The sequence below is a fragment of the Callithrix jacchus genome, chromosome 21 (genome assembly GCF_049354715.1).
Source record: "Callithrix jacchus isolate 240 chromosome 21, calJac240_pri, whole genome shotgun sequence".
NCBI lineage: Eukaryota > Metazoa > Chordata > Mammalia > Primates > Cebidae > Callithrix > Callithrix jacchus.
The window spans coordinates 48710190-48831173 of NC_133522.1; the positions used below are offsets into that span (position 1 = coordinate 48710190).

The 120984-nt window shown below is 52.3% G+C and overlaps 2 protein-coding genes across 13 annotated transcripts; one reads left to right on the forward strand and one right to left on the reverse strand.

Moving 5' to 3' along the window:
- Nucleotides 1-727: 727 nt before the first annotated feature.
- PKNOX1 (PBX/knotted 1 homeobox 1) lies at nucleotides 728-67077 on the forward strand. Of its 6 annotated transcripts, none has more exons than XM_035283306.3 (11): nucleotides 728-807; nucleotides 32709-32815; nucleotides 36663-36790; nucleotides 41640-41811; nucleotides 44308-44478; nucleotides 48240-48339; nucleotides 49773-49870; nucleotides 52816-52944; nucleotides 56193-56269; nucleotides 59920-60092; nucleotides 63324-67077. In XM_035283306.3, exons 2-11 carry the CDS (start codon nucleotides 32765-32767, stop codon nucleotides 63533-63535), a joined length of 1311 nt encoding a protein of 436 aa, XP_035139197.1. In that variant the 5' UTR covers nucleotides 728-807; nucleotides 32709-32764; the 3' UTR covers nucleotides 63536-67077. The 6 variants fall into 6 exon arrangements, with proteins under 6 accessions (XP_035139197.1, XP_035139199.1, XP_078214931.1 ...); XM_035283308.3 differs by having other exon boundaries at nucleotides 48243-48339; XM_054249092.2 differs by lacking the exon at nucleotides 728-807 and adding an exon at nucleotides 21289-21500.
- Nucleotides 67078-83172: 16095 nt separating this feature from the next.
- On the reverse strand, nucleotides 83173-106798 carry CBS (cystathionine beta-synthase). 7 transcript variants are annotated; one of them, XR_004737598.3, is made up of 17 exons: nucleotides 106741-106798; nucleotides 101610-101826; nucleotides 96906-97012; nucleotides 94189-94323; nucleotides 93589-93668; nucleotides 93310-93444; nucleotides 93131-93200; nucleotides 91849-91940; nucleotides 90725-90850; nucleotides 90106-90190; nucleotides 89536-89641; nucleotides 88342-88419; nucleotides 88001-88135; nucleotides 87391-87499; nucleotides 86117-86238; nucleotides 85332-85373; nucleotides 83173-83934 (listed from the first exon to the last, which is right to left on the reverse strand). XR_004737598.3 is itself a non-coding variant. In XM_035282931.3 (17 exons), exons 2-17 carry the CDS (start codon nucleotides 101816-101818, stop codon nucleotides 83831-83833), a joined length of 1698 nt encoding a protein of 565 aa, XP_035138822.1. In that variant the 5' UTR covers nucleotides 101819-101826; nucleotides 106741-106798; the 3' UTR covers nucleotides 83173-83830. The 7 variants fall into 7 exon arrangements, 6 of the variants coding, with proteins under 6 accessions (XP_035138822.1, XP_008985000.1, XP_035138823.1 ...); XM_035282931.3 differs by having other exon boundaries at nucleotides 86117-86201; XM_008986752.6 differs by lacking the exon at nucleotides 106741-106798 and adding an exon at nucleotides 105689-106059 and having other exon boundaries at nucleotides 86117-86201.
- Nucleotides 106799-120984: the final 14186 nt, after the last annotated feature.

The following is a 120984-nucleotide window of genomic DNA, read 5'->3' on the forward strand; positions in this document are numbered from 1 at the left end:
AGGCCAAGTAGCCCAGAGGCCAGCCCGAAGCACTTGTGAACAACATGAGTCCCTGCTGGGGTCCTCACACCGAGGGGGTACAGTGCCCAGGGTAAGGCCTCAGGTGCCAGGCACTCACAGCGCTGCCGCAGATAGGGAGGAATGTGAGCATCCACTGTGCCGCTCAAGCCCGTGCCCACCCGCGCTCCGGAGCCTGGGGTGGAAGGCTGCACGGCTGCTGCAGGCTGGCACCTAAAGGGGGCGCGCACACTGTGCGGGCCTTCGGCGTTGGGACGCCCAGCTGTGGGGCCACGGATGGTACAACCCTCTCTCCCCGCCTGCTCGAGGCAGATGGTTTCTCCCGCCTTCGCACACGTCTCCCGGACCGCAAGGAGCGCGCGGAGGGGGCGTGGCGCGCGCCAAGACCACGCCCCTGCTGCATAGTCATGAGGCGGGAAGCTCTGCCTTCGGGGCGGGGTACGCAGCTCCTCGCGCTAGGGCGCGGCTGGTTGGGGCGGGGCCTGGCTCCGGGTGCGGGCGGGGCTGGAGGCGGGGCCGTCCGTCGCCCGGCCCCCGCCTTCGCTCTCCTCCCCCGGCGCATAGGCCCCGCCCCGCGGCCGCCGCCGCGCAGGGAGGGGCGGGGCTCGCCAGAGACAGGCCCCGCCCCCTCTCTGAATATTGATGCGGCGCTCGTCGGCGTCGCCCTCCTCCCATTGAGCGAGGCTGTGTCGCGTGGCCCAGCGTCGGCGTGACGGTTGGACGCGGGCGCGGCACTGCGGGTCCCGATTGCTGCAGCCGCTTGTCAGTGTGATGAAGATTGGCACCCAGGTAAGCTGTCACTCAACCGCTCCGCCGCCGCCGCCGCCGCTCTCGCCGCCGCCGTCCCTATCAATCACACCGGCCCGCGGCCGCCGCCCGCCGCCGCCGCTGCCGCCCGGGTCTGGAGGGCCGGCGCTGCCCCGGAGGGCCCGCACTTGACCCGCCGCCCGGGGCAGGGGGCGGGGAGGGGGCGCGGGTGGGGGAGGGGATCGGGCACCCGCGGGGGAGGGGGCGCCGTCCGCACAGCCGGCGCGGGGGCGCGCCCAGTTGGTTTCTCAGTGTGGGTTGAGGGACGCGGAAATTTCTGGAAGGCGCCGCCGCCGCCGGCTGGGCCCGCTCGAAGCGCGCGCTCCTAACCGTCCCTTTCGGAGCGCGGCGCGCGCCCCTGCGCGGGGCGGGGGCGGGGCGGGGCGGGGGCGCGCGGAGCCGGCCGGGGGCGGGGGCGGGGGCGGGGCGGCGGGCTTGAGGGCCGGGGGCGCGCGGGGCCGGGGGCGCGCGGCGGGGGCGGGGCGGGGCGGGCGACGCGCGTGGGGCCGGGCGGGTCCTCGGCCTCTCCGGGGTCCTCCGGGCCGGCGGGGCTGCGCGGAGGGTGCGGGGCGCGCGGCAGCGCAGGCAGGAAGATGGCGGCCGCGACCCCGGCCCCTGCCTTGGTCGTGGCGAGCGCGCGGTCTCCGGGGCCGTGGTCGCGGTGGGACTCGGGATCGGCCCAGGGCCGCGCGCTGTCCGCAGTGTTGGGAAGCGGCCCCGGCGTCCCGGGAACGGGTGGGAAATGGACGACAGGAAGAGCGGGGCAGGGTCTGGCGCCCGGGGGCTTGCGCCGGCCTCGCCGGGGAAGAGCTGGAAATGCCGACACTTGTCAGCGAGTCGCTCACGGAAAAGAAACCGGAGTCCGCTTTGTGTGTCATGCGCGCGGCCCGCGAGATGCCTTATTTGGACAGTGGCTCTGCCACCGGGCCGGTTAGGGCCTCCGTTCCCATGGCGGATTCGTGACGCCAGGCCCGAGGGTCCGGGAATGGCGGCCCCCGGAGGTCTGGCCCGGGGCGGCCGGGCTGAGCGCGACGCGGGCTGCGCCCTCCCCGGGTGCCCCGCCTGTGTGGGGTCCGCAGCTCCTTGGGTGGGGAGTTTGCTTGTCGAGACGGGGCAGTTTTCCCTTAGGAAGCGCGTGCTTTCCTCGGGATGGGAGAACCCCCAGCCTTAGGTTGCTTTGAGGTTTTTCCCGGCACTCTGAAAACGGGCTTTTCTAGACATGAGAATCCAGGTGAAACGCGAACCCCTGCCAGTGCGGTGATGGGCGGTGCTCATGCATTTGGTCATAGATGGATCTGGAAGGTGGCAGGCTGGCTGGAACGAGCCTTCACTCGGTGGCATTTACTTGGCATAGCGGCTGCTGAATCCTCTCTGTACACAGGCGTGCCTCGGGTAATCTGAGTTCTAGTCCAGACCACCCCAGTAACTATTGCAGGAAAGCAAGTGACACAACACAGTTTTAGGTTTTTCAGTGCATAGAAAAGTTGTAATTACGCTAAAGTGCGCAGTAGCAAGCATTATATCTATAAAAGTGTGGTTCCCTTAATTAACAAATATTTTTGTGTTAATGCTAAAGATCATCTGAGCCTTAGGTGAGTCCTGCTCTTTTTGTACGTGGACAATCCTGCCTCTGTGGATGGCTGCTGACTGATGAGCGCGGTGGCGGCCCTGTCCCTTACTTAAAATAAGGCTGCAGTGAAGTTTGCTGCATTGATGGGCTCTTCCTTTCATGAAAGACTTCTTTGTAGCATGTGATGCTGTTTTGATAGCATTTTAACCACAGTGGAAATTCAAAGTTGGAGGCTCTTCTCTCACACTCTGCCACTGCTGTCCACTAAGCTGATGTGATGTTCTAAGTCATATCTGCCGTGTTCACAGCGTCTTCACCAGGAATAGACTCCATCTCAAGAAGCCACTTTCTTTGCGTGCCCATGAGAAGCAAGTCTTTATTGTTTCCACCACGTCTGCAGTTCCTTCCTCCACCGAAGTCTTGAACTCCTCAAAGTCATCATGAGGGTTAGACTCAACTTCTTCCAAATTCGTTACTGTTGATATTTGACCTCCTTCCATGAATCATGAATGGCATCTAGAATGGTGACTCCTTTCCAGAAGGTTTTCAGTTTACGTTGCCCAGATTCATCAGAGGAATCGCTACCACAGCTATAGCCTTACAAAATGTATTTCTTAAATAATTAAGACCTGAAAATCAAGATTACTTCTTGGATCCATAGCTGCAGAATGGACACGAAGACAGCATTCATCTCCTTGTGCATTGTCAGAGCTCGTGAGTGGCCAGGTGCACTGTCAGTGAGCAGTACTGTGTTAAAAGAAATCTTTTTCTGAGCGGTGGACCCCACAGTGGGCTTACAATGTTCAGTAATGTGCTATTCCATTTCCAGGGTATAGGCAGAAGTAGTGATCTTAGCCAGACTTACTGGACAACCTGGTGTAGCTTTTCTTTCTGTTGGCACTTGCTGTTTTACCTTGTTCTTTTGTGTTAATGGGACAGCTTCTTTCCGTAAACCTCATGAACCAGCCTCTCCTCTGCTGCTTCCAACTTTTCTTCCTCATTTTTCTCATCTCTCTCAGCCTTTATAGAATTGAAAATTTGGGCCTGGTTCTGGATGAGGCTTCAGTTTAAGGGAGTGTTGTGGCTGGTTTGATCTGTCCAGACCACTCATACTTTCCCCGTATCACCAGTAAGGCTGTTTCACTTTCTTTCCCTCCCTCCCTTTCTTCTGAGACTGTTTGTGGCCCAGGTTGGAGTACAGTGGTATGATCATGGCTCACTGCAACTTCTGTCTCCTGGGTGCAGGTGATTCCCCTGCCTCAACCTCCTGAGCAGCTGGGATAGCAGGTTTGCAGCACTGTGCCCGGGTACTTTTTTTTTTTATTAGTAGTAGAGATGGAGTTTCATTGTGTTGGCCAGGCTGGTCTTGAACTCCTGACCTCAAGTAATCTGCCTGCCTCAGCATCCCAAAGTGTTGGGATTGCAGCTGTGAGGCACCGGGCCTGGCCATTTTCTTATTTGTGTGTTCACTGGGGTAGCACTTTTAATTTCCTTTAAGAACTTAAAGGAGCTTTGTTTTGAGATGAGTCTTGCTCTCTTTCCCACATTGGAGTGCAGTGGTGTGATCTCAGCACAGCTCACTGCATCCTCCCAGTTCAAGTGATTCTCCTGCCTCAGCTTCCCAAGTAGTTGGGACTACAGGCATAAGCCACCATGCCGTGAGGTCTCACTGTGTTGCTTAGGCTGTCTCTGAAGTTCCTTTCCAGAATGGTGATTCCTTTCAAGTGGCCCTCCTGCCTCAGCCTTCCAAAGTGTTGGGACCACAGGTGTGAGCTGCTGTTCCCGGCCTGACTAACTTTTTGATGCAAGAGGCCGAGCTTTTGGCCTTTCTTGGCTTTTGACATGACTTTCTAACCAAGCTGAATACATTCTGCCTTGTGATTTTAAGTGGGAGATGGTGTTTCTCTTCCTTTCACCTGAACACTTAGAGGCCATTGTAAGGTTATTAATTGGCCTAATTTCAATATTGTGGTGTCTCCCGGAGTAGGGAGGTCCAAGGAGAGGGAGAGCTGGGCAGCAGAGCTGGGCAGCAGAGCAGTTGGAATACAGCATTTATCCGTGAAGTTCGCTGTCTAATACAGGTTTGTGACACACCAGTAAGATACAGTGGGAACATCGGGATCACTGATCACAGATCCCCGGAACAGACATGATAATGACAAAGTTTGAAATACTGACGAATGACCAAAATGTAACAGATGCAAAGTGAGCTCTTGGTGTTGGAAAACTGACACCAGTAGGCTTGTTTTCTCCATACAGTGTCTGCTGAGTGCAGTGAAGCAACGTGCAGTCACATAAGCTGCTCACGGTCTGTGGTGTCTGAAGCGCACCATGCGGTGCCCTGCACAGAGGCTCCCGATGCCTGCTGACATGGTGTGTTTCTGCCACCTCAGTGAAGGATGCTTTCCACTTCAGACATTGAAAAGTGTGCCTTAGGTGGGGCGCAGTGGCTTAAGTGTATAATCCCAGCACTTTGGGAGGGTGAAGATTAGCTGGCTGTGATTGGAGGCGGGTAATCCCAGCGACTCAGGAGGCTGAAGCAGGAGAATTGCTTGAACCCAGAAGGCGGAGGTTGCAGTGAGCCAAGATCACACCATTATACTCCAGCCTGGGCAACAAGAGTGAAACTCCATCTCAAAAAAAAAAACCCAAAAAGCAAAAGTGTGCCTTGGAATTGATGAAACATGGTCAGTGAAGTATGGCTTATTTCCAGGATTAACATTCTGTGCATAAGTGTCAGCAGGTTCTATGGTTAACGATACTGGGTATAACGCATTTTCTTGGGGTTCCTGTACTCTGATTTATATGTAGTTACGTTTCTCTGGCAGTAACTTGAGAAAAGTAGTACTTGTGAGGCCAGGTACAGTAGCTGACACCTGTAATCCCGGTACTTTGGGAGGCTAAGGTGGGCGGATCACCTGAGGTCAGGAGTTCGAGACCAGCCTGGCCAACGTGGTTTAACACCTGTCTCTACTAAAAATACAAAATTAATAGGCTATAACGGCAGGCACCTGTAATACCAGCTACTTGGGAAGCCAAGACAGGAGAATCGCTGGAACCCAGGAGGCGGAGGTGGCAGTGAGCCGAGATCGCGCCACTGCACTCCAGCCTGGGCGACAGAGCAAGACTCCATGTCAAAAAAAACTAGTTAATAGCAGAAATAGAAAGTTGCTGCTAATGATAAGTAACATCCTATTTGCAGCTTACATTTTTGTTGCAAATTGTTAAAACTGTCTGAACTGTTTAGAAGGAAAGCCTGAAACTGAAAGTGATACAAAGTATAGACCCTGGTGGGGGGGTGGGGCACGCCTCAAATTTTCACTCTGCTTGGCCTCTGGGGGCTTCTTACAACAGCCTTTTAAAGGAAATAAATAAAGAAGAGAACCGATTATTTTGAAATACAGTTATCAAATACTGTACTGAGCCAAATTGGCGATAGTCCATCGGTTAGCGAGGTAACCGGATTGCGCACTGGCTCTGGTGATCCCTTTGGGGGAGTGATGAGATTTCTGTGATACTCTCATGCCTTGGAAAATCCTGGTGCTGTTCTTGCTAAAATTCCCGGGCTTGTTGTCTGCCTTCGTAATTGTAGGACTGCTACATTTCAGCCAGAAGTTTTTGCCTTTTATCATTCATGTTCGCAAATACCAACCTGACTTACTCTCAGTCTATCCTTTCCTAGGAATATATGTGTCCTTTCTTTACTTCCTCAAATGATTACATCAATGACAAGAGAAAAGGAAATAAAAACCGGCACAGATAGGGGAACTCAGAGCCTACCAGTGTGCGTCCTCGTGGGGGTGAAGGAAGAGGCTGCAGTAAGTGCGGGCTTGCATCAGTGCGCAGCTCTGAGTGGATAATCGTTGGTTCTGACTTGTGTACATTGCTTAGGAAGACGTGATGGGCATATCATATAGAAGTTCAGTGTGGAGACTGTTAGGAGAAGCACTTAAGGGCTGGGAGGCATGGTCCTTGGTGGAAAGAGCCAGCAGGCCTGGTGCCGGCGGTGCCCTGCTCACGAGAGTGTGCAAAGTCTGGAGCCTGGCCTGTTCCTGCCCTTGGCAGATGGTAGCTCCTTGTTTTGAATTGTTAGTTCCTGCTAGTTTAGTTATTGTTTCTGGAAGATTCACACAGAAGCCAGTATGGTAATTGAGTCCATGTGTTGTCTGGCGTGCGGTATAAAACTCCTGTTTAAGCTCTGGTTCTGGGGCCGTGCCTCAGGGACTTGAGAATGGGACAGAGCAGCTTATTTTAGTTTATTTTGAGGTAGGGCCTCACTTTTTCACCCAGGTTGGGGTGCAGTGGCTCAATCTCAGCTCACTGCAGCAGGGAGCTTCTGGGCTCAAGTGATCTTCCCACTACAGCCCCCAAAGTAGCTGGGACTACAGGCACGTGCCACCACACCCAGCTAATTGTACTGTTTGCCTTTTGTGATCGGCACTAGAATGATTGGTTGTTTTAGTCGGGTTCTCAGGGTGACTTTAGCTGGCAGCAGGCTGACTTGAAGTTGGGTGGGTGGTGGGAAACAGGCATCTGTGGGATCCCTGGAACACTGCATTGCTGAGCCCCTGGGCAAGGGGAACCATGGTGTGTGCTCTAGCAGGATCGGTTGCACACCAGGGCTCTGGGCCTTCTGCTTCAATTCGGTGGTTACTCTCTACTGTCAGGTCCATCTGTACTCTCTCCCCCCACAGCGGGGGCCCACCCAGCCTTCCCTGCCCTGTACTCTCCCTTTCCCAGTACCTGCCTCAGAGAGTGTGCCTGAGCTCCTTCCCCTCACACCACCTCCCAGGCGCTGACCAGTGGGCTGGGGACTAGCCTTGGGTGCTGGAGGGCTGCCTGGTCCAGGGAGTGGTGCCTGGGGAGGAGTGAGCTGCTGCTCAAGGGAGGTCCCCCTTGAGCAGGGCCCGCCAGTGGGGTTGGCTCACTCAGAAGGGGCTATGGATGGGAAGGTACTGTGATCGCAGTTCCAGAACATGACGCCTGAGTGACAGCATGTGTGTCTTGTTACATGTCCTCTCAGACACTTTATGAAGGCTTCTACGTTTTTTGCGTTAAAAATGTTAGGAATTCAACTTGACAAGAGAAAGGAGTATAATAAACATTAAATTGCTAAACTTTACTTCTTCTAAATTTAGTTACATGTTTGTGTATCCTTCCCCGTCCACCCCCACCTGACCCCCGAGGTGGAGTCTTGCTCTTGCCCGGGCTGGACTGCAGTGACGTGATCTCAGCTCACTGCAACCTCTGTCTTCCAGCTTCAGGCGATTCTCATGCCTCAGCCTCCCAAGTAGCTGGGGTTACAGGTGCCCACCACCACGCCCAGCTAATTTTTGTATTTTTAGTAGAGACAGGGTTTTACCATGTTGGCCTAACTGGTCCTGACCCCGGTGATCTGCCCTCCTCCGCCTCCCAAAGTTCTGGGATTACAAGCATGAACCACTGTGCCTGGCTCTTTTCTTCCCACTTTTTTGTTATGGTAAACTACACATAACGCAACTGACCACCTTTACCATTTTTCAGTGCGTCGTTCAGTAGTGTTCAGCTCATTAATACCTGTACATCCATCTCCGCCACCTCAGTCCATCTCCAGAACGCTTCGTCTGGTCCAGCCTACTCTATACCCATTAAACATGGACTGCCCGTTTCCCTCGCTAAAGCCCCTGGCAACCACCATTCTCCTTCCTGTCTACGAATTGGACTATAGGGACTTCATGTAAGTGGAATTCTACGGTATTTGTCTTTTTGTGACCAGCTTGGTTCACTTACCATAGCGTCCTTAAGGTTCATCCATGTTGTAGCGAGTGTCAGAATTGCCTTCCCTGTTACGGCTGAATAGTTCCATTGTATGGATATACTGGATTTTGTTTATCCATCCGTCGGCAGACACGGGTTCCTTCCATCTTTTCTCTACAATAAAACGGTGAACATGAGTGTGCAAATACCTCTTCAAGGTCCTGCTTTCAGTTCTTCTGGGTATAGATCTAGAAGTGGGATTGCTGGATCATACTGGAATTCTGCTTTTAATTTTTTAAGGAACTTCCATCCTGTTTTTCACAACAGCTGTACCATATTATATTCCTTTTAATTTTATTTATTTTTCCAAGGACCCAGTAAGGAAGGGGCTCCATTTTGCATTCCTGCCGACAGTGCAAAGGCTCCCGTCTCCACATACTCGCCAGCATTTACTTTTATGGTTTTTAATAGTAGCCATCCGCATGCTGTGAGGTGGCATCGCATCCGACTGTCATTTTGATTTGTCTTTCCCTAATTAGTGATGTTGAGCATATTTTCTCATGTTCATTGGCCATTTATGTTTCTTTGGAGAAATAGCTCTTCAAGTCCTTTGCCTGTTTTTGAATTAGGTTTCTCACATGCATATGTGTGCGGTGTGTTTTAAAGAGCAGGGTCTCACTATGTTGTCCAGGCTGGCCTCCAACTCCTGGGCTCAAGTAATCCAGTAATAATCCTGCCTCAGCCTCCCAAGTAGCTGGGACTTTCAGGCGTATGCCGCTGTGCCTGGCTCGATGCATACATTTTTACGTATAATCAGTTATGTTTTTAGTTGGCATTTTAATGAATTTTTAAAACATTTGCAAAGTCCACACATTTCTGATTTTAAAAATTTAAGATCTCTTACACACTCTTGTGATTCCAATTTTTTGTGTTATTTTATGGCCATGCTAGATGTGGAGCCTTTTGGCCATTCAGGTTTTGATGCTTTCTTTGTTTTGCCATCTGAAAGCTGGAGTCCCTCTGACCCACCAAGCTTAGTGCTGACAGGAAGAATGGAGGAGAGGGGTGGCTGCTGGGCAGGAGGGAGTGCAGCTGCCATTTCCACAGGGCATGTGCCCAGTGCAAGCAGTGCCTGAGAGAGAGGCTGTCTGTGGGAACGGGGTCCTTGCCTCCAAGGGTTAGGATTCCTCATTTTCTTTCTTCTTCCTTCTTTTTTTTTTAATTTGAGACGGAGTCTTGCTCTGTCGCCCAGGCTGGAGTGCTATGGCATGATCTCGGCTCACTGCAACCTGCCTCCCAGGTCCAAGCAATTTTCCTGCCTCAGCCTCCTGAGTAGCTAGGACAATAAGCATGCGCCACCACACTCTGCTAATTTTTGTACTTTTAATAGAGACAGGGTTTCACCATATTGGCCAGGCTGGTCTCGAACTCTTGACATCAGGTAATCCACCCGCCTCAGCCTCCCAAATTGCTGGGATTACAAGAGTGAGCCATCATGCCCAGTCCCTCATTTCCTTTTCCTTTTTTTTTTTTGAGATGGAGTCTCACTTTGTTGCCCGTGTTGGAGTGCAGTGGTGTGATTTGGCTCACTGCAGCCTCCACTTCCTGGGTTCAAGTGATTCTCTGTCCTGAGCCTCTTGAGTAGCTGGGACTACAGGTACAAGACACCATGTCCGACTAATGATGGTATTTCTAGTTGAGATGGGGTTTTGTCATGTTGTCCAGGCTGGTCTCAAACTCCTGACCTCAAACTGCCTGCCTCGGCCTCTCACAGTGCTGGGATTACAGGAGTGAGCCACCGAGTCTGGCCAGGGTCTTAAAGCTTTGATATGAATTGAAGTTGACCAGCTGTAACAGACTATTCACCTCAGAGTCCATTAAAACAGACTGCAGGCCAGGCATGGTGCTCACACCTCTAATCCCAGCGCTTTGGGAGGCCGAGGTAGGCAGATCACTTGACCAGGAGTTCGAGAACGTTCAACATGGCGAAACGCTATCTCTACTAAAAATACAAAAATACTAGCTGGGTGCGGTGGCAGGTGCTTGTAATCCCAGCTACTCAGAGGCTGAGGCAGGAGAATCCCTTGAATCTGGACAGCCTGGGCAGCAGAGCAAGGCTCTGTATCAGAAAAAGAAAAATTGCAAAACCGTTCAAATGCCTTTGATACTATTTGGTACTAGAATTTTGTTTTGTCTTTAGGGGACAGGTGTGGACCTTTGGGTTAGAAGTACTTTCTGATGCAGATTTTAACAGGATTTACTGTCTGATTTTATTTGACTATTCCAGTTCAAATGATAGCTCCCCAAACCTTGTTTGAAAAATAAAGTGATTTTTGGCAGATGTTTTCCTCAGAATGAGTCATTGATTGGCTGAACAGCTCTTTGGAGCAGGAGCTGTGGAAGCCAGGGTAGGAGGCAGATGCACAACTGGCTTGCGCTTTCTGCCACAGTTGCCTAAAACGTCCTCACACAAAGTGAACGCTCAGCCGTGGTGATGTATAGTCAGCGTCCTGAACACCATCCCGGAGAAGCTGTTTTGGGAGGACTGGTAGATACAACACTAGAGATGCAGCCTCTGGACCTGACTGTGGTATTGTCTTCAGGCATTTTCTGCCTTTATAAATGCCTCGGTGTTTCTGTTTGCTAGGCTGGAATTACCCTAGACTTTCCAGTGGAACTGTGGGTGCTCATTAGTCAGCACCGCCCTGGGTAGCAACTAGGAGGTGGCACTGTGGGAGATGGTCCTCTGTTAGGCACGGCACCCGGCGAGGGGATGGGGCCGCGTGGACTCCTCCGCAAGGCGGCATCCAGTGTATGACATTACAGTACACAGGATAGTGTCGCCAAGCTGAGTTAGAGAGCACATTTCAGGTGGATTTAAAGAAGGGTGCTCAGATTTCCTGACTCCTGGCCACTAGAAAGAGGAAAAGAAAGTTTAGTCAGGTTTTTAGAAAGGATCATGTCTCTTTGAACAGCTATAATTTTGGTCAGAGACTGGCAACCCACAGGCGTACGGGCCAGATCCCACTGACCGTTTTTTGTACGTCCCTAGGGCTGAGAATGATTTCTGCATTTTTAGAGAGCCATAAAGAAAGCATATGCAATACAGACAACATGTGACCCACAAACCTGAAACGTTTACTCTCTGACCCTTCACAGAAAATGTTTGCTGGTCACACCTCCCACTCCCTCAGGTTTGTTTGTTTAGACGGGGTCTCACTCTGTCACCCAGGCTGGAGTGTAATGGCGTGGTCTCAGCTCCCTGCAACCTCTGTCTCCCAGGTTCAAGTGATTATCCCTTCTCAGCCTCTGAAGTAGCTAGGACTACAGGCACGTGCTATCGTGACTGGCTAATTTTTGTGTTTTTAGTAGGGATGGAGTTCCACTATGCTGGCCAGGCTGGTCTCAAACTCTTGGCCTCGTGATCCACCCGCCCCGGCCTCCCAAATCCCTCCTGGGATTACAGGAGTGAGCCACTGCGCCCAGACTTTTTTTTTTTTTTTCCTTTAATTATTTTGAGTCGGAGTCTTGCTCTATCACCAAGCTGGAGTGCAGTGGCACAATCTTGGCTCATCACAACCTCCATCTCATCAGTTCAAGCAATTCCCCTGCCTCAGCCTCCTGAATAGCTGGGACCACAGGCATGCGCCACCACACGCGGCTAATTTTTTGTATTTAGTAGAGACGGGGTTTCACCATGACCAAGGATGGTCTTGATCTCCTGACCTTGTGATTTCGCCTGCCTCAGCCTCCCAAAGTGCTGGGATTACAGGCGTGAGCCACCATGCCTAGCCCAGAAATTGCTCTTAAATCACCATTAGAATTAGAAAGGAATATATGTGAGTAGCTCCAATAGCTGAAATCTAAAACTGCTTCAGTGACTAGTTCTCCCTGAGCGCTGGGAAGCCTGCTTTGCTGTAGTCACCATGGAGGGCCATATTCTTTCCTGTGGCTCCCATGCCTCACCCAGAGAAGTTGCGTTGACCCCCAGGTGGCTGGGACAGCAGGGCAGGCTCCTTGGTCAGGGATGGCCCAGAAGCAGAGTGGGTTGATAAGAGGGAGCCTGGTCCTTGGGACGCTGGTCAGGGTCTGCAGGCTGGAGGCTAGGTGAGGACCTCCCGCACCGGTCTTTAGCTTCTCAGGACCTCTGTTTTTGTTTACTCTCCCTCATCCCCTCCGTTTTCTGTTTAATGTCTCTTTCAGCATTTCTTCTGCAAAAGGAATGTTTAAAAAAGGAGACTGAAAAATTTCTAACTCTTTGTTTTTTGTTTTTGTTTTTGTTTTGATAAAGGGTCTCACTATGTTGCCCAGGCTGGTTTTGAACTCCTGGACTCAAGCAATATTCCTGCCTAGGGCTTCCAAAGTGCTGGGTTTATAGGTGTAAGCCACTGGGCCTGGCCTATCCCCAACCTCTTTTTTTTTTTTAGTGCTTTGGTGACAGTTTTCTCATGGACCTTTTGACTAGTAAGGATAACATTGCCTGAGGATGTACTTTACTTGATTACTTAAATGTATGTTTCTGCTCAATTTCTTTCTCATTCTCGCTCTGTCACCCAGGCTGGAGTGCAGTGGTGTGATCTTGACTTACTGCAAGCTCCACCTTCGGGGTCCACGTGATTGTCATGAGCCTCAGCCTCCCAAGTAGCGGGGATTACAGGCTCATGCCACCATGCCTGGCTAATTTTTATATATTTTTAGTAGAGATGGAGTTTCACCATGTTGGCCAGGCTGGTCTCCAACTCATGACCTCAAGTGATCCACCTGCCTCAGCCTCCCAAAATGCTAGGATTACAGGCGTGAGCCACTACACACAGCCAAAAAGCAGATTTAAATGTTAGACAAGCTGAACTCAAGGTGGAAGCATTAAATAGAGGGATATTAACATATCATTTACAGGTATAGTTAATAATCATGGTCAGGCATGGCGTCTCACAAATTCCAGCACTTTGGGAGGCCAAGGAGGGCAGAGGGCTTGAGCTCAGGAGTTTGCGGCTAGCCTGGCAACATGGCGAAATCCCGTCTCTACAAAAAATCCAAAAATTACCTGGGTGTGGGGGTTCATGCCTGTGGTTCCAGCTACTTTGGGGGCTGAGGTGGGAGGATCACTCGAGTGAGGGGATCGAGGCTACAGTGAGCAGGATGGTGCCACTGCACTCCAGTCTGGGCAACAGAGTCAGACCCTGTCTCAAAAAAAAAAAAAAAAAAAAAATTGAACCCTTTTTTTATTAAGCAAAGTGTCATGGAAATTGAAATTAAAAATTTAAGAGTAGAGGCTGGGCGCGGTGGCTCAAGCCTGTAATCCCAGCTCTTTGGGAGGCCGAACCGGGTGGATCCTGAGGTCAAGAGACCGTCCTGGTCAACATGGTGAAACCCCGTCTCTACTAAAAATGCAAAAAGAAAATTAGCTGGGCATGGTGGTGCGCGCCTGTAATCTTCAGGAGGATGAGGCAGGAGAATTGCCTGAACCCAGGAGGCGGAGGTTGCAGTGAGCCGAGATCGTGCCATTGCACTCCAGCCTGGGTAATGAGCGAAACTCCGTCTAAAAAAAAAAAAAAATTTAAGAATAAAATGATTTGAAAATTTTAAATTATTTTAAATAAAAACTATTTTTAATAAAAGGGATATAAATATAGATGTGAAGATTTGTACACCATATACAACTTGAATGTAATAATTTGAGGGGCTGTGGATAGCATAGGAAGAAGAGAGAAGTGACCAGAATTGACCTTTGAGGTAGAAAACTTGTGCAGATTAGAAACTTTAAACAAAATTGAGAAGGTATTCAAAGATTTATCTTTTTTTTGAAACAGAATCTTGCTCTGTTGCCCAGGCTGTAGTGCAGTGGCACAATCTCAGCTCCCTGCAGCCTCCGCCTCCTGGGTTCAAGCAATTCCCCTACCTCAGCCTCCCAAGTAGCTGGGATTACAGGTGCCCACCACCATACCCGGCTAAGTTTTGTATTTTTAGTAGAGATGGAGTTTTACCATGTTGGCCAGGCTGGCCTCAAACTTCTGACCTCAGGTGATTCACCCGCCTCAGTCTCCCAAAGTGCTAGGATTACAGGTGTGAGCCACCTCGCCTGGCCAATTTATCTTTATTTTTTTATTTATTTTTATTGTTTTGTGTTTTTAGCAGAGGTAGGGTTTCACCATGTTGGCCAGGCTGGTCTTAAACTTACGACCTCAGGTGATCCACCTGCCTTGGCCTCCCAAATAGCTGGGATTACAGGCGTTAGCCACCACGCCCGGCCAAAGATGTATTTTTAAAATGGTACTAGCAGTGGGGCGGGGTTTAAAAAATATATATAAAAAAATGAAATAAAATGGTACTAGCCACAGATGGGTGAGTTAGATTAAATTTTCATGACTCCCATATTACATACATTGTAGCAACCATTCACTAAACAAAAAATTGAGCTCCAGCCGTGTACTGGGCGTTTTGGTGGTGGCTCAGATTACAGTGGTGAACTGTAGAGTTTCTGCATGCCAGGACGCAGTAAAGGAACATAAATGGACAACAAGGGCAGGGTGGGAAGGCAGAAGAAGGCGAGGGCCCAGTCATGCCTAGAGTCATTGACCATGTTCAGAAATAGGATCTTTATCTGGCAGCCAATAGGAAACCCCTGGAAGGTTTTAAATAGGTGTGTTGACCAGGTGCAGCGGCTCACTGAGGCCTGTAATCCCAGCGCTTTGGGAGGCCAAGGTGGGTGGATCACGAGGTCAAGCGCAATCTGGGCTCAGCACAACCAACACCTCTTGGATTCAAGCATTTCTCCTGCCCCAGCCTCCGGAGTAGCTGGGATTACAGGCATGCGCCACCACGCCTGGCTAATTTTGTATTTTTAGTAGAGACAGGGTTTCTCCATGTTGGGCAGGCTGATCTCAAACTCCTGACCTCAGGTGATCTGCCTGCCTTGGCCTCCCAAAGTGCTGGGATTACAGGCGTGAGCAACTGTGCCTGGCCTGGATAGCTGGGATTACTGGAGCCTGCCGTCATACTCGACTAAGTTTTTATATTTTTAGTAGCGATGGGGTTTTGCCATGTTGGTCTGGCTGGTCTTGAACTCCTGACCTCAAATGATCCACCCATCTCAGCCTCCCAAAATGCTGGGATTACAGGCATGAGTCACTGCGCCCGGCCTGGATGTTTTAATATAATTTTAAAATAAAATGAAGTCACAAGTTGTGGGGAGTAGTAGTCTGTAAAAATTGACAGTAGCCAGGCACTGTGGCTCACATCTGTAATCCCAGCATTTTGGGAGGCCAAAGTGGGAGGATCGCTTGAAGCTGAGAGTTTGAGACCAGCCTGGGAAACAGCCAGACTTCGTCTCTACAAAAAAAAATAAACAAAACCTGAAAGTAAAATGAATAAAATAACCAGACCATGAATTGAGTTGGTGCCTTACCTGTACAGAGTGGAATTATTTCAAGTGACTTCAAAGCCAGTTGTATTGTGCATCCTAGCAGGGTTAGTCCTAAAGGCAGAATAACCGAAAAGAACCCGCAGGCAGTTATTTATGTGCTTACTGATCTACACTTACTGTTTGAGATGGGATCTCGCCCTATTGCCCCAGCTGGGTGGGGCCACTGCGCTCTGCTTCCAGACCTTCGCTATTGCTGGGAGAGGCACCACACAAATAAGCCACGGGCCGCAGCTTTCTTCAGACCCCGGTTAATGCTTACAGAGCACGTTCCACACGTGTGACTTTGGAAGCTTCGTCCTGGTCACAGCCGAGAGTCTTCCGTGGTGCTTGCCCGATGGGCCACCTGCTTCATCAGCTCACTCAGTGTTTCCCATTTTGAATAATGCCGTAATTCATAGAGTGAACTGATGTCGTTAAGTTTTGCAAGCACCAGAGTCGTACAGATTGTTGGCCAGTGTCCTGTCCTTGTGAGCTCTGCCTTGTCTCAGAAGCAAAATTATTTTATGGTCAGAGGCCAGGTTGTGTAGAAGAAATGGCTTTGGAGCTGGACAGATGGAGGTTACCCAACCTCTGGTGCATCCGTCTCCTCAACAGGGAAGTGAGGACAATGAACCTATCTATGCGTCTTCTGGAATAGTCTGGTTACGACTAGCATGAACCCAGTCACACTGTTAGTGGCAAAAAACCATTTCGTTATGTGGACACATTCTGTGGACCAGGAATATGGAGAGGGAGCAGAGGAAGTGGCCATCTCTCCTCAAGGATGTCTGAGTCTTCAGCTGGGAGGACTCAGTGGCTGGGGTGACGTAATGGCTGAGGAATGGTGTTTTTTAGAGGGACTTTCTGAAATCTGTCAGCTGGAACATGAGCTGGGAATGTTGACCAGAGCACATATGTGCAGACTCCTCACAGCACTGGGGGCTCCCTCACAGCACTGGGACTTCCTCACAGCACTGGGGGCTCCCTCACAGCACTGGGCGCTCCCTCACAGCACTGGGGGCCTCCTCACATCACTGGGGGCTCCCTCACAGCACTGGGGGCTCCCTCACAGCACTGGGGGCTCCCTCACAGCACTGGGCGCTCCCTCACAGCACTGGGGGCCTCCTCACATCACTGGGGGCTTCCTCACAGCACTGGGGGCTCCCTCACAGCACTGGGCGCTCCCTCACAGCACTGGGGGCCTCCTCACATCACTGGGGGCCCCCTCACAGCACTGGGGGCTCCCTCACAGCACTGGGCGCTCCCTCACAGCACTGGGACTTCCTCACAGCACTGGGCGCTCCCTCACAGCACTGGGGGCCTCCTCACATCACTGGGGGCTCCCTCACAGCACTGGGGGGGGCCTCCTCACATCACTGGGGGCTCCCTCACAGCACTGGGGGGCTCCCTCACAGCACTGGGGGCTCCCTCACAGCACTGGGCGCTCCCTCACAGCACTGGGACTTCCTCACAGCACTGGGGGCTTCCTCACAGCACTGGGGGGCTCCCTCACAGCACTGGGCGCTCCCTCACAGCACTGGGGGCCTCCTCACATCACTGGGGGCTCCCTCACAGCACTGGGCGCTCCCTCACAGCACTGGGACTTCCTCACAGCACTGGGGGCTTCCTCACAGCACTGGGGGGCTCCCTCACAGCACTGGGCGCTCCCTCACAGCACTGGGGGCCTCCTCACATCACTGGGGGCTCCCTCACAGCACTGGGGGCTCCCTCACAGCACTGGGCGCTCCCTCACAGCACTGGGACTTCCTCACAGCACTGGGGGCTTCCTCACAGCACTGGGGGGCTCCCTCACAGCACTGGGCGCTCCCTCACAGCACTGGGGGCCTCCTCACATCACTGGGGGCTCCCTCACAGCACTGGGCGCTCCCTCACAGCACTGGGCGCTCCCTCACAGCACTGGGACTTCCTCACAGCACTGGGGGCTCCCTCACAGCACTGGGGACTTCCTCACAGCACTGGGGGCTCCCTCACAGCACTGGGGGCTCCCTCACAGCACTGGGGGCTCCCTCACAGCACTGGGCGCTCCCTCACAGCACTGGGGGCCTCCTCACATCACTGGGGGCTCCCTCACAGCACTGGGCGCTCCCTCACAGCACTGGGCGCTCCCTCACAGCACTGGGACTTCCTCACAGCACTGGGGGCTCCCTCACAGCACTGGGGACTTCCTCACAGCACTGGGGGCTCCCTCACAGCACTGGGGGCTCCCTCACAGCACTGGGGGCTCCCTCACAGCACTGGGGGCTCCCTCACAGCACTGGGACTTCCTCACAGCACTGGGGGCTCCCTCACAGCACTGGGGGCTCCCTCACAGCACTGGGGGCTCCCTCACAGCACTGGGGGCCTCCTCACATCACTGGGGGCTCCCTCACAGCACTGGGGGGGGCCTCCTCACATCACTGGGGGCTCCCTCACAGCACTGGTGGCTCCCTCACAGCACTGAGACTTCCTCACAGCACTGAGGACTTCCTCACAGCACTGGGGGCTCCCTCACAGCACTGGGGGCTCCCTCACAGCAATGGGGGGATTCTTCACAACAATGGGAGCCTTCCTCATGGTATTGGGTGGCTCCCTAAAAGCATTGGGGGGTCTTTATATTTTTGGGGTGTTCCCTTACAGCATTAGGGGGCTTCCTTTATATCATTGGGGGCTTAGAGTATTGGGGGGCTTTATATTTTTGGGGGTTCCCTCAGGGGGCTTCCTCATAACAATAGCTTCCTCACAGCATTTGGGGGCTCCTTTATATCATGGGGGACTTTCTCATAGCAATGTTGGGGGGTTCCTCACAGCATGGAGCTTTCTGGTAGTTAAATGCCTCACATGGTGCTCAGGATTCCAGAAGGGAGTGTCACTATGGACAAGATGGAAGCCTCGTCGCCTTTTCTCACTAGCTCTGGAGCCCCACTACCATTTTTACTGCATTCTTTTGGTCCCAAATGAGTCACTCAGGTTAGCCTAGATTGCAGAGGAAGGCACAAAGACCTCGTGTGTCCATGTGAGAAATGCCAGAGAGTTGGGGGGCACAGCGGCCTCAGCATGTAGTAGACACAGCTCTGTCTTCCCTCGCTGCCCCTTTCCTCCTTCTCCTGACGTTCACAACCCCTACTGAAGGAACGCCATGGGCAGTCCGCCCTGTGTGTGTCGCCTCAGCAGGGCCTAAGCCCGACTCTCAGGCCGCACTTCCAGGTGCCATGAGTGCCTGTGCCGGGCTGCATGGGTGGTGCAGTGGGATCATCCAGGAGGCAGAGACCAGCCCCACTTGTGTTGACCATTCCACCAGCACCTTCAGTTTGTGGTAGTGGTTGTGTTCAGAGAGATGTTGACAGAGGTCTCCCTTTGTCCCCTAGGCTGGAGTACAGTGGTACATAATCATGGCTCACTGCGGCTTCAACCTCCCAGACTCAAGTGATCCCCCTGCCTCAGCCTCCCAAGTAGGTGGGACTACAGGCATGTGCCACCACACCCAGCTAAATTTTTCGATTTTTAGTAGAGATGAGGTCTCACCATGTTGCCCAGGCCAGTCTTGAACTCCTGAGCTCAAGCGACCCTCCCACCTCAGCCTTCCAAAGTTCTGGGGTTACAGGTGGGAGCCACTGCACCTGGCCTCTTAGCTCTTTTAAGGGTAACCCAGCTACTCACAGACCTTTATTTTTCCATTTACATTTGAGAGCAGTTGTTTTTTTGTTTCTTGTTTTATGTTTTTTTGAGATGAAGTCTCACTGTCGTCTGGGCTGAATTAAAGTTGCGCGATCTCGGTTCACTGCAACCCCCGCCTCCTGGGTTCAAGCGATTCTCCGGCCTCAGCCTCCCAAGTAGCTGGGATTACAGGCGCCCGCTACTATGTCCAGCTATTTTTTTTTTTTTTTTTTTTTTAAGTAGAGATGGGTTTCACCATGTTGGCCAGGCTGGTCTTGATCTCCTGACCTCGTGATTCTCCCGCCTTGGCCTCCCAAAGTGCTGGGATTACAGACGTGAGCCACTGCACCCGACTGACAGCAGCTTTCTTTTTGAGTTTCTCCAAAGCAACAGGAAGTTTGATTGAGGTTATATCTGCTTGATTTATTTTTTATTTATTTATTTGAGACAGAGTTTTACTCTGTCGCCCAGGCTGGAGTGCAGTGGCGCGATCTCAGCTCACTGCAACCTCCACCTCTCAGGTTGATGCAATTCTCCTGCCTCAGCCTCTGGAGTAGCTGAGATTACAGGCACCCACCACCATGCCCGACTAATTTTTTTTGAAGAGACAGGGTTTTGCCATGTTGGCCAGGCTGGTTTTAAACTCCAGACCTCAAGTGATCTGCCCAACTCAGCCTCCCAAAGTGTTAGGATTACAGGCATGAGCTACTGCGTCGGGCCATAGCTGCATGATTTGTAGATAATAACATCTACTGAGAAAACCAGTGGAGTCTTTGTAAATTGTTAGAACCACAGGGGGATCCAGAGTAGCTGCCAGATACAGGGTCAGTCTACAGAAACTGGTGATGCTTCTACTGACAACCCACCAGAAAGCGTAACTGCTCTTGTAACAGTAACCAGAAAACCCAGAACGTGTTTAAAAATTAATCTAACCAGGAAGCTCTCCGTAAAGAAGACCATCCACTTAATCATGGATGACGGTAAGGGTCTGGGTAAGTGAGGAAGATCCCGTGGTCATGGAGGGAAGATCTGTTAGTATAATGATGGCTTCTTTAGCCAGATGAGTCCAGAAATACATTTTAAAAGTTGTTATAAAGTTGGTCAAGCATGGTGGCTCATGCTGGTAATCCCAGCACTTTGGGAAGCTGAGCCAGTAGGATTGGTTGAGCCCCGGAGTTTGAGGCCAGCCTGGGCAACATAGCAAGACACTGTCTATAAAAAACACAAAAATTAGCTGGGCTTGGTGACACACACCTGTAATCCTAGCTACTTAGGAGGCAGAGGTAGGATCGCTTGAGCCTGGAATGTCATGGCTATAGTGAGCCATGGTCGTGAATGTACCACTACATTCCAGCATGGGTGACAGAGGAAGACCCTGTCTCAGAAGAAAATACATTTTCTTTTATTTGTCTGAGATGGAGTCTTTCTTTGTCATCAGGCTGGAGTGCAGTGGCACAATCTCGGCCTACTGCAACCTCTGCCTCTTGGGTTCAAGCAATCTTCCTGCCTCAGCCTCCTAATTATCTGGGACTGCAGGTGTGTTCCGCCATGCCCAGCTAATTTTTTTTTTTATTTTAAGAGACCAGGTTTCATCATGCTGGCCAGGCTGGTCTCGAACTCCTGACCTTAGGTGATCCGCCCACCTCGGCTTCCCAAAGTGCTGGGATTACAGGCGTGAGCCACCTCGCCCAGCCAATATAAAGTGTTTCTTGATAGCATAGACATTGTTTTGTTTGCTACTCTGTCCTCAGCACTTAGAACAGCTAGGCATGAAGAAGACACTCAGTAAGTGTCTGTGGAATGAGTGAAGGGCTCTGTAACTGCCCAGTGACCCTGCCTTCCCACTGGGCAGTTACCTCAAACCCTTTCCCACTCTGCCTCGTGTCTCGTGACTGCACGATGGATGAGAGCAGTTGACTTCCCTGTTTCCTGTCGGTGGATGGGTGGGTAGGTTTGTTTCTATTTTTTGTTACTGTGAATAAAAAATTCTTTAGCATCTAGAGTTTCTTGCTAAAAGTTTTTAGTGCCTTTTAAAAGGAGGCTTTGACACAGAAAAGATTATTTAAGGTTTCTTTAAAATCAGCATTTATTAATGTAGAGGGTTACAGGCTTGGTTTTTCTATATTTTACATAGAAGTTGCTGATTTTTTTCTCTCTAGAAATCCTCTTTTTTTTTCTTTCTTTTTTTGAGGCCCAGTCTTGCTCTGTGACCCACGCTGGAGTGCAGTGGCCTGATCTCAGCTCACTGCAAGTTTTGCCTCCCTGGCTCAAGCCTTCCTCCCACCTCAGCCCCGCAAGTATTAGGGACTACAGGTACACCACCACACCCCAGCTAATTTCTGTATTTTTGGTACTGATGAGGTCTCACCCTGTTGGCCACGCTGGTCTCAAACTCCTGACCTCAGGTGAACGACCCGCCTCGGCCTCCCAAAGTACTGGGGTTATAGGCATGAGCCGCCATGCCCAGCCCAAATATGTCATTTTTAATGATAGTTCCATTTACAATTTAAATGCCCTTATGCGTTATAACCACTGTAAATATCTGACTATGCAAGTAAAACATTCTTAAGTAAATTTGATCATTTAAAATTACCGGCAGGTGTGGTGCCTCATACCTGTAACTTCAGCACTTTGGGAGGCCCAGGTGGGTAGATCACATGAAGTCAGGAGTTTGAGACCAGCTTGGTCAACATGGTGAAACCCTGTGGCCCTGCATGGTTGCAGGTGCCTGTAATCCCAGCTACTTGGGAGGCTGAGGTACAAGAATTGGTTGAACCTGGGAGGCAGAGGTTGCAGTGAGCTGAGATTGCACCACTGCACTCCATCCTGGACAACAGAGCAAGTCTCCATCCCCCACCCCCCGGCAAAAAAATTAGCTGGGCATGGTGGTGGGCACCTGTAATCCCAACTACTTGGGAGGCTGAGGCAGGAGAATCACTTGAACCCAGGAGGCAGAGGTTGCAGTGAGCTGAGATCATGCCACTGCACTCCTGTCTGGGTGACAGAACGAGACTTTGTCTCAAAACAAAAAGCAAAAGAACCCAAATTGTCTACACAGTGCATCTCAGGTTCTCAGACTTTGCTCTTAGACCTGGAGTCGTCTCCTCGTTCTCACTGCTGTGTTCCCAGTGCTCTGAAGAGTGCCTGGCGACCCACAAACTTGAATACATGAGGGGTATTTCTCTCTTGTACCTTTTAACCGAAAAAGAAACGTCTGTCATCAGTAACTTAATTACGCATTTTAAATTGGAATCGAGGCCAGAATCTAAGATTAATTGGCCAAATTTTCTTAAATACTACTAACACCTTTAAATGCCAAATGCACAGATTATTTTGAGGCTAAACACTAAAATGTCAAACCCGAAACCGTTGATAGAGGCGCTAAACACACTAAGGCAATAATGCAGTTGTCTCCGGTGAGTAGGGTTCCTTCGGGGCCTCCCGTAGCCCCCTCGTGCCTCGTTTCTTAGTCTCTCTGGGACTGCCTGGCTGCTGGCTTCCCTTCCCACTCATTCCTCTGATCTGAGCAAAGGAAAACACTACCACCACCTGGTGAGATTCAGCCTGTTTTTTTTTTTTTTTTTTTTTATAATTTTTTTTTCTTTTAACTTAACATCCTTGGAGTGTATCAGCCCGTCTGTTAACATCGGATTCCTGTTTCTTCAGAATGCTTACAGATACTAAGGTGCCAGCATGTTAGGTTCTGTCCATTTTTCATGTTTTTGTCTGCCTTTAAAGTCACAACACTAAAGCTTATATTCTTGGGGTGGTTTTGAGACAAGCAAAACGTTTTTTTGTGGCTGAGTTACATATGGTGAAACTGCTTTCGAAACCTGTCACACCGCGTGTGACTCACAGGACTGCCTCCTGCCGAGTCCCAGGTTTCCCATCATCTTTGCTAGCAAAGAGCATTGCTTTTGCTTTAAATTTAATAATTGCTACATGGACAAGGATATGCTATCTTAATGTTTTTCTTTCTTCAATTACTAACGAGTTTGAACATTTCTGTAATGAAGGTTGGAAAGTTGTATCTTCCTCATTTTAGTCTGGACAGAGCTCTTAAGGTGACAGAGAACTTCAGGAAATGATGTGTCCTTTTTTATTGGGTTAAACTGTAGAAATAAAGTAAAATGACTGTGTCTGCTGCTTCAACGCTGTGGTGTTGTACGACATTGGGTTGGCAACTCCTCGACTCGAGTTTGGAACCCCATGTTATGTTAAGAAGTTAAGACCTGTTGTTTGAGTTTGAAGATCAGAGAAACTTATTTTTTGTGTGGAAGAGGGGAAAGAAGTAGAGATCAACCGACTGTCCCTAAATCTCGGGCCAGGCTTTGGTTTTTATATAATGCCAAGAAGAGCAGCTTTTGATCAAGATGAGCCTGCTGAGCCCTCACCCTTCAGTTGGATGCTTTTGGTTCTTCCCGAGTGAATGATAGGTTTGACTAAGTCAGATGCTGTCTTGGGCCTGCCTGTATCTGACTTGGCTCACAGAAGTGCTGCCCTCAGCACAAGATTGTCCCCGGAAGCCTCAGACATCGTGCTGGGAGGAAACTTGCAAATTCTGTGGGAAACTTTTTCCCTGACTGCAGGAACCCACTGGGCTTACTACCAAAATGTGGTTTCTCCTTATGCTGAAGAGTGGGATTCAGCAACGAGCTCCGCAAATTATAGTAATGAATTCACAAATCCACATGGACAGCGCCTTCTGGAGCGGGCAGAGGCATCCATGGCAGCTCCCTCTGGCTTCTTGCTGTCGGGCAGGAGGGCTGGCTGCCTTGGTGCTCTGCCCTCCTGTTTTTCTCAACAACATATGTGAGTCCTAAAAAGTTGCCTTTTTCTCTTTTAATTCCTTGCATAGAATTTCCCTGTTCTGTTGTAGGGAACACATTTCCAAAGCTTTGGAGGCAAATGTGAAGGTTTCCTTTAGAGTTTACCAGTATATATCAGATATAGAAGTTTTAATCAGTTTTTTTTTTTCTTTCTGTTTTTTTTTTAAGACAGGGTCTTACTCTGCTGCCCAGGCTGGAGTACAGTGGCATGATCTCCACTCACTGCAACCTCTGCCTTCTGGGTTCAAGCAGTTCTCCCATCTCAACCTCCTGAGTTGCTGGGACTACAGGCACACGCCACCATACCTAGCTAATCTTTATGTTTTAGTAGAGACAGGGTTTTACCATGTTGGCCAGGCTGGTCTTGAACTTTAGACCTCAGGCGATCCACCTGCCTTGGCCTCCCAAAGTGCTGGGATTACAGGTGTGAGCCACCACGCCTGGCTGTTTACTTATATTTTTGCCAGTTTCTTTGTAGAGTGCCTCTCAATTTGGGTTTGTGGGTGTATCCTGAGCATTGGCCCTCACAGCTTGCATTTTAGGAAGGGCTGCACAGAAGCCCAGGACAGTGTGTCCTCTTCAGTGCGTCATTTCAAGGAGGCCCATGATGTTAATTTCACCATCCTACCACATCTCTCCACCATGAAGTTACTTGTTTTCCTTTTGTAATTAATAAGTATCTTGGGTCTGGTGCTGTGGTGCACGCCTGTAATCCCAGCACTTTGGGAGGCTGAGGTTGGGGCTGGCTTGAGTCCAGGAGTTCAAGACCAGCCTGGGCAACGGAGTGACCACTGCCTACAAAAAAATACAAAAGTGAGCCAGGTGTGGTGGCGTGTTTCTGTAGTTCTAGCTACTCGGCAGACTGAGTGTGAGGCTCACTTGAGCTGGGAGGCTGAGACTGCCGTGAGCCAGAGTCCTGCCACTGCATTCCAGCCTGGGAGAGAGCAGGAGCCCATCTCAGATAAAGAAGAAAAAGTATCTTGCGGCAGATACTTGGAGACGGTGTACATTTCCTGTTTCTTGTCGTGCTTTCACAAGCTGGTGTTTGCGTCCATTGATGATTGCTGTGGGAAACTGCTTCCTGTGCCGGCTGCAATGCTGATGTTCAAGAGCTGTGTTTACATTGTTAAAGAAAACTTACTCTAACCATTGTCAAAGACGGCAAGGCACTTAATGCTGTGGGAGACCACGGCAGGACAATAGCTTGAGGCCAGGTGCTTGAGACCAGCCTGGGCAATATAGTGAAACTTCATGTCTACAAAAAAATTTAAAAATTAGCCAAGAGTGGTGGTGTGAGCCTGTAGTCCTAACTCCGTGGGAGGCCGAGGCAGGAGGATCACTTGAGTGCAGGATTCAAGGCTGCAGTCAGTGTACCACGATTGCACCACTGCACTCCAGCCTCGGTGACAGAGCAGGACCTTGTCTCAAGAAAGCAAAACAAAGGGCAGGCTATTCAGGGTGATCGTGGTAGGTGTAGGGACTGCTGCAATGGGATTTTGCATTGGAGAAGACCTAGGAGCAGGGGTAGGGGCCGTGGATGGGAAATTACTAAGCGGAAACATCAGGGGTGCGGAGGGTTCTGGATGCACCGACCTAACGGCGTTCTGTGGAAGGGAGAGCAGGGAAGGCCGTGGCCTGGACCCTAAACACTCGGGAGTCCCGGCCTCTCCTGAGCAGCGCACTGACGCCAGCGTCCCAGATGTGTGTGTTAGTCCATCATCCTTTAGCCAGATTTGCTTGGAAAACCTAGACGGTGAGACTTAAAAATGTCCTGGAGAATTGTCTCCCAGCAAAGTGGCTGACCGTGTGTGGCTGTATTGTCACAGACCTTCCCAGATGTGTACGTTTCAAGTTTTGTTCAGTTGGAATTCTTTGGAAGCTGGCACAACTACATAGAAAGCCACGTAAGTCAGCCACCATGCCAGCTAACTAAAAACATTGCCTTTGTAGAGATGGGGGCTCGCTCTGTTGCCCAGGCTGGAGTGAAGTGGTGTGATCTTTGCTCACTGCAGCCTCCACCTCCCAGGTTCAAGCCATTCTCCTGCCTCAGCCTTCCGTGTAGCTGGGACTACAGGTGTGCCACCACACCTGGCTAATTTTTTTATTTTTAGTAGAGACAGGGTTTCACTGTGTTAGCCAGGATGGTCTCAGTCTCCTGACCTCATGATCTGCCTGCCTCAGCCTCCCAAAATGCTGGGATTACACGTGTGAACCGTCACGCCTGGCCGGCCCAAGCTAGCCTTGAACTCCTGTGCTCAAGTGATCCTCCTGCCTCAGCCTCCCAAAGTAGTGGGATTACAGGTGTGAGCCTCCATACTCAGCTAATTTAGCTAGTTTTTGTATTTTTTTTTTTTTTTTTTTTTTTGAGACAGAGTCTCAGTCACCCAGGCTGGAGTGCAGTGGTGTGATCTCAGCTCACTGCAGCCTCTGCCTCCCGGGTTCAAGTGATTCTCCTGCCTCAGCCTCCCAAGTGGTTGGGATTATAGGCATATGCCACCATGCCCAGCTAATTTTGGTATTTTTAGTAGAGACGGGATTTTGCCATGTTGGTCAGGCTGGTCTCTAACTTCTGACCTCAGGTGATCCTCCTGCCTCAGCCTCCCAAAGTCTTGGTATTATAGGCATGAGTCATAATGCCTGGCCCCATGTGCTGATTATTTCATTTTTCCCAAGCAAACTAGGACTTAGAGATGGTCCCACAAGGCCCCGCTGACTGCTTTGCGGCACCTCTCCACAGGACTAGTGCTGTGTGTCAGCAGACGTCACTCTGTGAGGATGGAGGTCACTCGGACACAGAGCCTGGCCTCAGGAGCCTTATGTTCCAGCAACCACTTGAAGAATAATCATAAAAATTAAAATTGTAAAATATTTTGTCAATTGTGCATTAAACCAAAAAATTAAAAATTGGCCTTAAGTGGAACAAGGAGGTACGGGATGAAGGCAGGCGAACTGTATGTCCAGACTGTGTCATGCCAGTGATGATCACCTTCAGGCCAAGTTTATGATTCAGTCTCTTAGGAACATTTTAGTTTAGTGCCCACTGACATCAAAGACTCTGCTAGTAGCTGGGGATGTAGCAAGACAAGCCCATGCCCTTAAGGAACTTGCAGTTCAAATAAACAACTGAAATACTGCGGGGCTGGGCAGAGGCTGCTGTGTGAGGGCCCAGCAGGGACACACTTAACACTGGTGTGGGCGAGATTCATCAGGAAGACTCTGGAGAAGGTGATGTGAGTGAGGATGCATGTTTCCCTCCTGGCCATGCAGAGAGGGGAGTGTGTCTGGGCAGAGCTGTCAGGCTGGGGACGACCTGGAATGTTGGGGAAGCTAAATGTGGTGATTGCTTTATTTATACAACTTGGAGTATGGAAGGGGGTCATTGAGGGAATGCTATAGCCTATGGGTGAAGGTTGGGCAGAGGCGATTTTAAGCATGTGAGTCACATGATCAGATTTTCATTTTAGAAAGCTGGGAGAATGGGCCTGCTTGGGTGGCTCACACCTTGTGTTAGTTCGTTTTCACACTGCTGATAAAGACATATCCAAGACAGGGCAATTTACAAAAGAAAGGTTTAATTGGACTTAAAGTTTCACATGGCTGGGGAGGCCTCACAATTACAACGGAAGGCAAAGAGGAGCAAGTCATGTCTTACATGGATGGCATGTAAGAGACACAGCCAACCAATCATTCCGCTCCTGGCCCCTCCCAAATCTCACATCATCCCATTTCAAAGCCAATCATGCCTGCCCAGTAGTCCCTCAAAGTCTTAACTCATTTCAGCATTAACTCAAAAGTCCACAGTCCAAAGTCTCATCTGAGACAAGGCAAGCCCCTTCCACCTATCAGCCTATAAAATCAAAAGCAGGTTAGTTACTTCCTAAATACAGTAGGGATATAGGCATTGGGTAAATACAGCCATTTCAAATGGGGAAACTGGCCAAAACACTGGGGCTACAGGCCCCACGCAGTCTGAAATCCAGCAGGGCAGTCAAATCTTAAAGCTCCAAAATGATCTCTTGTGACTCCATGTCTCACATCCAGGTCACACTGATGTAAGAGGTAGGTTCCCATGTTTTGGGCAACTCTGTTCCTTTGGCTTTGCAGGGTACCGTCTCCCTCCTGGCTGCTTTCACAGGCTGGCCTTTAGTGTGTGCAGCTTTTCCAGGTGCACAGTGCAAGCTGTCAGATCTACCATTCTGGGGTCTGGAGGATGGTGGCTGTCTTCTCACAGCTCCACAAGGTAGTGGCCCAGTGGGGACTCTCTGTGAGGACTCCAGCCCCACATTTTCTTTCCATATGGTCCTAGCAGAGGTTCTCCATGAGGACCCTGCCCTTGCAGCCAGCGTCTGCCTGGACATCCAGGCATTTCCGTACATCTCCTGAAGTCTAGGTGGAGGTTCCCAAACCTCAATTCTTGACTTCTGTGTACTCGCAGGCCCAATACCACATGGAAGCTGCCAAGGCTTGAGACTTGCATCCTCTGAAGCCACGGCCCGAGCTCTACATTGGCCCTTTTCAGCTGCGGCTGGAGCAGCTACGACACAGGACACCAAGTCCCTAGGCAGCACACAGCACGGGCACTCTGGGCCTGGTCCACAAAACCAGTTTTTCCTCCTAGGCCTCTGGGCCTGTGATAGGAGGGGCTGCTGTGAGGACTTCTGACATTTTCTCCATTGTCTTGGGGATTAACATTTGGCTCCTTGTTACTTATGCAAATTTCTGCAGCCAGCTTGAATTTCTCCTCAGAAAATGGGATTTTCTTTTCTATCACATTGTCAGGCTACAAATTTTCCAAACTTTCATGCTCTGCTTCCTTTATAAAGCCGAATGCTTTCAACAGCACCCAAGTCACCTCTTGAATGCTTTGCTGCTTAGAAATTTCCACCAGATACCCTAAATCATCTCTCAAGTTCAGACCTCCACAAATCTCTAGGGCAGGGGCAAAATGCTGCCAGTCTCTTTGCTGAAATATAACAAGACTCACCTTTGCTCCAGTTCCCAACAAGTTCCTCATCTCCACCTGAGACCCCCTCAGCCTGGACTTTATTGTCCATATTGTCATCAGCATTTTTGTCAAAGCCATTCAACAAGTTTCTAGGAAGTTCCAAACTTCCCCACATTTTCCTTTCTTCTTCTGAGCCCTCCAAACTGTTCTAGCCTCTACCTATTACCCAGTTCCAAAGTTGCCTCTACATTTTCGGGTATCTTTTCAGCAGCACCCCACTCCTGGTACCGGTTTACTTTGTTAGTCCATTTTCATGCTGCTGATAAAGGCATACTCAAGACTGGACAGTTTTCCAAAGAAAGAGGTCTAATGGATTTACAGTTCCACATGGCTGGGGAAGCCTCACAATCATGGCGGAAAGCAAGGAAGAGCAAGTCGTGTCTTACATGGATGGCAGCAGGCAAGGAGAGGAGCTTGTGTGCAGGGGAATGCCTCTTTTTAAAACCATCAGATCTCATGTGAGACTCATTCACTATCATGAGACCAGCCTGGGAAAGACTTGCCCCCATGATTCAATTACCTCTTACTGGGTCCCTCCCACAACACATGGGAATCCAAGATGAGCGGTGGGTGGGGACACAGCCAAACCATATCACACCTGTAATCCCAGCATTTTGGGAGGCTGAGGCGGGATAATTGCTCAAGCCCAGGAGTTCAAGAGCAGCCTGAGCAATATGGCGAGACTTCCTCTCTACAAAAAATAAAGCCAGCCAGCATGGGGGTGTGGGCCTGTAGTTCCAGCAGCTCTTGAGCTCAGGAAGTTGGGGCTGTAGTGAGCTACAATTGCACTGCAGTCCAGCCTAGCTGGCGGAACAAGACCCTGTCTCTAAAAAAAGGGAGAAAAGGCCAGGTGCAGTGGCTCATGCCTGTAATCCCAGCACTTTGGGAGGCTGAGGCGGGTGAGGTAGATCACAAGGTCAGGAGATTGAGACCATCCTGGCCAACATGGTGAAACCCAGTCTCTACTAAAATGCAAAAATTAGCTGCAGTGAGCTGAGATTGTGCCACTGCACTCCAGCCTGGGGACAGAGCAAGACTCTATCTCAAAAAAAATAAAAATAAAAAGGAGAAAGAAAACTCAGAGAATGCACTGGTAGAGGGTAAGACTAGAGGCTCATACAACCAGGTAGGAGACTACTACCACCATCAGGGTGTGAGGTGATGGCGCTGAATGGAGCCACTCCTTGGGGCGAAGGGGAGCAGATGGAAGTGAAATTGGAGAGAAAGCAGGGATTTGGTCAAGGCAGAGACCTGTTAGGGCAGATTCAGTGACAGGTTTGCAGATGTGTGGGTCTCTGTCAAAATGGGGGTCTTGGGGAAGAATTTATGAAGTGTTTCCTCATATTTTTTTTTTTTTTCAAATTTTGAGACAGAGTCTCACTCTGTCACCCAGGCTGTAGTACAGTGGCACGATTTTGGCTCACTGCAGCCTCTGCCTCCTGGGTTCAAGCAATTCTTCTGCCTCAGCCTTCCAAGTTGCTGGGACTATAACTGCGCGCCACCAGTCCCGCAACTAGAGCTAGGGTTTCACCATGTTGGCCAGGATGGTCTTGATCTCCTGACCTTGTGATCTGCCCGCCTCAGCCTCTCAAAGTGCCAGGAGTACAGGCGTAAACCACGGCTCTCTGCCTGTTTCCTCATATTTTAATTGCACATATTCCATTTCACGGGTTACCATTATCTGTTTTACCAGGCTTCTGTCGAAAGTGCTTTCCAGCCTTTTCTGTTAGCAGTGGCTCTCCTGCCATGTTGCAGGGTGTGCCTGTGTCAGGAGTGCCCTGGGCCGTGAGAGTTCTCCGCCACAGCCTTCTCCCTGCAGAATCTCCTGCTCATCGGCAGCAGGCTCAGCCCCCTCTTTCTTGGCGCTCAGCTGTCCTTGCCATGGCTGGCGCTCCCACGTCCTTGGTCCTCCTTTTCCCGGTGGCTTTGGGGGCACCGCCTGGTTCCCTTGCTGTCCCGTGGCAGCTCTTCATCCTGTGCTGGGTCCTCCTGTCGCCCTGAACTGCAGACCGTCTTCTAGCACGGGCTGTTCTACCTCTTCCTGGATGGTCTCATCAAGTCTTAAGGCTTTAATCACAGTAAATACCTAAAAGTAAAGCTTTAGCCACCTATTCTGGCAGATTTTTTATGATTATTATTGTAGGGACAGGGTCTTGCTATGTTGCCCAGGCTGGTCTTAACCTGGACTCAAGTGGTCCTCCCACATCAGCCTCAAAGTGCTGGGATTACAGGCATGAACCACCATGCCCAGTTGGACATACATATCTTTTGGAGGACACAGTTCAGCCCCACACATACTATCCGTGCTTCGATGATGGCCAAATTTGTGTTTCGAGTCTACACTCCCTTACTCAGAGTTTAATGTGGGTGTCTGAGAAGCATCTCAAACCTAAAATGTCCCAGCATGCTCTCCCCTCCGAGGCCACAGAAGCTGCTCCTGTTGATTGTGTCCCTTCTCTGGAACCCACTGATTGTGCCCTCTCTCATGCCCATTCACTGTGCCCCTCCCTTTTGCCCATTGACTGTGCCCCCTTGATGGCTCCAGAATGATGCTTGTAAGGGCAGGTCCTAGCTCAGCCTCTGGCATCTCAGTGGCTGTGGTCACATTGCTCAGGCTTCTCAGGTGTAAATGGCATCACAGCAGTGCCTCCCCCAGGTGTTGTGAGGGCACATGGCGCTAGGATGGCTCCTGTGCTCAGGAGGTGGCCTGGCTGCTGCCACTGCTGCTGCTGTGAGCACCCGACTCAGAGTTCCTTTTAACCATCTCACTCAGGACAGGGTGGTAGTCCTTCGGACAGGACTTGTTTCCATTTCACACGGTCTCCGAAAGTGCTGCTTTCCTTGATGTTCTTGCTAGTTCAGAACAAGTGGCACAAATGCCCTTGACCTCTACATGACCTTCTCAGGACGGCCCAGACTGAACGTCTATGACCAGGCCGTGGTCCAGCCTGGCTGCCCTCCGCTCTGCGGTGCTTCGCCACACCCACACTGCAGGTGCTGCTCATGTCCCTGCTCCATCCTTCCAGCTCATCAGTGGCATTTTGTGGTTTCCTGTTGTCATTAAGCAAGTGTGCCACGATGTACCTATCTGTAAGATGTGCACGTGTTTACGAGCATGTCCGTCTCATTCTCCCAGAGCACCTCTTTCCATCCCTGTCCCCGGCCTCTGTGTTACAGACACCAAACACCCTGAAGCGTGCCTCTCGAGTCTTGGCTGAAATAGCATCTTCTCACGGAGGCCTGCTCTGACCACACGACCCGGGAAGGCTGCCCAGGCACCCTCTCACTTCACCGTCTGCCCATCCTTGGCCCTGTGTATTGTGTCTCCTCCTCGGCTGTTTGTTCCAGGAGGGCTGAGGCCCTGGCTGTCATGCTCACTGCTGCCCCTTGGGCCGAGCACTGTCTGGCCTGTGCAGGCATGGATTTGATGTTAGTTGGGCGGTGACTGACTGGCTGGAAATGTAATAGCAAGTCAGGGCCCAGCACAGGAAAATAAGTGCTATGTCAGTGAAGGGCTGCTAAGTAGGATTTGGCTTATCACGTACTGCTAAGGCTAACTGTTTTCTCTCTGTGTAAAAATAAGAATTTTAAAAAATCGGATGTTATGGAATGAAGGAAACAAAACAAAACAGAACAAAACAACGCGCTATGACCGTTAACTGGCGTTTTTCTGGTTTTGTTCCCCAGACACCATTTGCTTTTCACCCAAGATGATTTGATGTCCTGTAGAACTCTGGCGAACCATGATGGCTACACAGACATTAAGTATAGACAGCTATCAAGATGGGCAACAGGTGAGCTTGAGCTTGATTCTGCATTCTGGCTACAAATCAGCCTGGCACTCAAGCACGGACATTGCTTTGTACACTTATAATTCAATTGCCATGAGATTGCGTGTTCAGCATTAGTGTATTACGCATTTATTGCATGTTTGTGTTCAGAACAATATGCCACAGAATAATCAATATGATTCCCTTAACTGATACCGAAATTGCCGGGACTCTTGACTTCCCTAAGTCATGACAGGGTCTTGGGAATTTACTGTCAGTGTTAATTAGCATTGTTACTTGGAAAGAAAACCTGGCTGATTTTCATGATGACAGATTCATTCCCGTGTTGACTGCTGGCTCTTCTGAGTCTCTACTGGAGTAGCTTTTGAATGGGAACCCTGTGTCTTCGTCTCCCTAGGAGGCATGAGAGGGGCTGTCCCAGCAGTGGATCTGCAAGGTGCCTGCGCTCCGTCTTTGTACCTTGCTCACGCCTGGACGCTTGTTCTGTACACAGGCAGCTCGCCGTTGCCCTCCCACCACAGATGAGACTTTGCTTTCCTGGGAGCTACAGTGTTTTGTGTTCTGTGACCTGAATGAATTGAGGAGCAAGAGGACTGAGACTTGGCTGAGGCCCTTGCCGTCTTTCTTGGCCTTCGATCTTGTTAAATGCTGTGTCTCCATTTTCCCGCTGCTAAGACGTACCTGGAAAAAACAAAAACAAGAGCCCACACTGCGCTGTGAGCCCACTGGCATTTGGCTCATCGTCCCACTGACTCTGGAGCCAGGGAAGGGATGTGGCCTGCCCTTTACTATCCTGCCTAGCAGGCAGGCTCAGCGCAGTGCCCCTCGGCTCTCCTCCCCACCTCGGGGGCTTCGATGGCAAGGGTCAGACTCCGGGTGACTCCCCGGAGCCCTGTTGATGAGTTCTGAGGAGGGGTTAGAAGCTGAGGCGCTGGGACCCTTTTCCTGGTGGTGGATTTTACCAGCCAGTCCTTGTTCGGTGCCTGTTGCAGAGTCTTGGTGGTGGCAGTGTTGTTGTTTTGCTTTGTACAGCAATTTAAGGAGGACATTCTGTGTGGTCACCCTGCTTCCTTAGCCCAGAAGTCCTTAGTCCTTCGGTATTTCCAAGTGACCTTTTTTTTTTCTAAAATGCAAATCCAATAATGTCCCTCCTGAGCTCTCCAGTGACTCCCTGTGGATTCCTGTGGGTTTCATGCAAAGACTGAGCTGCTCTGTGGCCCGAATCAGGCAGCCCCTCTGGACCCTAGGCCGTTGCCAGCATCTCTGCCTGGCACACCTTGGGCACCTCTCTGCCTGACATGGGGCACAGTATTCACTCTTCCCATCACTCTTCTCTCTCCTGCCTGCCAGGTCTTTGCTCTGACCCCACCTCTGCCTCCTGAGCATGGTGACTGCCTCTGACAGCCTGGGACAGCAGTGCTTGCTACCAGCCACCTCCTCCCAGGCAGCTGTGCCAGGTGCAGATGACACTGGAAGTGCTGTCTTTTTCATGCCCGAGTGCTTCCGCAGGGCCTGGGAAGTGTTTTATCAGCATTGTTTTAAATAAACGTGGAAACATATCTACAGCATACATAGATCATAATTATTTTGCCATTTTTCCAAGGTTGAACACATTTAGGTTTCTCTCTTTTCATAATCACTTTTTTTGAGATACTGAAATGAATCTTTTAAGGCTTTTTATTTATTTTTATTTTGTTATTTATTTATTTTGAGACGGAGCTTGGCTGCTGCCCTGGCTGGTGTGCACTGGCGCAATCTCGGCTCCCTTCAACCTCTGTCTTCCAGGTTCAAGCAGTTCTCCTGTCTCAGCCTCCTGAGTAGCTGGGATTATAGGTGTATGCTACCATGCCCGGCTAATTTTTTTGTATTTTTAGTAGAGATGGGGTTTTACCACGTTGCCCACACTGATCTCGGACTCCTAACCTCAGGTGATCCGCCCACCTCAGCCTCCCGAAGTGCTGGGATTGTAGGCGTGAGCCACCATGCCTGGCCATTGTTTTTTTTTTTTTTGAAATGGAGTCTCGCACTGTCACCCAGGCTATAGTTCAGTGGCACGATCTTGGCTCACTGCAATCTCTGCTTCCTGGGTTCAAGCAATTTTCCTGCCTCAGCCTGTCGAGTAGCTGGGACTACAGGCGTGTACCACCACGCCCAGCTAATTTTTGCTTATTTTTAGTAGAGACGGGGTTTCACTATGTTGGCCAGGATGGTCTTGATCTCTTGACCTCGTGATCTGCCCGCCTTGGCCTCCCAAAGTGCTGGGATTACAGGTATGAGCCACCGCACCCAGCCTTTTTTAAAATTTTTTTTTTTTTTTGAGACAGAGTTTCGTTCTTGTTACCCAGGCTGGAGTGCAATGGCGCGATCTCAGCTCACCGCAACCTCCACCTCCCAGGTTCAAGCGATTCTGCCTCAGCCTCCCAAGTAGCTTGGACTATAGGCGCATGCCACCATACTCAGCTAATTTTTGTATTTTTAGTAGAGACGTGGTGGCACCATATTGGCCAGGATGGTCTTGATCTCTTGACCTCATGATCTGCCCACCTCAGCCTCCCAAAGTGCTGGGATTACAGCGTGAGCCACCGCACATGGCCTTTTTAAGGCTTTTTATACACGCTGGCAGATCGCCTTACAGAAATACTGTGTCCACTTAGGCTTCCTTGCTTGTATTTTTTTTAAGAGAAAGAAAAACAGTTTTCCTAGTGTGTTGTCCCATTTAAAGGAAGCAGAATAGAAGTTATCTTACTCCAAAAACAAGAAGTTGGAGGGAAGACAGCACAGGGCTGGAGGGTGTGAGAGGCATCCTGTGGGGGTGGGCATTCATGGCAGGCCCTGAGTCTGTCTGGTCGGTGGGGGTGGCCCCACCCCCACGGCCCCAGGCTGCTTCCTCAAGGGACAGAAGCATGGCCAAATCCACCGTGGGAGACATGGCCCAGTCCTGGTCCTGAGGAGGCTGAGGTCAGGACAGTCTAATCTATTGATCATAGATAACTAGAGCTTATTGCCACAAAATTTTGTTTCTGCAAACTGATTTTTTTAATGATTTAAATACTTTTTACCTAAATGACAAAGGCGTCGCTTGTTTAAAGCAGTTTAAATGATAGTATCTGTTAAGGCTTTAAGTAAACACAGCTGGTCTTTTCCTTTCTGATTGCAGTGAAATTTTTACGGCTATGTTGGCTGATGTTTAAGGGTAGATATGGGAGATGTTCAGCACTGTCACAAATATGTAGCGTATGGAGTTAAGTTGTTTCTGTGATATGGTGAGAAGACAGACTATTTGTTTATGCTTCTCTGGCTGTCATAGTATCAAGCGTGAGGATATATAGCAACAGATGGAAGAGTAAGAGTTCCCTTCAGTAGGGCATCGTCAGTGTTGTTTTAAAAATAGTGAGCGTTTCGCAGACATTGGTTATCTCAGTTGTTAAGCAGTTTGGAAATTTGACCTTTATCTGTCTGGAAGCTGTCTGTCGGTGGTTCTCTCTCCAGGGGTCGCAGTCACGCCGCTGTCTAGAGTTCCCTCTGATGGCGTTCCTCTGGAACACCTAGTGGTTTGTGTTTGGAAATTTGACCTTTATCGGTCTTGGAAGCTGTCTGTCGGTGGTTCTCTCTCCAGGGGTCGCAGTCACGCCGCTGTCTGGAGTTCCCACTCTGATCGCGTTCCTCTGGAACACCTAGTGGTTTGTGTTTGGAAATTTGACCTTTATCGGTCTTGGAAGCTGTCTGTCGGTGGTTCTCTCTCCAGGGGTCGCAGTCACGCCGCTGTCTGGAGTTCCCACTCCGATCGCGTTCCTCTGGAACACCTAGTGGTTTGTGTTTGGTAATAAGAATTATCTTCTTCCTTTTACAGATGCAGGTAGTCACAGAGTTGAAGACAGAACAAGACCCTAACTGCTCTGAACCTGATGCAGCAGGAGTGAGCCCTCCCCCTGTGGAGTCTCAGACCCCGATGGATGTGGACAAGCAGGCCATTTATAGGTAGCGCTGGGGGTGCTGGCTGTGGGGGCGCTCAGAGGAGTGAGGAGCATTGACGAGTTTGTTAAAAGGAGCACTATAGAGCCGGGTGCAGTGGCTCATGCTTGTAATCCCAGCACTTTGGGAGGCTCAGGCGGGTGGATCACCTGAGGTCGGGAGTTCGAGACCAGCCTGACCAACATGGAGAAACTCTGTCTCTACTAAACATACAAAAATTAGCTGGGCCTGGTGGCTCATGCCTGTAATTCTAGCTACTGGGGAGGCTGAGGCAGGAGAGTCACTTGAACCCAGGAAGGGGAGGTTGCAGTGAGCTAAGACTGTGCCTTTGTATTCTAGCCTGGGCAACAAGAGTGAAACTGTCTTCTTTTTTTTAAGTAGTTAGCATTTAATGAACCTCCCTCCATGTGGCTTCAAGCTGCCAGGACACAGCGCCTGCCCCTTTCAATCTCTCCTGCCAAGGAATTTGGCCTGTAAGATGACAGGCTGCTTTGGGAGCTCTCCCTCTCCCAGAGCTTGGAAGTAGCCCGATCACACCACAGCAGTGATGGGAGCAGCCCCTGCCTCTCCCGAGCTTGGAAGTAGCCTGATCACACCACAGCAGTGATGGGAGCAGCCCCTGCCTCTCCCAGAGCTTGGTAGTAGCCCGATCACACCGCCGGAGTGATGGGAGCAGCCCCTGCCTCTCCCAGAGCTTGGTAGTAGCCCGATCACACCACAGCAGTGATGGGAGCAGCCCCTGCCTCTCCCAGAGCTTGATAGTAGCCCGATCACACCACAGCAGTGATGGGAGCAGCCCCTGCCTCTCCCAGAACTTGGAAGTAGCCCGATCACACCGCCGCAGTGATGGGAGCAGCCCCTGCCTCTCCCAGAGCTTGGAAGTAGCCCGATCACACCACAGCAGTGATGGGAGCAGCCCCTGCCTCTCCCAGAACTTGGAAGTAGCCCGATCACACCACAGCAGTGATGAGAGCAGCCCCTGCCTCTCCCAGAGCTTGGAAGTAGCCCGATCACACTGCCGCAGTGATGGGAGCAGCCCCTGCCTCTCCCAGAGCGTGGTAGTAGCCCGATCACACCGCCGCAGTGATGGGAGCAGCCCCTGCCTCTCCCAGAGCTTGGAAGTAGCCCGATCACACCACAGCAGTGATGGGAGCAGCCCCTGCCTCTCCCAGAGCTTGGAAGTAGCCCGATCACACCGCCGCAGTGATGGGGGCAGCCCCTGCCTCTCCCAGAGCTTGGTAGTAGCCCGATCACACCACAGCAGTGATGGGGGCAGCCCCTGCCTCTCCCAGAGCTTGGAAGTAGCCCGATCACACCGCCGCAGTGATGGGGGCAGCCCCTGCCTCTCCCAGAGCTTGGTAGTAGCCCAGTCACACCGCCGCAGTGATAGGAGCAGCCCCTGCCTCTCCCAGAGCTTGGAAGTAGCCCAATCACACCGCCGCAGTGATGGGAGCAGCCCCTGCCTCTCCCAGAGCTTGGAAGTAGCCCGATCACACTGCCGCAGTTACGGGGCAGCCCCTGTCTCGTTTTTAGCAGCATTCACCTGTGTCGTCTCACTGACCAAAGTCCACAATTTGTCAGGGTTGACAGTTGGGCAGAAGCTGTGGTTCCTCTTTAAGTGATAATGCCTCATTCCAACTTTCCCAAAGTACCCTGGGTGGTATTGGCGAAGTTGATCCTGTGGTGTGATGCATATACCACCAGCATTACCGCAGCCTCCAGGGTGCTTCTGGGGCTTGCTGATGCGGCTGTGGCTATGGCTCATGTGGCCCCTAAGTTTCTAGGTCTTCCTCAGTCTGGATGGCATATTGGTGGCCCAGACAAAAGAGAAACATGGAGAAATCCTGTCTCTACTAAAAATATAAAAATTAGGTGGGTGTGGTGGCGCGTGCCTGTAATCCCAGCTACTTAGGAGGCTGAGGCAGGAGAATCGCTTGAACCCAGGAAGTGGAGGTTGCGGTGAGCAGAGATTGCACCATTGCACTCCAGCCTGGGCAACAAGGGTGAACACTGTCTTAAAAACAGAAAAGAGGCCGGGCACGGTGGCTCACGCCTGTAATCCCAGCACTGTGGGAGGCCGAGGCGGGTGGATCACGAGGCCAACAGATTGAGACCATCCTGGTCAACATGGTGAAACCCCATGTCTACTAAAAATACAAAAATTAGCTGGGCATGGTGGCACGTGCCTGTAATCCCAGCTACTCAGGAGGCTGAGGCAGGAGAATTGCCTGAACCCAGGAGGCGGAGGTTGCGGTGAGCCGAGATTGTGCCATTGCACTCCAGCCTGGATAACAAGAGCGAAACTCTGTCTTAAAAAAAAGAAAGAAAAGAAAAAGGAGCACTAGAGTTAGTAGCAAGGCAGAGTCATGAGGTGCTTATGATGTGATGACTGCTCGGCTGAAAATGTCCTCAGATCACAGTGTTCCTTCTGGCCGGGCGTGGCGGCCCATGCCAATCCCAGCACTTTGGGAGGCTGAGGTAGGTGGACCACTTGAGGTTAAGAGTTTGAGACCAGCTTGGCCAACATGGTGAAACCCATCTCTGCTAAAAATACAAAACATTAGCCAGGCATAGTAGCACATGTCTGTAATCCTAGAAACTAGGGAGGCTGAGACAGGAGAATAACTTGAACTGGGGAGGCAGAGGTTGCAGTGAGCTGAGATCTTGCTACTGCACTCTAGCCTGGGCGGTAAGAGCGAAACTTTGTCTCAAAGAAAAAAAAAAGATGTTATTTCTAATACCTAAAAATAAAGTTTTAGAATATAAATCTATAAATATGAATTTTGTATGACCTTGCAAAAAGAAATATTCAGGCCCAGATGATTTTACTGAGAATTCTATCAACATATAAAGAAGAAAGAGCAGCAAGTCTGCAGTGTCTCTCAGGAAGGAGAGGAGGAGGGAAGGCTTCCCACCTCACTTTATAATTGACATTACTCTGATGCCAAGACTGAAGACAATAGCACATCAGAAAAATACAGGCCAAATAGCCTTCATGAGTTCAGATGTAAAACTCATCCATAAAATACTAATCATCAATTCTAGCCATATGTAAACAGCGTAATACCTGGCGACCGAGTCAGGATTTTCCTGGGATGCAAGACTGCTTTAGTATTTAACAGTCAGTCAGGCCAGGCATGGTGGCTTATGCCTGTAACCCCAGCACTTTGGGAGGCTGATGTAGATAGATCACCTGAGGTCAGGAGTTCAAGATCAGACTGGCCAACATGGCAAAACACCTTCTCTACCAAAAAAGTACAAATATTAGCCGGGTGTGGTGGCACATGCCTGTAGTCCCAGCTACTCTGGAGGCTGAGGTGGGAGCTGAGGTGGGAGAGTCACTGGAACCTGGTAGGTGGAGGTTGCAATGGGCTGAGATCGTGCCACTGCATCCAGTCGGGATGACAGAGTGAGATCCTATCTAAAAAAAAAAATTTTCTTTTTAAAGTTCAGCATAGAGTTATACATGACTGTTGCTACCAAGCTAGCTTGGAAATTTACTGCTTTTGGTCAAAATACACTCTTGAGCTAATGCTTTCTTCCAGCTGGTTGTCTTCCTGCCCGCCCTGTGTCATAAAATGGGGGTCCTTTACTGCATTATCAAGGAGAAGGCAAGACTGGGACATCTAGCCCACAGGAAGACCTGCACCACTGTCACCTTCACACAGGTTCACTCGGAAGACAAAGGCGCTTTGGCTAAGCTGGTAGAAGCTAATAGGACCAGTTACAATGACAGATACGATGAGATCCGCCGTCACTGGGGAGGCAATGCCCTGGGTCCCAAGTCTGTGTCTCATCGCCAAGCTCGAAAAGGCAAAGACTAAAGAGCTTGCCACTAAACTGGGTTAAATGTGCACTGTTGAGTTTTCTGTACATAAAAGTAATTAAAACAATACCAATTTTTCTTTAAAAAGTTATGTATGACTCAGCAGTTCTACTCCTATGCATGTATGTACCCAAGACAAATGAAAACAAAGTCCAGCAAACGTGTGTGTGAATCTTCATAGCACTGTCTTATCATGGCCAAAAGGTAGAAACAACGCCCATGCCCATCAGCTGATGAATGAGCAGACGCATTATGGCATCTCCATGCGATGCAGTACTATTCAGTGTAAAAGGTAATGGAGTGGCCAGACGCAGTGGCTCATGCCTGTAATCCCAGCACTTTGGGAGGCCAAGGCAGGCAGATCACCTTAGGTCAGGAGTTCGAGACCAGCCTGGCCAAAATGGCAAAACCTTGTCTCTACTAAAAATATAAAAATTAGCTGGGCATGATGGGTGCCTGTAGTCTCAGCTACCTGGGGAGGCTGAGTAGGAGAATTGCTTAAACCCAGGAGGCAGAGGTTGCAGTGAGCTGAGATGGTGCCACTGCACTCCAGCCTGGACAACAGAGCAAGAGTCTGTCCCCCACCCCAAAAAAGTACTGAAACCCGTTACAACATTGGTAAGCCTTAGACACATTATGCTGTGGGGACAAGCCAGACACCACGGTCACATGTCCGACGATTCCCATTTATATGAAGAGTATAAACAAAACAAAACAAAGGAATGTCTAGAAGAGACAAACACAGAGATAGCAAGTAGGTTTTAGTAGGCGGGCGTTCGGGAAAAGGTGGAGGATGACTGCTGTTGGATACAGGGTTTCTTTGGGGGATGATGGAGTGTTCTGAAGTTGGCTGTGGCAATGGCCGCGCAACTCTGAAAACCACTGAGTTGTGTACTTTAAATGGATGAACCGTGTGGTGTGTGAATTTTAACCCAACAGAGGTGTTACATGGATAGTGCAGGCGCGCATGCGAAGACATTCTCATGGGCGTAGAACGTACGTGTCTTCCTTTTTCTCTTTGCTCCTCAGGCACCCACTGTTTCCATTGTTAGCTTTGCTGTTTGAAAAGTGTGAGCAATCCACACAGGGCTCTGAGGGCACAACTTCTGCCAGTTTTGATGTAGACATCGAAAATTTCGTAAGGAAGCAAGAGAAGGAAGGGAAGCCCTTCTTTTGTGAAGATCCAGAAACTGACAATTTAGTAAGTAAAATACATTTTATTTTTATTTTTCAAAATGTGAGATCTGTTCCTGAAATCTAAACTTCTAAGTAGAACTTTAGACTGCTTGTAGTTCTTCTAAAGGAAAGGCTCGTGCAACCATAAAATCACTTACTTTTACGGTGTGTGTAATGTGGATAGCCCTGTCTTCAGCCTTCTCTAGGTGTCCTTTATTTATTTAGTTTTTATATTTAAACTTATTTTATTTTTGCTAGACACAGGTCTTGCTGTGTTGCCCAGGGTGGTCTCAAACTCCTAGCCTCAAGCAGTCCTCCATCCTCAACCTCCAAAGGCCCAACCTACACTTTCATTTAAAAATCAAATAAAATGAGCCAGGCGTGGTGGCTCATGCCTGTAATCCCAGCACTTTGGGAGGCCGAAGCGGGCAGATAATCTGAGGTCAGGAGTTCAAGACCAGCCTAACCAACATGGAGAAACCCTGTCTCTACTGAAAATACAAAATTAGCTGGTGTGGTGGTACATGCCTATTATCCCAGCTACTTGGGAGGCTGAGAAAGGAGAATTGCTTGAACCTGGAAGGCAGAGTTTATGGTGAGCCAAGATTGCGCCATTGCACTCCAGCCTGGTCAAGAAGAGCGAAACACTGTCTAAAAATAAATAAATAAAATAAAATCATTTGAGCCTCCTTGCTAAATGGACACGGGGATTGGGTTCTCTGTACAGTGTCTGTAAAGGTCTGTGGGGTGGGGCTGGGTGCTCGGGCAGCCTGCCTGTGCCCCACGTCTGTCCTTCGTTTATCATGGACGTGGACACAGGCTTTATTCTCCAAGACAGCTCTGTCTCAAGGCTGACACTGACTTTCAGTGCCCTCCTCCCAAGGCCGGGGTTCCAAAATGCAAAGTGTTCTGTGCCCTCCAAAGGCAAGCGAGAACTCCTGGGTTCCATCGTCACTGGAGTGCCCTGAGTGAGCTGTGCCCGAGGCACCTGTACGGTGCCGTCAGCATGGTCTGGGCAGGCCGCGCTCTCTGAGTCTGCTCTCCTGCCGGAGTGTAACCACGTGTTTGCTTCCCAGATCTGGATACACAAAGAACCAGCATCAGGGAACCTTCCCTGGGTTCCTTTTGAGCCATCTTGGTCCCACATCAAAACCCTGGTCAGGGCCTTCAGCAGAAAGGGTTTTTTGAAAACTCGTTTTTCCTGAATAAATTGCTGAGATCTTAGTTTTTTAAAAAATTCTCCGTATATGCTCACTGCTTACCACCAAATAGATTTTGCGGGGAATTACCTGACTTGGATCTGTCTCCTTCTCTCTGAAATGAGACTGACAGTGCATGCTCTTTGGGGGTGAGGATCAGAAGCTCTCTCTGCCCCTGAGGCTGTGGTCTGCATCCATCTTCCCATTGGCCCACACCTGGCTTGGCCCCATGAGTAGAGCACAGGTGTCCTCTATACCCCACCAGGCTGGCAGGGACCAAGGTTCTCCTGACTGGTGAGTGTTTAGCACAGGGCCTACCAGAGCTGGACACGCCATCATTTTTGTTATTGATTGATTCATTAATTCACTGCATAGATGCATATGAATTACTACCACCAGGTTTACAGGTGAAGGAGCTGGGTCTCAGAGTTGCTGATTCATAGGCAGCTGGTACTTATGATGATATGGTTGCATTATTGGTATTATCTATTGCTGTGGGACAGATTACCCCAGAACATAGTAACTTAATACAAAACTATACAACTTTGGCCAGCCATGGTGGCTCATGCCTGTAATCCCAGCACTTTGGGAGGCTGAGCCAGGCGGATCACCTGAGGTCAGGAGTTCATGACCAGCCTGACCAACGTGGTGAAACCTAATCTCTACTAAAAATACAAACATAGCTGGGTGTGGTGGTGCATGCTTGTAGTCCCAGCTACTCGGGAGGCTGAGGCAATAGAATCACTTGAACCCAGGAGGCGAAGGTTGCAGTGAGCTGAGATCGCGCCATTGCACTCCAGCCTCCAGCCTGGGCAATAAGAGCAAAACTCTCAAAAAAACAAAAACAAAACAAAACTATACAACTTTTAGAAAAATCACGAGAGAAAATCTTTAGAATCTAGGACTAGGCGAAGAGTTCTGACACCAAAATGCACGTGATGAAAATGTGGAACCACCTAGGGGGAGTATGGATGTATCCCTATTGTGGATGTAGAGACAGGAGTAGATGAGGTGAGTCACTTGTCCTGAGCGAGTAAGTGGCAGGGCTAGGCTTTGGCTCACAGCCCACACACCTAGCAGTGGGACACGCTGAGGTCGGCACCACGCACCTTTGTCTTCCCTGCACAGCAGATGCAGCCGAATACCAAAGCCCAGGTCAGTGGCACTGGAGCAGCTCATCACTCCATAGGATTCTGATGTGATTCCACCTTGGTTACCGGCAGTGAAGGTGGTTCCATCTAATGACAGAACTGGTGTGTGTGGCATGATAACTTACAATGATGCTACCTTCTCTCTGAAAGGCTTCATTTTCTCTGCTCTAGATGGTGAAAGCAATCCAGGTTTTGCGCATTCATCTTCTTGAGCTGGAAAAGGTTAATGAACTCTGCAAAGATTTCTGCAGTCGATACATTGCTTGTCTGAAAACGAAAATGAACAGTGAGACGCTGTTGAGTGGAGAGCCTGGAAGCCCGTACTCCCCCGTGCAGTCCCAGGTACTTACACTGCGGTTCTTGCTTTACCTCTGCCACGGTGAACACCTGCATTGAGTCGTGAGACCATCAGCTCTTTCAGAATTCGCTGGGTCATCTTACTGGCGCTCTACAAGAAGGACCCTCTAGTCTCTGACCCAGCCTGGTCTGGAAATGAACTCCCTCAGGGTATGAAGTGAGTCCTCAGTCTGCCTACTGGGCCCCATCCCATGTTTATGGAGGGTACAATTCCATTCATTTCTTTATTTCTTCTTAAAAAACTTTGTTTGTTCTTTTAAAAAAAACTGTGTAAAATATACGTAATCTAAAATGTATCATCTTAGCTCTTTTACAATGTACAGTTCGGTGCATTAAGTATACGCACACTGTTGGCCAACCGTCAATGCCAGCCATCTCCAGGGCTTTCTCATCTTCTCAAACTCAAACTGACCCCTTGAACACTCATTCCCTAGTCCCCCTGCCCTCGCCCCTGGCACCCACCATTCTATCAGTCTCTGAATTCGACCACTCCAGGCCTCTCATGTTAAATGGAATTGTACAGTGTTTGTCCTTTGGGTCCTTTGCTTATTTCATTGATCAGAATGCCTGTAAGGTTCATCCATGAGGGAGCACTATGGTGTTTTAGCCATTCTGATGATACGATACGTCGTAATAGTAATATTTCTTTGTGGTTTTAATTTTCATTTCCCTGATGACTAATGACGTTGAACATTATGCCCTCTGTGTACCTTTTTTTTTTTTTTTTTTTTGAGATGGAGTCTTGCTCTCGCCCAGGCTGGAGTGCAGTAGTTCGATCTCGGCTTATTGCAACCTCCACCTCCCAGGTCCAAGCAATTCTTCTGCCTTAGCCTCCCGAGTAGCTGGGATTGCGGGCACCACCACGCCCAGCTAATTTTTGTATTTTTAGTAGAGTTGGGGTTTCACCATGTAGGCCAGGGTAGTCTCGAACTCCTGACTTTGTGATCCACCTACCTTGGCCTCCCAAAGTGCTAGGATTACAGGTGTGAGCCACCGCAACCGGCTGCTCTGTGTATTTTCTCCGGGTAAATATCTACTTATGTCTTTTGTCTATTTTCTAATTGGATTTTTTTTTTTAACTTCTGAATGTTGAGTGTTCTTTGCTTATTATAGGTACTAGTTCTCTGCTGGGTATATGGTGTGCAGATGTTTCCTCTCACTCTATAGTAGCTAAGTATTTTTTTCATCCTCTTAACAGGCCTTTTTCAGAGCCAACGTTTTTAGTCCTAAGAAAGTTCAGTTTATTAGGTTTTCCTTGTATGGGTCATTCTTTCAGTGTCAAGTCCGAGAACTCTTTGTCGATCCCTAGATCTCAAAGATTTGGTCTTATGTTTTTTTCCTAAAAGTCTTTAAGTAGAGACAAACTTAGACTCCTGGGCTCAAGTGTGAATCACCATGCCCGGTCTCCTAAAAGTTTTATGGTTTTACATTTTACATTTATTCTAACCGTGATCCATTTTGAGTTGATTTTTGTATGAAGTGTGAGGTTCAGCTTGGCTTATGGATGCCCATTTGCTCCAGCACTGTGTATTCAGAAAGCTACTTTCCCCCACGGAACAGCTTTTTGCTGCTTTAGCAGAAACCAGTTGGGCATATTTATGGGCCTGTCTGTCTTCTGCTCCGTTGATCCGTCCGTCCCACAGTCTCGATTACCGTAGCTGTGGAATGAGTCTCAAAACTGGGCAGACTGTTTCTGCCCACCCTGTTATTCCTTTTCAAAGTTGTTGTAGCCATTCTGGTTCCTTTGGCTATCCGCATACATTTTAGAATGCTCTTGTCTAGAGCTACAAAACAATCTTGCTGAGATCTTGATAGGAGTTGCATTACACCTGTCTATCAATGTGGGGAGCACCGGCGTCTTTACCGTGTTGAGGTTTCCATCTACAAGAACGGCATGTCTCTCCCCTGACTGACAGCTCTGATTGCTTTCCTCAGTGTTTTACGGTTTTTGACACATACATTGTGTACATGCGTTTTTAGAATTATACCCAAGCGTTTCCTTTCCTGGCCTGTGCCATCTTGGGTAAAAGTAGCAAGAGCAGACATCCTGGCCTTGTCACTGCCTTAGGGGACATCCTTCAGTCACTCACTGTTCATGATGTCAGTGGCAGGTTTTTTCTAGATCCTCCTTATCAAGTTGAGGAAGTTTCCCTATTTTGCTTTTCTTCGGAGAGATTTTATTTTGTTCAATTTTGTTAAGTGCTTTTCCAGCACTGATCGATCTGACTATGTGATTTTTCTTCTTTAGCCTGTTAATAATGGGCACTACATGGATTGGTGTTTTGAGTACGGAACAAGCTTTCTATTCCTGGAATAAACCCCACGTGGTCATGGCACATAGTTCTTCTCATATGTATTCTTGGATTCCACTGGTTAACGTTCTGTTCGGCACTTCCGTCTGTATTTACGGGATGTTGGTGTGTGGTTTTCTTTTTCATACTGTCTTTGGTTTTGGCATCAAGATACACAAACTTACATGAAATGGATTGGTAACTATTCCCTCCTGTTAGTTTTTTCTGGAGAGTATGTAGACTTGGTGGTAATTCTTAAATGTTCAATAAATAGAATTGGTCTGTTTCACCTAAGATGTTGGATTGAGGAGTTGAGAGTTGGCCTGGTATTCTCTTTAGCCTTTTGGTGTCTGCAGGGTCTGTGGTGATCTCTCCCTGTTTCATTTCTGATACTGGTCTTTCCTGTCTTTTTTTTTTTTTTGGTCAGTCTCTCTAGAGGTTTATGTAATTTTTAAAGAACAGCATTTTGTTTCGTTTATTTTGGGGGGTTGGTGTTTTTCTGTCTTAGCTTCATTGCCTTCACACTCTGACCTTTATTATTTCCTTACTTCTGCTTTGAGTTCACGATGTTCCTCTCTTTCTAAGATCGTAGGTGGGATCTGGGATGATTGACTTCACTGCCTTCACTTTTCTGACGCCCGAATTAATGTGGGCAGCTTTAAGCGTAGCCGCTAAGCTTACACATTCTGCTCGACGGTGGCCCACAGAGTCATCCCCTTGGGATGATGTCCCCTTATGCTATTTAACTGCTCACACATCAGGGCGCGTGAGTGTGCCAGTCCCAGCACTGGAGGCTCCTCTGCCCTACCAGCTGCCCACCCAGGCATCACATTCAGTGGATAAAGTGGTCCATATGGAGCCCTCCGAGGGGCATGGACAAACATTTGCCTGGAGCGCACTGCAGGCCGGGCACAGTCCCAAGCACCATGCAAGCAACAACACCAGGGAAAGCCAAGATCACACTTAGTCTGTGCTGGGGCCAAGAGTGAAGGCGGATGCCAGGGGCCGACTCCCCAGCATGGCTTGGTCACTTCCAGTGCCTCCCAGGCCTGTGGTTTCATCTGTTGAATGTTTTCATTGGTCAAGGAGAGCTTGGTTCATGGAAGACTCAAGAGTCCACCAAGCCAAGTCTAATGAAGAAGGTGGGGGATCAGAAAGCAGGGTCTTCCTAGTCACACCTCCCGGCTGTGAGGCACGTGGAATATGCCTTCAGCGAGAGGAAGATAATCTCTTGGGAGCCACAGTGCAGGCTGACGTTGTGTCTGATACACAGCGCACATCTCGGTTTCCGTGTGTGGTGCGTGCATTCCGAAAGCTGCGCCATCTGAGGATGCTCTTTCCCTCAAGCTTCTCTTTCCTCTTTTAATGGTGTCATGATGCCACTTACTTTGAATTTCTAACCCTGAGTTTTCCGTTTTCTAGTAATTTCTTCCACGTGTGTGTTCTGACTTGCAGCAGATTCAAAGTGCCATGACAAGCACTATCAGCCCCCAGGGAATCGTGGTGCCGGCGTCGGCGCTGCAGCAGGGAAACGTAGCCATGGCGGCCGTGGCAGGTACGATGACGGGAAAATGACGCGCTCTCCGTGAGGTTTTTCGGGAAAAGGTTCTGTGTGTTAGAATGATGATACAAACTGCTTTTAAGTTAATGCCCTTTTCTAATACAGCAATGGTAAAAGCTAGAGGTCTCCGAATGCCTGTTTCTTGTTAATTCTCAATAACAAATATCTTATGCAGATTGTGTTTCTTTGTTTCTCTTCCAAAAATATTTTGGAAACAAGAAAGGTTTTATACAGGAGTTGAAAATATACAGCAAAAAATTATTTGTCATTTTCAAATAACATAGCTTTTAATTGTGTTTTTAATAGACTGTGAAAATCTTGTTTTATCATTAACTGATGACAATCAAATAAAAATGCGGTCTTAGCATTAGTATTATTTGTAGAACAAAAACCACTGTAGGAAGGGGGACAGATTCCAGAGTTCCCTGGTGGGTAGGGAGCAGTGAAGACACAAAGCATCAGCCGGGCACGGTGGCTCACGCCTGTAATCCCAGCACTTTGGGAGGCCAAGGCGGGTGGATCATGAGGTCAGGTGATCAAGACCAGCCTGGCCAACACAGTGAAACCCCATCTCTACTAAAAATACAAAAGTTAGCCAGGTGTGGCACGTGCCTGTAATCCCAGCTACTCAGGAGGCTGAGGCAGGAGACTCTCCTGTACCCGGGAGGCGTGGTTCCAGCGGGCCGCGACCACGCCATTGCACTCCAGCCCGGGTGACAGAGTGAGACTCCATCTCAGACGACAACAACAACCAAACAGACAAAAACAAAACAGCCCGCAAAGCATCATGAAAATGGGACACGGCGAGGAGGGCGGGGTAGAAATTTACCCCGGAAGACCTCACATGGTAGCACAAAGGGAAACCTCAGTGGGAAGAGAAGGCGCTGTTGGTCAAAAATATCACTAGAATAAAGTAGTTGTTATTTAGAACCCTGGGCCAAATCCTTAACATGTGCTAATTTTAGGGAAAAGTAGAAGGAGAGGCTAGCAAAAGGAAGAGAGCCCTCACACCTGAGGTCGGTCAGTGGTGTGTGAGCCGGGCTGTGGGGTCCTGGGCACACAGTGCCTGCCCACCTCCCACCCACTGCTTCGGGTGCCTGAGCAGCCTGCCCGGGGAGTTGGTTTTGATACCTTATAGTGACGAGTCAACTGGCAAAGGATTGTTGATCATTTGAAATGATTTAAAAGCTCATCAAACAAACTAGAGATTTTATTCCTTTGTAAGTATATCAAGAAGAGGGCTGGGGGCAGTGGCTCACGTCTGTAATCCCAGCACTGTGGGCGGCCAGGAAGAGGAGTTGAGGCCAGGAGTTAGAGACCAGCCTGGGCAACAAGGCAAGATCCCTGTTTACAAAAGAAGAAAAAACAAGAAGGATTTAAATCATTGAGACTTATAGGCAGCCTCATTTTGGATTCTCCCTTTCCAGGTGGCACAGTGTATCAGCCTGTCACGGTCGTCACTCCCCAAGGCCAAGTGGTCACGCAGACGTTGTCGCCCGGGACAATTAGGATCCAGAACTCCCAGGTGTGTGTGCCATTTTCTGGAAGGCTTTGGGGGCGAGTGCTGCCCACATGGGGCACAGGTGCAGCAAGCACGAGCCCTTCCCTCTGCCTGAAGAGCCTTTGTCTTGTGTAGCAATTTCTAGTTTCTCTGAATGTCAGTGTTTTCTCTGTACTCTCATCTCTCTCACTGTAGAAAATTTGGGAAGTTCAGAAAATTCTGAAGAAACAGGAAAAAGTCACTCATAACCCTCCCCTCTCCTCCCCCTGTCATCCAGTGCTAACATTGGATCGTGTGTGCCCACCAGGGGCAGAGGTCTCATGGGCACACTCTCCCTGGGGTCCCCACAGAGGGCACGGCAGAACTACCAGGCAAGCCTTTCAGACCAGTGAGGCCGGCCCACGCCTCCACTGGGAGAATGTTGTTGGGCTGGGGCTTTCAGGCCTCGCTGCCCTGTGGCGGCCGAGCCTTCCCCATCATTGGTGTGTGTTACTGGTTCTTACTTTAAGAACGTTGATTCTGGGCCGGACATGGTAGTCCCAGCACTTTGGGAGGCCGAGGCAGGCGGATCACAAGGTAAGGAGTTCAAGACCAGCCTGGCCAACATGACAAAACTCTGTCTCTAAAAATACAAAACTTAGCTGGGTTCAGTGGTGCATGCTTGTAGTCCTAGCTACCAGGGAGGCTGAGGCAGAAGAATTGCTTGAACCTGGGAAGCAGAGGTTGCAGTGAGCTGAGATCATGCCACTGCACTCCAGCCTGGGCAACAAGAGTGAAGCTCTGTCTCAGAAAAACGAAAACAAACCCACATGTTTTTGAGACTTTGCAAAACTAAAGACGACTTTATTTTGACCTCATATTTGATATGCAGTCTGTTTACTTGTAGAATTCCAGGTTGAAAATTCTTTCTACCCCATGTTGGGAAAGCATTATTTTTGTTTTTTGTTTTTCTGAGACGACGTCTCACTCTGTTACCCAGGCTGGAGTGTCGTGGTGTGACCTTGGCTCACTGCAACCTCCACCTCTCAAGTTCAAGCGATTCTCCTGCCTCAGCCTCCCTAGTAGCTGGGATTACAGGCATGTACCACCATGCCCAGCTAATTTTTGTATTTTTAGTAGAAATGGGGTTTCACCATGTTGGCCAGTCTGGTCTGGAAATCCTGGGCTCAAGCAGTCTGCCTGCCTCTGCCTCCCACAGTGCTGGGGTTACAGGCGTGGGCTGCTGTGTCCGGCTCTCAAGAAGGTTGTTCTTTTTTCCAATCTTTTGTGCTTTTCTCCTCTTACAGAAGCTTCTTTTTTTTTTTTTTTTTTTTTTCTTTTTGAGCCAGAGTCTTGCTCTGTTGCCCAGGCTGGAGTGCAGTGGCATGCTCTCAGCTCACTGCAACCTCCGCCTCCTGAATTCAAGCAATTTTCATGCCTCAGCCTCCAGAGTGTCTGGGATTACAGGCGCAAGCCAGCACACCCAGTTAATTTTTGTATTTTCAGTAGAGATGGGGTTTTTACCTTGTTGGCTAAGCTGGTCTCGAACTCCTGACCTTGTGATCAACCCACCTTGGCTTCCCAAAGTGCTGGGATTATAGGCATGAGCTACCACGCCCGGTGAGAAGCTTCTCTTTTCTTGCAGGTGCTCTGATTTTTTTTTTTTTTTAAATAAAGAGACAAGGTCTCACTCTGCCACCCAGGTTGGAGTACAGTGGAGCAAACAGCCCATTGTAGCCTTGACCTCCCAGGCTAAGCAATCCTCCCATCTCCACCTCCTGAGTTGCTGGGACTGCAGGCATGTGTCACCTTGCCCAGTTAATTTTAAACTTTTTATAAAGACGAAGTCTCACTATGTTGCCCAAGCTGGTCTCGAACTCCTGGGCTCAAACAGTCCTCCTGCCTTGGCCTCCCAAAGTGCTGGGATTACAGGTGAGTCACCGTACATATTAGGTTTATATGCAAGTTCTTAAATAGGCTGACCTATCCGTGCTGCGGGCCCTCCAGAGTGGTCTCCCTTCCTCCCCTCACTGCTCTGTGCAGTGTTCAGTGGCAGCGTCATCTCAGCAGGCACCTGGCGAGGCTGTGTGAGAGGCGCTGTGCCAGAGCCTGAGCACCGCCTTGTGACGCGTAGATCATCTCTTGTGTTTTGTGAGAAGGAATTTAACAAAGAAACGCCATTCACATCTTTTTCTTTTAAAATCGAGTCGGCAGAGTAGCCTGCCCTTTCCTGGGTGACGGGAGGGAAGGCCTGGCTTGCCAGTACCTGCTGAGGCGTCTGGAACAAGGAGTCGGCCTGTACCCTCCTGCTCTGCGGCTCCTCTTCCTGCCTTCGTGCTGTTTCTGTTTCTTTTCCCTGTGCTTCCCTGGCGTGTCCTGCTCTTGAGAGTTGGATTTTCTGGTGTTCCTGTTCACTCTCATTGGTTCTTGAAATCCCTTTTCAGTGAGGAAGTCACATGTTCTCTCTGCCCTCTCTGTAGGAGGCACAGGTGGGAGCAGATGCTGGGGGAGAGGGTCACGGCGCGATGGGCTCTGAGCCTCCCCGCCTGAGAGGCCTGAGAGCCGGGTCACTAGTGCAAAGACTTATCCCGTGCCAGCCTGGGCATCAGGGTGGGACCCTGTCTCTACAAAAATTAGAAGAAATTAGCTGGGTGTGGTGATGTGTGCCTGTGATCCCAGTTACCCAGGAGGCTGAGCTGGAAGAATCACTTGAGCCCAGGAGTTCAAGGCTGTAGTGAGCTGTGATTGCACCACTGCACTCCAGCCTTGGTGACAGAGCAAGATCTTATCTCGAAAGAAAGAAAAGCCCAATAATGTGGAGGGAGTGGTGTCCTAAAACGTCAGCCCACACAGGGTTCCCGTGTGTGTGCCTTGACTACGGGTCATTCACCTGGCCGATCCTTGGCTGCTTTCTCCACCTGGAGTTGTAAGTACTTGGATATGTGGGAACTTCCTATGCTTTCTAATGTCATTTCTCAATTGTGTAAAAGCTTCAGTTACAGTTAAACCAAGATCTCAGCATCTTGCATCAAGATGATGGTTCATCTAAGAACAAGAGGGGCGTCCTGCCGAAGCATGCCACGAACGTGATGCGGTCCTGGCTCTTCCAGCACATCGGGGTAAGGACGGCTGCGCCGGCCCCCGCCTCCCAGCCCTCTGCAACACTGGCCTTTTGGCTTATGTGTCATGGAAAAGGGTTACTTCTCTAGGCTCAGAAAGTCCAAGACCTGACTTTCAGGGCTTCGTGGCATGTCTATAACGGGGGGGAGCTGGGGCGAGAGGGAGGGCCACCGACAGCAAGAGGACACTGCTGCAGGAAGCATGAGGGACAGTGAGGGCTGCCGCCAAGGAGCAAGCCGGGCACGTGTGAGCTGTACCTGTGCATGAGACAGCCCACCGCGAAGGGCGATGGGGTCAGGTGAGCCAGAGAAGTGGGCAGAGAAAGGAGTCAGGGTGTTCTTGGGCAGCACCTGGGGAAGTTGCCCTGTGATTGTGTGTTGGATTCGCAGGGAAGCTGAGATCAGTTAGAGACATCACAGGGTCGAGTGCACCCACAGGGCCACATGGTGGGTTGCCTTTCTCTGGAAGGGAGTCTGTCCCAGAGGGAGCGCCGGTTTGCTCAGTGTGTGTGTACCTGGCTCCCTCCCCTGGGCATGATCGTGGGTTCTCCCTGTCCCAGGACATCTTAGGAAGCGCAGTGGTGGGTCGGCTTGCTGGGTTGATGGGGGAGACCCGCTCTGCACGCTGTGTGGCACCATTGCTACCAGCCTCCTGACCCAGGGCGGAAGAGAGCAGGCGGGGCTCTCCTAGGGCAAGCACAGGGAGACTGAGGCAGGAGGCAGATGCCAGTTTGGCTTGGCCATCAGGTTGCCCTTCTCCCCCCACTGTCGCCGCTGACGGCTGTGAAGCTGTGACTGTATCCTCCCGTCTTCTCAGCCTCCGCCTCGTTTTTCTGTGCCGCACCTGCGCTTCTGCTGCCTCCTCTCCTGGGTGCCTCCACTGGGGCTGAGGCCTGTGTGTCCCTGGCACTCTGTCCTTGCCCTCCCCGACCGTGGGCCCCCAAGCCCATGGCCATCTCGTGGCCTGCTTTCCTGTGGCTGCCTCAGGCTCCTCGGTTGAGGACGGGGTCCATGGGAATGACTGGCTGAGGGTTTGAAACGGTGGGTACCGTTGCTGAGCCGTCCTGGGAGGGGAAGGGCCCCTCTCCGGGACAGAAGGCCTGGCAGGAGCCTGGGGTGTGTCCCCCGCTTGCCGGCCCTGGCCTCTTGATCTCCACTGCACTGCTTCCGTGGGCTAAGGTGGCGAGCCCAGCCGCACATGTCAGGAGAAAGAAGTGCTACCTTTAAGCAGTGGGGCCACTCCGAGAAATTGGCCCAAGGAGATCAGTCACAAGAAAACAGAAAGTTTTATGTGTAAAAATGTTGCTTTGTTGTTCAATATCATCATGGGAAGCGGATCAGCATGTCTGTTCGGTGAGTATCACGTGGGAAGTTGGCATGGTGAATGGGGCTCTAAGCACTCAGGAGGTGTAAATGACAGTAGGAAAAAGGCAGCATGTAGGTATTCTCACATAAACTGGGACTGTTCCAACCAGTAAACACATGTATAATTATAGAAGAACACGGAGTGGTGGGATTGGGCAAGCGCCCTCCTTTTAATGACTTGTGAAACGCTCAGCCCTGCTCGCCGTGTCCGGCGCAGGAGCCGCATTTCTTCTGTGGCATTCTCAGTCCCTCCTCGCCCTCGTTTCCCGGCAGCACCGCCCCGCTGCACTTTCCCACACACTCGAGTGTGGCATCTGTTGCCGTTGCTGTTTTCTGCTTGTGTGCCCGAGTTTCCTGCCCGGTTTCTATTTCATGGGCTTTTTTAAGGGGGAGAACAATATTTATGTTTCCGTGACCTTGAGCTCAGGGCACACACTGGTGGATAGTCAGGTTGAGTCGTGCTGCCGGCGAGTTTGAGGAAAGAAACATCCCTGCTGAGGCACATCCGAGGCCGATCGTCCCTCCCGTGAGAGAAGCAGGGCCGTGTCCATGTCGCCGAGTGTTCCTTCCACATCAAAGCCGCGGGAAACTCCCACTGCTTCCTTTGTTGGTGCCATTCATTCTCTTGGGTCCCTGTTGGTCCAAAATCAGGGACTTGAGTGCATTCAGGTTTGCAATAAATGTGTCAATTTCCACGTATAGACAGTCATCAGTCTTGGAGAAATTATTTAGCATAGCTATACATCATTTTTGGTTAATACTTCTGTGAGTTAGTTTTTTCTTTCTTTTTTTTTTAATGGAGTGTTGCTCTTGTTGCCCAGGCTGGAGTGCAGTGGTGTGATCTCAGCTCACCGCAGCCTCTGCTTCCCAGGTTCAGGCAATTCTCCTGCCTCAGCCTCCTGAGTAGCTGGGCTTACAGGCACCTCCCTCCACGCCAGGCTAATTTTTTGTATTTTTAGTAGAGATGGGGTTTCACCATGTTGGCCAGGCTGGTCTTGAACTCCTGACATCAAGTGATCCACCTGCCCTGGCCTCCCAAAGTGCTGGGACTAAAGGCACGAGCCAGTGCACGTGGCCCTCTGGTTGAAGTTTTCATATGTGAAATGTTTCAATCACACATAAAAGGAGAAGAGCATAATGGGCCTTCTGTCGCCGGCCCTGGGTTCAGTTCTTTACTGACAGCACAGGTTAATCTGGCAGAGACCCCATCCCAAGAAAGCCGTCGATGGCATCAGCCCATCCCAGTGTCAGTTTACTCTTGTTGACCAGTGATGGAAGTGTGTCCCCCAGCCTGCCCGGCCATTTCCTGCTCCACCCACTTCATCAGCTGCGGGATGGGGGAAGTTTGCAAACTCTCCATGCCCCAGTCTCCTCCTCTGTAAGATAAAGCCAATGGCAGTGAGCAGCTCAGGAGTCAGTGGATTACTATAGCATGGACCAAGGTAATAGAAACGTGCTCATGTGTTATGTCTTGCCTGTGGCAGGTTCTCAGGCCCAACTCATCCATCCATCCTCTTTAAATGGATGTCATTGATTGTTCATAAGTTAAAGTTCAATAACGTTGGTAGAAAATCTATAGATGGCATCAAGCCTGGCACAGACTCACCGCTGGGCTGTGCAGCTGCTCCTGTTGTTGTCACCTTTGAACTGTTAGATGTGGCTGCAGTCCTCCTTGGCCCGTGCACTGACCAGCCACTGCGGCACTAGGACATTCCTGGGGACCAGGAGAAAGACTTCGTTCTGTAAGACTGCAGTTAGGTTTGGGCTGGAAGCACTGTTGATGTTACCGTTATTTTCAGACGATTGTGTAATGCTCACGTTTCACCTAGATACCCTGATTTCCTACACTCAAAGGCCGTGGTAACCTTCCTCTCTACTTTCAGCATCCCTACCCAACAGAGGACGAGAAAAAACAGATTGCTGCTCAGACAAATTTGACGCTACTCCAAGTCAACAACTGGTAAGGTGCCCTGCTTTCCGAAGCCGTGCCTGTCAGCACGGTGGCGCGCTCGGAAGCCCTGACACTCACACAGCATGGTGAAAGCTTGCTGAAAATACGAGATCTCTCTTTTTTCTTTTTCCCAATTGAGAAGGGGTCTTGCTGTGTTGCCCAAGCAGATCTCAAACTCCTGGCCTCAAGTGATCCTCCCACCTCAGCTTCTCAAAGTGCTGGGATCATGGGTACGAGTCACTGTGCCTGACTAAAAATATGAGTTCCTTTCATGGGCAGTGGGAGCAGGAGACTGAGGAATAAACCAGATTTCATCTGAGCTTTCCTATCGGCACCTCGTGATGGACTGCACCCTGCCCGCCTCTTTAGAACCGTTTCTCTAGGGTGCTACTGTCACCAGGCCCACATTCATACAAACTGTGCTGTATTAGTAGATGGGCCTCTGGAGGGTGGGAGGCCAGCAGTGACAGGCCCTGCCCAGATTAGGACCCTCTGCTGCTCTGTCTTGTGGGGGCCCTGCTCCACGCATGGCAGTCCGGGAGCCACTCCCAGGACAGAAACACCCAGGAGGACATTTCCTGAAGCGGCCCCTTGTAGTGCTGCTGTCAGGCGTTGCTGTGGACACGTGCGCTCTGGCAGACGTTCTTCCGTCGGTCAGAGCTTGCGCGTGTGCCGACGTGGCACTAGGTGGGGGTGGGCTTCCATCTTGCTTGTTAGTCACGTGTCTCCTGTTTATTTACTTGCTGGTCAGCTGTAGCAGACAGTTTGATCTTAATAAAATTGGCATAACAGCAGAAAGCACAAATTGTTCGGGTTGTAAACATTATTGTCTTTATCTCGACTGTGCTAAAATGTGAGCTTGCTGAAGTTCCAGCACGAAGGTCTTCGTGTTTGTGCAGTGCGCCTGCGGGAGGTCGGCTCTGGGCGGCATTAGCACGTCCCTCGTCTGTCACAGCACACTAGACCATTTGAGTTATTTTCTGTTAAATCTTTTTTTTTTTTTTTGAGACAAAGTCTTGCTCTGTTGCCCAGGCTGGAGTGCAGTGGCACAGTCTCAGCTCACTGCAACCTCTGCCTCCTGGATTCTCCTGCCTCAGCCTCCCGAGTAGCTGGGACTACAGGCACCCACCACCACGCCTGGCTAATTTTTGTATTTTTGTAGAGATGGGGCTTCACTATGTAGGTCAATCTGACCTCAAACTCTTGACCTCAAATGATCTACCCGCGTCGGCCTCCCAAAGTTTCGGGATTACAGGCATGAGCCACTGCTCCCAGCCAAATCTTTTGAGGAGAATATTAACAAAAATTTCAAGATTGTGAGTGTGTTGTTGCTACGATGTTGTCACATACTGCTCATGTTCTGGGTTGTTTTCCTGGAGTCTATGTCGAAACCACATCCATTGGTGGGGCACACCCATGGCAGGTGGTCTGAAGGGGAGGATGCTGGACACAGGCCTCTCTGGATGTGCTGCTGCCCCCTCGCCGCTCAGCACCCTCCCGCCTTCTTCATTCGTCACGGCCTGTGTTCCTGACTTGCTGCTGTGTTGCCTTAACAAATCGTCTTATCTAGGTTTGGCATCAACTTTGATTTTAATATTAACTACAGTTTAGTAATATGCCTTAAATTCCAGATCTCTGAAATCTTGAATATTTGTAGCTACTTTTACTTTTTGTGATTTTCTTTTCTTCTGTATTTACAAACATTTCATCTTGGAGGGAGATGTACACACCCAGCATTAGCTCGTGCCTGTGCCGGTAGCAGCTTTGGATAAGAAGATTTAAAAACACGTTCCAGTAGCGGCACGGCCTTCCCACCAGGTCTCGGGGTCTCAGGTGGCCGTGGAGCTGGTGCTGCAGGGACCTCTGGGTCCCTCTAGATGAAGCATGGCGGCATCCGAGCTGGCTCACTATTACTCAGAGCATCTTGTACATGTTTTAAAATCTTGGACTTTTAAAATGAAGCAACCTTAGAGCTGATCCAGTTCTAGTTCTGTTGTTTTGCAAAGGGGGGCATTAAAAAAAGAGAGACGTTGTCACAGTGACAAGCCAGGGTAGAATCTGAGTCTGAAAGCAATGCTTTTATTTCCCTGACACGGTGAACGTGGCTACTCAACTATCCAGATGTGGAAGTCTGGCTTTTACTAGACGAGCAGTGTGTGAATCCAGCGGGGTCAGCTACTTTCTCACTCCTGTGACCGAGAACAGAGACAGAAATGAGGCCTTAAGCATGGCGGGCGTTGCCGCTGCTGTGTTAGGTTAGGGTGACATGTGAGTCTGGACTGTTCTGCTTTGATAGGCGCTTCCACGGGACGACGGTTGTTTTTCTCTCTGTTTCTTCCCGTTGCAGTTCCTTTTGTAGCAGAGCGGCCCGGTCAGTAGCATGGGGTGGTCACTGTGGCAGAACGTGTGTCGGGCTCATTATCTTCGTGCTCCAGTCACTGCAGGAGGAAAAACCGGCCTGGGGATTTGAGTCTCCTTGCACTTTCTCATATCCAAAGGCAACAGCTCAGAGCATAGAATGGGAACTGGCCGGGCACGGTGGCTCACGCCTGTAATCCCAGCACTTTGGGAGGCCGAGGCGGGCAGATCACTTGAGGTTGGGAGTTCGAGACCAACCTGACCAACATGGAGAAACCCCGTCTCTACTAAAAATACAAAAATTAGCTGGACATGTTGGTGCATGCCTGTAATCCCAGCTACTTGGGAGGCTGAGGCATGAGAATCTCTTGAACCTGGAAGGTGGAGGCTGCAGTGAGCCGAGATGGTGCCACTGCACTGCAGCCTAGGTGACAAGAGTGAAACTCTCAAAAAAAAAAAAAAAACAGCATTCAAGAACGGGAACTGAAGACAGCAGGCTTTCATCTTAGGTGTGTTTCGGGATTGTTGCCATACTCAGTTGATGTGAAACAGCGTCCGGCCTGCCCCGCCAGCCTGCGATTGCTGCTGGTCTCGCTCTCTGTGGAGTCTTACCCCAGGCCTGAGGTCTTAGTGTCACAGAGCCGCTAGCGTCCGTCGGGGATTCCATCACTGCCGGTGCCCAGGGGCTAAGGAGTCCTGTGTCTAGGGCCACTGGACGACTTATGCCTTCGGTCATCTCAGAAACAGCTCATCGCTGGGAACCGTGTTTGAAAAGATGCAGCTCTTGCCTTAGCTGGTGCTTTGTGGGAAAGCCAGGGTTGGCAGTCCTGTTCCCTGGCGGCTCAGACAGGTTGCCACCCCAGGCTCGGCCACACTGGTGATCTGCAGACTGCCCGATGGTCTCAGGCATGATGGCAGCACAGGACACAGAAAGTCTCGCTTCTTGGATGTTTTCCTTCCTTGGGGAAAACAGTGTGAAATTCACAGATTCAGCAGGATCGCTGTGTTCTCATGAGTGTCCAGTTGACAAACATGCACTAAATGAGTTGAGGCAAAAAAAAAGTGCCAGGGATGAGTTGGTCCTTATGTACATGATTTTAACACAACAGGCGCGCTGTTTCCGGCCACTTAGATGATGTAGAATAGCTGTCGAGTCCTCTTAAGTAGTTATGAGAGAGGAGAGCATGAGTTATTCTTCGCAGCGTGGTTCACAGAGCGGTGTGTGTTAGGAGGATTCGTTAGTCCTGTATAGGGTCTTTACGAAGCCGGTTTTGATGGAAGCTTCCCTTTGTTGACTCCAGGTTCATCAATGCCAGAAGACGAATTCTTCAGCCAATGTTGGATTCCAGTTGTTCAGAAACTCCCAAAGCAAAGAAAAAAACTGCTCAGAACCGGCCAGTTCAGAGGTTCTGGCCCGACTCCATTGCATCAGGAGTCGCACAGCCGCCGCCGAGTGAGCTCACCGTGTCAGAAGGTACGGGCGACTGGCCAGGGCCAGACGTGCTGGACCGTGGGGTGGGGACTCTGAACAGGAGGCCTGGATCGGGCCTGTTAGCTCTGAGCCTCAGGTAGTGCGGTGAACCAGAGTACGTGTCCTTCTCTTTCTCTGCAACAGAAACACGGGACCCGGCATTCTGGGTGCGTGGGAGCTCTTGGTAACAGTAAGGAGCCCCAGTAGCAGGAAATGTAAAGCACATGATAGAGACAGGAAATCATTCGTTCTGTTCACAGACGCAGCCACGGACACTGGGTTCTCCTTTACTTCCGCGTTTGCTCTCCTTTTCCCTCCCACCCTGTTCTCACCATGTGGCTTCTTTTTCTTCATCTGCCTTGCCCTTCTCTTGTTTTTCCTTATTCCCTGTGACCTCTGCCCTCCGTCCCTGTCATAGGCAGCCATTCTGATGTATTTTATATGAATCTTTCTGTTTTTCATATATTGGATGGTTTTGCGTGCATGTGTTTTTTTTTTTTTTGAGATGGAGTCTCATTCTGTTGCCCAGGCTGGACTGCAGTGGTGTGATCTTGACTCACAGCAACCTCCACCTCCTGGGTTTAAGCAAGTCTCTGCCTCAGCCTCTCAAACAGCTGGAATTACAGGCACCTGCCACCACACCTGGCTAATTTTTTTTTTTTTTTTTTTTTTTGTATTTTTACTAGAGATGGGGTTTCACCATGGTCTCGAACTCCTGACCTCGTGATCCACCTGCCTGGGTCTCCCAAAGTACTGGAATGACAGGCATGGGCCACTGCGCCCAGCCCTTATGCATGTGTTTTTAAGTGTATGTAAATGGTGGTATTTCCTCTTCTTTCTTTTTTCAGTTAGGAAAATTTGGACCCATTATTTCTTTAGCCACATTTTCTGACCTTCCTCCTGCAGCCTTTTCAGGGACTTGAGTGCCTGTGTATTAGGTGGTGAAAAGTTTCACACGGTTGCTGATGTGCTTTTCAGTTGGTCAGATTGTTTCATTTTGGGTGATTTCTGTGACTCTCCTTCCACTGCTCTTTCTTCTGCTGACCCATCCCATGTGCTTTCCTTCGTAGACATGGGTTTCATCCCTCCAGAAGCTCCGTTTGAGTCTCTTAGGTCCTTTGTGAGTCTGCTTAAGTTTGGAACACACAGAATACAGGTGCAGCAGCTGTTTCGATGTCCTCTCCGAATTCTAACACCCGTCAACTTGGCTCAGTTTTATTTATTTATTTTTTTTGAGATGGAGTTTCGCTCTTGTTACCCAGGCTGGAGTGCAATGGCGCGATCTCGGCTCACCGCAACCTCCGCCTCCTGGGTTCAGGCAATTCTCCTGCCTCAGCCTCCTGAGTAGCTGGGATTACAGGCACGCGCCACCGTGCCCAGCTAATTTTTTGTATTTTTAGTAGAGACGGGGTTTCACCATGTTGACCAGGATGGTCTCGATCTCTTGACCTTGTGATCCACCCGCCTCGGCCTCCCAAAGTGCTGGGATTACAGGCTTGAGTCACCGTGCCCGGCCTTGGCTCAGTTTTAGCTGACTGCTTCTCCCCCGATAGTGGGTGTCCCTGCTTCCTTTCGTGGCTGGTCATCTGACTGGACGCCAGGCACTGGGAATTCTGCCTTCGGAGGGGCCGGATGGTTTTGTGTTCCTGTAAGTCTTCTCGAGCTTGGCTCTGGAGGGCAGTTATGCCACTTGGGAGCTGCGTGATCCTCATGAGTGGTCCGCAGCCGTGCTCAGGCTGGTATGGACTATCCCAGTGGAGGCCAGACCCTCCTGAGTTTTCCATCCAGTGGCTGCGGACAGCGAGTTTTCCAGGCTGCCTGTGTGAGTGCTGGGGTCTGTTCCCTGTGGTCTTTTCCCCCAGCCTCAGGTCAGTTCCTTGCAGCAGGAGCTGATGGGTTCTCCACGGAATGCGCAGGGGACGTTGGTGGTGGTGCTGGCCCCCAGGTTAGGGTGGGTTGTGAGTCACACTCACTTTGTGTCCATTTAGCCTTTCTTGGGTTGTGTTACATGCATTTAAAGCAAGTGTCCTCGAGTACTGCTGTGGCTGCATCGTTTAGGTTTTCGTGTGTAGTGGTCTCCCATTTAAAGAATGAATAGCTAGAAAGTTACTGTTCCCTTCTTTCCCCCCTTTCTCTGTCTCCCTCTGTCAGAAAAGGCAATGCCTGTCTACTGAGGAAAGACACTGAAACAAGAATATTCCGTGAAGAGTAAATCTCTCTTCCATCCTGGCTTCTGCTTCTTCAGAGACAGTCGTTGTTACCAGTTTCCTGTACAGCCTCCAGTGCATGCACGATAGGATATTGACTGCCAGACACAATGAATGGATGAATGTGTCACCCTTAACATCTTACCCAGGTGTTAGCATATCATGTAACACTGTCTGTTTTCCTTCGTTACTCATTAACGCGTCTCGCAGAATTTCACAGATGAGTGGACGTCGGTCCACTGTGTGGTTGAGTAGCAGCATGCCATTCCATTGTTCAGTGTTTTGTTTTACTTTTTTGAGACAGGGTCTTGCTCTGTCTCCCAGGCTGGGGAGTGCAGTGGAGTGAGCTTGGCTCACTGTGGCCCCTTGACCTCCTGGACTCAAGCGAGCCTCCCACCCCAGCCTCCTGAGTAGCTGGGACTACAGGCATGCACCACCATGCCCAGGGAGTTTTTCCCATGTTGCCTCCCATGTTGCCCAGGCTGGCTGGTCTGGAACTCCTGGCTCAAGGGATCCTCCCTCCTTGGGCTCTCAAAGGGCTGGGATTATAGTTGTGAGCCACTGTGCCCGTCCTCTGCATTGTTGAGTGTTTTAATTTGGGCCTTGCTCATGGCTTTTTGGGCTGTTTCCATCATCCGCTGTTAGGCTCTACAGCAGACACTGGCATGTGACAGCTTCTCTTCCTTTCATGCAGACCTTCCTTCCTCCTCCTGTGTTCTCCTTTTGTGTGTCTTCCTCCTGTGTGTTTGGGTTTTCTTGTTATTACAACACAGTTTGCTTCACGGATCTGTGTTCTTTACAGTCCTGATCTCCACGGAGGGTGTTCTTAGGCCGAGGCCTCATTAGCTAAGGGTGGTCCGAGGCCAATTTCAGAAACAGTGTCTTCAGTCCCTGTTGAACATTCCCTACACATATGTAGGTGTTTCTTTAACTTTAGGAGAAACGAGCAAACAGCACCCAATTGAGTAAGAAAGTGTTTTTCCGTGAGCACTAATTTAAATAGTGACACACCCTCATCCTGCCGCAGGAGCCGTTGTGACCATCACCACACCCGTGAACATGAACGTGGACAGCCTTCAGTCTCTGTCCTCGGACGGGGCCACCCTGGCGGTGCAGCAGGTCATGATGGCAGGGCAAAGCGAAGATGAGTCTGTGGACAGCACAGAGGAGGACGCGGGCGCCCTGGCCCCTGCACACATCAGCGGGCTCGTCTTGGAGAACAGCGACTCCCTGCAGTAGGACGGGGGAGCAGACTCACCTGACTTTTCATAGTTTGCACAGCAAACATTTTACACAGTTTTATTTCTAATATGTTTTATATGTAGATATAGAAGAGTGCACTTTTGTATTTCATAGTAAGCTTAAAGCGCGTCTTTGCCGGTGCAGCGACTTCTTTCAAGTGTGTGTGTGTGTGTGTGTGTGTTGTGTGCGCGTGCATACATGCGTGTGTGTGTGTGTATTTTTAAAGAAATTCTTTAAAGGTTTAACGCTAGATATGTGAGGAATGACACACCACTCCCTCCCCACCTTGAATCCCTAATTAGATTAAGGAAAAGCGCTGCTGTTTTCTAAACCGGGGTGCAGTTTTCACTTAGCGCTGTGGTTCCAGCAGATCTCAGTGGGCTGGTTTTTTTGTGTGGCCCATGATTTGAAAGAAGCTTCTGCACCCGAAACTACCAGTGTGCGGGCCCGCGGCACGCGCCTAGACTGAGTTTGGGTTCATCGTGGTGGATGGATGGCGAGCTCAGCAAGCCCAGGCCCCTTGTGTTCAGTGAGCCTGTTTCATTTGCTATATATAAAAAAGAAACTCCTATTTTTACCTTGCTGGAATTATTGGATAAAAAAGCTATTTTTATAAATTCGTTATAAATTGGATGATGACTATATTGAGGATAAAATTTCTAGAGAAGAAACAATACACGCTTGCTATTAATGTTTCAATTTGGAATGTCTTGAACTGAGCAAATTTAATGAGCCTGCCCAAAGTCGGCCGCCGGCCCCTGGTTCTTTGCTCTCCTGGGGCAGTGAGGAACACTGACTGCTGCAAAGGAAGCAGCTGTTTCGTGAAATTTGACATCCGCACATTTTTGTTGGTATGTAATGCTCAGATTGCATTTCACACCTGATCTAAACGTGGATCGAAGGGTATTTGCTAAACAGGACTTCAGGTAAGTGAGGTGAGATGGTAGCGGTGATGAGTTAGGAGCTGTGGGCACACACACTCCAGTTCAGTTCAGATCTGACCACAGTGGCATGGTGGTTTCACCATGCTAGCTGTGCATTGTTTTAGAAGTTTTTAATTCAAAATATGTTATGCATAGAATGTTTATTATAAGCTAATAGAAAATGTGCTCTGCCCCACTGGCCCAGAGCTAGGGTAAACAGCAGATACTCACACTTGATTACTTAACTTGCAGACTTAACTTAACCTGGAGTCACAGCCATGGGTTGGTCTGGCGAGGGCGCAGCAGTGGCCCCCACGGGTTGGCTCTCACGTTTGCATTTGCGGCTGTCTCCTGCCTGCTGTCAGTGTTTGTCATACATTGTCGCTTCCAACTTCCCAGAGCCTTCCCGCTCACTTGACCACGTGGGATTTGGAATAACTGTAGGCCTTCTGTTTCCTGGCGATGAGATGAACTGAGAGAGCGGGCTGGGTTCTGTTTTGTTTGGTTTTGGTTTGTTTTTATTTGTTTACTTAGGAGTGGGGCTTTTTCTCAGACAGAAAACAGGCCACGGTGTTTCATACAGAGTGTCTTTACGCCGTCTGAAGCGGTGTTTCATACAGAGTGTCTTTATTCCGTCTGAAACGCTGTGGCTGAAGCTCATTTGTTTGTAACATCAAGAGTATCGTCAGTTCTTGAGGTTCACCAGTAGTGATTGTTTGTAAGCCAAGGGACATTTTATGCTAGTGAAGAGTTTTTTTCTGGAACTGATTTTTCCCAAAAAATGTATTAATTGAAGTTAATCATAGGAGAGTATCCAGATAACTTAGAAGTCAGCAGGAAACACACAGAAATTTATTTTAAAATCTTTCAGGAATTTTAACTGAAAGACTTGATTATTAGTTCTTTCGGGGAGAGAATGACATCTTTTTTTTTTGAGGCGGAATTTCGCTCCTTTTGCCCAGGCTGGAGTGCAACGGTGCGATCTCGGCTCCCTGCAACCTCTGCCTCCCGGGTTCAAGTGATTCTTCTGCCTCAGCCTCCTGAGTAGCTGGGATTACAGGCGTGCGCCATCACGCCCGGCTAATTTTGCATTTTTAGTAGAGACAGCGTTTCTCCGTGTTGGTCAGGCTGGTCTCGAACTCCCGACCTCAGGTGATCCACCCCCCCCCCTCCGCCTCCCAAAGTGCTGGGATTACAGGTGTCAGCCACTGCACCTGGCCAAGAATCACATCTTAAAGCCATCATTGCATTCCTTGTTTGTGAACCATTTTTTTTGGTATTTTAAGTCAGGTCTACAAGATCATTTTAACTTAAATGCCAACTTTGTTGGACGTCTTAAAATGAGCCCTCGTGAAAGCCAGCCAGCCTTTCCTCCTTCCCTCACCCCGCTCTGTCTCCTCAACAGCCTGCTCTTTAGTGTGGGTTAGTGGAAGCCAGTCACAGAATGGAGACTGATGTATAGGTCACTGTTTCTTTCCCCCACCAGAAGTCACATTCGCTGAGCAGTGGGTTGAATTTAAGAGCACTGCCCGAGCCTGGCGTGGCAGGGCCTGCCTCTAGTTCCAGCTAGTCGGGAGTCTGAGGCGGAGGCTGGCGTGTGCCCAGGAGTTTGAAGCTGCAGTGCGTTACGCTTGCACCTGTGAATAGCCACTGCGCTCCATCTTGGGCAATGTAGTGAGACCCCGTCTATAAAAAGAGGGCACTGCATGAATCTAGGTGGCACTGGGAAGCTGTGGCCTGAGAGTTAAGGTTCGTGCTGAATGGTACAGTGTGCACTCTCTCCAGCTGAAAACTTCCTTCAGCGTTCCTCGATTCTTACTAAATTCAGAGGAGTAGGATAAAGATGACTTGAAGAGAGGGTGCTTATGGGCATAGCCCGAGCTTCCTTTAACCTGTCTCCTTGCATAACCAGGGTGCTTTGAAGCAGCTTCTACACGCAAGCCATTTCAGTCTGTAAAATCACTGCCCAGCATGTTTGAGGTCAGTCAGCATCCTTGGACAGCGGAGAGTCTGTAAAAGTGTGACCCCCTTAAGATTTCATTTTAAATGATCAGATTTGACCCCAGTTTAATTCATGTTGAATTTTTCCCTACGAAGGCTCCTTTTGAATGTGTCTTGAGACCACACTGAGCATGTTGCTGTTATTCCTAGCTTGCATCTGTGGGGCAGCAGCCGCGGGACTAGCTGTGCTGGGTCCCTGCAAGCTCCCGCCAAGGGACTAGCTTGGCCTTTGCGTTTTGATTCCAGATGGTAAGATGAGTGGAAGTGTTGATCTAGTATGCAGAGGAAACCCTTGTGGCTGAGGAATCCAGGAATCGTGTCTGTGTGACCTGAGTGTGATCCGCCTCCTGCCTGCGTGAGGAAGCAGTGGGCACTTTTCCTTGAGACAAACTCCAGGGTGCCCAGCAGGGGTTCTGCCCCTGGCAAAGGCCCGTTCCTGGCACTTAGAGACAGAAAGACCTCAGCAGTCTTCTTTCGTTCTTGTTATGTTGGGTCTTTGAAACTGACAATCTTTGAAATGTGAATACTGTAACAATATGTTTCCTTGAATTGTCTTTTAAAAGGATTTTTGTGAAGCAGTTGATGAGAGCAAAAGAATTAAAACGAGAAACACGCTTTACGGACGTTTTATTTTATAAAGCTCACGCCACCAAAAGCTGCTTTTCCGTTTTATGTAAGACACTAAGATTGTTTTCCTGTTTTCTGGTGACGTGTGGGTTTCGGTTCACCCCTGCATATTCGAAAAACTAGGACCGCATTGCACGAGGCTATTCAGGTCCATTGACGTGTCCGAGAAGCTTTTCTTAAATGGCCTGCCTTGTTCAGTCAGTGGTTTTCCAGGCAGAAAATGGAAACAGGGAGCTTTGATTTTTTATTACAATTTTTCATAAATGTAATTCTTCTGATAGTTTATGAGAGGAAATGATTCATCAGTGAGGCAACATAACACCTTGCATAGTTGATATTATAAAATGTCATGACAAGGCTGTTCCTGAAGATTTCAAAGGTGCATTAAAACAATTTCAGCGGGTTTTTCATCTTTCCTCCCAACCACCGTTCATGCTTAGAAGCTGAAGTCAGCATTTTAAAATTTCAGTATTTTAAAAACGACATTCAGGCCGGGCACAGCAGCTCATGCCTGTAATCCCATCACTTTGGGAGGCCCAGGCAGGTGGATCACCTGAGGTCCAGGAGTTCAAGACCTGCCTGGCCAACGTGAAGAAACCCCATCTCTGCTAGAAAATGCAAAAATTAGCCAGGCATGGTGCCACACACGTGTAATCCCAGTTACTCGGGAGGCTGAGGCATGAGAATTGCTTGAGCCCGGGAGGCGAGGCTGCAGTGAGGTGAGGCTGCACCACACCATTCCAGCTAGGAGACGGAGCAAGACTCCATCTCAAAAAAAAACAAACCTACATCCAAGATTGTGAATGTTGTAGGTGATTAGCAGTGGCCGCTGACTGTACTGTTTCAGAGAATGTCTTGGTTGATTTACAGAAGAATTGAGGCGCCGTGTTGTGCCTTCAGCTCCCCCAGGTCGAGCTGAGAGATGGACACAGACCATCTGCTCTGTGGGCCCCGAGCAGCCCTGGCCTCTCCAGGCCTCCAGGGCTTCGTTTGTGAAAAGGAAGAATTGGCTTATAAGGTTCATTGCAGCTCAGCAGTGATGTTTACGACTAGTAAGAGTCTCTCCCTCTATGTAAAGAGAGATGAGGAAATGAGTAGTGGTCTGACAGTTCAAGAAAACGAGGAAGATCTGGATGAAATGTTTAGTTTCCACGCTTGTGTTTGACTGACATGAGCGTCATAAAGAATGTCTGCTGTTTTCAGCTCTCATGCCGTTCTATTACATGTACTCTCAGAAGAAATTCGTAGGACAAGGCCCGGCCCAGCGTGGTGGCTCACGCCTGGAATCCCAGCAATTTGGGAGGTAGAGGCGGGTGGATCACCTGAGATCAGGAGTTTGAGACCAGCTTGGCCAACATGGTGAAACCTGTCTCTCCTAAAAATACAAAAGTTATCCGGGCATTGTGGGGGCACCTGTAATTCCAGCTACTCGGGAAGCTGAGGCAGGAGAATCTCTTGAACCGAGGAGGCGGAGGTTGCACTGAGCCGAGATCACACCACTGCACTCCAGCCTGGGGGATAGAGTGAGACTCTATCTCCAAAAAAAAAAAGAAAGAAAAATTCTTAGTAGAAATTATTTTTGCCCATGCACAGTGAGATCTTACCTTCACCAAGACCGAGAATCTCTATCATTGTTTAACTAAGATCTGTGAGACTTGGAGTATAAGCATCTAAGCACAGGTGACCGAAAACAGTGAGCACTGGGCTCGGGGCCAGCGTTCCCCAATCCCAGGTCTTCACCACCTGGTCCGGGTCAGGTCTGGCACCTGCAGGCTCCTCTCTACCAGACCTTGTCAGGTCTGGCTTTTGTGTTCTATGAGAACTAGTTAGCATGGCTTATTTGGATAATTTGTAAGTATTCCGTATACACACAGTATTTAGAAGGCGTTATCTTATACAGAAGTTTCCATTCTTCATCTCGTTATTAGACTGAGGACTTCAGCCCTGCAAAAAGCAAGACCGGTGTTAATATAAATCAGGAATTCTAGGCTGGGCATGGTGCCTCATGCCTTCAATCGCAGCGCTTTGGGAGGCCGAGGTGGGCAGATCACCTGAGCTCAGGAAGTTGAGACCAGCCTGGCCAACATGGTGAAACACTGTCTATACTAAAAATACAAAAAAATAGCCAGGTGTGTGGCAGGCACCTGTAATTCCAGCTACTCGGGAAGCTGAGGCAGGAAAATTGCTTTAACCCAGGAGGTGGAGATTGCAGTGAGCCAAGACTGCGCCTTTGCACTCCAGCCTGGGCGACAGAGTGAGACTCTGTTCCCCACAAAAATAAATAAATCAGGAATTATTTTATTTCAGCATGTTTCAAAAGAAACATTTTAATGATATTGATGGCTTTCGTTGCTTAGACATTTTTAGAAAATGGCCCGTAGAAAGCTAGGTATATTTTTAAATATTTTACTCTATATTAACTCAGCTTTCTTTCATATTATCTTAACACAGCAATCCTGAGAAATAAGTCGGGAAGCCCTTAACACTTTACATTGTCTTGTGTGTGAGTGCAGACCTGAGTTTCAGAGACCACGGAGTTAGAGGAGAACAGCCAGCGGCGCTGGAGAAAATCCTCAGCTGAATCGTTCAAGGGAACCCCAGAAAGGAGCAGTTCCAGCAGCAGAGGCTGTGAGAGTGTGGGTTGCTGTGGGAGGGGAGATGGGAGAAGGGCATGGGGCGGGGCAGCCGGGAGGGACCCGAGGCTTGGAAGACGGCAGTGCAGAGGAGAGGCGGAGGCAGAGGCAGGCGCCGTGGGTTCTGGGCCTGGCCATAAGCCAGTGGAAGATGATATGGGAGCTTATCTTTGTTCCCTTGGAGAGAAAGCTCATATTTTGAGACTCCAGAGGCATAAATCCTAGGGCAAAACATGGATGATTTGGCCAGATCAAAATTCGGTTTTCTTGTGCAGTGGAGGGCACCGAGGACCGTTAACAGGTGGTGACCGAGGGCAGTGCGTCCCTGGTTCCTTCTTCCTAATGTATAAAGCCGGCAAGGAGCCAGTGTTAGGGGAGTCTTGCGGAACAGCAGGTAACCTGCTGGAAGCCTCTAGAAACATGACAGTGTATATTAATAGTTCACCAACAGGAGACCAGATGACCAAGAAGCACACGAGGACCCGTGGCCTCGCCATGGCCAGGGAGTGTGAGTGCAGCCCGGGCCGGCCACTTTGTCTGTGGCTGCAATGAGGAGGCTGGGATGGGGCTCTGCAGAAACGGGGATTGGAGTGTTGCCGGCAGGAATATCATGGCACTGGCCATTTTGGAATGAACCTAACAGTGCAGTCACATGTCACTTAACAATGGGCTGTGCTCCAAGAAATGTCTCTTTAGGGGACTCCGTCACTATAGGACCATCACAGAGTGCACTCACGTGGACGTAGACAGCCCACTAGACACCCAGCCTGTGCAGCTTAGCCCCTTGCTCCCCGACACAGGCCTGTGCAGCAGGTGACCCTGCTGAGTCACCTGCGGGTTGTGTGGCTGTGTGACATTGGCGTGGGACATTCTCGGGTCTGCTGCCGTTAATAGCTCTATTTCATAGAAGTGGATTGTCTGTTGTTTCTCTCATACTTTATTATTATTATTATTATTATTATGAGACAGAGTCTCGCTCTGTCACCCAGGCTGGAGTTCAGTGGCATGATCTTGGCTCACTGCAACCTCTGCCTCTCAAGTTCAAGCGATTCTCCTGCCTCGGCTTCCTGAGTAGCTGAGATTACAGGCACCCGCTACCTCACCCAGCTAATTTTTTTGTGTTTTTAGTAGAGGCGGGGTTTCACCTTGTTGGTCAGGCTGGTCTCGAACTCCTGACCTTATGTCCCGCCCGCCTTAGCCTCCCAACGTGCTGGGATTACAGGTGTGAGCGACAGTGCCCAGCTTCTCTCCTGGTTTATTGAATGCCAGTTATCTTTTTGTAGAACAGTAGAAACCAAGATAAATCGTCCTCATGCCCAGAAACGGGCACCCCACTTTGGACAGGCCGTGGGTGGGTATGGTCGCCAGGTGAGCTAGCCATGGGCTTGGGGCACCACAGGCTTCTGATTCTTCCCACAGTGGCTACATCCACTCTGTGTGTGGCGCGGATGCCAGAGGGCTTCCTGGTGGCCCTAATCCTCCTCAGGTGCCAGCAGGCCTTGGATTCTGCAGCGTGCCTGCCGTCTGCTCCTGCCCTCCTTGGCAGAGGGCCACTGATGCTTGCTCCTGGCTTCTTGGTGTTCTCCTGGCTCAGCCTCCATCTCAGGTGGGTCCTGTACCCTTGGGGTGCAGGGCTCATGCCCACTCCTGCCTCTACTGCCAAATTCTGCCTTATCTCTGGGCAGAGACTTGGACAGGAGAAAGTCTGAGCCAGGGCAGGCCTTGAGTTGAAAATGTTTCCTGCCTGTCCCCAGTGGGTCTTCGTCAGGTGGAAGGAGGGAAGGGGCTGGAGTTTCCCTGTCCCCTCACTGTTTTCTCCTTTCCTGCCTTCTGGCAGCTGCCAAAATCGGGGTGGTGGCAGCGGGGGGTGGGGAGCCTTGCCCTGCACTCCAGAAGCTCTGTGCCTGCGGTTGAGAGTTCAGCAGAAATGGGAACGAGGAAGGGGGCATGCAGGTTTGGAGACAGTTTTACTCATTGAAGGCGTTGCCTTCGACCTTGAGCACTGGGAAGCCTTTCTCATTCCTGACTCTCTGTGTGGAAACATTCTCTCGGGCAGTGTCTGGGGGCTTATGGCACAAATGACATCTCCAGTCTACTGTGCCCCTCTGGAATTTTGCCCATCCTGTGAGTCCCCCTCTCTTGACCCTGCTGGGGTGGGAGCTGCCACATGACTGATAGGTTGAGAGGGCTCGGCTTGGCCCCGGCTGCCATGTTGGAAGGAAGCCAGGCCATGGGGACAGGCCATGCAGGTGTCCTATCCGCCAGCCCACGTCGACCACAAGCTACACACAAGGGAGCTACAGGCGCCTGGAGCCACCGCGGCTGATGAGCAGAGCAGAGCCCAGCCGCCCGTCAGCCCTGCCCCAGGCGCAGATGTGTGAGCAAAATAAACGTTGCCACTGTCTGAAGCCACTTTTCTGGAGGTTTTTGTTAAACAGCTGCGGGGTCTGAGGCAGGACTCCGGCCTGTGCTTATGTCCTGTCACGTGGGGCCTTGGCATGGGCCATGCCTGTCATGTGCCGAGTCATGTCAGCCCTACACCAGCCTTCCTGGGGCCTGCCATGGACCCGCGGTGATGCCGGCTCTGGGTCCAGTCACTGAACAGGGGTGTTGGGCCCGTAAAGAAGCAGAGTGTAGGGGAGCTAAGAAGGGAGCAGGCTGCACCGAGCGTCTCCACCCGATGCCAACGCCACCTTGGTGTGAGCTGGCGGAGAGGGCTGTGCCCAGGTGCGGGGCTACGGGCATGAGCTGCCCACTCAGACTCCCTGAGGCCTTTGAGTCGTTCTCTCTCCCGGCTCAGATTTCCTTCCGACAGCTTCCCAAAGCTTTGATGGAGCTGCCCTGAGCCACGTGCACAGCCTTGCTAGCTGCAGCCTGGGGAGAAACTGGGCTTCCTCCTTCCCCCACCCTTGGACCAATCAGCATGGATTTCCGCCCCATGCTAGTAAAAGCCCCAGGCTCACCCAGAGCTGAGCAAATGTCATGCAGAGAGGAGTGACCCACTCTAGGGCCTTCTGTTTGCCAAGAGCTGCAGAGGTGATGGGGAGATGGCGGGATGGCCAGTTGCAGAGGAGCCACCCTTTCTGCTAGGAGCTGAGCAGGCATTGGGACACTGGCTGCAGAAAGGAGCTGCCCCCTGTGAGTTTCCTCAGAGCTGCCCTGTCACTCAGTGCAGCTCCTCTTCATCTCGTCCACCCTCCACTTGTCTGCATCCCTCATTCTTCCTGGATGCAGGACAAGAACTCAGGACCTGCCAGATGGCGGGGCTAAAAGAGCTGTACCACAGACAGGGCTGAGATGTGCCCCTTCTCACCACGTTGTAGGTGAAGTGAGGAAAAGAAGAGCTGCAGCCCTTTGGGGAGCCCAGAACTGGGAGCCCCTGAGCCAGGGCTGTGACTCCATCTTTGGCGCCCTGCAGTTCCCGGCATCTCTCAAATGTTGGGCACCACCGTGTTCCCCAGTGGCAGCTGTGGAAGCTGCCTGCGGTGCGCCCGGTCGGGCCGCAGCCTCACAGAGAGCTGGCACCCGTGTCAGCACCTCTAGCCGCTGCCCTGCTGAAGCAGCCTGCACGTCTGGCAGTGCGAGGTGGCCAGGCCCCATGCTCACTCACACATGCATTGCCGTTGGCAGACACGGAACCTAGGCTTGCAGCGTGAGCCCAGTGCAGCCTGCCAGCCCACGTGGGTGAAATGAGCCCAGCGGCCCAAGCAAAACTGGGGCAAAGGCCCACCAGCCACAGAGGTTTTGGCCAGAAAATGACACCCCAAAGATCCCATAACTGCACGGCGTTTTCTCCGTTTGCAGTGCTTCCCGCCTCTCGGTGCTGCGGCGTCTGTCTGAGCCTGTCTGTTCATGCACTCGTGTCACCCTCCCAGCTATGAGGCCTTAAACCTTCAGTGAAGTCGATACGGGTTCGGTGAGACGCAGTCCTGTTTTATCCTCTAAATTAAGACCGGCTGGCACGTCTTTGCTATTTCTCCACGTTACATAAATTCTATGTTTCTAAACTTAAAGAAGTAATGTAGACAGGTGCAGTGGCTCACACCTATAACCCCAGCACTTTGGGAGGGTGAGGCAGGTGGATCATGCGGTCTGGAGTTCGAGACCAGCCTGGCCAGCATGGTGAAAACCCATCTCTACTAAAAATACAAAAAATTGGCCGGGCATAGTGGTGTGTGCCTGTAGTCCCAGCTACTTGGGAGGCTGAGGCGGGAGAATCACTGAAACCCGGGAGGTTGCCGTGATCTGAGATCGCACCACTACACTCCACCCTGGGCAACAGAGAGAGACTCTGTCTCAAAAGATAAAAATAGTAATGCAGGGAACCTTTAGAAATCCTGAGGAGACAGCCCACAGATCCCTCCTGGCTCGTCCTGACCACTGATGCTGGCCTTACAAGGGCCAGGTGTGTGCTCCTGGGCGTGGGCCCAGGGAGCCTGCGATTCTGACCCTAATGGGGACCAATCTACGCAGCCGAGCCAGCGTCTCCGCAGTCCCTGTTCCATCCACGGCAAACTCCTCAGTCCTTCTCATGGTCAGGAGTTTGGTGACGCAGCTCTGAGGAACTCCTGCTGGCCTGCAAAGGTCCTCTGACATGGTGTGTGGCCTCTGTGTGAGGACATGCTCAGGAGGCAGTGCAGACCTCTGTAACTGTGGGCTCACTCACAGGCATCAGCGCCCCCACCGGCAGCTGACCTAGACCCTACGTCGTGGGCACGCATCCCGGGCTAGGAAGTCCTGAGCCAGCGAGGGTGCCTCTGCAGGGGACAGCACCAGCCGAACCACAGCTTGGCCTCCGGGGAGGACCACAGGCCGCGAGGTGGTGGTGCTTGTGGCTGCTGTGAGTGCCCGCCTGGAGAGGGGCTGTGTCTGTGTGGCTCCAGAGCCTGCCAGGCTCAGCAAGGGGCCCCATGCACAGGTGAGCACCTGCTGACATGCGGAATTGTGACTCTCAGGACATTTCCATCACAATGACCACTTCAACTGCCCTGACAATAACTGGCCTCAGCCACTTTCCCTGCGTTTTTCGCGGAGGCCAGGACCCGGTGGGCTCCCGTTGTGGCGGTGCGCAAGACCCTCGCAGAGAGCCAGGGAAGGCGGCGGCCTGAGGTGGCTGCAGCAGGGATGCTTGGCATTTAACGCCACTCTTGAAGATCATTTTTGAGGATGTGAGTGTTTTGGGTTTTGAGTATGGCCTAAAATAGAGTGGACTGTCAACGCTACAGCTCTGGAGCTGAGAAGCTGTATGTACCACTCTACGCTGGAGTGAATGGGGCCCGCGCCCTGCCTTCCCTGAAGCCCTGCCTCCCTGCTCAGCAAGTTCCTAGGGGCTCCCTGAATATCCTCCCTGGAGCCGCAGCAGACCCCCACAGCTCTCTGCTTGCTTCTCTCCTCTGCATCCTGCACCAGCAACCCATTCTCTAGTTCCTGACGACGTACCCCTCTTCCCCCTGTAGGCACTGGGTACTGGCCCTGCCAGCTACCGAGGCCCACAAGGGCTTGTGGTTCAGGAAGGCTCTGTGACTACCTCGGCTCCAAACCTCTCCATCCCCACCCCCAAGCAGCCTCCTGGCACCCTAGCCCCGGGCACCCCGAGAACACAGAGTGCCATTTCCTGGAAGAGCCAAGTCTCTGCCAAGAGGTTTCCACGTCTCTGTCCTATGACTGACTGACTTGCTTCTGAAGCCTGTTCAGGAGAGGCCGTGCCTGTCCCCTTCCTCCACCCACGGGCCTGCCCTGGCTCACTTGGCTGCAGAGAGGGGAAGGAAACTTCCACTGGCTCTAAGCAAAGCCTGCTCACCAGAGACTGGCAGAAAACCAAGTGCCAGGAGAGCTGGGTGCGGGAAGGCCAGAGCTCCCTGCAGCATAAGTGCCTGCCCAGTTGCTCTGGGGAGCCCTGCCCTCTCCTCCTCCCACCTGCCTCCCTGGCAGTGTCCTTGCCCAGCGGACCCGTAGGAATGACGCTGCCATGGGGGCCCAAGTGTCGGGGACCTCCCAGGCCAGCACCGCAGCCCAGCACAGATGCCACCAACCTACAGAGGAAAGCCCCTCGTGAGTGTCCACAGCGACACTGTCTCCACCCTTTAGGTGGCTCCATGCTAGGGCGTAATTCAAGCCATTTCTGAGATGCCCAGAGACCAAGAACATGAAGCTGGCCAGACTTGGTCATTAGGAAAGTCCTGGGCATCAGCACCTGTCCCCTCACAGCTGTTACAGCTGGCTGGCTGGGTGCCTGGGTCCTTCCGGGTGGGGCTGGGGTCAGTTACAGTTTCTTCTCTTTATGAGCCACAGCCAAGGGTGCTATGTTATAAGCAGCTGCAGTTTTGTGGAGGAGTCAGGGCTGCTGTGGATGGGTGTGCAGGTTGTGGACTGTACAACTCCATGCCTCCATGCCCTTAGAGTCTACGCCTGGATGGGCATGTGCAGTGCCCCATGCAGACTTCTCAGCTCCCCTCGGTTTTCAGTGTTTCTGGCTGGGCAGGACAAGCAGATCCTGCAGAAAGAGCAGCCCCCACTCCCAGCTGCAATCTGACCTGCCCCCCATCCTCACCAGGCCCCTGCAGACCCTGTACTTGCCCTCCACCTCCCCAGCCCTCCCACCTGCACCTGGACTGCTCCTGACGCAGGCCTTTGCCCAGCTGTGCCTTTAGCCGGGCATGCTTTTCCTCAGGGTCTGCCAGGCAGCCCTGAGCCTCTGCCCGGCCTCTGCTCAGATGCCCCGTCTTCAGTGAGGGCTGCCCCCACCCGCACATCGTGGTAAAATGTACCATCTTAACCGTTTTTAAGTGCGCAGTTGGGCAGTGGTAAGTGCATTCATGTGGCATGACCATCACTGCCACCCATCTCCAGAACGTTTTCACTTTCCCAACTCCCCGTCCCCTCCGCAGCCCTGACAACTGCTGTCCTCTGCCTCCCTGAGCTCAGCTGTTCCAGATTCCTTACCTAAGTGGGACCTGCCAGGTTCATGCTGCTTTGGCGCGTCCCATGGTTCATTCATTTTTAGGCTGAATCCTCTGCTTTGGCGCGTCCCATGGTTCATTCATTTTTAGGCTGAATCCTCATCTGTTTTGAACGCACACCCACATTTTGCTTCTCCATGCATCTGTGTGGGGTACGTCTTATCTCCAAATTGCCCAAGAACCCCCAGTGGATAAGTTTGGATTCAAGCCCAGATCAGGGTCCAGGGTTGCAGCTTTTTCCAGACTAGTCAGTGTAGCAAATGCAAAGCCTGGGAGGTGCTCGTCAACAGGCACTCCATGCTGGCCAGGCTGGTCTCGAACTCCTGACTCAGGTGATCTGCCTCCCTCAGCCTCCCAGAGTGCTGGGATTACAGGCGTGAGCCACCGTGCCTGGCACTCTTCACTGTGTGTATGTGTGTGTGTTGGGGTGGGGCATGCTGTGGGCGAAATTGTGCCCCCGAAAATGTACATGTTTTAGCCCTAACCCTAACCCTTCACTGTGTGTTTTGGGGGTGGGGCGTACTGTGGGCGAAATTGTGCCCCCTGAAAATGTACATGTTTTACCCTAGCCCTAACCCTAACCGTAACCCTAACCCTAACCCTTAACCTTAACCCTAACCCTTACCCAAACCCTTACTCTAACCCTAAACCTTAACCCTACCCTAACACTAACCCTACCCTAACCCTAAACCCTTAACCATAACCCTTAACCCTTACCCTAACCCTACCCCTTACACCAACCCTAACCCTCAACCCTAACACTAACCCTAACGCTTACCCTAACCCTAACCCTTACCCTTACCCTAACCCTTAACCCTAACACTAACCCTAACCCTAACCCTAACCCCTAACCCTTACCCTAACCCTAACCCTTACCCTAACCCTAACCCTTACCCTTACCCTAACCCTAACCCTTAACCCTAACACTAACCCTAACCCTAACCCTAACCCCTAACTCTTACCCTAACCCTAACCCTTACCCTAACCCTAACCCTTACCCTAACCCTTAACCCTAACACTAACCCTAACGCTTACCCTAACCCTAACCCTTACCCTAACCCTTACCCTTACCCTAACCCTAACCCTTAACCCTAACACTAACCCTAACCCTAACCCTAACCCCTAACCCTTACCCTAACCCTAACCCTTACCCTAACCCTAACCCTTACCCTAACCCTAACCCTTAACCCTAACACTAACCCTAACCCTAACCCCTAACCCTAACCCTAACCTTATCCCCTAACCCTAACCCTAACCCTAACCCTAACCCTTACCCTAACCCTTACCCTTACCCTAACCCTAACCCTTAACCCTAACACTAACCCTAACCCTAACCCTAACCCCTAACCCTTACCCTAACCCTAACCCTTACCCTAACCCTAACCCTTACCCTTACCCTAACCCTAACCCTTAACCCTAACCCTAACCCTAACCCTAACCCCTAACCCTAACCCTAACCTCCTCAGAATATAACCTTATTTGGAGACAGGATCTTTAAACAGGCAATTAAAGCTAAATGAGGCCATTAGACCCTAACCCCGTGGCTGGTGTCCTGACCAGAAAGGGGGTGTGGACACAGACGCAGAGGGAGAACACTCTGCTAGGGTGAAGGCAGAGAAGGCTTCTCCAAGCCAAGGACCCCCTAGCATGGCCAGCAACCCACAGAATCTGGGAGGCCTGGGATCGAGGTTCCCTCTCTGCCCCAGAAGGAGCTGTGGCATTAAAGTGTTCAAACTTGACATTATTTGAGACCTGAGAGGCGTGTGCCTCCGTGGGCTGAGGCACAGAGCATGATGCTGCACGTTCCTTTTTTTTTTTTTTTTTTTTTTCCCGGGATGGAGTTTCACTCTTGTTACCCAGGCTGGAGTGCAATGGCACGATCTCGGCTCACCACAACTTCCACCTCCTGGGTTCAGGCCATTCTCCTGCCTCAGCCTCCCGAGTACCTGGGATTACAGGCACGCGCAACCATGCCCAGCTAATTTTTTGTATTTTTAGTAGAGACGGGGTTTCACCATGTTGACCAGGATGGTCTCGATCTCTTGACCTCGTGATTCACCAGCCTCAGCCTCCCAAAGTGCTGGGATTACAGGCGTGAGCCACCGCGCCCAGCCATGAAGCTGCACATTCTGCTTCTCCGATTACAGATTAAGTCTCTTCCCCATTCTGGTTCCGTAAATGACTAGGAAACGCTGAATGGCCCAGAGATAAGGGCATCACCCTCCCTTACAGAATATTAACTCCATCTTTCTTAGAATATGGCAAACTGTAATAGCCTGGGTGCCGTGGCTCACACCCGTAATCCCAGCACCTAGGGAGGCCAAGGCAGGAGGATCAGTTGAGCCCTCCAGTTAGGCAACATGGTAAAAACTCTACAAAAATCAGCAGGGCATGATGTTGCACCCTGCAGTCCCAGCGATTCAGGAGGCTGAGGCAGAAGGATCACTTGAGCCCAGGTCAAGGCTGCAGAGAGCCATGTCCACGCCACTGCACTCCAGCCTGGGCAACGCTAAAAGACTCTGTCTCGAAGAAGAGAATCGCTGTAACCTATGCACAATCTTGTACAGAAAACATTACAACTCCGTAAACTCCTCTTCTCTGCCTGTGTAAGCGAGAACTTCCCTTTCCACTCTGGAGCACTGGCCCTTTCCGAGTAGTTTCCTGAGTGACGGTCCCCAAGCTTTAAGCTTGAAGGAACCCTAGGCTTCACTGTATTTTGCGAATCTCATTATTAGGGTTGATCTCAGCTCACTGCAGTCTCAGCCTCCTAAGCGTAACCATCCCTGCCAACACCTCGACCTGGGACTTCCGGCCTCCAAGTCTGTGAGAGTCAGCTGCCGAAGCACCCAGTGTGGGGCACTTTGTTACAGCAGCCCTGTGGGCGCCAAGGGAAAACCCAAGGCGAAGCTTGAGGGCATTTAGGGCCCACCTGGGGCATCCAGGAGCCTGCGCTTCATTGCACCTGACGGACTTTCTCCAGGGAGCCTATTCAGAGGTCAGGGCCTGGTAGCCTTGAAGGACCACTGTTCAGCTTACCAGAGTTGTTTTTTTGTTTTCTTGAGATGAAGTCTCGCTCTTGTCCCCAGGTTGGAGTGCAGTGGCGTGATCTTGGCTCACTGCAACCTCCACCTTCCAGGTTCAAGTGATTCTCCTGCCTCGGCCTCCCTAGTAGCTGGGGTTAGAGGTGCGCACCACCACGCCTGGCTAATTTTCGTATTTTTAGTAGAGACACGGTTTCACCATCTTGGCCAGGCTGGTCTTGAACTCCTGACCTCAGGTGACCCACCCACCTTGGCCTCCCAAGGTGCTGGGATTACAGGCATGAGCCACTGCGCCCGGCTCAGTTCTACGGTCTCTAGAGGTAGGGTCTCCCTCTGCCACCCAGGCTGCAGCGGCTCATCTATAAACTTATCTGCATCCCTATTTCCAGAAACTCGCATATGTTCCTTCCCTGCCCCCCCACTTTTTTTTTTTTTTTTTTTGAGACAGGGTCTGGCTCGAAATGGAGCAGTGATGCAATCCCGGCTCACTGCTGTCTCAACTCCTAAACTTAAGCAATTCTCACGCCTCAGCCTCCCGAGTAGCTGGCACTACAGGTGCACACCACCACGCCCAGCTAATTTTTGTATTTTTAGTAGAGACGGGGTTTCCTCATGTTGCCCAGGCTGGTCTTGGAACTCCTGAGCTCAAGCTATCCGCCCACCTCGGCCTCCCAAAACACTGGGATGATAGGTGTGAGCGACCGTGCCCAGCTGCTTTTTTCTTTTTCTAGGTATAGATGTTAGCTATCAACGTCCTTCTGCAAAAACAATGAAGATTCTTCCTCTCCCATGCTTCTCCCCACTAGCAGGAAATACACTTCCATCCTAGGGTTCCTTCAAGACAGTTTCGTAGTTGAGAACAGATCAACATCCACTGTTGACACGATTGTATGAAGCAGCCATTATTCCCAGCCTAGTCACGTTACGTAATTACATTTCTTACAGAGCACCCATTTTTTTCCCCTTTTCTTGAGACAAGGTCTTACTCTGTCACCCAGGCTGGAATGCAGTGGCGTAATCACAGCTCACTGCAGCCTCAATCTCCCTGGCTCAAGCAGTCCTCCTGCCCCAGCCTCCCAAGTAGCTGAGACCACAGGCACCCACCACCACGCCCAGATATTTTTAATAGAGATGAGGTCCTGAACTCCTGGACTCAAGTGATCCTCCTGCCTCAGCCTCCCAAAGTGCCAGGATTACAGGTGTGAGCCGCTGTGCCCAGCCTCTATTTTCCAGGTTCCGATGCAACCTCCAGGCATGAGGATCTCTGGATAGTCTCACTGCATTCTGGCGACCTCTTGATTTCCTTGTCTCCCTTGAAACATCACTCCTCTGCCCCCCTTTTTTTTCCAACAGGGTCTCGCTCAGTCATCCAGGCTGGAGAGCAGTGGTGCAATCATGGCTCACTGCCTCTAACTCCTGAGCTCAAGAGACCCTAATGCCTCAGCCTCTCGAAGAGCTGTTTCCCTTTCTTGTAACTTGTAGAGATGGGTCTCACTGTGTTGGCCAGGCTGGCCTCAAGCAATCTTCCTGCCTAGGCCTCCCCGTCCTGCTGCTGCTGGACTCACGGTGGTCCTGGGACCTCCTGAGACACCATTTCATCTGGTTTTACTCCCTCCTTTCGTTGGTGTGCATTCCTGGGCAGAGAGGCTGCCCTGCACGATGGAAGTGTCTCCTGCCTCCACTGCTAAGTGAGGGGGTGCTGGCCCTGGGCTTCCAGCCTGCATTCCTTCCTCTTCTGGATTCTGTCAGGGTTTATTTCCTGGTTTCCATGTGTGCTGGAGGCTGAAGGTGATGCCTTTGTCATCTCAAGCCTCCCTGTGTGAGCTGGGCTTCCCGTCCTTTCTTGGGAGTGTTTGAGTTCCCATGTCTTCGCATTTCACAGTGATGTTCACTGTGTAGACCTTTCCCCACCCATTTTGCTGCACAGTGGGTGGGCCACTCAGTCTGCAAAGTCACGCCTTTCAGTTTGGGGCAGTTTGGGGAGTTATGTCATTAGTGAGATCCTTCCCTGTTTTCTTTTTGCAACTCGAACTTGCCACATGCTGGGATCCAATAAGCTCAAAGAATTCCATACACACAAAAACATAAAGACAAAAACATCAGGACACATCATAATTTCCAAAGCACTGTTGTAAAAACAAAGCCGTAGGACCCATGCTTTCCATTTCAGAACTTACCACAAAGCTGTAGTAATCAAAACAGTGTGGTACTTCGAGAAGACCAGACAGACCAATGGAATAGCACTGAGTCTAGAAATGAGCCCACACAACTATGAGCAAGGGTGCCAGGCCATGCCACGGGGAGAAAACTGTCTCTTCGACAAATGATGCTGAGACAGACAGACATCCACAAACTCCCATGTCACACCATCTAAAAAACGGACTCAAAAATCAACCCATGGGCTAAATCTATACAGATTTTAGAAGAAAACATAGGGGTACATTTCCATGAACCTTGGATTTGCCAATGGATATGACACCAAAGCATGATCAACAGGATAAAAAAATAAACCTTGACTCTACCAAAACTACAAACTGCTATGTATCAAAGAATATTAACAAAGTGAAATGAGGCCAGGCATGGTGGCTCACGCCTGTAATCCCAGCACTTTGCCAAGCCGAGGTAGGAAGGTCACAAGGTCAGGGGTTTGAGACCAGCCTGGCCAATATGGTGAAACCCAGTCTCTACTAACAATACAAAAATTAGCCAGGCGTGGTAGCATGTACTCTTAGTCCCAGCTACTTGGGAGGCTGAGGCAGGAGAATCACTTGAACCCGGGAGGCAGAGGTTGCAGTGAGCCGAGATCAAGCCACTGCCCTCCAGCCTGGGTGACACAGGGAGACTGTGTCAAAGTAGAAAGATAACCCACAGAAGGGGAGAAAATACCTGCACGTCCCATGAGAAGTGTTTAGTACCCTGAACATATAAAGAGCTCCTACAACTCAGCAAAAAGACAACCCAATTTAAGAATAGGGGATGGACTTCTCCCAAGAATAGCCAAGAGGCGCATGAGAAGATGCTCACTCAACATCAGTCGCTGAGAAAGGCAGATCCGTTCACACACACTAGCATGGCCATCATTAGCTTAAAACATGATTTATAGCAAGTGTTGACAAGGACTGAGACTGGAACCCTGGCGCACTGTTGGGGGAACACAGCTTGACGGTTCCTCAAAAAAGGAAACACGGAGTTACCACATTACCCGCAAATGCCACTCCTGGGGACATACCCAAGAAAAATGAAAAGAGGTGTCCCAACGGTCAGCCATGATGTGCACGGCAGCTACTCACAGGGCTGAAAGGCAGACAAAACCCGAACGTCCATCACTGGTCAGTGAGGGAACAGAACGCGTCTACCCACACAATGGCTGATATTCAGCCACGAGAAGAAACCAGGCATCTAACACACGTGACACGCCACGCAAAGTGAAGTAACACACGAGGCCACAGCTGCGTGATTCCATTTATATGAACCGTCCAGAACAGGGAAAGCCTAGTTCAGACAACAGAGATAGAAAGTCGATGAGCAGTTGCCTGGGGAGGAGGGAAGGCGAGGGGAAACGATTGCTTCATGGGGTGAGGAGAGAATGTTCTGGAACATCCCAGAGGTGGTCCCTACACGACATTCTGAATGTACTAAATGCTGCTGATCGTTCATTTTAAAGTGACTGACTTTTAGGTTACGTGAATTCCGCCTTAATTAAAAAACCCAAACTCTCGATAGTGCTCGCACCAGCTCCGCCCCGAGCAGACAGCGCTGGACCACGTGAACCGTCCTGCTTCTCCCCGCCCCCTCCGCATCCCCATCCTGGACTGTCTTTTGCCCAGAGACTGCCTGTGTCCATCCCACCTGGCCGACCTCTCCCAGTGCTGCCTTGGCGAAACATCCTAAGAGGAAGTTACATGAGAGAAAAGCGCATTTCATCTCATAGCACATACATAGGCCCATTTAGGAAGCCACGTGTTAATGAAGGGAAACCCATGCTCCGCGCCGTCTGCAGGGGTAATGGGGGCGAGGCCAGGCGGTTCCCAATCTCGTGTTTGTTTAGGGCTCAGGAAAGTGACGGTGAAGCGGGCGAAGGTGCCGGGGCCGCTCCACACTCCAGACATCACTTCCGGCCCCGCTCCTGGGCCGCCACGAAGTTCAGCAAGTCAATGGCAGTGACAACCCCGAACACCATCTGCCGAGGACTGGACTTCTCGGGGCTGTGGTCTGAGGAGGGGAGAACAAGGCGCAGGTTTGCAGGCGCTATGGGAGGCTGGACGGGCTGCCATGGGGCAGGAGGCTCCTGAGGGCCTGGGGGCACTTGTGCACCGTGGGGGCCCAGGGCGGCCTGCTGAAGCCCAGGGCCCAAGGCTCTTTTTTTTTTTTTTTTTTTTTGAGACAGTCTCACTCTGTCACCCAAGCTAGAGCGCAGTGGTGCAGTCTCAGCTCACTGCAACCTCCACCTTCTGGGTTCAAGCAATTCTCCTGCCCCAGCCTCCCAAGTAGCTGGGACTTCAGGTGCACACCACCACACTCAGCTAATTTTTGTATTTTTAGTAAAGATGGGGTTTTGCCATGTTGGTCAGGCTGGCCTTGAGCTCCTGATCTCAAGTGATCCACCTGCCTCGGCCTCCCAAAGTGCTGGGATTATAGCCGGCTGTGATGATTAATTTTCATACAGATTAATAGGTCTGTGGGGAGCCCAAGCATCTGGTCACAAATCATTCTGGGCGTGTGTGACGGGGTTTCTGGATGACACTAGCACCAGAATCAACTGGCAGATAATGCATGCTCCGGTGGGGGGGCCTCCCCCAAGCAGTCGAAGTCCTGAAAAGAACTGAACTCCTGCCTTTGGACTTGAAACGCTGCCTCTCCAGTCCCGGCCTGCTGCCTCCCCCTGCCAATCTCGGGGTCCATCGCCTCCACGATCCCGTGGGCCAGGTCCTCAACACAGCCCTCGCTCTCTCCCGCTCCCCACACATCCTCTTGGTCCTGTCTCTGCAGAAACCTATGCCTGTGGTCATGAGGCACAGCGGGTGTGCAGGGAGGGAGAGAAACACCAAGGCAGGGCCCTCAGAGCCCATGCCCACTCCGCCACTCCTGTCTTTATAGGCAAAGGTCCCTTGGGGTGGCCCACTGAGGTGGCCCACTTGGAGCCCCAGAAAAAAACAGGGAACCCAGACGAGATTGACTCCCTGTGTTTCGGGGCCACTGAGGCACAGTGACAGAGCTGGAGAAGCTCATCTGAGCAGCTTGGCTCTGGGTGCTGCAGGCTGCTGTGTTCCCAGCAACCCGGCCCTGAGGCACTGATCCAGCAGCCGTCTGTGGACTTGCTGCCAGGGCCAGGAGCCGGTATGCTAGGTCTGGGGGCCGTGCAGTCCCTGTCATGGCTGCGCAGCCCTGGCGTGCTCGGAAGCAGCCACAGACAGTGGTAACAAGCACGGCCACGCTCCAGGAACACATAATTTGGGCACTGACAATGGAATTTACAAGTAAATTTGAGACTAAGAAGGGAACCCTCCTAACCAAGGCTCGGGGTCCCGGACCCTGGAAGCCCCTCATTTGTCATGGAGAGGCTGTGATTCTGAGCCTGAGAGCCATTCTGAGGGGTGGGTGATACCTACCTGCAGGCCCCCCCACCACGCCTGCCCAGGCCTGGTCCCGCGCTGCAGAGCCAAGGATGGGAGACGGGGTTAGACTTGGGGCCCTCACAGACCAGCCTCGGCTGCCGAGCGCTCACCCACCACACACAGGCCGGCGGGTGGGCAGGCTCTGGCCTCCAGGGCCCCTCCCAGCTCTTCTTGTGGGCCCCAGGCCAGCGGCTGCCATCTAGGACCCAAAACCAGCAAGCGACTCTCCTGGCCTGTGGGGGATGTCATGGGGATGCCCAGGGATGTGCTCACAAGCTCAGCAGGAGCAGGGCCCCAGGGACAGCCCGTGAGTGGCTTCCGAGACCCACGTGGGGGCTTCCCTTCAGAGCAGCCCCCCGAAGGCCAGGAGGCTGCCGGGGCAAACACTGCCTCTCCAGGGACTGCAGGACATGGCCAGGGTCAGGGTCAGAACTTGAAACCTTTCCAGATGTTTCTGGGCTTGTGTCTGAGAATCCCCAAGACTGCTGGCCTCCCGGGAGCCAAAGAGCCTGGACTCCTGAGCCCATGCACTCTGGGCAAGGGGTCCCACCCAGTGTGGCCTGAGGGGTCCCTGCAGGAATCACAGGCTCGGTGCAGCTCACCAGCCCGGGGCAGGAGGCCCAGGAGGGAAAGACTGGGGTCACTGGAGGTCAGCACCACCCACTCCCCTAACACCCCGCGAGGGGCGGGGCCCCAGCTACTGCCCACCCACAGCAGAGGCGAGGCTTGGTGGCCTGACCCCAGTGAGACCCCCAAGCACAGAGCAGGGCCCCACTCACACTGGATCTGCTCATGCACCACCAGGGCGAAGTGGTCCGTCTCCAGGATGTGTGAGAGCCTGCCCAGCGTGTCCGTCAGGCGGATCTGCAAGGGACGTGCATTCAGTGGGCGCCACCGGCCCCTGGGAAAGGAACACAGGGGACAGGAAAGCGTCGTGCAGAAGGGTCCTAACCTAGGCATCAGAGGTGATAGGACGCCCGGAGAAATTTTGACCCCTTGAGGAGGCTGGGTGTGGTGGCTCTGGCCTGTAATCCCAGCACTTTGGGAGGCTGAGGCGGGCAGATCACTTGAGGTCAGGAGTTCGAGACCAGCCTGGCCAACTTGGTGAAAGCCCATCTCTACTAAAAATACAAAAACTACTGAGGTGGGTGGATCACGAGGTCAACAGATCGAGACCATCCTGGTCAACATGGTAAAACCCCATCTCTACTAAAAATACAAAAAATTAGCTGGGCATGGTGGCACGTGCCTGTAATCCCAGCTACTCGGGAGGCTGAGGCAGGAGAATTGCCTGAACCCAGGAGGCGGAGGTTGCGGTGAGCCGAGATTGCGCCATTGCAGTCCAGCCTGGGTAACAAGAGTGAAACTCCGTCTCAAAAAAAGAAAAAAAAAAAATACAAAAACTAGCGGGGCGTGGTGGTGCGTGCCTGTAATCCCAGCTACTCAGGAGGCAGAATGTGAGGAACGTGTGGATTCGGGTGACATTTCGGGCATGTGTATGAGATGGAAAAGAAGTCAAACTCGCTCCTAGGTTTTGGGCGGAACCCTCAGCCTTTCACGCACAGGGGGTTCTGTTTAAAAAGGCGCATACACTTTCCCGGGCCACCTTCAGGGCAGCAGAAGGTGGGGTGTCGCAATAATCGTGGGGTCTGACCAGCCCGGCAAGGAGCCACCGTAGGGCTTCTCCCGGAATCTCTAGCTCTTGTTGGGTAGCCAGGTGCATGCACAGGAGTATGAGGCCGGGCATGAGGAAGAGCCCAGTAGATGCCGCATGATGCCGGGACGGCCGCCAAGTGCCAATGAGTCCCCAAAACATGGCTGCTGCGGATAAGCCCGCCCTGGCGAGAGCCTCCCCGCCGGGCCGCTACATGTGTAAAGTGGGTGCTTCTCAGCTTCATGGGTTGAGGGGTGCAGCTGGCTTCGGCCTAAGTGATGTTGAGGGTTGAGGACCCAGTACCCCCGCACAGGAAACGCCACATCCTGCCTTTGGGGCCCGGGATGGGGGTGGCAGGGGGGACCCGGGCAACCTCACGTTCCCGAAGTGCCTGCGTACCTGCTTGAACTGCTTATAGATGACTTTGCCAACTTGGTCTGACGGCTGCACCTTCCCGGCAAGCAGGGACGACAGCATGTTCCCCAGCGTCACCATTCCCAGGATCACCCTGTGGGGGGGAAGGGGGGCAGGGGTCAGCGAACACCTCGCCCCTCCCAGGAGCCCCGGTAGAGGCACTCTCTGGCCACACATGGAAGGCCTCCGCCGCCACCCTACACACGGCAGGAACCAGGCTGGGCCCTGATGGGCAGAAAGAAACCAAGAGTCCCTGGCACTTCCTTTTTGCCAGGGTCGAGGGTGACCAGTCATCAGGTTTCCGTGGCGTGAGGTTCTCCGTGGTCACTGGGCATGCGTGCCATGGCCTTCTGCCGTGAGATATGTCCTCGGGAAGTCTCTCCCCTGCACCCCAGGTGGGCTCAGCATAAGCTGCACCCAAAGGGTGGGTGGGCGAGATCTGAGGGCCCGGAGTGAGCCCAGCAGCCCTGCCCCAGCTGCTCAGGGACCGGCACGGGGCTGTCCAATGCCCTCAACCCTGTCCAGTGACACCGATGGGGGAGGAGCTGGATGGACAGAGCCCGGGACTGAGCTCAGGGCAGGGGCTGACACTGACCCTGACTCGTCCACCACGGGCGCCTGGTCGAAGCCCTTCTCCCGGAGGATGGCGATGGTGTGCTCGCAGGTGACTGTCGGCAGCACGGTCAGCGGGGCCGACAGGCTCAGCTCTTGAACGCGGAGGTGCCACCACCTGAGAGGGCAGACCGGGGCATCAGGGCAAGGACAAATGCTCTCACCACCCAGATCAGCACCTCAGCAGGAAGCCATGGGGCCACTCTCCTGCCTGTCACAGCGGGGCAGGGCAGTGCAGGTAGCATATCTCTGGGGACCGTTCTCCTGTCCGTCACAGCCAGGCGGGGCAGCACAGGCAGCGGGTCTCCGCCCGAGCATCCTTACCAGGGCTTCTTTACCAAGAGGTCCTCCTCCTTCAGGAAGCCCTTCTGTACCATCCATCTGTCGCTCAGGAACTTGGTCCTAGGGAATGGGGGTGTCAATGAGGCCCCAAAGGGCCCCATCAGGCCTCTGCCCATGCTGGAGGTACACACTGCACACCCAGCCCCTCTCCTGAACCTCACTGGTGCAGCAGGGACCCCAAGTGCTGGCTGGAGGTCTCGGGGGAAGCCTGGGAGCTGGACCTTCCCACCCCCCATGGCCAACAAACCAGTGTGAGCACACATACGCCAAGGCTCAGGTGCTCAAGCTCGGCCTCTGCCCCTCGCACTTGCACACGCAGGCCGGCTAAGCGCAGGGGACGTGGTGTCCTTGCACCAACGGGGGTGGGCAGGGACCTGCACAGGGCAACTTGGCCCTGGGCACCGGATGTGAATCACCCACACCAGGAACCCAACTGGGGCACCCACCATCCCAGCCTGGCCCCCAAGGGCAGCTGAGCTCACAGGAGATGTATAGCTCCTACGGCTTGCAGGCCATGGAGGAAACCACAGCCTCCAGACACTCGCCCCCGTGCTGCCCCAGAGGCCAGTTGCAGAGCGCCGCAGTCTCAGCCTGGCTGCCCAGTGACCAGCGAGGTCTGTGGTCACTGCCTGAGGGGCCTCTGGGCAAAACGGTCACAGCAAGTCCCATGGGGCCACGTGGTTGCACTGTGCGGAGTCTGCAGGCCTCAGGCCACCTGGCAGCACTCGGTCCCAGCCCAGAGTTTGGGGGAAGTAGCAGAGGGAGTCGGGTGGGCAGGAGGCGGCACAGGACCCAGCCCGACGGGATGTCAAGGTTCACGGACCCCAGAGCAGTGGCTGGAGGTCCCAGAGGGAAGCCTGGGGGCTGGACTTCCCACCCTTCATGGCCAATAAACGTGTGTGAGAGGGGCAGACACCAGAGAGGGAGGGACAGAGAAGGAGCCACCGCCTTTCATGCCCCTCCGGTTAGGGCTGTCACTGTGGGCGTGAATTGATTTTCACAGCGTTAAGGCAGCGTGAGGGCACTGGGCGGGAGAGCGGAGGCAGAGTTTGCAGGGCCCGCCGGCCCCCTCCCCTCCCAGCTCTGGCTGCCGGCTCTCAGGTGGGGCACATGAGGCATCCAGGGAAGGGTGGCAGCAGAGAGGAGCAGGGCCCGGGAGGGAAGCCCACGTCTTACATGTAGTTCCGTACTGAGTCGGGCAGAATGACCACACAGCGCTGGTCCTCCTGCAGCTCCTGCGCGGCCTTCACGGCCACTGCCACCGTGCTGCCGGCACTGCCACCTGCAGAGAGGGCCACAGTCAGACGCCGTGGGGTGAGTGCATGTGGGTGTAGGTGTGGGCGTGGAAAGTGCATGTGTGGCCAGGAGCCATGGCTCACGTCTGTCATCCCAGCACTTTGGGAGGCCGAGGCAGATGAATGACAAGGTCGGGAGTTTGAGACCAGCCTGATTAATGCGGTGAAACCGTCTCTACTAAAAAAAGTACAAAAATTAGCTGGGCATGGTGGCTCATGCCTGTTATGACAGCCACTTGGGAGGCTGAGGCAGGAGAATCGCTTGGACCCGGGAGGCAGAGGTTGCAGGGAGCCGAGATTCGCCACTGCACTCCAGCCTGACGACAGAGCGAGACTCCATCTCATTGCTCTTACATGTGTGGGTTGGCGGCTGGCAGAGTGTGCATCCCCAACCACCTCCAACCCCCTCGGCCGTCCCTGCTGTCCCTGTACCAGTGGCGGCCACACTCACCACACAGCAGCCCCTCCTGGGAGATCAGCATTCGGGCAAAGGTGAATGCTTCCTCGTCATTGCTCTTGAACCACTTGTCCACCACCTGAGAGGGACCCCACAACAGCCCGTCAGCCTGGGGGCCACTTCCGTGTGGCCAGGGGGGTGAACAGCCTCGTGGTGAACCCCATGTCTGGCTGGCAGGACCCCAGAGGTCACGGCCCACCCTCTCCCCCCGGGATCCGCACGTCTGCAGACCTTCCACTTACAACACGTTTTGCAGAGAGCAAAACCACCCACCCGCCCCAGGGAACGTCCCTGTGACCTGCACTCCACTCTTACTCAGGCCAAAGCCACCTTTGCGGTTCTTAACAGAGTTTTCTGGGGCCTTACTTTCCCCACGTTTTCCCTGCTCCCTGCCCTTGCCGCCCGGGCTTCGTCCCTCTGTGAGGTCAGGCCGTATGAGCGGACATCGGCCCCCGCAGGCTACTTCCTCGACCTTCGAGACCAGCTTCTCATCATGCGTGCTGGGCTCGCCCTTCCTCGGGGAAGCGGATGGGGGCCAGGAGCAGCCAGCCTCCTCAGTGTGAGGGTGAGTTATGGCGGCGCTGGCTCTGCACCGGGCTGGGACTCGACCTACCGTCCTGTCCAGCACGGTGGGGATGAAGTCATAGCCAATCCCTTCCACCTCGTAGGTGCTCAGCTCCGTCCGGTTCAGCTCTTCTGGCTCCGCAAGGATGGAGCCCTCGGGATCCACCCCAATGATCTGCAGAGCGTGTGGCTTTAGGTCCAGCAAAAGCCCGGCTGGAGATGCCCGGCTACCACATTATCGGAGTGGCAAATGCTGCCACGAACAAGTGCCCACGAGTGGCAGCCTATTCCCAGCCTCAGAGGCAGGATGAGAAACCCAGGAGCCAGGCCCCAAGTACCAAAGCGCTAACGACCTCATCTGGACTAGGCGCTCAGTGCAGGGCACTCAGAAGTGAAGGCGGGTGTCTGGGAGAAGTGACCTCCCCAGGGGCCTTTCGGAGCAGGTCCCCCAGGACCACCCAGGCAGACCACCCTGCGGCAGGGCAGCCAAGCCTTTGGGACAAAGAGCATTGCTGGGCAAGCAACAGTCGCAGGGAGAAAATGTGCTTCTCATTAGCGGGGCCTTTCCAGGTGTCCCTCCTCACACCTGCTCTTAACCCCGAGTCCAGGAGCCCTCCCCCAACTCCCTCAAATCCCAGCTGAGGGGCAGACTCGGGACCAGAGGACTCAGAGCTCCTGGCTGATCCTCGGAGGTCCCCAGATGAAACCCCGACCCCCACTCAGCGCAGGAAGCCCCCCTAGGTCACTGGCCAGCGAGTGAGCACCTGGCTTCAGCTTCTTCGGATCTCGAGCTGCTGGGGTCCATCTTCCCAAACACCTCCCGGGCCAGGAGGAAATAGAGCAGAGTGTGTGGAACGAGCGCTTTCAGCTTGGGAGCAGGGCCAGCTTCGCGCTGCCATCCTGGGTCCGCTCCGCGCTGCCCATCCTGGGCCCGCTCAGTGCTGCCCATCCCGGCCCGGCTCTGTGTTGCCCCCCCCGGCCCGGCTCCGTGCTGCCCATCCCGGCCCGGCTCTGTGCTGCCCATCCTGGGCCCGCTCAGTGCTGCCCCCCCGGCCCGGCTCCGTGCTGCCCATCCTGGGCCCACTCCGCGCTGCACCCCCACCCCCGCCCGGCTCCGTGCTGCCCCCTCGGCCCCGCTCCGCGCTGTCCCCCCGGCCCGGCCAAGCCACTCACCTTGCATCCAGGACACTTCTCCTTCAGCTTCCTGGCGATGCCCGTGATGGTGCCACCCGTGCCCGCCGAGGCCACCAGCATGTCCAGCTTCCCTGGTGGACAGATAACATTCTCGGGTCCCCGCCTGGCCAGCCCACCACTCAAAGCAACAATCACTGAAAACACGCTCAGCCCAAACCACGGCGGGCAACCGAAAAATTCGAAAGAGAAACTTCTCTAGTTCGAGCAGCCACCATGGCAGCCATTGGTCTGTAAAAGCCGTTCAGAAGCAGGCGGCCTGGTGTGCCAGCTGTCTCTGCTTCGTGACACTCGGGCCCTACAACCCCCATTTGGCTGGATACAGAAGGGCAGGACCCTGTCCAGGGGGTGCAGGCGCTGAGGGTGGGCAGAGGGAGGCTGGGAATGAATCACCCCCGGGGCATGGGTGTCTGCATGGTGTAAATTAACTGAGTTTACACAGGAAATGGAGTAAGTCATTCAGGCTTTGGCTCAGAAACTCGCCAGGCGCTCACCCTGCTGGCGGCCAGCGCGGGCATCTGGTGCACAAGTCAGAGCAGGAAGGACTCAGTGAGGCTGAGCAGAGTGGGCACCCATGCTGAGGCAGCACTGTTTTTGCCAAATGAGAGAATTCTCACACATAAAGCCCAGTCAAGAAAATGCCTGGACCTTACAGCCTGGCTCCTGGGCACAGACCGAGAGTGTACTCTGGCCCCTGCCAACACCGGATTCCCAACAGGAAGTCAGGGCGCCAACCTCCTGGCAACTTCTCTCTAAAGGGATGTCTTGGGAAAACATCAGTACCAACCCCCACAGGCCTTGGCACCGAGTCCCTGGAAAAGGGTCCAAGGCTCCAGCCTCATGCCTGAAACTGAGAGTGAGGTCATTGCACATGTCACCAGCCCTGTTCTGCAGATGAATTCATGCCCGGGTCGGGGCACGATCCCAACTGAAGCCCCAGCTGTGAGCCCAGCATCAGCCTGGGCCCTGAACGGACTTGCTCCCTCCATGCTCTATGGGAGGAGCCCCTAGACCTGGAGAGACTGTTGGGTAAACAAATAGAGCCACACCCTGCATTTGGTGTACAGATAAGACGTAGGCAGAGAGGCCAAGAGGGCACAAAGGACCAGAGGAAACTGTTCTAGAGAAATGCTCTAGAGAGCATTTCACAAAGGGGACACTTGAGCTGGGTTTTGAAGGGTGAACAGGAGTTCACCAAGGAGAAGGCAAGAGATGTGCCCAGGCAGCCAAGGATAATGCAATCAAGATGGACAGAGGGACGAACCGTCACACTGCTGCAGGATCTCCTCGGCGGTGCTGTCGTAGTGAGCCAGGGGGTTGCTGGCGTTGCGGTACTGCAGGGAGAGAGCAGAGCCCGTGAGCTGGCCCCCGACACCTCAGTCACCCCACATCCGTAACTGAGACCCCCCCGGGGAACACCTTCCCCAGGCCCCGGCGCCTCACCTGGTCTAGGATGTGAGAATTGGGGATTTCATTCTTCAGCCGCCAGGCCACCCCCACGTGTGACTCCGGGGAGTCGAACCTGGCACTGGTGGGCGTCCTCACAATCTCAGCCCCCAGGGCCCGCAGCACGTCCACCTGCATGAGGGAAGGGAGTGACCTGCATCTTCCCGCGGCCCAGGCGCCCCCGCCCCCACCCCGTGGCCCCCCTTCATCCGCCCCCGCCCCCGCGCAGCATCCCCGCCCCCGCCCCGTGGCCCCGCCCCAGCTGTGCCTGCCCACCTTCTCTGAGCTCATCTTCTCTGGCATCACGATGATGCAGCGATAGCCCCTCACGGCCGCAGCCAGGGCCAGCCCGATCCCTGAGGGCGCACAGAGGGTGAGAGGGGCCTGGTGCCCTCCAAGCCCCGCCCTGCCCCTGCCTGGGACATAGGGGCACACCCCCGTGCTGCCTCCTCTAGGGCCCAGGGAAGCGGGCTCTGTGGGATTCCAGAACTGCCCAGCATTGCTGCCTCTGCCTTCAAGTGTGGGGAGAGACTGCCAGAGGCAGAAGCAAAAGGTGTGAAATGAGGAGGCAATGGTACAGGAGGGGAGACGCGGTTCCCCAGGCCCCGCCGGGTGCTCGTCCCATGTGAACTCCCAGGTACTGCCAGCTGCTACTACCCCAACAGCATTGGCACCCATCGGCCCCGACCCCAACCACTGGTCAGAGGAAGCTGGGCTGGGACACAGGCCGGCAGTGGGCACGAGCTGCCAGGGTGCAGGTGGCTGGGTGGACCGGCACATGCAGCTGCAGCTCAGCCGTCCCCCCAGGCCCTGGCAGGGTCGGCACGGGGGGAGGGGACTGCCAGCCCTGCCACCCCCGCTGGGCCGGGCACCCACCAGTGTTCCCCGACGTCGGCTCAATAATTGTGTCCCCCGGCTTCAGCGTCCCGGCACGCTCCGCATCCTCAATCATCCGCAGGCTGATGCGGTCCTTCACGCTGCCGCCCGCGTTGAAGAACTCACACTTGGCCACTGGGAGGCAGAGGTGAATCACAGAGGAGAAGACCTCCCATTGATTCCTGCTCACCCCCCCCATTACCTGATACATCCCAGGATGGGGGACAGGCTTGAGGATCTGTGGGTTCTGAAAAATCACCACCTCTCCACCCCCCACCCCTACACCTGCACCTGGCCCTCGCCCATCAGAGCTTCTCCCCCTGCAGCCCATCCTACTGGCCCCGCATGGCACAGAGCAAGTCTGTGGGGACCAGAGGCATAAGCAGCCCTCACTGGAAGTGCCACCCCAGTCCCCCCCATGAGCTGGGCGTATAGCGGGCAGGTGCCTGGATTCGGCTCCCCCATGCCCCTATGCCCAGCCATACCCAGTGGCCCCTGCCAGAGCAGCTTGATGTCCTGAAGCCACGGCCCCAGTCACACCTCAGCCCCACTGGATGAGGACTCCCAAACTCTCCCCTGCAGCCTCCCACTGTCCTCCTTCCCCTGTGGGTCTCTGTGAAGGGGCTCCTCTGATGCAGCTCCAAGAATTCCCTCCCTAGAGGGGCAGAGCTGGGGCAGGCTCACAAGGCCCTGCCTACGCATCAGCCGTCAGTTCTCAATGCTCCGACCCCTGACTGCCTTCCTCCAGAGCTGCCCCAGCTCGTACAAGTTGCTGCGACATTACAGCATCTCAGGATGAAAAAGTTCTAGGCCGTGTTACTGGTTCCCTCGCCTTCCCACTCAAACTACACCCCTCCACTGGCCCTGTCACAGGGTTCTCCATGGCATCCGCCCTGCCACCCTCCGACCTCACTTGGTCATCTGTCCCCGCCTTGTCCCCAAGGCCTCTGCACCCACAGCTTTCTCCATGACGATGCTGGGGTCTCTGAGGGGCCTGCGCTCTGGGTGAAGAGTGACCGTCACAAATTCCCTCCACCCTCTTGTGCCTGGAAACTGCATCCTGCAAAGAACCGCCCTTCCCTGGAAGCCTCAGACCAGACCCTGTGTGTACCCAGGACAAGGCCAGTCACAGACCCTCCAAATTCCCACTGCCTGTCTCATAAATGATGAGCTGAACTGTCTGTCCCCACGAAGCTGGCAAGACAGAGCCAATGGGTCCCTGGCCAGCGGGTAGCTCACAGCACGTGCCTAGGACCCATCCACTCCTCCCTGGGAGGCATGACGCAACCCTCCCGCCCTGCCTGCTTTGACCCTCACCCGACTCTTCACACCTTGCTCCTTCCACTCTGGCCTCAGTTCAAAGATCACCCATTCCCTGGTCCATCGGCTCGGGAGCCATGTCAGTCCCCGTCTGACACGTCGTGTGTCGGGAGCCATGTCAGTCACCGTCTGACACGTCGTGTGTTGGGAGCCATGTCAGTCACCGTCTGACACGTCGTGTGTTCTTCCCAAACTTAAACTGATCTGATCTCGGCCACTGATTAACCAGCGACTCCTGACCCTGTTGCCCACCCCCACCCCAGGGCCTTGCCCATGCGATGCATCCCGGATCCCCCGGGCCCATGGAGCCCGGTGAGGATGGAGGAAGCTCGTCTCAAAGCCAGGGTACTCACAGAGCCCGGGCCCACGGAGCCCGGTGAGGATGGAGGAAGCTCGTCTCAAAGCCAGGGTACTCACAGAGACAGACAGGGTACTCACTCACAGAGCCCGGGTACTCACAGACAGACAGGGTACTCACTCACAGAGACCGGGTACTCACGGAGACAGACAGGGTACTCACTCACAGAGCCCAGGTACTCACGGAGACAGACAGGGCACTCACTCACAGAGCCCGGGTACTCACGGAGACAGACAGGGTACTCACTCACAGAGCCCGGGTACTCACGGAGACAGACAGGGTACTCACTCACAGAGCCCGGGTACTCACTCACAGAGCCCGGGTACTCACAGAGACAGACAGGGTACTCACAGAGACAGACAGGGTACTCACTCACAGAGCCGGGTACTCACAGAGACAGACAGGGTACTCACTCACAGAGACAGGGTACTCACTCACAGAGCCCGGGTACTCACGGAGACAGACAGGGTACTCACAGAGACAGACAGGGTACTCACTCACAGAGACAGGGTACTCACTCACAGAGCCCGGGTACTCACGGAGACAGACAGGGTACTCACAGAGACAGACAGGGTACTCACTCACAGAGCCGGGTACTCACAGAGACAGACAGGGTACTCACTCACAGAGCCTGGGTACTCACGGAGACAGACAGGGTACTCACTCACAGAGCCCGGGTACTCACGGAGACAGACGGGGTACTCACAGAGACAGACAGGGTACTCACTCACAGAGCCGGGTACTCACAGAGACAGACAGGGTACTCACTCACAGAGCCCGGGTACTCACGGAGACAGACAGGGTACTCACAGAGACAGACAGGGTACTCACTCACAGAGACAGGGTACTCACTCACAGAGCCCGGGTACTCACAGAGACAGACAGGGTACTCACTCACAGAGCCCGGGTACTCACAGAGACAGACAGGGTACTCACTCACAGAGCCGGGTACTCACAGAGACAGACAGGGTACTCACTCACAGAGCCCGGGTACTCACAGAGACAGACAGGGTACTCACTCACAGAGCCGGGTACTCACGGAGCTCGCACTTCAGGCCGAACTTCTGCCCGATCTTGTTGATTCTCACCATGGGGGTGTCCCCGATCTTCTTCAGAATGTCTGGCAAGATCTTTGGAGTTTTTGTCCTGAAACAGAGGAGTCCACATCATCCAGGAAACACAAGATAGTACCAGCCCTGGCACTACCTACAATGGTACCAGTCCAAGGGCCGGCCTGTTTTCCGCAAATCAGCAAAGAACTTGCTTAATCTGTGTGCGGTTACACAAATGTATGCACAGATACCGCAACACACACCTCACACACGTGCCTGAAACACACACACCTCACACACATGCCTGAAACACACACACACACCTCACACACACACCTCACACACGTGCCTGAAACACACACACACACCTCACACATGTGCCTGAAACACACACCTCACACATGTGCCTGAAACACACACACCTCACACACTCAAACCTCACACACGTGTCTGAAACACACACACCTCACACACACACCTCACACACATGCCTGAAACACACACACCTCACACACACAAACCTCACACACGTGTCTGAAACACACACACCTCACACACACACCTCACACATGTGCCTGAAACACACACCTCACACACATGCCTGAAACACACACACCTCACACATACACCTCACACACGTGCCTGAAACACACACCTCACACACGTGCCTGAAACACACACACACCTCACACACATGCCTGAACACAGACCTCACACACCTCACACGTGCCTGAAACACACACACCTCACACATGTGCCTGAAACAGACCTCACACACATGCCTGAAACATAGACCTCACACACATGCCAGAAACACCACACACACACCTCACACGTGCCTGAAACACACACACCTCACATGTGCCTGAAACACACACACACCTCACACATGTGCCTGAAACACACACACCTCACACACATGCCTGAAACCACACACACCTCACACATGTGCCTGAAACACACACACCTCACACGTGACTGAAACACACACATCACACACATGCCTGAAACACACACCTCACACACGTGCCTGAAACACACACCTCACACACATGCCTGAACACAGACCTCACACACCTCACACGTGCCTGAAACAGACCTCACACACATGCCTGAAACATAGACCTCACACACATGCCAGAAACACCACACACACCTCACACATGTGCCTGAAACACACACACCTCACATGTGCCTGAAACACACACACATGCCTGAAACACACATCTCACACACATGGCTGACACACACCTCACATGCATGCCTGAAACACACACCCCTCACATGCATGCCTGACACACACACACACAGGCTTGCACCTAAAAACCCTATAAAAAGCAAATCCTGCCTATAGCGTGTTTGTACCGATGCCAGTTTCCCAGGTTTGAAATGAACTATTCATGGAAGATGCTGGTATCAGAGAGCTGGGAGAACACTACAAAGGACCATTATTTTTGCAACTTCTCATGAGTAGCGAGTTAGGAAACACTGACTCGGAAACAACAGACTTAGGTCCATCTTTTCAGAAAGGCTTTACTGGGGAATCTCATTTCCTTTCATCTCTCAGCGTCTGACCGAAGGAGGGAAAAAAGGAAAGCGCGGACCTCAGGGCAGAGACTCCTCAAACCTCAGTCCCATCCAGGGACCACAGCCGGAAAGCACGGCTGGGAGGCCTCGCCCTGCACAGAACATGCCAGGAACACGGTGGACACGGAGGCCAGCTGAGGCGCGGCAGCCCAGGCTCCTGAAGCTCTGCCCTGTAGCATCCAGACATGCAAACCCTGGTCCAGGGGGCTTCCTAAATGTCCCTCATGCCCCTGCCATCCTCCCCCACAGGGAAATGCCGATGACATCCCTATCTAACTGCGCCAAGCCTAGGCTCACCACATATTCACCTGGGAACACGCACGGCTCACAGCGGTCTCCAGACCCACCACCCCTCCCTTGCAGCTCCTGTGACACCCCGTGGCTCTGACCCTGAGCCCCCTCCTCAGCACAGGCACCTGCTAAACAGCCAGGGTCCTCAGGCCCTGCACCCTCAGGAGGTGATCCTTAGACCCGAGGGGAACCCAGCTCCCAGGGGTCCTGTGGCATGGAGGGAGAGCCGCCCTGAAGGCTCAGACAGGCAGCAGCAGGAGCAGCTGGAGTCCAGGTGCGTCCCCTGCTCCCCGGGCTGCAGAGGAGCCGGCACAGACGCCCGAACAGTGCAGGTTGGGGAGAGGCTCCCTCTGAAGCAGTCGTTGGTGGAGGGAAACAGGCTTGGCTGGGTGCAGAGAGCCGGCGGAAAGCCAAGCCCCCAGTGACTGTTTGTTCATTAACTCAGTTCAGGCCTCTGGGCGGCCAGGCAGGAAGGGGCCCGCCTCCCCGCAGCAGGTGTGCTGACTCAGCACTGGGCCTCGTGGCTGAAGTCACCTGAGAAGTTGGCAGAGGTGGTCAGGGCCAGGCCCAGAGCGCTCAGCAAGATACAGGATGTGACTTGCAGGGACAGCCCTGGAGTCACTGATCTCAAGGACTCCCACCTCACAGCCCAGGAGGCCCCCGGGAGGACACCCCACACTGTCCTAGAATGAACCCTAACTCCTACCCCACCTCTGCAGCCCCTCCCCCAGCACCGCTATTCTCAGGGGCCCTCTGACTGACAGGAAGCTAGGCTCCGCCCCTCAGGCTGAGCGTGTCTCTGGAGGGTGAGTGAGGCCAGGGCATGAGGTGCAGGTGCAACGCCCTCGTACAACCTGGCGGGCACTGTCTCCACTCATGCCCTAGCGTCAGGGGCTCACGGAGCCCTCAGGAATCCGGCCTCTCTTCCCTGCCCACCCCACCCCACAACAGCCACCCCCGACCTCACCGGGCCTCTCACCCACAGCTCTCTCTGACTTGTCTAGGCAGCGAGAGCCCATCCACCTGGCTGCCCACCTGCCCTCGTGGCCTCCTGAGCTCCCAGCACTGAGTGTGTTCACCACTCACACCTGGGTTTGTCAATGTTCACTTCTTCCTACTGCTCCCTGAGAGCACACCCGGCCACCCCACCAGTCCTAACTGCAAATGAGCAGCCATAAATGTTGGCAGTGGTGTACAAATAGGAATCATAATCCCAGCACTTCAGGAGGCCAAGGCAGGTGGATCACCTGAGGTCAGGAGTTCAAGACCAGCCTGGACAACATGGTGAAACCCCATCTCTACTAAAAATACAAAGATGAGTTAGACATGGTGGTGCAAGCCTGTAATCCCAGCTACTGCGGAGGCTGAGGCAGGATTGGTTGACCCTGGGAGGCGGAGGTTGCAGTGAGCCGAGATTGCACCACTGCACTCCAGCCTGGGCGACAGAGTGAGACTCCGTGTCGAAAATAAAAAAGAGAATCAAACATCTGAGCGGCACGTTCTTTGACCTGTTTCTTCTCCACGGAGATTACACTAAGGAAACAGGGAATCCTGAGGCTGAGTGCGCTCCGTTTCCGTTTGGCGCTGGGGTGGGGACTTCTGTTTATTTTTCTTTTCCAGTGACAGACCCTGAGCAGGGCTGGAAATGCATGAGGCACTCAGGAAAGCCTCGGCGGCCAAACAAATGTGTAGCGTTTTCTATTGCAGTTATTTAAAATGAGCTAACTGCAAACGTTTATCTACCCAACAGAGACGGCTTGCAAAATTATGGCTTCTTCACCCAACAGTCTGTGCCACTGGAAACAGAGCCCACTATGTAAAAATATTTAATGCCTAAGGGAAGTCTTCATGACCTAGAGTTAACTGAAAAGTGCAGGCGGGGCTGGGCGCGGCGGCTCATGCCTGTAATTCCAGCAGTTTGGGGGGTGAAGGTGGGTGGATCACTTGAACCCAGGAGTTCAAGACCAGCCTGGGCAAACCCCATCTCTCCTAAAAATACAAAAATTAAGGCCGGGTGTGGAGGCTTACACCTGTAATCCCAGCACTTTGGGAAGCCGAGGCAGGTAGACCATGAGGTCAAGAGTTTGAGACCAGCCTGACCAACATGATGAAACTCCATCTTGATAAATTAGCTGGCAGTGGTGGCGGGAGCCTGTAATTTCAGTGACTCAGGAGGCTGAGACAAGAGAATCGCTCGAACCTGGGAGGCAGAAGTTGCAGTGAGCCAAGATCATGCCACTGCACTCCAGCCTGGGCAACAAAGAGAGACTCCATCTCAAAAAAAAAAAAAAATTAGCCGGGCGTGATGGTGGGTGCCCGTAGTCCCAGCTACGTGGGAGGCTGAAGCGGGAGGATCCCTTAATCAGGAGAGGTTGAGGCTACAGTGAGACACGACTGCACCACTGTACTCCAGTTTGGGCAACAGAATGAGACCCTGTCTCAACCAAATCAGTTAATCAATAACGAGAGTACAGGCAGGATCCCAGTTCCCTCCAGCGAACCTGCGTGGGCAGCCACAGACCGGGTGAAGCATGCGTGACCTGAGCACATTTATTTATTCCGGAAATACACGTTGAGCATCGCGGTCTTGCTGGGACTGGCCTAGGCGCTGGGCGGCAGCGTAAGGAGGCCTGGTCCTCTGAGCCTCGGCTGCCTGCCTCATCTACACAGTGTGACCCCACCCCCAGCTCCCCAATCCAGAGTGCCCACAGCGGGCCACACCTCAGGTCCTCCTGGCTGTGTGGTGTCCAGGTAACAAACTTCTGCCCTCCAGGACACAGATTGACCCTCTGGTGATCAAAAGCAGGACTTACAGGGCGGTGTGGTGATGTGGGGACTCAGAGGCTGGCCGGCCCAGCTGCCAGGTGCACCTGCTCGGGGCATCAGGCCGGATCCACAGGCGCTCCTTGGCTTCCTTATCCCCTGCGGGCCTCTTCTCCAGGCTCCCCTTTGCCGAGTGTGGCCCTGAGTGGTGGGGGCAGCCTGTTGGCCCCACTTCCGCCTGGGGTGTCTCGGAGGGCATGCTGGGACCTGGCAAAGCAAGGAGAGACACATCGGTTCAGGTTCGGATGCTGAGGGGTCCAGCGAACCCTGCTGACCTGGCCCGCTCCGGGCGGGGTCTCTGCTCCCTCAGAGAAGCCCTGGAAGAAGGGCACAGAAACACGAGCACCAGCTCTGCAGGCAGCTGCTTGGTCATTTCCCTCTCAGGCATATACCAAAAAAATGGAAACAGATATCGGCTTGGGCTGGGCACAGCGGCTCACATCTCTCACCCCAGCACTCGGGGAGGCAGAGGCGGGAGGATTGCTGCAGTCCAGGAGGTCAAGATCAGCTTGGGCGCAAGCCCTGTCTCTATTTAAAAAAATAAAACAACAACAAAACAAATCCTTGCACACCCATGCTCACTGCTGCACTATTCACAAGTCAAAAGGTGGAGGCAGAGCGTGTGTGCATGAATGGATGGACACACACAGAATACTGGCGTGCACATTTGCACACACACACACAATAGAGGCTCACACACACACACACACACCAGAATAGAGGCTCACACACACACACACACACCAGAATAGAGGCTCACACACACTAGAATAGAGGCTCACACACACACACCAGAATATAGGCTCATACACACACACTAGAATACAGGCGCTCACACACACACACTAGAATACAGGCGCTCACACACACACAAAGGCTCAAACACCAGAATAGAGGCTCTCACACACACACCCACACACACACTAGAATACAGGCGCTCACACACACACACTAGAATACAGGCGCTCACACACACACAAAGGCTCAAACACCAGAATAGAGGCTCACACACACACACACACACACACTAGAATACAGGCGCTCACACACACACACACACAAAGGCTCAAACACCAGAATAGAGGCTCTCTCACACACACACACCCACACACACACACTAGAATACAGGCGCTCACACACACACAAAGGCTCAAACACCAGAATAGAGGCTCTCACACACACACCCACACACACACTAGAATACAGGCACTCACACACAAAGGCTCAAACACCAGAATAGAGGCTCTCTCACACACACACACACCCACACACACACTAGAATACAGGCACTCACACACATACACACACTAGAATACAGGCGCTCACACACACACAAAGGCTCAAACACCAGAATAGAGGCACACACACACACACACACACACACTAGAATACAGGCACTCACACACACACAAAGGCTCACACCAGAATAGAGGCTCACACACACACACACACTAGAATACAGGCGCTCACACACACACAAAGGCTCAAACACCAGAATAGAGGCTCACACACACACACACACACACACTAGAATACAGGCGCTCACACACACACACACACTAGAATACAGGTGCTCACACACACACAAAGGCTCAAACACCAGAATAGAGGCTCTCTCACACACACACCCACACACACACTAGAATACAGGCGCTCACACACACACAAAGGCTCAAACACCAGAATAGAGGCTCTCAAACACACACACCCACACACACCCACACACACACTAGAATACAGGCGCTCACACACACACAAAGGCTCAAACACCAGAATAGAGGCTCTCTCACACACAGACACCCACACCCACACTAGAATACAGGCGCTCACACACATACACACACTAGAATACAGGTGCTCACACACACACAAAGGCTCAAACACCAGAATAGAGGCTCACACACACACACACACACACTAGAATACAGGCGCTTACACACACACACTAGAATACAGGCGCTCACACACCCACACACACACTAGAATACAGGCGCTCACATACACACACACACACTAGAATACAGGTGCTCACACACACACAAAGGCTCACACCAGAATAGAGGCTCACACACACACACACACTAGAATACAGGCACTTACACACACACACACTAGAATACAGGCGCTCACACACCCACACACACACTAGAATACAGGCGCTCACATACACACACACACTAGAATACAGGTGCTCACACACAAAGGCTCACACCAGAATAGAGGCTCACACACACACACACACACACTAGAATACAGGCGCTTACACACACACACTAGAATACAGGCGCTCACACACCCACACACACACTAGAATACAGGCGCTCACATACACACACACACACTAGAATACAGGTGCTCACACACACACAAAGGCTCACACCAGAATAGAGGCTCACACACACACACACACTAGAATACAGGCACTTACACACACACACACTAGAATACAGGCGCTCACACACCCACACACACACTAGAATACAGGCGCTCACATACACACACACACTAGAATACAGGTGCTCACACACACACAAAGGCTCAAACACCAGAATAGAGGCTCACACACACACACACAAGAATACAGGCGCTTACACACCCACACACACTAGAATACAGGCGCTCACACACCCCCACACACACACTAGAATACAGGCGCTCACACACACACAAAGGCTCAAACACCAGAATAGAGGCTCTCTCACACACACACACCTACACACACACACTAGAATACAGGTGCTCACACACACACAAAGGCTCAAACACCAGAATAGAGGCTCTCACACACACACACACACACCTACACACACACACTAGAATACAGGCGCTCACACACACACAAAGGCTCAAACACCAGAATAGAGGCTCTCACACACACACACACACACACACACACTAGAATACAGGTGCTCACACACACACAAAGGCTCAAACACCAGAATAGAGGCTCTCACACACACACACACACACTAGAATACAGGCGCTGACACACACACACAGGAATAAAGGTTCACACACACACCAGAATATAGGCACACACACACACTAGAATACAGGTGCTCACACACACACCAGAATATAGGCACACACACACACACACTAGAATAGAGGCTCACACACACACACAGGAATAAAGGTTCACACACACACCAGAATATAGGCACACACACACTAGAATACAGGCGCTCACACACACACACTAGAATAAAGGCTCACACACACACCAGAATATAGGCACACACACACACACACACTAGAATACAGGTGCTCACACACACAGCAGAATATAGGCAAACACACACACACACTAGAATACAGGCGCTCACACACACACACTAGAATACAGGTGCTCACACACACACCAGAATATAGGCACACACACACACACACTAGAATATAGGCTCACACACACACCAGAATACAGGCAAACACACACACACACTAGAATACAGGCGCTCACACACACACACTAGAATACAGGTGCTCACACACACACCAGAATATAGGCACACACACACACACTAGAATATAGGCTCACACACACACCAGAATACAGGCAAACACACACACACACTAGAATACAGGCGCTCACACACACACAAAGGAATAAAAGCTCACACACACACCAGAATATAGGCAAACACACACACACACACTAGAATACAGGCGCTCACACACACACACCAGAATATAGGCACACACACACACTAGAATACATACTACTCATCCGTCACGGAAAGCCATTCTGGCTCACGCCACAACACGGATGAACCTTCCGGACATTATGTCAAGTGAAGTAAGCCAGACACAAAACAAATGCTGTTGGGTTCCACTTCCACGATGAGGTACCTGGAATTCTCAAACGTCCCTCTATGTCTGGCATATTCAAAGACATAACAGAGGCTGCCCGGGGCTGGGGTGAGCGGGGAAGGGAGAGTGACGGTGTGATGGGTGCAGAGGCTGTGCTGGGAACGACGGAGACAGTGCTGGCGGCTGCATCACACTTGTAAATGGTGACAGTAGTAAATGTTATCTGTATTTTACGCAGGGTAAAAAAACACACAAGCACCTTGAACGGATGAGAGCAGCGCCTTCCTCCGCGGGTCACCTGCGGGAAGGGGCTCTCCGTCTTGCACAGGCCCCGTCTGGCCCGGGTCTCGCGCGCTCTCCCCCAAGGTAAGGGCCGCTGGGTACGCAGATCGCAGGCGCTCGGCGGAAAGCCCGCCAGGGGACCCGGATCCGAACCCGCGGCGACAGCGCCCGGCGTCCCGGAGAGGCGGGTTCCGGCCGCTGCTGAACCCGCAAGAGCCCCTGGGGGTCACGACGCTCCCGGGCACCCCTATACGCGCGCACCCACCCTCCGGAGGGGCCTGGGGAGGGCCCCGCGCGCGGATGCAGGAAAAGCCTCTACGTTTCCCGGCGGGAGATCCTGACCCTACTGAGATCCGGAAAGCGCCGGCCACTCCGCCTCCGGAAGCGACACTTCGGGACAGTTTGGGACAGGTAAGCGCAGAAGATCCTCGGGAAGCCGAAAGTTCCGCGCTCCGCGCTCGCGGCCCCTCCACCTGCCCCTCGCATCCTCCAGCTCAGCGGCCGCCTCGCCCGGGGCTCAGGGAAGTGGGGGCCCAGGAAAGCCTCCAGTCCCCGAACGCCCCCCGGGCAAAGCCCCGGGTCCTCCCCAGCGGGCACCCACTCGCGGGCCGCCCGCTCAGCGACAGCATTTGCCGCCCCCACACAGTCCGCCGAAAGGGGCGGTTTGGAAACAGCCATTTCCCACCCACAATGCCGCGAAACCCCACGCCGGGCGCCGCAGCGGCGCATCCCCCCAAACTCCCACCGCGTCCCGCGTCCCGCGTCCCAGCTCCACGCTCCCGGGCTCGTCGCCTGCGGGGACTGGGGTGGGAGCCCGGGGCCGCGTGGACGCCCGGCCCCAGCTTCTGGGCGGTCGGGACCCCGGGCGCGGGAGGGGGTGGGGGTGGGGCGGGGGTCCGGCAGAAGCCCAGTTTCGCCGCGTTTCGGGGAAGATGACGCAACTCCCGGCGGAGACGCGGGGGCGACTCGGACCCAACTGGGACCCTCCGTCCAGAGCCGGGAGCGGGTCTCCGTGGGGCCGGATCTCACCTGGTCGGACACGCGGGAAAGGAGTGAGCTGCTGTCTCGACTGCGGCGAGGCGGAGACGGCGACCCCGGGGTGGCGGCCTCGCGTGGACCCGCTGCGAGGGGAGCGGGCGGGCGGCGATTGGCGGAGAGGCGGGGGCGGAGGCCGGTGCCCGCCAATGTCCCGCGGCAGAGCGCCCGCCCCGCCTCCAACCCGCCCGGCCCGGGCCCTTCCCCGCCCGCCGCCCCCACCCCCCCAGCCTGGGACCCGCCGGCCTGCCCGAGCTCTGCGCGCCCCCGGACCCCGGCCCGCCCCCACCCCCCCAGCCTGGGACCCGCCGGCCTGCCCGAGCTCTGCGCGCCCCCGGACCCCGGCCCGCCCCCACCCCCCCAGCCTGGGACCCGCCGGCCTGCCCAAGCTCTGCGCACCCCCGGACCCCGGCCCGCCCCCACCCCCCCAGCCTGGGACCCGCGGGCCTGCCCAAGCTCTGCGCGCCCCCGGACCCCGGCCCGCCCCCACCCCAGTCCGCCCGCCCGCCCCATTCCGACGCCGCGTGGATTCAACCGCGGGCTCTGGGCCCCGCCCCCGCCCCCGCCCCGCTCCCGGGACCCCGGCTCTTCCCCTTCCCCTGTCCATGCCCGCCGCGGGTTCCCCCCAACTCCCACCCGCGGACCCCGGGGCCGTGCAAACGCGTTTCACCTGGTGTTCCGATGCTGTTTTACTTGGTTAGCTTCTTGCCCTTCGGGAATTTTTTTTTTTTTGAAACGGAGTCTCTCTTTGTCGCCCAGGCTGGAGTGCAATGGCGCGATCTCGACTCACTGCAACCTCCGCCTCCCGGGTTCCAGCGATTCTCCTGCCTCAGCCTCCCGAGTAGCTGGGATTACAGGTGTGCATCACCATGCCCAACTAATTTTTGCATTTTTAGTAGAGACGGGTTTTCACCATGTTGACCAGGCTGGTCTCGAACTCCTAACATCACGTGATCCACCCGCCTCGGCCTCCTAAAAGTGTTGGGATTACAGGCGTGAGCCCCTGCACCGGACCCAATGTGTGTTGTTTTAAACCACTCAAGTTTGCAGTAATATGTTACACAGCCCAAATGGTTTTTAATTTCTTAAAATTTTAAACGTAATTTTAGATTAGAAAAGTGGCAAGAACCATAGGGAATGTCAGATTCCCTCATCCAGATTTCCCCGATGTTAAATTCATTTGGCTTCTATCATCAGAAACTTCTATTATCAGAAGTTAACAATAGAATTAACCTCTATTATTAATTCAAATGTTAAGTTTTTAGTACATTTGTTCCCTCTCTGTCTACACACACACACGCGCACACACACGTGCACACACACGTGCACACACATGCACGTGCACTCTAATTTCTTGAAGCCCTGGAGAGCAAGTGGCAGACATGATGCTCTTTAACCCTCCAGTTCCTCGGTGTGTGCTTGTCAGGGTCACTGCCTGTGGGGGTCTGTCCTGCTGACCCTGACTCAGCGACAGATGAATAAAGTCACTTGAACACAATACTCAGTGAATGAGCGGGCTGGGGTGTCCAGGCCCGTCACAGACACTCAAGGAGAGTGCTGTAAGGTGCTGTAAAGAGATAGCAGCCACCAGCGCCTCACAGGCCTATTCAGCCCGCATTAAATGACAAAGGCTTTGAGTCAACACCACTAGAGAGTAAAGATTAAAGACCAGGTTCCCAGGCCTAAAGCAAACACCATTAGTGGGTAATATCCCTGGTCAACTTCCCCCCAAGAGAACCATCTGGAATGAGCAAGGGTTAGTTTATTTTTTATTTTATTTTTATTTTTTTTGAGATGGAGTTTCGCTCTTGTTACCCAGGCTGGAGTGCAATGGCGCGATCTCGGCTCACTGCAACTTCCGCCTCCTGGGTTCAGGCAATTCTCCTGCCTCAGCCTCCTGAGTAGCTGGGATTACAGGCACGTGCCACCATGCCCAGCTAATTTTTGTATTTTTAGTAGAGATGGGGTTTCACCATGTTGACCAGGATGGTCTTGATCTCTTAACCTTGTGATCCACCCGCCTCGGTCTCCCAAAGTGCTGGGATTACAGGCGTGAGCCACTGCGCCCAGCGAGCAAGGGTTAGTTTAAAGCATCACATGAGTGAACAAGTTAGGTAAACTCCCCACATGCCTTTGTTTCTACTCTTATTTAAAGGCTGCCTTCAGCCAGGGTCTCACTCTGTCACCAAGGCTGGAGAGTAGTGGCACGTCATGGCTCAGTGCAGCCTTGAATTCCTAGGCTCAAGTGATCCTCCCACCTCAGCCTCTCAAGTAGCTGGGACTACAGGTGTGAGCCACCTCACCTGCCTAAGGCTGCTTTCAGCCAAGAGCTCTAGTCAAAACCCTTAGGCCTTCCAAAAGGGTTTGTATAGATTCTCTGTAACTAAAAGTTCTCCCAGCAGCATGACTGAATCTCACATGTACTTAGTGAAAACAAAAAAGTGCTTTCCATAACTACAATACGATGAACTTTCAAAGCTGGGAGCCTGACGTTGTACAAAGCTGTGATCCCTTACCTGGTCCCTGCTCACACTCTGCTGATACACTTGGCCCCTGAATGACACAGGTTTCAACTGCATGGGTCCTTTGTACGCAGATTTTTTTCAATAAATATATTGAAAAACATTTTGGAGGTGTTTTTCCTTTTTTTTAAGACAGAGTCTCGCTCTGTTGCCCAGGCTGGAGTGCAGTGGTACAATCTCAGCTCACTGCAACCTCTGCCCCCTGGGTTCAAGCGATTCTCCTGCCTCAGCCTCCCTAGTACCTGACACTACAGGCAGTGCCGCCACACCCAGGTAATTTTTGTATTTTTAGTAGAGATGGTTTCACCATGTTAGCCAGAATGGTCTCCATCTCCTGACCTCATGATCTGCCCACATTGGCCCCCCAAAGTGCCAGGATTACAGGCGTGAGCCACCCGCCTCGGTCCCCCAAAGTGCCAGGATTACAGATGTGAGCCACCGCGCCTCGGTCTCCCAAAGTGCCAGGATTACAGATGTGAGCCACCGCCTCGGTCTCCCAAAGTGCCAGGATTACAGATGTGAGCCACCACGCCTCGGTCCCCCAAAGTGCCAGGATTACAGATGTGAGCCACCGCCCCGGTCTCCCAAAGTGCCAGGATTACAGATGTGAGCCACCGCCCCGGTCTCCCAAAGTGCCAGGATTACAGATGTGAGCCACCGCGCCCGGCCAATTTTTGGAGATTTTTGACAGTTTGGAAAAACTTGCCGAGGAACCACATAGCCTAGAAATATCAAAAATATTAAGATAAAAGGCTGGGCATGGTGACTTTTTCCTGTAATCCCAGCACTTTGGGAGGCTGAGGTGGGAGAACTGTTAGAGCCCAGGAGGTCCCCTTCTTTCTAAAAAAAAATGTTTTTAATTAGCCAGGTGAGGTGGCTCACACCTGTAGTCCTAGCTCCTTGAGAGGCTGAGGTGGGAGGATCACTTGAGCCTAGGAATTCAAGGCTGCGGTGAGCCATGACCGTGCCACTCCAGCCTTGGTGACACAGTGAGACCTTGTTTCCCAAAAATAAATGAATAAAGTAAGAGAAAGGTATGTCATGGAATGCACATAAAATATATGTAGGTGCTAGTCTATTTTGTCATTTGTTACCATAAAATATACACAAGAATTTATTAAAATGTATGCACACACTTACAGACAGCATGTGAAATGAAGAGAAATTTGCAGCCTTGGGTGGGGAGTGGGGTGTGCACTGCAGTCCCCGTGCTTGGAAAGCCCGAGGCTGTAGCCAGGAGTTCAAGATCAGCCTGGGCAACGTGGCAAGTCCCTGTGTCTACAAAAAATTTTTTTAAGTTAGCTGGGCACAGTGCCTCATGCCTGTAGTCCTAGCTACTTGGGAGGCCGAGGTGGGAGGATTGCTTAAGACCAGGAATTTGAGGCTGCAGTGAGCTATGATTATGCCACTACCCTCCTGCCTGGGCAACAAAAAACCCTGTCTCTAAAATGAAGAAGAGAAGACAGTGGTGGCACAGCATTAAATCCTAACTGCATAAAATGAACTGCAGTCCGAACTGCACTCCCGCGATGATTCAGGCCACCTCCTGTCACTCTTCCAGTTACCTCAAGTCTTGTGTCTGCTTAAAACGCTGTGAGACGCTAGTCCACTCCACGTGAACAGTCTCTCCAGTAAAGTGTGTACTGTAGTAAAGAGGACTGTGCTTCTCTCGTATTTTTTAGTGTGTTTAGGTGACACCCTAAGCCTTGAATAACACCACAGGACCCATACAAAGGGCCATGAGTGATGCTAGAGGAGCTCCCCAGAAGCAGAGAAAATCGTGACGCGACAAGGAAAAGCCAAGTCTCTTGACAGGGACAGTGGATTGAGGTCTGAAGCTGCAGGGCTCCCATTTCAGACAGAAGATTCAGCTTGTGGCCGGGTGTGGTGGCTCACGCCTGTAATCCCAGCACTTTGGGAGGCTGAAGTGGGCGGATCACCTGAGGTCAGGGGTTCGAGACCAGCTTGGCCAACATGGTGAAACCTTGTCTCTACTAAAAATACAAAAAAAGAAAAAAAAAATTAGCTGGGCATGGTGGTGGGTGCCTGTAATCCCAGCTACTTGGGAGGCTGAGGCAGGAGAATCACTTGAACCTAGGAGGCGGAGATTACAGTGAGCTGAGATCGCACCACTGCACTCCAGCCTGGGCAACAAGAGTGAAACTCCGTCTCAAAGAAAAGAAAAGAAGATTCATCTTGTAAACAAATGATGGGACTTACAGTTCAATATAGTACTCTAAATGTCTTCCTCTTCCTTACAACTTTCTTAATAGTCTTTCCTTTTTTTCTGGTTTATTTCACAGTAAGAACACAGTATATGATACAATTAACATACAAAATACGTGTGAATCAACTGTTTATGTTATTGGTGCGGCTTCTAGTCTACAGTAGGCTATTAAGAATGCAGACTTGCTTTTCCAGATGTGGTGGCTCACGCCTGTAATCCCAGCACTCTGGAAGGCCGAGGCGGGTGGATCACAAGATTGTCCTGGCCAACACAGTGAAACCCCGTCTCTACTTAAAAAAAAAAAAAGCCTGGTGTGGTGGTGCGTGCCTGTAGTCCCAGCTACTTGGGAGGCTGAGGCAGGAGAATCACTTGAACCTGCGAGGTGGAAGTTGCAGTGAGCGAAGATCCTGCCATTGCCCTCCAGCCTCAACGGCAGAGCAAGGTTCCATCAAAAAAGAAAGAAAGAAAGAAGAATGTGGTTCAACTGCACGGGCCAGGGCCCCTACCCTCTCCCTCCAGCATTGTTCCAGGGTCAGCTGTAGGCCCAGCAATGTCCTCACCGCAAGTCCCTGCTCATAAACTGCTTCAGTGGCTGTCTCTTTAGTCTAATTTGGAATAGTTCCTTAGTCATTCCTTGTATTTCAATACGGCGACATTTTTATTATCTTTTTTATTTTTTGAGACAGAGGCTCGCTCTGTTACCCAGGCTGGAGTGCAGTGGTGCAGTCTTGGCTCCCTGCAGCCTCGACCTCCCAGGCTCAGGCAATCCTCCCACCTCAGCCTCCGGAGCAGCTGGAACAACAGGAGCATGCCACCACATCTGGCTAATTTTTGTATTTTTTTTTTTGTAGAGATGGGGGTCTTGCTATGTTGCCCAGGCTGGTCTTGAACTCCTGGGCTCAAGCCATCTTCCTGCCTCAGCCTCCCAAAGTGCTGGGTGACAGCTGTGAGCCATTGTGCTCCCTCAACATTTTTGGAGTGTACAGGATAGATATCTTGTAGCATGTCGCTTCATTTTGGTTTGTCTCATGTTTTCCTGGTGGCTAGACCCGTGGGTGGTGCACACCTGCTGGTAGGACCTTGGAAGGAGCGCTGAGTGGGGTCAGGGCACATGGCGCCTGGCTCACTGTGGGGATGCTCACTTCTATCAAGTGGTTTAAGGACGTGTCTGCCAGGTCTTTTGAGGCAGTTACTATTTCACTCTTTTTTTTTTTTTTTTTTTTCCTGAGACAGAATCTCACTCCGTCACCCAGGCTGAAGTGCAGTCAGGTGTGTGATCTTGGCACATTGTAACCTCTGGCTCCCAGATTCAAGTGATTCTCACACTTCAGCCTCCCGAGTAGCTGAGATTACAGGCACCCACCACCATGCCCAGCTTTTTTTTTTTTTTTTAATTGTTAGTAAAGATAGGGTTTTGCGATGTTGGCCAGGCTGGTCTTGAACTTCTGGCCTGAAGAAGTCAGCCCACCTCAGCCTCTCAAAGTGCTGGGATTACAGGCAGCTAAGGTGCCCAGCCCACTCTCTGTAATTAGTAAGCTTCCTATGGGAGCTACTTTGTAACTAAGTGTCCTGTTGCTTCTCAATGTTTCACTCTCTAGTTTTTGTGTTTCCAGGTGTTCTGTTTTGTTTTGAGACAGAGTCTTGCTCTTTTGCCCAGGCTGGAATGCAGTGGTGCAACCTCCACGTCCTGGGTTCGAGTGATTCTCGTGCCTCAGCCTCCCTAGTAGCTGGGATTACAGGTACACGTCCCCACACCCAGCCAATTTCTTTCGTATTTTTAGTAGAGATGGGGTTTCACCATCTTGGCCAGGCTGGTCTCAAACTCCCAACCTCAGGTGATCCGCCTGCCTCAGCCTCCCAAAATGCTGACATTACAAGCGTGAGCCACAGTGCCCGGCCTTTTTTTTTTTTTTTTTTTAAATTTAGAGGAAGTCTCCCTCTGTCGCCCAGGCTGGAGTGCAGTGGCACAATCTCGGCTCATTCACTGCAACCTCTGCCTCTCAGGTTCAAGCGATTCTCCTGCCTCAGCCTCCTGAGTAGCTGGGATTACAGTTGCCTGCAAACACACCTGGCTAATTTTTGTATTTTTAATAGAGATGGGGTTTCACCATATTGGTCAGGCTGGTCTCAAACTCCTGACCTCAAGTGATCCACATGCCTCAGCCTCCCAAAGTGATGAGATTACAAGTGTGAGCCATTGTGCCTGGCCGATTAAACTTACTTTTTTTTGAGACGGAATCTCGCTCTGTTGCCCAGGCTAGAGTGCAGTGGTGTGACCTCAGCTCACTGCAACCTTCGCCTCCCGGGTTTAAGCGATTCTCCTGCTTCAGCCTCCCTGGGATTACAGGCACCCACCATGCCTGGCTAATTTTGTGTTTTTAGTAGAGACAGGGTTTTGCCACGTTGGCCAGGCTGGTGACAAACTCCTGATCTGAAGTGATCCACCCATCTCGGCCTCCCCAAGTGCTGGGATTCCAGGCATGAGCTACCATGTCCGGCTGATTCAACTTATTTAAAAAAAAAAAAGTGGGGGGGGCCGGGCGCAGTAGCTCACACCTGTAATCCCAGCACTTTGGGAAGCCGAGGCAGGTGGATCACAAGGTCAAGAGATCGAGACCATCCTGGTCAACAAAGTGAAACCCCGTCTCTACTAAAAATACAAAAAATTAGCTGGGCACAGTGGCGTGTGCCTGTAATCCCAGCTACTCGGGAGGCTGAGGCAGGAGAATTGCCTGAACCCAGGAGGCAGAGGTTGCGGTGAGCTGAGATCGTGCCATTGCACTCCAGTCTGGGTAACAAGAGAGAAACTCTGTCTCAAAAAAAAAAAAAAAAAAAAAAAAAGACTTGGGATTTAAGGAGGTGCCTGAGTATTGGGAGGCTGGCGTTTTCCAAGTTGAGTTTGGCAGCACCGCTGGGTGGAACGTAGGCTCCAAGGATGTCCCTCAGTGTGAACGGGCCAGCTGCACCTGGTAATGCTGCTGAGATGGAGGTGACCTGTTGAGGGGGGTGCGGGGAGGGGGGTGAAGGGCGGGCTCCCTTCCCAAGAGCCACACCGTGCCATCTAATAAGTCAGCATGCTGCTGAAACTCCCGGCAGATGGCCGAGGCTGGGCTGCTGGGCCAGGGCCTGGCTGTCTCCTGAAGGCGCACAGACCTGCAGACTGGTTTTCAGGCCTGCCCTGCTGCCCCAGGAGCACAGGCACGGGAAGACAGCCACTTGGGTGGCGTAGGGACTGTTTGGTTGCGAAAGTTCTGTCACACAGCATGTGCTGGAAAGAAAAGACCTTGGACTTTAATTTCTCTGAATGTTAGAGAGAGAGGGTGATTTCAGCTTTAGACCACGTTTTCTCTGAGGAGCCTGGCAGTGGGAGGGAGCCGTATTTTCTGGACGCTGCAGCTTCAGGGTGCTGTGGGTCTCAGCTGATCTCTTGCAAAGGGCCCGGGAGCTCACGTGTTGGGGGAGACAGCACAGCATGTGGGCCCTGGCTGCCGCGCGGCGCTTGAGTTAACCTGATTATTGCATGGATGTCACTTGTTCGGAACCTTCCTGGGGCAGAAGCCGGCTGGCTGTGGAACCAGAAGGAGCCCCCAGGCATGGCAGTGGGCACTAAGGAAGTGGCCCTCAGAGCACAGGAGGACAGCCTTGGCGTGGTCGATGGCTTGCTCAGCCCACTCTCAGCCCAGTGGGTTGAGAGTGCTGAGGCACAGGGAGCAGTGTCGTGTTTCCATGAGGGGACACTCCTGGCCTCTCTCCTTGCTCCTCCCTCTGTTCTTCCCTGGAGAGGAGGTGTGACCTGTCTGACAGTGTGATGCCAAGGCTCTGACACTGACACGTGCAAATGCCTGGACTGCAGGGCACTGATCTGGGACTCACTCCCTTCCTGCCCCTCCCCGCCCCCAGGCAGGCACAGGGCGGCATTCCTACATGCTGCGTGGGCCCAAGCTGACCCACAGGTGCGCAGTCCCAGGTCAGACCATGGACAGGGATGGCCTTACGAGTTCTTTGGGCCTAAAAACCTAGATTCATGTTCTCCAATCAGCTTCATCAGAAATGAAGTTAATGAGGCAAAAAAAAAAAAAAGTCTCCCCAGGTTGAAACCCTCAGAGGCGTCCTTGAATCCCCTCACAGCCCACATTGGAGCCAGTGGCAAATCCCAGAGGCTCTTGTTTTCTTCAGTCAGGTCTTGCTCCGTCACCCAGGCTGCAGTGCAGTGGTGCAATCCTGGCTCACTGCAGCCTCGACCTCCTGGGCTCAAGTGACCCTCCCCACTCAGCCTCCCTAATAGCTGGGACCACAGGCACACGCCACCACACCTGGCTGATTTTTAAATGCTTTTTGTAGATATGGGGTTTCACATGTTGCCCAGGCTGCTCTTGAACTCCTGGGCTGATCCACCTGCCTTGGCCCCCAAAGTGCCGGGATTGCAGGCATGAGCCACCGCGCGCACGGCCCCCGTACACTCCTATTCATTCCAAATATATCCCAGGCACAAGGATGTGCAAAAGACCCATGAACAAAAGGGGATCCGAGAACAGATCCATCTGCACATGGTGACCGGACCACCGAGGGACCCCCGCGTTCAGTGAGGAAAGGTGGCATTTGTTTTCACAGTAAATACTGCTGGAGCAATTGGATATCCATGTAGAAAAACGATGACCTACACCTACACCGAGCATGGCTGTGTGTCGTGGCGCACGCCTCGAATCCCAGCACTCTGGGAAGCCGAGGTGGGTGGATTGCTTGAGGCCGGGAGTTTGAGACCAGCCTGGCTAACATCGCAAAATTCTGTCTCTACTAAAAATACAAAAATTAGCTGAGCATGGTAGCGGGTGCCTGTAATCCCAGCTACTTGGGAGGCTGAGGCAGGAAAATCACTTGAACCTGGGAGTCGGAGGTTGCAGTGAGCCGACATCATGCCATTGCACTCTGGCCTGGGTGACAGGAGGGAAACTCTAACTCAAAACAAACAAACAGCAGAAAACAAGCAAACAATCTGGGCACGGTGGCTCTCGCCTGTAGTCCCAGCACTTTGGGAGGCTGAGGCGGGTGGATCACAAGGTCAGGAGTTCAAGAGCAGCCTGGCCAACATGGTGAAACCCCGTCTTTGCTAAAAACACAAAAATTGGCCAGGCATGGTGGCGCGCACCTGTAATCTCAGCTACTCGGAAGACTAGGCAGGAAAATCACTTGAACCCAGGAGGCAGAGGTTGCAGTGAGCTGAGATCACACCACTGCACTCCAGCCTGGGTGATAGAGTGAGACTCCATCTCAAAAAAGAAAAAGAAAAACAAAAAGACACTATTTAGAGAGGGAAAAAGCAAACCACAGACTGGGAGAAAATATTTGCAATGTACATCAACAAAGGATTCATCTCCACCCCGTATAAAAGCATCTAGAAATAAGTATGAAAACAACAAACGACTCAATTTGTTTTTTGAGATGGAGTTTCACTCTTGTCGCCCAGGCTGGAGTGTAATGGGTGTGACCTTGGCTCACCGCAACCTCCACCTCCTGGATTCAAGCGACTCTCCTGCCTCAGCCTCCTGAATAGCTAGGATTACAGGTGCCCGCCGCCCCGCCTGGCTATTATTCGTATTTTTAGTAGAGACAGGGTTTCACCATGTTGGTCATGCTAGTCTTGAACTCCTGACCTCAGGTGATCCACCTGCCTTGGCCTCCCAAAGTGTTGGGATTACAGGCGTGAGTCACCGCGCCCAGCTGGATTTTAAAAAATAGGCAAAACTTAACCTGGGGTTTCGCAGAAAGACATGCAAATGGAAACAGCAGAAAATGGTGCTGGCCTCATTAGTCATCAGGAATATGAAAACTAAATCCGCAGTCACCCCTCACTGCACCCCACCAGAACAGCTTACAAACCAAGCTGAGAGGACCGCCCAAAGCCCGTCAGGGTCCAAGCCGGCCTCTGCCCTTGCCTGGACACACCTGGCAATTTTTGTATTTTTAGTAGAGACAGGGTTTCACCATGTTGGTCAGGTTGGTCTTAAACTCCTGACCTGAGGTGATCTGTCCGCCTTGGCCTCCCAAGGTGCTGTGATTATAAGCGTGAGCCACTGTGTCTGGCCAAAAAATTTAAAAATTTTTGGGAGGCTGAGGCGGGCAGATCACTTGAGTCCAGAAGTTTGAGACCAACCTGGGTAACACAGGGAGACCTGATATTAAAAAACAAACACAAACCTCTTTCTGCGCGGTTCTCCCGGGCACTCCTGCTCGGCCCGCAGTCTGTCCCATACACTGCAGTGAGAAGCTGCTTTAAGCGAATGAATCAGCTCTTCATGCTCCTGCTCAACCCCTTCCCATGGCTCAGTTTAGGGATTCCAGGGCCGAGCTGGGGGTGGTGACTCAGATTTGTACTCCCAGCACTTTGGGAGGCCAAGGCGGGAGGATGCCTTCAGACCAGGAGTTTGAAGCCAGCTTGGGCAACATTATGAGACAATTTCTGGCAGTGGCGGGGAGGGGAAGGTTCCAGGTCCTTCCCATGGCCCATGAGGCCCCAGGAGAGCTCTCCCTGATGTCCTCCCCAACCCTTTCCTGATCTCTTCTGGGCACATGTGTCTTCAACACCTGGAGGAGGATGCCCGGGGTCCCTCCCTCTGGGATCCCCCAGAACTCAGTCCTGAAGTGGCTTGGGGGCTGGTTTCACTCAGTGGCATGTGCAGCTCACACGTCATTCTGGTCAGGGGCCAGAACTCCGGCAAGAAGGCTCTCCCTCCCTCCCTACAAGCTGGCAGCATTCTGGGTGGGGGCTGCCCCGTCTGCCTGGCCTCCCATGAGGACAGCTCTGAGCTGCAGGACTGTGGCAGGCTCGTAGGTGAGTGGGATGGAGTCCTGGGATTTCAGGGCTGTCGAGACCTGGTAGTAGTCCTTCCCAACAACCCGGGGTGTCCTGCTGCAGGGAATTTGCCGTCACCGCTCCACGCGCCTGGACGCGCCCTCCTCCTCCTCTTCCCGCTCTGTCTCCCAGCTGCTCACTTGTGCCCGCAGCATTACTTACTTCTGTGCTATTCGCTTTTCCAGACTTGCACCACCAGCTGCAAGTGTCAGCTACACCTCACACGGCCGAATGTTCCCGACAAGCTGAGCCAGACAAAAGCATACATGATTCCAGTCCCAAAAGCGGGCACAACGGTAAGCTTTCGTGAACCACGTGGAGATCATAAAATAATAAAAGCAGAACAAAATGATTCTTGCAAATGTCAAGATAGTTGCTTCTTCTAGAAGAAGAGTTTATGGCTGGGGATGCTGGCATCGTTCTGCTTCCTGACCAGGATGATTACCTTGCAGTTGTCCTTGAAACCAGCTTTAGAGCTTAGGCACTTTGCTGTATGTATCATGCATCTGATGAAAAATGTGGCAGACATGGAAACCAGCTAAGAGATACACTGTAAGCATAATTGGGATAAGAAACAGTGTTGGCTGGGCATGGGGGCTCATGCCTACAATCCCAGAATTTAGGGAGGCTGAAGTGGGTGGATCACCTAAGGTCCACTTCCAACATGGTGGAACCCCATGGCGAAAAATACAAAATGAGTCAGATGTCGTGGCATCACCTCTGGTCCCAGCTCCTTGGGAGGCTGAGGCACAAGAATCACTTGAAGCTGAGAGGCAGAGGTTGCAGTGAACCAAGATCGTGGGACTGCACTCCAGCCTGGGCAACAAAGGAGATTCTGTCCCCGCCACGCCTCAAAAAAAAAAAAAAAAAGAAACAATGTAACAAAACTTAGAGCAGATGAAATACTTGATGGCATCCACCCTTGGGGTCCTGGGCTGAATGGCATCCACTACTAGCGGCAGATTGACCTTAACACGCTGCTGGACTGTACTAACATTGATGCGGGATTTTGCATCCAGATTCGGAACTAGGAGGCGTAGTTTTGTGGGTCATTTTGATCAGGATCACACTCAGTTCATAGAATTTGGAAGCTGACCTTTTTTTCAGGTTGGAAAAATAAATGATGATGCCAACTTGGGCCTATGAGACCGAGATGCTGGGCGTCTGTCGTGGCCTGCGTCGGCCATCCGCTACTCGCCTGATGTGATATGGGACCCACGCCGCACAGACGGGAGGAGCAGGGCAAGGCCACTGGGCCTGTGTAATTACAGAAGCCAACACCCCTTCTTGTTGGAGCTCGTTGATTAGACTGTCTAGCACCTGCACAGGGTAGTGCGCCAGGAGAGCCTGGTCCACTTCGGGTCTCCAAAGCGGTTCCCTCTTCTGCAGAGCGAGATGCTCTGAGCTTGTGTGGGTCAACCAGGATAAAGAGCTACTCGAACGAGGTCCCTTTTCTTCCTGCTTTGTCCCATGTCAACCACAACTCCGCTTGCCGGTGACTGAATTTTCAGGGAAGGTAAAATTCAGCTTCCATGCCCCGATGCCCTGGTCCAGTTTTGCTACTTCGAAGCCCTTGAGATTCTAACCCTGCTGTCCCCTGCTGGACCTCTCACTTCCCAGGCTGCTCATCTGGACGAAGGGAGCTCTGGAAGTGGAGCAGCGGTTCCTAGGACCACTGCTTCGATCTGAGCCCCGCTTCTGAAGGGCAGAGGCGCAGCATTCGCCAGCCAGGCACTGTGTCTTGCTCACCGCCTCTGGCGTGCACACATGTCCCAGCGTCCTGGCGGTGCTGGCCATCAGGTGGCTGCAAACCCCTGGAGCCTGGCAAACCTGAACAACAAGCTACTGCAGGAAACGTCATAACACAGAACACACTCGAGGGGTGTCCTCTCCTGGGTCCTCTGCATAGGGATGCAAACTTTGGTGCACAGGGTAAAGCCTGTGGGTTTTTGAGACGGAGCTGCAGTCTGTCACCCAGGCTGGAGTGCAGTGGGGCAATCTTGGCTCCACTCCCAGGTTCAAGTGATTCTCCTGTCTCAGCCTTCCGAGTAGCTGAGATTACAGGCACACGCCGCCACACACGGCTACTTTTTTGTATTTTAGTAGAGGTGGACTTTCACCGTATTGCCCAAGCTGGTAAACTCCTGAGCCGAGGCAATGCACCTGCCTCAACCTCCCAAAGTGCTGGGATTACAGGCGTAAGCCAGCGCGACGGCCACATGCAGGCTTTATTACCACATTCCCTACTGTCATGTATGTTTAAATATTTCCAAAATACAACTTTTCTTTCATGAAATGATGGTGAAACTTGAGAGCAAGCTAAAAAGTCCCACTTGGCAAATTAAAAGTTGGAAATCCTATGGTGATCACATTTCTTCCAAAAAGTTTACGTGGAAAGTGAAATTCACCATCTAGGAACTGCTGGACTAAATAGTGTTTTTTTTTTTTTTGAGACGGAGTTTCGCTCTTGTTGCCCAGGCTGGAGTGCAATGGCACGATCTCAGCTCACCGCAACCTCTGCCTCCTGGGTTCAGGCAATTCTCTTGCCTCAGCCTCCCGAGTAGCTGGGATTACAGGCATGTGCCACCGTGCCCAGCTAATTTTTTTGTACAGGGTTTCACCATGTTGACCAGGATGGT

Coding starts and splice junctions, on each gene's coding strand:
- PKNOX1 (XM_035283306.3), top strand. CDS start 32,765: ATGATGGCTACACAGACATTAAGTATAGACAGCTATCAAGATGGGCAA. Junction 32,816..36,662: donor GCTATCAAGATGGGCAACAG/GTGAGCTTGAGC, acceptor TTCCTTTTACAG/ATGCAGGTAGTCACAGAGTT. Junction 36,791..41,639: donor GACAAGCAGGCCATTTATAG/GTAGCGCTGGGG, acceptor TTTGCTCCTCAG/GCACCCACTGTTTCCATTGT.
- CBS (XM_035282931.3), bottom strand. CDS start 101,818: ATGCCCTCCGAGACACCCCAGGCGGAAGTGGGGCCAACAGGCTGCCCC. Junction 86,202..87,390: donor TCTATAAGCAGTTCAAGCAG/GTACGCAGGCAC, acceptor CGTCCCTTGCAG/ATCCGCCTGACGGACACGCT. Junction 83,935..85,331: donor CGTGGTGGGGGGGCCTGCAG/GTAGGTATCACC, acceptor TCCCCTCCTCAG/ACCACAGCCCCGAGAAGTCC.